The 128,052-nt window shown below is 40.9% G+C and overlaps 1 protein-coding gene, 1 long non-coding RNA gene and 1 other non-coding gene across 8 annotated transcripts; 2 read left to right on the top strand and 1 right to left on the bottom strand.

Moving 5' to 3' along the window:
* Positions 1-15,590: 15,590 nt before the first annotated feature.
* Positions 15,591-24,969, bottom strand: LOC129008474 (uncharacterized). The gene is made up of 2 exons (XR_010127600.1): positions 24,238-24,969; positions 15,591-23,740 (listed from the first exon to the last, which is right to left on the bottom strand). It is a non-coding gene; the product is annotated as an uncharacterized LOC129008474 (long non-coding RNA).
* A 149-nt stretch (positions 24,970-25,118) lies between these two features.
* Positions 25,119-123,750, top strand: RAB30 (RAB30, member RAS oncogene family). Of its 6 annotated transcripts, none has more exons than XM_063671266.1 (6): positions 25,148-25,351; positions 42,127-42,306; positions 99,508-99,608; positions 102,718-102,801; positions 109,089-109,272; positions 114,480-123,750. In XM_063671266.1, exons 3-6 carry the CDS (start codon positions 99,516-99,518, stop codon positions 114,728-114,730), a joined length of 612 nt encoding a protein of 203 aa, XP_063527336.1. In that variant the 5' UTR covers positions 25,148-25,351; positions 42,127-42,306; positions 99,508-99,515; the 3' UTR covers positions 114,731-123,750. The 6 variants fall into 6 exon arrangements, with proteins under 6 accessions (XP_054293881.1, XP_054293883.1, XP_063527336.1 ...); XM_063671265.1 differs by lacking the exon at positions 42,127-42,306 and adding an exon at positions 36,135-36,205; XM_054437906.2 differs by lacking the exon at positions 42,127-42,306 and having other exon boundaries at positions 25,119-25,351.
* On the top strand, positions 56,508-56,642 carry LOC129009134 (small nucleolar RNA SNORA70). The gene has a single exon (XR_008492671.1). It is a non-coding gene; the product is annotated as a small nucleolar RNA SNORA70 (small nucleolar RNA).
* Positions 123,751-128,052: the final 4,302 nt, after the last annotated feature.

The following is a 128,052-nucleotide window of genomic DNA, read 5'->3' as shown; positions in this document are numbered from 1 at the left end:
ACGGGGTTTCGCCATGTTGGCCAGGCTGGTCTCCAACTCCTGACCCCAGGTGATCTGCCCGCCTCGACCTCGCAAAGTGCTGGGATTACAGGCATGAGCCACAGTGCCCAGCTGTAAATTACATTTTTAATTTTTAAAAATATTAAATGAAACTTGTATTTCTGATATACTTGGTTATGATATATACTTTGAATTTGGTTTGCTAGTATTTTATTTATCATCTTTGTACCCAGGTTCAAAAGTGACAACAGTCTATATATCTTATTTACCTTGCAAAGTGAGTTTTACCATCTCCATTGTATTTGTGACTTCAGAGAGGTTGAATAACTTGCCAAGGTCATGTACACCTAATTGGTGGCTATGCCAGGCCTGGAAGTCAGGTCTGTCTAAACATGAAGTCGGCTTGTGTCCTCTTAATGAATAAATGTCAAACAATTTTTTTTCTGCATCTATTGAAATGACCCTATGTGTTTATGCCTTTAATCAGTTAAGGTGTAAATTACATTTTTTGTTGTTGTTGTTGAGGTAGAGTCTCACTCTGTTGCCCAGGCTGGAGTGCAGTGGCACCACCTTGGCTCTCTGCAACCTCCACATAGCTTCCATGAACATTTATATTTATTAAGTCTTCAAAACTCACTGCCCAGGTCCTGAATGTTTCCAAAGCATAGGATTGTGGCTGTGGGTGGTGGCTAACACCTCTAATCCCAGCACTTTTGGAGGCCAAGGCAGGTGGATTGCTTAAGGCCAGGAGTTCAAGACCAGCCTGGGCAACATGGTGAAATCCTGTCTCAAAAAAAAAAAAAAAAAAAAAAGTCATAGGATTGAGGGAAGTAGCATGATAAGCATGATAGTAACAGATAGTCCGGAGAGGCTGTGTTGATGATCTGATTCATCAAAGTCAACAATAAATAATTCATCTGCATTTGAGCAAAAAATATGAACCAAGAGCCTAATTAGCTATCCAGGCAATTCCATAGAAATCAATTTTGCAAGTAAGTATGAAAAATAGAAAAACATAGTAATATATTCTAGTTGAAAAATATGCCATGAGATCATTTAGTTTACCAAGGATAATCCAAATAACAGGAATATAATGAGTCAAGCTAAAAATATGGCTCCAGCTAAGTACAGTATGTCCTGAAAATTTGTTAGAGTAAAGGAAACTATGGGTTACTTTCAGGCCGACTTGAGGAAAACACCTTAAACACACTTCAGCTCTTTGATCTGAATAAACAGAAAACATTATTAAGGTAGAGGAAGGATTCCCAAGGCAGTGTAAAAAAATGCATTCATACTTGTTATTCTTTTTTTTTTTCTAACTCAGAGGAATGTGTTGAACTGATTTAGTAGGCTGTAGAGCATGAGATACTAAAGGGGTCATGTCTCCATTCATTGAGGAGTCCCCAGTGGTGTCTGTAAAAACCTTTGGAAAGCAGAGTGTAAATCTGTGATTCTTGACATTTTTCACACTTCACCCAAAGGACTTTTACAGACACTTACTCATAAGTTATCTCATGAAGGTAATCTTCATCTTCCTTAAGTTAATGATGCTTATTGCCCGTTTTATTTTCCATTATCTAGCAGACACTGTAAACAATTTATCTCTCCCTTTTCTGGGTTCTTGTCAAACCTTGCTGTATTAGTCAGGGTACGCTAACTCTTGCAACAAACAATTCTCACATCTTAATGATTTAACACAATAAGAGTTTATTTCTGGCTCACATCACAGTTCAATGCACATTGGAAGTAGTGGGAAGAGGGAAGAGCTGTGTGCACCTAATGGTTCTGCTGAATCCTCTGGCAGATGAAGGAAGAATGACAGCACGAAGAATGGAAAGTAAAGTTTTATGGGTCAGGGCTGGAGGTGGTATTGGTCATTTCTTTCCATATTTCAATGGTGAGAACACAGTAATGTGGCTGCACCTAACTGCAAAGGAGGCCAGGAAATACAGTCCTGTGTGCTCAGGAGGAAAAGGAAAATGCTTTGGTAAACTGCTTAGCCTCTACTCACTGATATATTGAAGATTAAATAAACGCTTGTAAAGAGTTTAGCTCAGCATCTCCATGCACATAGTGAGGGGTCAATATGACCATGATACACTCTTCTTCTCAGTGAAGTAGGTATAGCATTAATCATTCTCACTTTGGAGATGGGAAACAGGCTCCAATAGGTCGCTACTTTCCCAAAATTGCACGGTTAGCAAATAGCAGAGCTGGATTAAATCTAAGTCAATTTTCTTAAAAACTAGAATGTATTTTGTGTGTGTGTGATTTTTTAAAAATGAAATTTTAAAGGCTGGGCGCGGTGGCTCATGCCTGTAATCCCAGCACTTTGGGAGGCTGAGGCGGGTGGATCACGAGGTCAGGAGATCGAGACCATCCTGGCTAACGCGGTGAAACCCCATCTCTACTAAAAATACAACAACAACAAAAAATTAGCCGGGCGTGGTGGTGGGCGCCTGTAGTCCCAGCTACTCGGGAGGCTGAGGCAGGAGAATGGAGTGAACCTGGAAGGCAGAGCTTGCAGTGAACCGAGATCGCGCCACTGTACTCCAACCTGGGGGACAAAGCGAGACTCCATCTCAAAAAAATAAAATAAAATTTTAAAATCTTTTTTTCTCTTTTTCTTACTTTTGTGGAGGTGCATATCTTGGTAGAATGTTTCTTGAAGGCACTTGACACATGTAGATTCTGCCTTTGTATGGACAGGCCATACTCTCAAAGGTTCAGATATATTTAGCTCTTCTGATTTCCTGGAATATCATGTTGTACCTTTCTCATTTGTCACTCATAAGTGAATCTGGGCCAACCATTGCTAAAAATTGGATTGTTTATTCCCACTTTATGGCCACAGGTCTTGTTGCTGAGACTTTGGAGATCAGTAGTACTCAAGAGAGTAGTATACAAGAGAGTAGTACTCTCTTGTATACTTTAAACCATCTCTACATTACTTATAATACCTAATACAATGTAAAAGCTATGTAAGTAGTTGTTATACTATATTTTAAAATTTGTATTTTTAATTGTTTTATTATTTGTTTTTTCCCCAATATTTTTAATCCATTTTTGGTTGAATCCATGGATGCAGAACCTGAGGCTAGACGTGCCAGCTGTACTTGTTCATGTGTCTGCCTGCCTGCTGAATACTATGCTTCCATGGGGATAAATGCTACCTTATTCATAGGCTTCAGAATTAGACAGTGTTGACTATATGATCTTAGGCATGTTGCTAAGCCTCTCTTGGCCCATGATCTCATCTATAACATAGGAAAATACTTCATAGAGCTGTTGTGAACATAAAATGAGACAATATTTTTAAAAAAGTTTGGCTCATTTTAGGTGTTGGACAAAAATTATTGCTATTTTCTCCATCCATCTACCCAACACAAAATAAATGCCTTTTGAATGTCTGTTAAGTGAAAACATGATGAATCAATTTATTTTAAGTGCTGAGATCCTCTTATAAAATAGAAGTTTTCAATGAATAATGACTATTGGATAGGAAAGTATTTGAAGGAAAAATTTTAAAAAATGAATAATGACTAATGTTTCAAGAGTGTTTACTACGTCTCAGTTACTGTGGTATACATTTTTGTTTAATCCTCACGACAACCATATGAAGTAGGTACTCTATAACTAAAATCCACATTTCACGAACAAGAAAACTGAGGTCTAGTAATTTATCTACAGCTGAGTGGTGAAGTCAAGATTACATTTCAGTTCTATCTGACTCTAGGACCCATATACTTGACTGTTGCTGTATTGCAGAATACTTAAGGTTTAAATACTCAATTTTCAGCCCTGCTTAGGGCTGGCTCTGTGTTTTATTGCCAAACTCAAAACAAGCTGTATATATTTGGATTAGAGCAAACATTGCCTAGGGCTTTCACAAACACCTCATGGAGACCATCCTGTTCCCTCCCTCACAAGACTGTGCCTTCCGAAAAGCAATGTGCTTAGTAGCACCAGGAATCAGATCTTTTGAAGTATACAGCCCATGAAATCAGCCTGCCTGGACTTTGGCCCATCTGCCAGCTCTGAGTCAGTTGGCAGGAAAAAGGGCCAGAGGCTCAGATGTAATCAGTTCCTAAACAGGCCCAACCACACCACCTCCACCTTCTTCAGCCTCTCTTATCCTTCCAACCTGATTTCACCACAAGAAACTTGTTTGTGAGGGAGGGCACCACATCTCTCAGAAGTGGTCCAGTGATTCCCCATTAATGCCTCCCTCATTGACTCCCTGCCATGGACAGCCACACTTAGATCATAAACAACAGAAAAGATTAATGCTAATTAATTCTGGAGGCACTGGCAGTCTATTGGAATAGAGTGCAGACTTTGGAGTCAAATCAGCCAGGGTTCAAAGTCCCAGCTTTCCAATAGTGCTAGGCAAATTGTATAATCTCTAAATTTCAGTTTTCTTATTGACAAATTAGGGAACAAGAATATTACCAGTATTTTAAGGAGTTGTTATAAAGATTAAATGAGAAATATGAATGATGTGCATGTAATGCCCTTGGAACAGTGCCTTTGCTCATAGCAAGCATTCAAATGTTAGCTGCAAATGGTGTGGCTTGTGGCTAGTGAACAATGGAGATTCTATCACTCTCCATCCAGAATGTAAATGTAAAATTTTAAGATCTTAAATGTAAAATGTAAAATCTTAAATGTAAAAATTTAAGAGCCCCTGGTGTATAGTAAGTACTCAAAACATTAATCCATTTGATCAATGAACTCCCTGTTTCCCACTTTAATAATAATAGTAAACAACTGGAGTTTGTAACATCACAAACCTAGGTGAGAGTCAGTTTTGCAGTCATGTATAAAAGGGAAACCAGTATTGAAGATGAGGCAAGCATCCAAATAGCTGTTCCGGATAGACTATATTAGGCCTAAAGATTCTATAGCAAGGTAGGCCGGGCGTGGTGGCTCACACCTGTAATCCCAGCACCTTGGTAGGCCGAGGCGGGCAGATCACGAGGTCAGGAGATCAAGACCATCCTGGCTAACATGGGAAAACCCCGTCTCTACTAAAAATACAAAAAAAAAAAATTAGCTGGGCGTAGTGGTGGACACCTGTAAGGCTGAGGCAGGAGAATGGCGTGAACCCAGGAGGCAGAGCTTGCAGTAAGTGGAGCCTGCGCCACTGCACTCCAGCCTGGGCGACAGAGCTAGACTCCGTCTCAAAAAAAAAAAAAAAGATTCTATAGCAAGGTAAGGACCAGGCGGATACTTAGAAAACTTTGTAATTTACACAGCACTTCGTTTTCCTTTCACCAATTTGACTTTCACAACTTTATGGGGTAGTTGTCATACCATATTTGGAATTTTTAAAGAATACTTGTTTTACATGTCATTCTCCTCCACTAAAAGACAAGAAAATTTTTTTTCCTCACCTTCTTCTATCCAGATAAAATTTCACATACAAGGACAATGGTCTAGCAGAGTTTAAAGTGAGTTTTTTTCTTTTTCTTCTTCTTGAGATGGACTCTCACTCTATTGCCCAGGCTGGAGTGCAGTGGTGTGATCTTGATTCACTGCAACCTCGGCTCACTGCAACCTCTGCCTCCCAGGTTCAAGTGATTCTCATGCTTCAGCCTCCCGAGCAGCTGGAATTACAGGTGTGTGCCACCATGCCAGGCTAATTTTTGTATTTTTAGTAGAGACGGGGTTTTGTCATGTTGGCCAGGCTGGTCTCCAACTCCTGACCTCAGGTGATCCACCTGCCTCGGCCTCCCAAAGTGCTGGGATTACAGGCCTGAGCAACCACTCTTGGCCTCAAAGTGAGTTTCTGAACGGGGAGAGGTACAAAAAGAAATAGGAATCACTCCACCTAGAAAGCCAGACATATGCTACCCATGAGATAATTTATCTGTAAAATCGCATAATTTGTACTTCAAAAAACTAAAAAAGATAAAATATATAATGCTGATCTTTTGGTTGTAGTACATATTAATGAACCTAAAAGCAAATTGGATGGAATTTCCACTCATAAAAAGGAAGACTGAACGTGACCAGTTGTTAATGGTCAGGAGGCATGGTGTGATTTTCTCAAGTCTATAAAGGACCAATAAAACATGGCAGAACCATATAGCACTATAAATTAATGGAACTATGCTTTTAGTCTACCTGGATACCCAGAGATGTTTCCAGGGCTGACTTCTTGGGTCATGTGAATGGATTACAGAGGGGCTGCAAACAGTTTAAAATCGTGGGTTTTACACAATATAGATGTGGGAATGGTTAGAGTGAGGGGAGGGACTTGGCTGTTTCCTTTTGTGTGTGGCAGGGGAGGGAGGTAACATCCTGGATGTAGCCATAGCTTTTATAAAATTTTTATAAGTCCATGGATCCAAAACATTAAGAAACACTACTATACGCATGATGAAAATCCCTATTTATTTAATAAACATTCACCAAACACTTACTACATAGAGACATTATGCTGTCTTTGTCCTCATAATGGAGGATAACATGCAAAACAAAAATTCTGAATAATTCCAGTGATTTATGGCATGAAGTCATTTTTTTCTTCTTGCTATCAATACAAGCAGACTCCCTTTGTGATGTCTTTCTACCTACTTATCGCAATGATCTAAAGAAGATCCATGTTATAAAGTGTCTTATTTAAAGCCACATTTATCTTCTCCCCTTCTTCCTCTCTCTAGTGTTTCTTTTAATTTTTATTGAAATTAGATCCTGCTGTAGGAATATGTTATCCACAGTCAGAGCAGGAGGCATGGTGTGATTTTACCATAACTATGCACCTATAAAGTACAGCAGCAGTACAAAAGCCCTTAAATAACGTAGGTTAAATATCAAACGTTTTGACATATAAAAGGTATGGAACGAATAGTGGCTAATAAAAATAAACAACAAGAAAATCAAATCAGAAGAACAGCAGCTGCAGACTCAAAGGAAGTGTGAATAGAAAAAACACTGGTAAGTTTTCATAGGTTTCATACTCATGAAATATGAAAACTACAAGGAAGTTTAGAGTATGTAAGTCATTCTATACATGAGAAGACTGAGGGTCATACAGCTCTATCCACTTGAAGCCAATTCAGATCAGGCTTAGCTTTGCTATGCAGCTTCTGACATCAAACTACATGAAATCTGAAGAGATCATAATGCTTGCTAGAATTCGGTTATTGATATCCCAAACGTGTCTCTCTAGTTAAAACTAGAGGACAAAACCTTAGGGGAAAAGAACTAACACATACACACAGGGTTTTGCTTCTAGCTGGAGAACTCTGAAATGGACCTTGGTATATACTCAGTCCAACCTTACTATTTTACAGATTATGAAATTCAGGCCCAGAAAGGGGTAGTGACTTTTTTTTTTTCTTTAGATGGAGTTTTTGCATTTGTCGCCCAGGCTGGAGTGCAATGGCACCATCTCGGCTCACTGCGACCTCTGCCTCCTGGTTTCAAGCAATTCTCCTGCCTCAGCCTCCTGAGTAGCTGGGATTACAGGCACCCACCACCATGCCTGGCTAATTTTTTTTATTTTTAGTAGAGACGGGGTTTCACCATGTTGGTCAGGCTGGTTTTGAACTCCTGACCTCAGGCGATCCGCCCGCCTCAGCCTTCCAAAGTGCTGGGATTACAGCCATGAGCCACTGCGCCCGGCTGGGGAAGCGACTTTTGAAGAGTAAGTTACTTATTCTGTATAAGTTCAGTACAGAATCCCAAGTCTGTAGCTCCCGATTAAGATACATCATTTTTTACATGAAGGCCACCCCTCTACAGGACTCATCTCTTTCTTTGGTGCCCTCTTGTCTTTGAGAATCTAGGTCTCTTATATTACTCAGAACACACTACACATATATATCCTTCCATGCGCATTGTTCCATCTCAGGCCCTAATCTCCTCCTTAGGCCTTCAATCCCATCCTCTATCTAATCAAACACACACACCCTTTACCTTTTCTGAGTCCTAATTCTTTTTCTTTTATTTTTTGAGACAAGATCTCGCTATGTGCTCAGTCTGGTCTTGAACTCCTGAGCTCAGGCCTCAGCCTCTTGGGTAGCTGGGACTACTGGTTTATGCCACAATGCCAGGTGGAGTCCTAATTCTCTTCAACAATTTAAACTACAAGCTAAGGTACTAATGATCAATAATGGTATAATTTAGCATTTCCTTGCTTATATTTCTACAAGGCTATTTGAAATGTCACTGTCTTAACCCAAAAAGGCATACTTTTTGAATAAGGAATAACTATATGAAACATTTAAAGTGTTTTTTTTTGTTTTTGTTTTTGTTTTTGTTTTTAGACAGAGTGTCACTCTGTAGCCCACTCACAGGGTGGAGTGCAGTGGTGTGATCTCGGCTGGTTGCAACCTCCACCTCCTGAGTTCAAGCAATTCTCCTGCCTCAGCCTCCCTAGTAGTTGGAACTACTGGTGCACTCAAGGCGCACTGGCCCAAACGTTACTTTTTGAAAAATAACCATTTTTAATCACAAAAATTATAAATGAGACAGCTCAAGAGGATTTTTTTGAGGTGATAGAATTGATTTGTATCTCGATTACGGTGGTGGTTATATGATTCTTTGCATTTGTCAAAACTCATAGAATTGTATACCAAAATATGTAAATTTAAAAATTAACAAGACTTTTTTAAAAGAGGAAGAAAGTAATTGCATAGTCTACTGATGCCCCTTAGTTTTCCTGCCCAGAGGCAATCACAATGCAATACTGGTCTTCTAAAGAATCAGCTGGGTGTGGTGGCTCACACCTGTAATCCCAGTGCATTGGGAAGCCAAGCCAGGAAGACTGCTGGAGCTCAGGAGTTTGAGATCAGCCTGGGCAACATGGCAAAACCCTGTCTCTACAAAAACTTAGCCAGGCATGGTGGCACGCATCTGTAGTCCCAACTACTCAGGAGGCTGAGGTGGGAGGATTACTTCAGCCTGGGAGGCGGGGGCTGCAGTGAGCCAAGATTGCACCACTGCACTCCAGCCTGGGTGATAGAGCCAGGCCCTGTCTCAAAAAGAAAAGAATTCTTTTTAACAGGAGAAAAAGCATACAAATTTTTTTTTTATTGATACATACATAATAGATGTATATAATTTGGGGTACATGTGACAATTTTATACATTTATGTAATTTGTAAAGATCAAATCAGTGTACTAAGAATGACATTGTAATGCTAGAAATGTAGTCACTGAGGCAGACTTATTGGACAGATGTTTTTGGAAATGACGGCTTTTTAGTCCTTGTAAGCTGATAAATCCACTATTCTATTCAAGGTAAGGTTGGCACTTATTGGGGCAAATGAAAATGAGAAAATTAGGGAGTAAGGTCTGGAGAAGATAAGTGAGAATTAACACTGACACTACAATTTTAACATACAGGGACTACAGCCAAAACAATAAATACATTTGAAAAAAAAGATTGCATAAGAACAAAAATGTTATTGTTTTCAAAGTTTACAGATTTTACTCCAGGGCTGTGCTGAAAAAGCATCCTGCTTGATAGCCTACCTGGAATCAAATATTCTCTCCCCTTCCTACTAATATTACTCATATGTCTAATTCAATTTCTATACAGTTCTTAAGTGTTTTTTCAGTTATATGTCATTCAAGCCAACATATCCATTTTACCCATTTAATTGATACTGAATGATTACTAAATGTAAAATTAATAGTTCTGGTATTTTATTGCCATTACAATATTTATATTATTCTACTGTAGCTTTTTTGGCTTGCAGATCTATTTTCCACCTCTCCCCGCCAAAACTGTCAGACTCATATTGGCATGTCTGTGTTTATTTATCTTGGAATCCCTAGAACCTACCTTGTATATTATCTGACACCTAGTGGATACAGAATGAATATTTGCTGAAGAAACAAAAGCCCTGTTTTAAGCAGAAGGAAATGTGAATATAAATATGGTTGAGCTCCTGCTTTTAAAAGAACTTACAACTTGCTGGTCATGTACAGTCAATATAATTAGTAGGACACACACATAGGTGGGTAAATAGAGGACAGAGGGTAGAGAAAGACTGAATGTAGTCCGATTACATGGAAACAACTTAACATTCTATTACAAACATTAGTGCTAGGGTATGTAACAGGAGACCCTTTACTGTCCCTTCATAGACCTGTGCTGATGATAGAAAACCTTACTGGGTGACAGGAAAATAGATTGGATAGATATAGCATATCTAAAAATGTTCTAATTGTATTTTATTTTTAAAGAAACTGAGGATGAAACAGCCATTGACAAGACTGCATATTCTTGGAATCTGTTATCATAAAGAATAACGTCCTAAAGGAAAACAATTTATTTCACGAAAAAACAAGTCTGACTGGGCACGGTGGCCAGCAGTTTGGGCTAAGGTGGGAGGATCATTTGAGGCCAGGAGTTCAAGACCAGCCTGGTCAACATGGGAAAATCCTGTCTGCACCAAAAATACAAAATTAGCTAGGTGTGGTGGCGCAGTGCGTAGTCCTGGCTACTCCAGAGGCGGAGGCAGGAGAATCACTTGAACCTGAGAGGCAGAGGTTGCAGTGAGCCAAGATCACACCACTGCACTCCAGCCTGAGCAACAGAGCAAACTCCATCTCAAACAAACAAACAAACAGAAGAAAATCCCCTAGTCTTTCTGGAGATATTTCATAGGCTTCTTTCAGAAGATAAACTTAAGTGTTAACAGTAATGGCTTTATGGTCATAGCATTAACTACACGATGACATAAAACTCAACCATCAATACATAATGTTTTATTCTCCAGTACTATGGTCCTCTCCCGATCCTTTCACACACTAGTTCTGATGTACTGAGAATCGAGGACTCCAATTCAGTTTCCTGTTGAGGCGAGGTAGGATTTCATCAAGAAATGTTATATTTCCTTGACTGTCTGAAACAGTGCACTTTGCTAGTGCAAAATCTGTCACAGAAGAATTGGATAAGTGGGAGGGGGGTGTAAATTGTTAAAGGACTAAGCAATCCATCAGAGTTTTATAATTTAACAACTTACTTATCCATTAAGCAATTATTTCATGCCTACTGCTTATGTGCCAAGCAGAAGAAAACAGCGTATTACCTACTGGTAACAATAACATGTGGCTGCCAAGGCAGCTTAGTGGTTTATGAGCCAGTCATTTTGCAGCATTGTGCTAAAAAGGAGGGAGAGTTAGAAGGTAAAATCAAGTCGCTTCTTAGATGTTATCGTCAGCTTTTGGGGAGCATCGTGAATTTTTTTTTATTTTTTATTTTTAGTTGAGAGACAAGGTCTTGCTCTGTAGCCCAAGTTGGAGTGCAGTGGCATGATCATGGCTCACTGCAGCCTCAACCTCTTGGCCTCAAGCGATCCTCTTACCTTAGCCTCCCCAGTAGCTAAGACTACCAGCACGTGCCGCCACAGCCAGCTAATTTTTAAATTTATTGTCGAGATGAGGTCTCCCTATGTTGTCCAAGCTGGTCACAAGCTCCTGGGCTTAAGCAATCCTCCTGCCTTGGCTTCTCAAAGTTCTAGGATTACAGGCATGAAAATGTTCATTCATTTGTTCTGTTGTGTACCAAGTGTAGTGGATATAGTCAAGCTTGGCTATTAAAACCTATACATTCAGATATTAATAAAGGAGCTACATCCTCCCCCAACCTCACCCCTGATGAAACAAATGAAAATTTAGTAATTTTGAAAAAGTATCTTAGTCTTCACCATGAGAAAAATGAGATCTTCCTTAAATTCACCTTATAGTGTAAATATTTTGATTTTAAATTATATAGGGTAAGGCATCAAATTTTTCACTGCTTAGGTGTCTACAGATTTCAGTCAGGCTTTGGATACAACAGTGAAGAAGACAAGCTCCTATTAAAAAATTTTAACCAGGGTTCTTAATTAGGAGTTTATAGATGAATTAAAGGGGTCCATTACATTTCTTTTGAGACAGGGTCGGGTTCTGTTGTCCAGGCTGGAGTGCAGTGGCGTTATCTCAGCTCATAGCAATCTTCGCCTTCCTGGTTCAAGTGATTCTCCTGCCTCAGCCTTGTGAGTAGCTGGGACTACATTGGGCCACCATGCCAGGCTAATTTTTTTTATTTTTAGTAGAGACAGGGCTTCATCATGTTGGCCAGGCTGGTCTCGAACTCGTGGGCTCAAATGATCTGCCCACTTTGGCCTCCCAAAGTGCTAGGATTACAGGCATGAGCCACCATGCCTGGCATCTATTTTCAATAACTTCTAATAAAATGTAAACATAGCCAACCAATCACAGTAGTGTTAGCAGTAAATGTGACTGTCACAATTAAACTGATTATTTCCATATCACATTACAATTGTTGCAGATAAGTTGAAATATTTATGCTCACCACACTACTGTGTTGAAATTACAGTAGGCCCACTGCTAGATCTTCTTCATTCATAAACCATATATATTTCTACATCAAATTTTTTTGGTAACTATTTCAATATTCTTGGATCCTTTTGTAATTCAATGTACTGTACTTTATATGTTTAAACGCTTTTTTTAAAAAAAGCAGTCCACAGACTTCACTAGATTGACAAAGAGGTCCACGACACTAAAAAAGTTAAGAGTAAAATGGTTTAGACGGCCACAGCCATCTGTACCTCTAGGGGCCTTATACTTCATATTTACTCAATGCATACTTACAGAATGAAATAATTTAAAGTTGGTTGAAATTGTTCCCCCCAAATATTAATACTTTGGTTGTCTATAATAGAGTACTGTAGAGTTGCTTCTTATTCAAAAGCTTCCCTTTTTTTTTTTTTTTTTTTTTTTTTTTTTGAGACAGTCCTGCTCTGTCACCAGGCTGGAGTACAGTGGCGCGATCTTGGCTCACTGCAACCTCCACCTCCTGGGTTCAAGCGATTCCCCTGCCTCAGCCTCCCGAGTAGCTGGGACTACAAGCATGTGCCACCATGCCTGGCTAAGTTTTTGTATTTTAGTAGAGATGGAGTTTCACCATGTTGGCCAGGATGGTCTCGATCTCCTGATCTCGTGATCTGCCCGCCTCGGCCCCCCAAAGTGCTGGGATTACAGATGTGAGCCACCACACCTGGCCATTCAAAAACTTTTCTAAAAAAATCAAATGCTTTAGATCAAGCTTTTTCCACCCTGTGGCCCAGGACAGCTTTGAATTCAGCCCAACACAAATTCATAAACTTTGCTAAAACATTGCTTTTGTGATTCTTTTTAAAAACTCATCAGCTATCATTAGTGTTAGTGTATTTTGTGTGGCCCAAGATAATTCTTCCAATGTGGCCCAAGGAAGCCAAAAGATTGGCCGCCCCTGATTTAGATGAAACATAGAATGGATCATAGTTTATTTCCCCAAAAGAACTTTATTATACATCTTTCTAGATAAGCAATACTTGCTCATGTGGCTGGACTATATTCTTTACTGAATATCATTTTAAAACCATTTTAAAATATATTTTTTGAGATAGGGTCTAACTCTGACACCAAGGCTGGAATGCAGTTGGTGTGATCTTGGCTTACTCCAACCTCCACCTCCTAGTCTCAGGCGATCCTCCCACTTCAGACTTCCCAGTAGCCAGGACCACAGGCACACACCACGATGCCTCTACTTTTTTTTCTTTTTTTTGTATTTTTGGTAGAGACAGGGTTTTGCCATGTTGCCCAGGCTGATCTCGAACTTCTGAGCTCAAGCAATCCACTCACCTCAGCCTCCCAGAGTGCTGGGATTACAGGCGTGAGGTGCCACACCTGGCTCCCCAAAATATATATTTTTAAGAGGCAGGCTCTCACAACGTTGCCCAGGCTGGTCTCGAACTCCTGGGCTCAGGCAACCCTCCCACACTGGCCTCCCAAAGTGCTGGCATTATAGGCGTGAGCCACCACACCTGGCCTCTTTGTTGAATAACTATGTACACGCAAACATTAAAAATTTTGGCAGGCCGGGTGCGGTGGCTCAAACCTGTAATCCCAGCGCTTTGGGAGGCCGAGGCGGGTGGATCACGAGGTCAGGAGAGCGACACCATCCTGGCTAACACGGTGAAACCCCGTCTCCAATAAAAATACAAAAAATGAGCCGGGCGTGGTGGCACATGCCTGTAATCCAAGCTACTCGGGAGGCTGAGGCAGAACGGCGTGAACCCGGGAGGCGGAGCTTGCAGTGAGCCACGATCGAGCCACTGCACTCCAGCCTGGGGGACAGAGCGAGACTCCGTCTCAAAAAGCAAAAAAACAAGAAAACACACAAAAAAAAAACACTGAAAAAAATTTTTTTGGTATCTCTGTCTTGGAATTGCAGCAAGAATAAGGGGTACTGGAGCACAATTTAAATAACAGTGATTTAGGAACTATTTACCTTGGTGCTTTCAAATAAACTTAGGAATTGAATTAGGTGGAAAAATAAACTAGTAGCTTATTAAAAATGCAGATTTTAAAAATCATACATTGTGATGGTTAATACTAAGTGTCAACTTGATTGAAGGATGCAAAATACTGATCCTGGGTTTCTCTGTAAGGGTGCTGCCAAAGGAGATTAACATTTGAGTTGGTGGGCTGGGGAAGGCCCACCCACCCTCAATCTGGTGGGCACAGTCTAATCAGCTACCAGCATAGGTAGAATATAAGCAGGCAGAAAAACGTGAAGAGAGACTGGCCTAGCCTCCCAGCTTCCATCTTTCTCCCATGCTAGATGCTTCCTGCCCTCAAACATTGGACTCCCAAGTTCTTCAGTTTTCAGACTCAGACTGGCTCTCTCTTCTCCTCAAGCTTGCAGCCAGCCTACTGTAGGACCTTGTGATCGTGTAAGTTAATACTTAATAAACTTAATAAATATGTATGTGCGTACATATATGTATCTCCTGTTAGTTCTGTCCCTCCAGGGAACCCTAATACATACATTGTATAGAAAAAAATGCAGATTCCTAGAACTAACCCTCAGATTTCTAAGCAGTATATTCTGGTTGGGAAACCAGAATCTGCATTTAGCATATATCCCAGGAGATTCTGATGTTGGAAGTTTGCAGACCATGCTACAGAACTAATATTACAGAAAACCTTGTATTTGGTGCTCTGTTAAATGTTACCTCCTTTTAAAGATATGGAAGGCTTCAAAACCTAAATTTGCCAAAGTAGACATAGTAGCTAACTATCAGAGCAAGAATTCAGAACCCACAACTGACTCTAAAGCAATTCTTAGCTGTGCCTTTGGACTTCTTACAGTTCTAACACTCTTTAACTGGGCCACAGTGCTTGTACTTTCTTCAGGTATTTGCAGATCAAATCTTGAAAATGGTTATACTGGCTGGGTGTGGTGACTCACACCTGTAATCCCAGCACTTTGGGAGTCCGAGGCGGGCAGATCATGAGGTCAGGAGTTCGAGACCAGCCTGGCCAACACAGTGAAACCCCGTCTCTGCTACTCGGGAGGGTGGGGTGGGGGAATTGCCTGAATCCAGGAGGCGGAGGTTGCAGTGAGCTGAGACCAAGCCATTGCACTCCAGCCTGGGTGACAGTGTGAGACTGTCTCTAAATAAATAAATAAATAGAAAATGGTTATATTACTCAGATAATACTTACCTTATCTCAGTTTTTAAACTGTCAGTGATAGAAGTAGACAGTTGAAGTTTATATACACATATGCAATATTTGGTATATATAGTATCATTTACTAAGATAGGTATTTTGGTAAAGTTAAAACTGAGGGGACATTGCTTTATAACACCTAAGGTACAGAAAATCATACTTCTCATGATAAAGAATGGTTTTTTTATAGATGTATTTTCAGTGAACCCTAGTTAAAAAAAATTTTTTTTTGGCCTCAAATAAAGTGATCTCACATGTGATAGTACTTAATATATCCATTTAATTCTTATAGCAACCTAGCGAGGAAGATTTTATCCCTACTTCACAGACAAAACTGAGGCAGAGTTAAATAACTTGCTTATAGTCAACAGTGATTGGCCGAAGTCTCATTTTAATCCTAGCTGACTGGCTCTGAAGTCTACATTCTAAGTTGCTACACCATATTACCTTTTGGGTACTTATTAAGCATTTTTCATATATTTCCTTAATTTTTATTTAATCTCAGAATGATGAACATGCTTAAAATCATGTAATGTGTTTAGATTCAAATGCAAGATTTTTGTTGCTAAACCCGAACTCTTAATGACTAACAACTTCCCATGATCATGGAGTAACGACCTTAGGCGGCTTTATTAATCATAATGTATAGTAGTATAAATACCGTGTGATAGGCTGTGTTTCTATTTTGACTTTAACTAGTACACAAATATTTTAATAGCATGTCCCTATCAGGGTTCTAAGACGAATGAATTACTTTCCAGTTATCTGTAAATTGTTAAATGCATTTTAAGTGAACTCTATCTACCACAGTACCAAGCTATTCTCTAAAAATTTAGTGTTATCTCAAACAAGGGACTATACATAGCTTTTGTGTTTCTACTTAGGTTTAGACATGTTAAATGGACCTGTATGAAGTTGCATCTCTTACCTGACTGAGCAGATATTAAGTTAAAATTAATATTAGGTTACAGGTGTGTCAAATAGCTCTCTAAATCTGGGTATAATATGGGCACATGACAATAAACAATTACCATTAAACATTATTTTCATATCTCTCCCTCCCTCCAGTGATAGAAGATTGCTGGACCCAAAGTTTTACATTCAGCAGGAACAGGCAGGCACTGGCTTGGACACAAAATTAGGTTTTAGCCTAAATTTTTGAGATTTGGGGAGTCACACTGGATGTATGGGACTCTGCACTAAAGTTCAAAATGTGTTAACTTGTGGCAGAGTAACAGAACTAGCAGGTCACATTTTGTTTTTTCTTTGAAATGCCTCAGGTTATTTCTTCTGATGCACATCTCATGAGAGCAAATTAAATCACATTTGGACATACCAGGTTACAGTGCCAGGCTCTAGTAATAAACAACTTCTTTTGACTTTTATTATACTGAATCCCTACCTGTCTTGGTTACTCCCTTCTTTTTACTGAAACACGGCCTTACACTTACCCAGGCTGGAACACAATGGCACCATCATAGCTCACTGCAACCTACGACTCCTGGGCTCAAGTGATCCTCCTGCCTCAGCCTCCTGAGTAGCTAAGACTACAGGCACATGCCACCATGCTCAGCTTTTTCTTTTTTTTTCCCTGAGATGGAGCCTCGTCCTGTTGCCCAGGATGGGGTACAGTGGCACGATCTCGGCTCACTGACTCTGCCTCCTGGGTTTTAAGTGATTCTCCTGCCTCAGCCTCCTGAGTAGCTGGGATTACAAGCACCTGCCACCAAGCCCAGCTAATTTTTCCATTTTTAGTAGAGATGGGTTTTCACCAAGTTGGCCAGGTTGGTCTTGAACTTCTGACCTCAAGTGATTCACCTGCCTCGGCCTCCCAAAGTGCTGGGGTTATTGGTGTGAGACACCATGCTTGTTTAACTGCTCCCTTTTTACTGACTTCTTTCCATTTATTCTGCCAGTTAAATTTCTCAAGACATAAAGCAGCTTATTTACTGAATTTGATTTATGTTACTGGGTAATGGAATGAGAAGGACTTCAGGTAATGGACGTTAGTTCATAACTCTCAGAATTCGGTTACTTTTTATGGAGGGCTTTGTTGCCTTAAGGTGTCAGTTTCTTGTGCATTTTTCTGTATTTATACAATTAAACCATCTTCATGTAAGTAATCTAAACAACTCAATTATCTCAGATTTCTCTTCTTCCAGGTAATGTGTATTGATAAACACAGCTGGGCAACAACACAGACAAATCCTGTTCACATTTAACATTCTGGTTCAACTGAGCATCAGTTTTCTCTAACAGTGGTGGTGATGAGGATCCTAGTTAGGTTTGGCAAGGAAGTATTAATGACACAAGTGTGAAAAGCAAAACGCCATCTTTCAGAACCAAGTTAATTTCTCAAAAGAAGCAGAGACATTATCAATGCCATGTGTTTTTGGAATTAAGAGTCATAAATATGCACTATTCTTGGGAGTACAAGTTTGGTTAAACAGGCAGCTATGAAAAACCTGGCAAACAGGAGCTATAGGAAAGAAAAATAATCAAACAAAAATCAATTATTATGTAGAAGAAAATTACAAAAGTACTTCAGAGCTCTTCTCTCTTCCTCCTGACTGGATTTCAGGGCAGGGCAGAATTTTGTGTCCTTGAATTCCTTTAAAAAGTTATCAGACTGAGGTACAGTATGATTTTGGCCCCTAAGTAGGGAAATTTAAATATGCTTATGCCTCTTCTCCTATCTTAAATCCTTACAATCCTGCCCTCTCTAACCTATTATTTCTTGCCTTTTTCAGAGCCAAACTTCTTAAAAGTTTACTTTAAGTACCTACTTCTTTGCTCATTCCCATTCGTTCACTTCTCAAACCTCTGAAATCTGGCTTCTCCTCACTACTACATTAGTTCAGTTTATCTGGAAAATGAGACAATCCAGCAACTCTTCACAAGGAAATACACTGCCAGTTGAAAATTAACAAAATTTGCCCATAGTCTCAAGAGCAGCAAGAAACAGAAGCAAAACAATTTTAGAAAGACACATAAGCATGAATACTGAAAATGGAACAGTCATAGGACTGAAACTCAAGAAAGAGGCATAATGCCCAACATTAAAGATATACAGAGTAAACAGCTGAAATGGAGACTCTTGCATTTAGACTGCCAAATGTAAAAACAAATAAATGTAAACAGTTTATCACCAAAATAACACTTTAAACTGTTGAGACTGCATAAATGTACCATACTACTGTTGGTATTCCATAGAAATAGTACATGACCAGTATGTCATTTAGATTACACATATGGAACATGCTAGTTAGCTGCAGTATTTTAATTGCAATGAAAGCACTCTGTAAGTATCCCTGCAATAGTATACTTTTATACATTACACTTAAAGGCAAAAACAAAACTCTTCAGTTGTTTTATTTCAGGATATTTAAAAACTTAAGTTTTCCTATATAAAATACAAAACATTCACAAAGAAATGGCAGAATATGCTAATAATTGAGCCAAGAGAATACACACTGTGCAGTTTTACAGGGACAAGTACTAAGTAACCATATAAGCTGTCACTTAATACCATATAAATGGCTAGAAGCCCCAGTATACGCCTGTAGTCCTAGTTACTTGAGTGGCTGAGGCAGGATCGCTTGAACCCAGGAGTCTGTGGCTGTCATTTGCCATGATCATGCTTGTGAATAGCCACTGCACTCCACATGGCTAGACCCCATCTCAAATAAATAAATAAATAAAATGGCTAAAAGTTTGGTCGGAGAGGGTAGGGAAGGAGGAAAGCTGTTTTATTTTGGCTCAGTCTTAAAAAAAATGTATCACTTAGGTACCTCAAGGATTACTGTTACTGAATTTTATCTTCTGGTGCTGGAGCAGCTCGTCTCCAAGGTATTCAGTTTGATAAGCACCTATGTGTCATATTCATTAAATCAGGGTTAGGTGTAAGAAAGTGACTTTGATGAACATTCCTTAAAAGTTTTAACCTTTAAGCAAGTTTATGTATAGGCAGCACCCTCAGATTCTACATCAAATAAGGCTTCATGAATATATGAATACTTCATGAATACACAACTGCATACAGCTGAACATCTATGCATGTTTGAATTTCCTTAAGTGGCTATATTCATGAACATATTTACGCTTGGTAAGTTCATCTCCATATATTTATCCTTGCAAAGAAATGTTTTCGGCTGGGCACGGTGGCTCACACCTGTAATCCCAGCACTTTGGGAGGCCGAGGCGGGTGGATCACGAGGTCAGGAGTTTGAGACCAGTCTGACCAACATGATGAAACCTGTCTCTAATAAAAATACAAAAATTAGCTGGGCATGGTGGCACGTGCCTGTAATCCCAGCTAGTCAGGAGACTGAGGCAAGAGAATCACTTGAACCCAGGAGGCGGAGATTGCAGTGAGTTGAGATCGTACCACTCTACTCCAGCCTGGGCAACAGACTCCATATCAAAAAAAAAAACAACAAAGTTTTCTAGTGCTCCCTTATTTATCCAAACCTGTAAAAAATTGAGAAATAAAGTAACAGAGGACTCTCTTTTCCTGTTAATCATTACTATGGACATTTGAATTTCAAATCTTGACTTTAGGATATTTACTGCATTTATCTTCAGCAGTATATTAAGCAGCTAAAATTATGTAAATTTGTTCCAAACTCAAGTTGGGTTACTAAGACTAAAAGCACACTTTTATTTTCCTGAGTATTGTTAACTAAAAGTAAAAATAAAAGTTTTCTCATTGCCCAGAATGAATTAAAGATTTTCCCTAGAGGACAGGCATAGTGGCTCACTCCTATAATCTCAGTACTTTGGGAGGCAGAGGCAGAGGCAGGCGGATCACTTGAGGTCAAGAGTTCCAGACCAGCCTGGCCAACATGGTGAAACCCTGTCTCTACTAAAAATACAAAAATTAGCCGGGTGTGGTAGTGCCTGTCTGTAGTCCCAGCTACTTGGGAGGCTGAGGCAGAAGAATTGCTTGAACCTGGGAGGCGGAGGTTACAGTGAGTTGAGATCGCGCCACTGCACTACAGCCTGGGTGACAGAGCAAGGCTCTGTCTCAAAAAAAAAAAAAAAAAAAAAAAATCTGTTAGATCTGTTAGCAAGATTATATGATTATATAATGGTACACGTGATGGGAATTAGGAACATACCGATATATTCCTGTATGAACTCAAGTCACTTAACCAGACCACTTCCTAAGCTGTAAAGAGGAAGCTTTGAATATTAAATGCTTATCTGAAACCATTTGGAAAAGCAAAGTTTATTAAATACCACCCTGAAGTATCTGAAGCTCATACTCAATTATTTAAATTAGGAACTTAAGCTCATCTATTAAAAGGAAAATGTGTATTTTCTCGTTGAAACATAAAATATAAAGCACATTTCATGTGTACTACTGTCTTAAAAATTGAGAGTCCAACATTAAAATTAAACAAGTATTGAACTGCATTATACAAGAAATCAAAATCCTAGGGTATCATGACAAAAAAAAATCCACTGTTTAAAGAGTAAAGAGAAACAGTGGTGAGCTTGCCGTAGCATTAAAGACACTGAACAGGTAAGATAATTGGATTCTAATTCTGCCCTGCCTTTTGCCATCAATGTACAGTGTGACCACTGGCAATTTTTAATTTCACTGTGTGCATGCCCATTTCCTTATCTGTAAAACATGGGCTGAGGAATTTGTAAGATTTCTCAGCTCTAAAAAGGGGTCTCTGTGACCTAAAAGATACTGTATTAGAATATCATTTGTTCAAATATCATAAATATTAACATCAATAACTTAAACATTCAAGACTTAGGGCAAGAAAATTTTTATTTTCAGAAAATTCTAAACAATATATTGTCTCTAGATATTTCAGCTTTTAAGTTTCTGCATAACTATCATAATTTTACCACAGCATTGAGCTCTTACTAGGTGTCTCTTAACATTAGACTTTCTCAATATTAGGCCAAACCCTCATTCTAAGAAATACACAGGTTAGTCAGGATATCATGGTTGGTCCTTTTTTTTTTTTTTTTAAACAGTTTTGCTCTTACTGCCCGGGGTAGAGTGCATTAGCGCAATCTCGGATCACTGCAACCTCCGCCTTCCAGTTTCAAGCGATTCTCCTGCCTCAGCCTCCCAAGTCACTGGGATTACAGGTGCCCGCCACCACGCCCAGTTAACTTTTTGTATTTTTAGTAGAGACGGGGTTTCACCATGTTGGTCAGGCTGGTCTCGAACTGCTGACCTCATGATCCACCCGCCTTGGCCCCAAAGTGCTGGGATTACAGGCGTGAGCCACCGTGCTTGGCCCAGTTGCTCCTCTTAAGGCTAAAACTGATCTCATCTCCTCTCACTCCCCTCTCCCTCCCACAATTGCCATGTGTAAACAGTTCACCAGGTAAATTCCTTATCTACACATTTTCAGAACTCATTCATGGGTATAATTAGCAATAAACCTAAAATCTTTCTCAAAGCTTTTGTTATTGTGTGACTTACTGCAAAAATACAAATACAGGATGTAGAGGACTTCTCTACCCAACTCTTGTAGACTCACCGATAGTTTTAAAAACACAATACTTGGTTCTAACCCTGGAGATTTCAACAGGGAGGGGAAGGTAACAGCCATATACTTGTAGAGCTCTATAGGTTATCCTGACACCTCTACTGAAAAAAACCCTTGCTCTAACAGCAACTGGCTTCACACTCTTAAATGAGCTACCTATAATATTAATACAAATCAATGTCCTAATTCTCTTTATTATTTTTTTGAGATAGGGTCTTGCTCTGTTGCCCAGGCTGGAGTACAGTCGCTCAATCTCTGCTCACTGCCACCTCCACCTCCCCAGTTCAAGTGATTCTCCTGCCTCAGCCACCCTAGTAGCTGGTATTACAGGCACATGCCACCACACCTGGCTAACTTTTCTATTTCTTGGAGATGGGGTTTCCCCATGTTGGCCAGGCTGGTCTTGAACTCCTGGCCCCAAGTGATGTGCCCATCTCAGCTTCCCAAAGTGCTAGGATTACAGGTGTCAGCCACTGCGCCTGGCCCTAATTCTTTTTTGAGAGATGAAAAGCTTTACCTCCTCTAGATATTCCTAATTCCACTTTAACAATATTTTCCTAAGCTGTGGTGTTTCTATGGGACACTGTTATTTTTTCAGAAGCTGGCCTCCCCAACTCCTCAAATATTAATTTTATAAATAAAATTTATAAAGAGTGCAGGATTTTTCCATCTTTATGGTCAGATGTCCATTAGATATAAGGATAGAAAAACTTCAAACTACCCAAACACATGACAAATTATAGAAATCACTGTATTCTACAGGTATCACTTTTCAAACACAAGCTTTCTTTCTTTTTTAAAAACAGACATAGTCTCACTGTTGTCCAGATTGGAGTACAGTGACACAATCATAGCTCACTGCAGCCTCAAACTAACGGGATCAAGTGATCCTCCTGCCTCAGCCTCCCAAGTAGCTAAGCATACAGGCATGCACTACCATGCCCAGTTTACACAGAAGGTTTTTGAGTAATTTGTCGCTCTTTTTCCCTACAATTTGTCTCCCATATAACTCAAACTGACAAGGCTATGGCTTACATAAAGAAATATATTATAAAATCAACAAGACTCATGATAAGTTTACATAAGACATGAAAATACACCTGAATCACCAACCGCGAAAAATAATTGAAGAGCTTGAAATTAAGCCTAAGTGTAAATCTCTGTTAAGCTTACATTACAATAGTTAAATCGAAGGTTAGAAAGAATATGGTAGACATTGTTCCTTTTCCTGTACTTACCACCATTACTTAGAGAAGTTTCTGAATAACAACTTTGAGCCTTTTTCATTGTTGTATTCATGGATGACACCAACACATACTACTTCTGCTTAAAAAATCAAACTCATTCATCTTGACTTGTTCCCAGAAACATGACACAGAAGATCATTTTTCGAAAAAGTGTTTTTGTAATTACCATCTGCATACATCTGAGAGACTGTTTCTAACATGTTTTGGTCATTTTTAATCATTCTATCTAGCCTTTCTTTGCTATGAGGATCTATTTTTAATTTTATTCACTCCTAACATAGAGGGGAAGTGCATACCTTCAATGACGCAAAGTAACTAGTTAATTTTGTTTCAGAACAATGTGCAAAAGGGAAGGGAGGAAACAGCACAAAGTATATCAGTATTTTTACACATCAGACACCTTCAGGAAGAAAGGACGTTTCTCATCTTAGTGTTGACAAAACTCTGAAAAAGAACACACAGCATTGTTTCAGGGACACAAGAAAAAAAGTACAGTTCATTTTGAGATACTGTGCAAAATCACTCAAGACAATTAACTTTGGTTTCAGTCACTGAGTTAAAAAAAAATTTATAGATGACCGATGTTACTCTGGATCCTACTGCCAGACGTCAGAAGGCCTATCATCAATAATATCCCACCCCTCCCCCCTTTTCTGAGACACGGGCTCGCTCTGTCGCCCAGGCTGGAGCACAGTGGTAGGATCGAGGCTCACTGCAGCCTCAACATCCCGGGCTCAAGCGATCCTCCCACCTCAGCCTCTAGTGTAGCTGCAACTACAGGGGTACGCCACCATGCTCAGCTAATTTTTTTGTTTAATGTTTTTGTAGAGACGGTACGGGGTCTCCGTATGTTGCCCAGGCTGGGGTTGAACTCCTAGAATCATGCTATCTCCCCGCGTCTGCCCCCAAAGTGCTGGGATTAAAGACGTGAGTGAGTGCACCTGGCCAATATCCCCTTTGAACATCTGCTTTCGCTGGTTGGTAAAAAAGTGTCATTTTAAATTTAGTGTTACTCCTTCAGGCTGTTCCTTCTCTCTTCTTACTTGCAGGGCCAAAGCAACGTCTCTTTCCACCTTGGCCACCTTCCAACAACGATTTCTTCGGACGCCTTTGTTAATCATTCCTGTATGAAAAATTGGTGAATCTGAAGCCTTGGGGAGAGTGAAGGGGGGTTGGAAAACAAACGGCAAAACAAAAATGCATTTCGGAGGACTACCCCAACTCTGTGGGTGGAAGTGGGCTTCTCCGAATAAAGGCGAGGGTCGCCGCCTCGGGTCCTCGCACCTCAACAAAAGACACCAACTCTCTCAACTGTACTGTTAACCGATCTAAATGATAGTCCAAGCCCAAAAGTAAACCGACTCTCTCAATTTCTTAGCTAAAAAATGGAGAAGGAAGCGTAGGGCCCCATGCAACCCCTTCAGGAGCTGAGACCGAGGCTCACTGGGCCTCTGGATGCCGCTTCCAGTCAGTCCCGCCCTACATCAGTCCCCAGCACCGCCTCCACCCTCTGGTTCCCAGGTTCGTGCCCGCGGCTATCCGACCAGGTCGTCCTCCACCTCACCGTCCCCACTGAACCACCACTTGACTCCCATGCACCCCTAAAACCTCTGCCCGGCTCCGTGGAATCGTCCCAGTACTCCTAACATGGCGACCGAGTCCCCTTTGCTCCTTCACTCTGGGCGCATCCGACTTGGAGCATTTTGGGCATTGTAGTTCCGGCGATTGCCTCGGTATCCCTCCAGGACGTAAGAAGACTACAGTTCCCAGAAAGGACCGCTCCCGAGCATGGCTATTGGGGACGTTTGGACAGAGGGATGATGTCATTGCAAAAGCCCCACTGCATTCATTGTGCTACGGTCTCTCCACCCCCTGCTGCTGCTGGGCTTGCGATTGCCGCTCGCTCCAGCTGAGCTAAGAGTAGCAGCAGCACCAGGGCAGGGACTGACTCCAGCCCTTGGACTCGGGACATCGCAGACCTTCCCTTGCGTGCGTGACTCATTCGCACATCCATTTCTGTTTATGCCTGGGGTGGGGAGAAAAATCCCAAACCAGGTGAGTTGAAGTGATTTATTCAAATGCTCCTACCAAGTTATTCCTCCCGCTTAGTTCTCAAGGCTTTCTTTTGGGAAGCTGTGAGCGGTGGGGGGGATTGGGGAGAGGCTCGCAGGCGCTGCTAAGGGGAAAAGCTCTGTGCCATTTGGGTCACTGCAAAGAACAACTCTAGCAACCTTCCCCCGCCAGAGGACGGGTGCCTGCCAATTCCCTAGTCGCAACTCCTCTCAACCTTTTTGAGGCGGAGAGAGGGGGCTGGGCTGGGAAGGATGTTGGGGAGTGCTCTTGGAAAATCTGAGGAAGGCAGAGGTGGGGGACTGCAGTCCTGTCACACACGGCCCGAGAGCTGAGGTTTGAGTGGGAAGGGGTGATGCGTGGGGAGAAATGGAGACAGTGATTTAATGTGGTCGCACTACTTTAGAACATTTGAATGTCGCTTGGACGAGCACTAGTTATTAATTTTTAAGATGAACGTGCTTAAGTTTTGTAGGGCTTTATTTTATGTGTGTATGTCTATGTCGTTTGTCTCGCCTTTTCTGCTGATTTCAGGTGACAGTGTCCTTTAATGGTGCACTCCGTGCCAGTCAGAAACATTTCACGTGTCTGGCGAAGGTTCTTTGAGGCTGCTGGAAGCAGCGTTTTTGTTAAATGTTTTCCGTTCTCCGACTGCTGGATTCAAGATTGTTTGGAAGTGGAGCCGACAGATTTGTGCTTGTGTGTTTTAAATTACACTGCATAGGCTCTTTGCCACTGACAATGGTACCATAATGAGCTGCTGTTTCCTGAGGCATAGTCACTACTCACAAATAACGGTTTGAAAAAATCGATTAGGGAAGAGGGGTTCATTTTAACACATTAGAGAAAGGGAAAGTTAGAAGCGCTGTTAACCTTCATTTGCCATTACTGAAAGGTGCCCATGGAAGAGTGATTTTGGTTGTTTTGTTATTGTTGTTTTTTTAAACGAACTGACATTTAACAGGAGAGAAAGCATTCTGACTTATATGATGCTCTTGTAAGAGTTATAGGGATGATTAGGGCAATAAATATGTTACTTTGAGATAAACAGCTGGCTGGCTCCACAACAGATGGGGCCAGTCTTGGCTGAGAGATCTACAACCTTGGAAATGAATGGACCTGGGGTCAACCACACCCCCTCTTGGAATGTCAAAAGAAGGAGAAATGCCAGAGTATTTGCTTAACTCTAGAATGCTAAACCTTTTCCTAGCTGAGTCAGACATGGGGGAAAGTCTTTACTGGCTGTCTTCTGCTGCTAAGCCAATTTTGTTCATTTTAAATTCAGATCCTTAGATCTCCAAAGTTGTAGCTGTGTGATATTTCATTAAATGCTGCTTGATGCTGAATGCAAAGGACAGTCCATTGTATGGGCTTTGTAGTAGAGTGATTTATTGGGATGCCAATGAACAGCTTTTGGATTTGGGAAAAGATCAACAGTCAGCCTTTGCCTCTACGTCTCTCTGTTGATGACTCTTTGCTCTTCTGGACACCCTACCCTTCTCTCCTGTACTTTCCTTTCTTCCCCCCACCCCACCCCACCCCACCCCACCCACATCTCTTGAAATTCTGTTTATTTCCCTATCTCTCCATTTGCAGTTTACATTTTTCCTTTCTGTTTCAAAATCCCTCTCATCACCAGCATATCACATCTCTTTCTCTCCAATCTTAGAACACCCTCCCTGGTCCTCCTCCACTTCACCTAGGAACTCCTGGGTGGATGTAGACTATGTGAATATTTTTGCAGAATCCTCTTTGAAGAGAATTTCTTTGCCTTTTCTTTTGCTTGCAGTCTGTGCTTGGCAGGATGAGCAGCAATGAGCCTGACCCCTGGTCTGGTTTGTAGTTCCTGTGACAGACATAATTTAGCCCCAGCAGCATGTGAACAATGAAATGCTGCAGTTGGGCTCATGCCACTTTTCCTTTCACTGGCACCTGCCTATGGGTTAGCAAGGTTTTTAAATGCTCTACATGACATGTTCTCATAATTCCCAAGGAATAAGTAGTCTTCAAATGGCTTGCCTTATATAATACATTTTTTTTCCTTATCTTTGCTGCAGCTGGTGGTGGAAAGGCTGGTCTTTCCCCCCTCTTTCTTCCTGTTCCCTGTGGATTGCTGAGGAGCAATCCAGGTGGCCAAACTGCCCATTTGGCTTTTTGAAGATACTTGGAGGACAACAGTTCCCCACCCACCCTGGTTGTTTCTTCTCCTTTGTGCAGGAAAGAAGTTTGTTATTTTATACTCTTCTCTTAACAGGAAGAGTGTGATAGTGGCTATATTTGTTTATGTAACAGCAGTGCTCCTTTAGGTGTGGAAAGTCTAACTGCTATCCATCTGGAGGCAGCTAGTGTAACAGGCAGATTCAGAAGCTGTCCTCTTAGACCTTTTATGCACCATCTTCACATTCCTAATTTTCTTCTTCTGAAATACTTCCTTACCCACCAAAGTTTCTTTTATTGTCCTAGGGAGGAGAAATGGGCTGAATGTAGTGTTAGATTTGGCCTCATCACTGCTGTCTCTGTGACCTTAAATAACTATTCATTTCTTTCTGCTTCAGTTTACTTATTTGCAAAGGGATAATGATCCTTGCTCTTTGGTTTACTGACGTTATAGTCCTCTATAATCTGGCCCCACCCTATAATTCTGACAATTTATATTGATTGAGCAGCTACCATGTACTAAGCACTGTGGATACATCAGTGAAAACAAATGCTTCCCCTGACTTCGTGGAGCTTATATTCTAACAGGGGATATACTTAATAAATAATTGCAAGTGTGATGAATGCCATTTCCAAAAGGGTTGGGTAGGAGTGCCTGACATGGTACTTTCCCCTTGTCTAGGGTTATCAGGAAAAGTTTCCTATAGGAAGTGACACTTCAAGAGACTTGGAGGGTAAGCGGAAGTAGTAATTCAGGATGGCAGTGGGAGATGCTTATAGTGGGACAAAGGTTTCTGGCAGAGGGAACTTCGTGTTCAAAGTTCAAAGGGAAGAGTGGTGAACCTGAAGATTTGAAAGGAAGTTAGAGACAGAGCAAGAGGAGAAAGACTAGAATGAAGAATGAGGCTGGAGAGGTGGGCAGAGGCTAGAGAGTAGGCAGTTCTCTGAGCTACAGGTGTATTTTGGTCTTTATCCTAAGGGTAATGAGAACCTAGCCTGGCTTTAAAAAACTAGATGAATGGCATATGTAGGATGATATTAAAATATTATCCTGGCTGTTAAGTAGAGGAGACTGAAGGAAAGACTTGGTCAGAGTAAATGTGTAGAGACCAAGTAGCAAATAATTTTTGTCATCCGTATGAGGGATGATGTTGCTTAGATCTAGGGTGGTGACAGAGGGTTTAGAGAAACACTAAGTTTTTTGTTTTTGTTTTTGTTTTTGTTTTTTTTGAGACAGAGTTTTGCTCTTGTTGCCCTGGCTGGAGTGCAATGGCGCAATCTCGGCTCATTGCAACCTCTGCCTCCCAGGGTCAAGCAATTCTCCTGCCTCAGCCTCCCTAATGTCTGGGATTACAGGTGCCCGCCACCATGCTCAGCTAACTTTTTTTTTTTTTTTTTTTTTTTTGAGACAGAGTCTCACTCTGTCGCCCAGGCTGAAGTGCAGTGGCATGATCGCAGCTCACTGCAGCCTCCGTCTCCAGGTTCAAGCAGTTCTCCTGCCTCACCCTTCCAAGTAGTTGGGATTACAGGCACCCACCACTCCCAGCTAATTTTTGTATATTTAGTAGAGATAGGGTCTCACCATGTTGGCCAGGCTGGTCTGTCAAACTCCTCACCTCAAATGATCCACCCGCCTCAACCTCCCAAAGTGCTGGGATTATAGGCGTGAGCCACCACACCTGGCAACTTTTGTATTTTTAGTAGAGACAGGGTTTCACCATGTTGGCCAGGCTGGTCTCAAACTCCTGACCTCAGGTGATCCACCTGCCTCTGCCTCCCAAAGTGCTGGGATTACAAGCATGAGCCACCATGCCCGGCTGACACTAAGTTTGAAAATTGTAATTGATAAGATGTGTTGATTGATTGGATGGGGGGATAGGGAGAAAAGGGAGTCATGAAATGACTAGAGTTTTTTTTCAGAGACAGAGAACACTGAATGGGAACCAGGTCTTTTTGTTTTCCGAAGGCAGGACCTTTGGACATGCTGAGTTTGAGGTTCCTGGAAGACATCTAAGATTTTTCACTCTTGCTGTCCATGTGTAGGATGTGGCATGATGGAGTAGAAGAGAGTTCTGGACGAGGCTTTTTCACACTGGGCACTACTTATTTATTAGCTGTATGATGTTGGACATATCACATTTTTTTTCTGAGCTTTAGTTTCCTCATCTGTACAATATATTTATTCCAGTAATTTATACTTATCCCCAGCATGGAAAACAGCAGTATACTCAATTTACTTATTTGTTATAACAGTTTTCCGTGCACCATGCTAGGAAAACAACATTGAATAAGATACTATTTACTTTGGAGAAATTCACTCAGGTGAGGGAGACAAACATAAATAATCACATACAAAGAGGTATTTGGCAATAGTAGGCTGGGGGTAGGGGTGATGGGTGTGGGAGGCATCCACACCTTTGATCCTAGACATGAAGGCAAGCAAAAGCTCTCCAGACTGTGTTTCCAGGCACCCAACAGAATGCCTCACACAAATTAGGGACTCTAAATGTTGGTAGAGTGAGTGAATTAACCTAAGTCACTAAGGGCCTATTCAAAAGCAGGAAATATCAACACGTTGGAAGAGGACTATTAGTAATAATACAGATGCCAAATGTGAAATGCTTTTAAGAGACCCATTAAAATGTATTCTAGGCCAGACACAGTGGCTCACGCCTGTAATCCCAGCACTTTGGGTGCCTGAGGTGGGTGGATCACCTGAGGTCAGGAGTTCAAGGCCAGCGTGGCCAACATGGTGAAACCCCATCTCTACTAAAAATATAAAATTAGGCGGGGGTGTAGTGGTGCACGCCTGTAGTCCCAGCTACTCAGGAGGCTGAGGCAGGAGAATCACTTCAATCCGGGAGGTGGAAGCTGCTGTGAGCCGAGATTGTGCCATTGCACTCTACCCTGGGCCACAGAGTGAGACTCTGTCTCAAAACAAAAAAGTATTCTTGACACTTTCAGCTTTTGAGATATTTTGTGATCACTTTTAGGGAAATTCAGAAATATTTCAGATCTGGTTTCTTTTTGGGCTGAACTTCCTTTATTCAAGTCAGTTTCTCAAAAAAAATCATTCTAATTGCATAGAGTTCCCTGAATCAGTGGGTCTCAGAATTTTGAATTATATAGATTAGTAAAATTACAAAAAATAAAATTGAACGTACTGTGAACAATAGTTATTCTTCTATAGTAAATTGAAAATGCCTCCTCACTTTTATCTCATAGAAAATATATTTAGCTTTATGAAAAATTCTCTACGTTGGTTTTTCTCATTTTGTTGCAGAAATGAAACATCAGAATAGTATAATAATTTAGGGAACCATTGCCCTATTTTCTTGGCTGTGGTGGAAATGTGATCCATCTCCAAATAAGGGCATTTCAAAGTATGGAGGAATTTAATATGGACCACAGTTAATTTATTTTTAGTTTTTTCCCTATAGGAAGCCAACTTTTGAGAACTAGGTAGGCCTCCGCAAGATTAGCCTAACATAGCAGTTCTTAATTCATGCCTGAAAGGTCCTCAGGAAGACCATGAACCTTTGAGATCATGTTAAATTGTATACATGTACATATTTATGTGCTGGAGTTCGTATGTACATGCACATATTTTTGTATCAGTATGCGTGTGTCCTTGAGAAAATTACTTAATCTCTTTGAGCCTCTGTTTCTTTGTAAGATTGTTGTGAGGTTCACATGATGAGATCATGTGTTTTAAATGTCTGACACTATGCTTGGTATAGCTGGTGCTCATGGTAGCTGTTTTTAACATTATTTATCCTTTTAAACATTTTATTTATTGGGTGGTTCTTGTTTAGTATCCACAGTGACAAAATGAGGAAAAAGATAATTTAGTGTAACTATACAGCCTGATTCAATGGGAAGTACACAACATCATTGATGTAGAATTTTTGCCAGAAATGCTTAACTTAAATCTAACCATGGGGCTGGGCATAGTAGCTCACATCTGGAATCCTAGCACTTTGGGAGGCCACGGCAGGAAGATTACTTGAGCCCAGGAGTTCAAGACCACCCTGGGCAACATAGGGAGACTCTGTCTCTTCCTTTCCTTTCCATTCCTTTCCTTTTCTCTCTTTCCTTTCTCTCTTTCTTTCCAGAGTCTCACTCTGTTGCCCAGGCTAGAGTGCAGTGGCATGATCACAGCTCACGGCAGCCTCTACCTCCTAGGCTTAAGGGATCCTCCCATCTCAGCCTCCTGAGTAATGGGGACCACAGGTGTGCACCACCATGCCTGACTAATTTAAAATTTTTTTTTGTAGAGACAAACTGTCACTATGTTGCCCAGGCTAGTCTTGAACTCCTGGGCTCAAGTGGTCCTCCCATTTTAGCCTCCCAAAGTGTGAGCCACTGTGCCCAGCTCTTGTCTCTATTAAAAAAAAAAAATCTAACCATAAATAAATAATCAGACAAATCCAGATTGTGGGACATACTGGAAAATAACTGGCTTGTGATCTTCAAAAATGTCACGCATGAAAGACAACAAAAATGGAAGGTATGAGTGACGATTTATATTAAGGGAGACTAAAGAGATATGACAACCAAATGGAACATGTAATCCTAGATTGGATCCTGGACTTAAAAAAAAAAAGCTACAAAAGACGTTTTCAGGATAATTGGGGAAATTTGAATGGGAGCTACATATTAGATAATCAGTAACAATGTTAGTTTTCTTGGATGTGATAATGATTCCATTTGTTTAACCTGACACGTTGTAGATATTGGTATATGATCAGCTGGCATTCCTGAATGTCTTCAGGAATGTCATAGCAAAGCTAGAACACATCAAGGCCTGCTTCAGGAGGTAGTGATTTTCCTGGTCATTTCAAGTATTTAATCAGCCTATGGGCTGGGATACCACTTTTTGGGACATTGTAAGTGATGTTTTATATCCTTTCTAAATACAATCCTGTATTCTGTGACTGGAAACTTCTACAGCTGGCACTCTATGCGTGACATTACTAGAGGGAGCAATGCAGGAGGAACATTAGCTGTCCAAATCGAAGGGAAAAGGTACCTAAATTTATATCTCAAATTTGTTTTTTGATTCTAGAATTGACATAAGATTGGCTGGGCGCCGTGGCTTATGCTTGTAATCCCAACACTTTGGGAGGCTGAGGCAGGTGAATTGCTTGAGTCCAGGACTTTGAGACCAGCCTGGGCAACATGATGAAACTCTGTCTCTACAAAAAACACAAAGATATTTTTGTATTTTTTAGCTGGGTGTGGTGGCGCACACCTGTGTCCCAGCTATGGGGTAGGGTGCGGCTGAGGCAGGAGGATCCCTTAAGCCCCAGAGGTCAAGGCTGCAGTGAGCCCTGATCATGAGACCTTGTCTTAAAAAAAGAAAAGAAAAGAAAGAAATAACATAAGATTAATTAAAATTCATTACAGAAAAACACATGGACTGTATAGGGAAAGTCCTCTTTAATTCTACCCACAAAGATAATCAAGTGTTAGATTTTGATGTGTATTCTTCTGTCATTTTTTCCCCATATGTGTACTAGCAATATTATTATAACATATGTAATTCTGCTTGTTCTCTTTTGCTTAATATATTTTGGGCATTTCCCCCATGTATTTGCATATTGCTCCAACTTACCTGTTTTAATGGTTGTTGGGAACTGTGCTACAGTGAGCCTTTGAGTACCTCATTTTGTTATGAATTTGTGGGAATATTTCTGTAAGATATCATTCAGGGGGTAGAAATGCTGAGTCCAGGGGCACTAGCATCACCCCCTGATTTAAATTCTTGTCAGCAATGTTGAGAGGGCTAACTCTACATACTTTTGCCAAGTCCATTAGCCACTTGGGCTGAACTCTTTTACTAAGGGAAGCTAGTTGCGAAGGGTGAACAGAACGGGGGCAAAAATTGAACTAAGGAGTTCCTGCTGGTTTTTGTGATGGTGGTAATAAAGGTTGATGTGTAAATAATGTAGAAATCCCTGGAAGAGAGAAATACTTTATCCCTGCCTGCAACACAGTACAGTGTTTAAAAACTGAACTGAAACAATAAAGCAGTCAAGAGTTTTCCCCAGAGAATTCTGCAGAAAAATTTTATTTTCTAGTTACGGTTAGTTAACTTCACTAAAATGTGGACGTCATCAACCTTGAAATGAAAATAATATCTTCTGCTCACTTCCTCTACATCTCAGTCATGCAACCACATTGCAAAGGGAGAATTTAAGCTCCACTTTTAAAATATCTGAAGCAGGTGGTTAAAAGGCCCGAGTGTTCATTTTTCTGAATTTCAGTAGAAGCAATCAAAGGGCAGATTTTTGGCATTTTTCTTTAGAGAAGCAGGTGTGAGCTTAGGAGTGGCCATCAGTGAGTCACTTTGCCCTAACAGGAACCCTGGGGAAGAGATTGTGAAGATCGCAGCCATGAATTATTTTCACTCTTTAGCCACTGTGGCTGGGTGAAGCAAACAAAAAATTTGAGCTGTTTGCTGTGTGGACAACTTATCTTTTTTTTTTGAGACAGAGTCCCGCTCTGTCACCCAGGCTGGAGTGCAGTGGCGCAGTCTTGGCTCACTGCAACCTCCAACTCCTGGGTTCAAGCAATTCTCTTGCCTCAGCCTACCGAGCAGCCGGGATTACAGGTGCCCACCACCACGCCTGGCTAATTTTTTTGTATTTTTAGTAGAGATGGGGTTCCGCCATGTTGGCCAGGCTGGTCTCAAACTCCTGAGCTCAGGCAATCTGCCCAACTCAGCCTCTCAAAGTGCTGGGATTACAGGTGTGAGCCACCGTGCCCGGCCGACAACTTATCTTTTTAAGCCTCAGTTTCTTTATCTATAAAATGGGGATTATTGGGGGGCTCAAAGGAGATGTGTATAAAAGGTCTTTGGCAAATTTATGTGCACATAAATATATGCTGTTGTCAAAGGGCTCATGTCTCAAACTCTCAAACTGAGCAAGTTCACACTAGTCTTTCCTTTAACTCCAATGGCCTTTGTAGGCTGAATGACTTTTTCAAAGGAATTCTGTCTCGTGTTGTCTAATTGTTACTTCTTCAGCCAGTGTTTGTGTGCTAAATGCAAGGTCGTGTGCTGGGTATTCTGATAGGAAAACAAAGGTGGAACCATCTGAGTGCTTTACTTGTTCACCACTTTTATTGTAGGAAACTAATATCTTTTAATGAGAGTCTTCAATAAAAGATGCTCTACAAAGTTGTATTGTGGATGCTGTCTTATTCTCTCAATTCTAGGCAGTAGAATTTAGCTCAATTTTTTACATACAAATGAGGAACCAATTTTTAGTAAGGTTAAGTAAACTTGTCTTGTTTTTCGACATGACCTAGCCCTCCCCTCCCACTCTGAGAAATGCAGATGTAGACCCTAGGTAGGCTTTCTGAAACCAAAATATACTGTTTCTCTAGTTGCTTCCTGTTCTTGCCTTGTCTTCTGATTGAAAATATAAGCTTCATGAAGCCAGGACCGTCTGGTGGCATTTACTTTCATATGGTTCATGTTATTTTCAGGCACGGGGGAAGAGTTTTCTGTAGACCTTTTGTTCACTGAAGCCATAATGTGAACTGTCATAGCATCTACTGGGTGCCAGGTGGTTTATGTTTTATTTGATTCTTTTTCCAACTTAATTCGAAACCTTTCAAACCTTTAGAGCAATTGCAAAAATAGTACAGTGAAGACAGGCACAGTGGTGCACACTGGTAGTCCCAGATACTCAGGAACAGGAAGAATGCTTGAGCCCAGGAATTCAAGAGCAGCCTGGGCAATGTTGTAAGACCCCATCTTTAAGAAAAAAACAAAAACAAAAACAAAAAAACGAAAAGAAAGAAAAAAATCCCACCTAAAAAAACAAAAAACATTCCATTTACCTTTTATCTGGATTAATTTGCTTTTGTCTTTAAACAGACACACACAGACGTGTGCATACACACAGATACTTTTTCTAAACCACTTGAAAGTAAGTTGCAGATATCGCCATGCTTTGTCTCTAGGCCCTTAAGCATATATCCCCTAAGAACAAGGACATTCTCCCATGTAATCACAATACCATTACATGGAAACAATCATGTTTTTCTGATTTCCTCAGTCATTCCAATGTCCTTTATAACTTTTAAAAAAATTTTCTGATCCAGGATCTTACCAAGACTACTTACACAATATGGTTGTGTTCTTTAGTTTCCTTTAATGTAGCATATTACCTGTATTAGTCAGTGTTCTCCAGAGACAGAACCAATAGGATGGATGGATGGATTGATGGATGGATAGACAGAGAGAGAGGGAGAGAGAGAGAGAGGTGGGAAGAGATTTGTTAGGGCGATAGGCTCATGTGATTATGGAGGTTGAGAAGTCCCATGAGAGGCTGTCTATGAGCTGGAGACCCTGGGATGCTGGTAGCTTAGTTCAGTCCAAGTTGAAAGTCCTTGGAACTGGGGAAGCTGATGGTGGAACTCTCAGTCTGAGGCTGAAGACCCAGAGACTGGGGGGCTGCTGGTGTTAAGTCCTGGAGTCCAAAGGCCAGGTAGCCTGGAGTTGTTGTCCAAGGACAGGAGAGGAAGAGTGTAGTGTATTTCAGCTCCAGCAGACAGCTTGACATATTCGCCTTTTCTCTGCTTTTGTTTTCTCCAGGCACCCAGCAGATTGAATGGTGCCCACCAACATTGTTGGTGGATCTTCCACACCTGGTCCACTGAGACATGGTAATCTCCTCTGGAAACAGTCTTGCAGACACACCCCCAAATAATGCTTTACTAGGTTTCTAGGTATTTCTTAATCTAGTCAAGTTTGACACCTAAAATTAACCACCACAGTACCCTTGCCTTTTTTGCCTTTTATGATATTGAAATTTTTGAAGATTCCAAGTTTGTTGTCTTGTGAATTGGATTTGTCTGATTGTTTTCTCATTATTAGATTCAAGTTAAACACTTGTGGTGAGAATTCTTCATAGGCAATGTTCTATCCCTCCCCGTGCATCACAGGTGACACCTAATGTCAGTTTGTAACATCACTGGTGACATGAGGTTTGATCATTTGGTTGAGGTGGTATTGCCAGATCTCTCCATTGAAAGGGCACCCTTTTCCCTTTGTAATTAATAAAATTATCTGTGAGGTGATATCTTGAGATTGAGTATCCTGTTCCTCAATAACTTTAATTCAAAAGTTTTAACATCTATTGATAATCCTGGCCTCGGTCAATTGGTATTCATGAAGGGATGATTTTCTAATTCTCTTTTCTTCTGTATTTATCGTATGATAGATTAGCTTTCAGCCCCCAACCCCCCTGCCGCCCTGCTTTTTTTTTTTATGAGGCGGAGTTTTGCTTTTGTTGCCCAGGTTGGATGGAGTGCAGTGGCGTGATCTCAGCTCACAGCAACCTCCGCTTCCCGGGTTCAAGCAATTCTCCTGCCTCAGCCTCCGGAGTAGCTGGGATTACAGGTGTGTACCACCATGCCCGGCTAATTTTTGTAAAGACGGGGTTTCACAATGTTGGTCAGGCTGGTCTTGAATTCCTGATCTCAAGCGGTCTGCCCATCTCGGCCTCCCAAAGTGCTGGAATTACAGGCATGAGCCACTGTGCCTGGCCCCAACCGCCCCCCCGCCACCTTTTTTTTTTTAATATCACTTGGACTCATGGTTTCTTTTTCTCACAATGTGTTATAATCTATTACTAATCTTCTTGCCTTTTTTCCCCCTCAACCTTATGCTTTCTGATATTCAAATTGTCTCAAATGTAGCTATTGTGAGCCTATCTTATCTATTTGGCCCCAAAAACAATCTCATAAAGTAGGCAAGATTTTGCACTTACAAGTCAGTAAATGAAGGCTTAGAAACTACAGGTAACTTTCCCAGGGTCATATACCTAGTTAGCAGAGGTGGCCAGATGAAAACCCAGTTTTGATTAACTCAAGCGGGTCCTGCTACTTGGTTCCTGCTACTCCACACTGCATCCTGGTGGACCGTGAACAGAATGTCACTTGCTGAAACCAATTTAAAAAGAAAGCACAATCCTTGCATCATTGTTGCTAATAGCAAATAATTGGAAACAACCTTAAATGTGTATCAGTAGGGAACTGGTTAAATAAATGGGCATGTATACACAAGGGAAAACTATGAAACTGCAAACAAGAATTAGGGTGTTCTCTAAGTACAGATATGGAAAAATCTCCAAGGATATATTAAAAGAAAGAAGGAAGGTGCAGAACAGTATATATTTGTGAAATAAGTTGGGGATAAGAAAATATATTCGATTTTGCACACAGAAACCCTGGAAAGAGGCCAGGCACGGTGGCTCACACCTGTAATCCCAGCACTTTGGGAGGTCAAGGCAGGCAGGTCACTTGAGCCCAGGAGTTTGAGACCAGTTTAGGCATCATGGCAAAATCCCAGATCTACAAAAATAGAAAAATTAGCCAGGCATGGTGTCATGTGCCTGTAGTCCCAGCTACTTGGGAGGCTGAGGCAGGAGGATCACTTGAGCCTGGAAGGCAGAGGTTGCAGTGAGCCAAGATCATGCCATTGCACTCCAACCTGGGTGACAGAGTGAAACTGTCTCAAAAAGACATTAGAGAAGGCTGCTTTAGCCATTGGTGGCTGGTCAGGAGACAGAGGGATGCTTTAAAAAGATCCCAAGTGTGGGAGCCTACAAACTGGAGTTTGAATTTGTGTTATGGCGTTTTCATGCTACATGATCTTGGGCAAGTCATAACTGCTCTGAGACTCAGGTTCTTCATCTATAATAGGGGATGTCTAGTCTCAAAATGTTTCTAAACAAGGTACTTATTACAAGGAAAATAGTTACAAGGAAATTATAAGTTACAAGGAAAGTAGTAACTTCACAGTGGAGAAACATGGCAGACACCACTTTAAGTGATCAAAGTTTACACCAGTGATGGGACAAATCAACATCTGAGAGGTTCACAGTATCACTTGTGTGGCATTCCTGCCAAAAATACAGAACCTGATCTAATCAGAAATAGCTAAGGAAATATCTGATAAACCGAAATTGAGAAACATTCTACATAATATTTTTTTTTCTGTATTTTTCAAAAAAGTAAAGGTCATGAAAAACAAAGACTGAGGAATGGTTCTAGATTAAAAGTGACTAAAGACACATTAAAATCTAAATGCAACATATGATCCTGGATTGGATATTAGAGAAATTTTATTTTATTTTTTGCCATCAAGGCCATTATTTGGTCAATTGGTGAAGTTTGAATAAGGGTTGAGATTAGATAATAGTATAGGATGAATGTTAATTTCCTGATTTTTATAATTATACCGTGGAAACACAAGGACTGTCCTTGTTTTCTAGGAAATACTAAGTATTTCAGGATAAAGAAATGTCCATTACAGAGGGAGAATGATAAAGAAAATGTAAAGCATTTGAGTAATCTGGGTGAAGGGTAATTAGTAGTTTTCTTGAAGCTTTTTGTAAGTCTGAAATTAATTAAAAATAAAGAGGTAAAGATGGTGAGAGGGGAGATGCCAATACTTAGAGCACACAGTTTGTTGCAAGAGTAAAACAAGGCTCAGGTCTCAGCGTGGTGCCTGTCACCTGGTGTGCTTCCCAGTACAGGCTGGCACTGTAGGATGGGCAAAGCCGACAGTAGCTCTTAGCCATCATGTGGGAGCCAAATTAAAATTGGCCTGTGGCATATGGTGACAGTATTGTTCTGAATCCACAATTGGAATTCATGGTCTGACGAATACTTTTCTCTCTTATTTATAAATTCATTTAATTGCAAAGTTTCTAAAAGTACACACATCAAATCACATTTAGTTATCCACTTAACAAATCATCTCAGTATAGTGTTAAATTTATGTGAAGTTGTGATCGTCCTAGGAAAGCTGGGGTAATGGTCCCTTTCCATCTGGGCCATTTTGGGGCCACTACTGGCGTTTGGGCAACTATCTCTTAACTTTTCTTCCCTTTCCTCTCCCTCAACCCAACGCCCAGTTTCTGATTTTGTTGCAGAGAGCTATTTTGATTAGCCATGTTAAATGTTAATGGTTTTGGCAGACAAAAGAAACTTGAATAAGCTTTTCCTTCCAAAACTCAAGAACTTTGCTTTCTAAGAGCTAACATTGGAAAGAATGTTTCTGGCCTGGAAAATTTAGGTAGCAAGCTGAAAAGGAATTCATGTCCTACAGGAATTGGAAGTGGGGTAGAGAGCTCAATTTCTTTTGAGAGAGATTAAAATATATACTTCTGTCTGAAATAGTAATAAAAATCTATTTATTTTTTCATCTTTTTGCTAACAGCCTCAAAATATGAATGATTAAATTCAAAATAGATTTAGCACTTAAAAAAAAAAAACCCTCAAGTGATCCGGATTTTAAAACATTTCTGAGATATCAGACAGACTATTTTGCTGAGTAAGAAGATCCTTAGTGTAACATTTAAGCCTGTCCCTTTAAAGTGACAAAATTTCTATCTTCTAAGGTGCTATAGCTATGTAACTAAAGATTCCAAATTCAATGATACAAATCTGTACTTACTGTTACTGCTGTGGAACTGTCCTTTTTTGACTATTACCTGCCACAAATTGTTTGGTCTTAGAATTCTGCATGCTTTTTGCTTTTAAAATTATGGTCAGGAAGCAAAATGGCATGTTTGCAAGTATAATAAGTTATTTTCATTCTGTAACTTTATAATAATAATATTGGCAAATTTTTTTTTAGTTGATGACCTGCCAAGCACTATGTTAACATGTTATATTATTTAATTTTGGCAAAAATCACATGAGAAAACTGAATCTCTGAAAACTTAAGTAGCATGCCTAAGACTGTATGACTAGCTAAGAGGCAGATCCAGGACCAGAAATCAAGACTGTCTTACTGCAGAGCCTGTGCTGTGTGATTTTTCTGCTGGACAATTTGCAATTTTATGTGGAAGATGATTCATTTTTTCACCTTATAATCTTGAAAGCTGAGTCCTTTTTTACTTGATAAGTATTTATTGAGAGCCCATCACATGTCAGGCACCTTGAGAACTATAGAGATGGTTGAAACACATCTTTATGATTAAGGCGTTCACCTAGCAGCATTATTCACCATAGCCAAAAAATGGAAGCACAGCAAAAGAAACTACCATCAGAGTGAACAGGCAACCTACAAAATGGGAGAAAATTTTCGCAACCTACTCATCTGACAAAGGGCTAATATCCAGAATCTACAATGAACTCCAACAAATTTACAAGAAAAAAACAAACAACCCCATCAAAAAGTGGGCGAAGGACATGAACAGACACTTCTCAAAAGAAGACATTTATGCAGCCAAAAAACACATGAAAAAATGCTCATCATCACTGGCCATCAGAGAAATGCAAATCAAAACCACAATGAGATACCATCTCACACCAGTTAGAATGGCAATCATTAAAAAGTCAGGAAACAACAGGTGCTGGAGAGCATGTGGAGAAATAGGAACACTTTTACACTGTTGGTGGGACTGTAAACTAGTTCAACCCTTGTGGAAGTCAGTGTGGCGATTCCTCAGGGATCTAGAACTAGAAATTCCATTTGACCCAGCCATCCCATTACTGGGTATATACCCAAAGGACTATAAATCATGCTGCTATAAAGACACATGCACACATATGTTTATTGCGGCATTATTCACAATAGCAAAGACTTGGAACCAACCCAAATGTCCAACAATGATAGACTGGATTAAGAAAATGTGGCACATATACACCATGGAATACTATGCAGCCATAAAAAATGATGAGTTCACGTCCTTTGTAGGGACATGGATGAAATTGGAAATCATCATTCTCAGTAAACTATCGCAAGAACAAAAAACCAAACACCGCATATTCTCACTCATAGGTGGGAATTGAACAATGAGAACACATGGACACAGGAAGGGGAACATCACACTCTGGGGACTGTTGTGGGGTGGGGGGAGGGGGGAGGGATAGCATTGGGAGATATACCTAATGCTAGATGACGAGTTGGTGGGTGCAGCGCACCAGCATGACACATGTATACATATGTAACTTACCTGCACATTGCGCACATGTACCATAAAATCTAAAGTATAATAATAATAATAAAATAAAAAAAAAAAAAAAACAAAAAAAAACAAAAAATGGAAGCAACCCAAGTGCTCATTGATGGATGAATGGATAAACAAAATGTGGTATTTACATACAGTGGAATATTACTCAGCTTTAAAAAGGAAGGAAGTTGTGACACATGCCACAACATGGATGACCTTGAAGACCTTATGCTAAGTGAAATAAAAGCCAGTCACAAAAAAACACATATAGTATGATTTCAATTATATGAGATATTTAGAGTAGTCAGACACAAAGAAACATAAAGTGAAATGGTGGTTACCAGGAGCTGGGGGCAGGAGAGAAGTGGGAAGCTGTTTAGTGGGTGTAGAGTTTCAGTTTTAGAAGATGAAAAAGTTCTATAGATTGATTGCACATCAGTGTGAATATACTTCACGTTATTGAACTGTATACTTAGAAATTGTTAAGATGGTAAATTTTATGTTATGTATATCTAAAAAACCAAACAGATACACCTTATGTCTTAGTCCATTTGTGCTGCTATAACAAAATATCTGAGACTGAGTAATTTGTAAACAACAGAAATTTATTTCTTACAGTTCTGGAGGCTGGAAAGTCCAAGATCCAGGCGCCAGCAGGCTTGGTGTCTGCCGAAGTATACTCTCTGCTTTTCTACTTTTGTGCCCTTTGGATGGTGCCTTGTTCCTGCATCCTCCAAAGGATGTGTGGTCACATGGTGGAAGGAACAGAAGGACAACTCACCCCTTCAAGCCCTTTTTGTAAGGTGCTAATCCCTTCATAAGGATGGAGCGCTCATGGCCTAATTACCTCCTAAAGTTCCCACCTCTAAATACAGATGCATTGGGGATTAAGTTTCAACATGAATTTTGAAAGGGACACAAACCATTCAAATCATAGCACTCCTTTACTACTTGGTAGAAAGTGATCGGTGAGACAGGAAGGACTGAGAAGTAATAAGTGTTAGAAATGGCTTCCAAGACGGGGTAGATCTGGCTGCGCAGCAGAAGATGGATAAAATTTGTGTGTCAATGAGGAAGGTGAGAAGGGCAACTCAGGGGAAGGGAACAGTGAACAAAGTTATAGACATGCTTTAAAGTCCAGTCCTTGCAAGGAACAAATCTCCAAGTTCATGGTTCTATAATTGTGGGTGTCCCAGCCATCTTTGCTGTGGTCAGAGAGCTGAAAGCAAAGTCTAAACCAGGTTCATGAAGTTGTGGTGTGCTGGACAGGTACTCATTCATGATTCATTCAGTAAACATTTACATAGTGCCAGGTGCTATGCTAGGCAGTTTATGTATGGTGGCAGATTTGATAACCCTAACAACTTTGGAGCTATTAATACCTCCAATTAACAGATGCAGATGCAGAAATTGTGACTCAGAGAGAGGGAGTAACCTGTCCAAAATCACGTGACGGGTAGGTGGCAGGAGCAAGACTTTTCCTATGGAGCCCATGCTGTGTCCACTAAGCCACATGCTTCTTGCAGGTGAGTGCCAGGTGATGTCTGCTTTTGAACTACAGTCAAAATGGCACCTGGCCGCCACCACTTGCCATCTTCTTGCTGCTTTTGAGGGTACCTTACATTTCTGAGGCTCAGCTTTCTTTTCTTTTTCTTTTTTCTTTTTTGTTTTTGAGACAAGGTCTTGTTCTGTTGCCCAGGCTGGAGTGCAGTGGCATGATCACGACTCACTGTAGCCTTAACCTCCCATGCTCAATCAATCTGCCCACCTCAGCCTCCTGAGTAGCTGGGGCTACAGGTGCACACCACCACATCTGGCTGATTTTTGTATTTTTTTTTTTTCGTAGACACAGGGTCTCGTTATATTGCCCAGGCTGGTCTCAAACTCTTGGGCTCAAGTGATCCTTCCTCCTTGGCCTCTCCAGTAACTAGGACTACAGATGTGTGCCACCATGCGTGGCCTCAACTTTATTTGTTGTTGTTGTTATTAATGTTGTTTTTCCTAGCCACCTAGATGACCAGGGACAGGCTCAGCTTTCTTGTCCGTGAAATGAAGGCCTGTATTAGACCAGGTTATTTCTAAAGTTTCTCCCAGATCTAAAAACCTAATTTATTCATTCATCAAACACTAATTTTATATCTATTATATACCAGATACTGTGCTCATGGGTAGTAGCAATCAAGATTTGACAGCACACTGTTTTTGACTATAAGGAGATTGTAGGCTAAAGAAAGAGATGTAAAAGAGATGATTATGATACAGTATGGTCATAATGCTGGCGGTGTACATAGAGATAACTATTGGAGCATAGAGGAGGGGCGCCTGACCCTGTCTGGGATGAGAGGATGTTAAGAGGAAATGACCCCAGGAAGATAATGAAGAAGACCGCAAGAACCTCATCCTTCCTGTTGTCCCTATGGTCATAAGCATGTTATTTATTTATTTATTTATTTATTTACAGAGTCTCCCTCTGTCTGTCACCCAGGCTGGAGTGTAGTGGAATAGTCTCGGTTCACTGCAACCTCTGCCTCCCAGGTTCAAGAGTTTCTCCTGCCTCAACCTCCTGAGTAGCTGGGATTACAGGCATACGCTATCACTCCTGGCTAATTTTTGTGTTTTTAGTAGAGACAGGTTTCGTCATGTTGGCCATGCTGATCTCAGGCTCCTGACCTCAAGTGATCCACTCACCTTGGCCTCCCAAAGTGCTGGGATTACAGGCATGAACCATAACACTTGGCCACTTATTTATTAAAGTCATTAAAGCTTTGGCAAACTTTTTATTTTAAGTCTTGTGGAAAATTTAATCATATATGACAGTTAAGTGCCCAGCAATATGCCAAATATCTATAAGGTTTAGAATCTCTTCCAGATTAGAGAAAGATTATAAGGTTAAAAAGGGACCTGTGGGTTAGATTTTTTTTTTGAAGGCATTTAGGAAGCATAGAGCAGATTAGTAAGGGACTCAAGGGTCCAGAGTTATTGGAGATGCTCACAACTAAAGTCACAGATGGTTATGCTTCAAAAAAGCAAGTGAAATTGCCAAGACTATGGGTAATATATGTGATTTTCTCAAAATTACTAAGTACTGCTGAGTTACTAAGGATTAGAATTACTAAATATACAATTTCAGTACTAAGAAATTGAAGTGGAGGTTGAGGGGCAAAAATTAGGCACTAACCATTAATTGAGCAGCTGTGCTCTGCCCTTTGCATTTATAATTTTATTTGATCCTCCCCACAATCCTGTAATGTAGGTGTTCTTATTCTTGCTTTATAAGTACAAAAACTGAGGCTCAAAGAGGTTGTGACTTGCTTAAGGTCACAGCTGGAAGGAGACTAAACAGTGGTTTAAGGCTTCTTCCTCTACTTCATGCTCCTTCAAAACACTAGAGTTTCTATTTCTGGAGGAACCACACCAGGGTACAGGGCATAGACAGCTCCCTTCCATGTATGGAGCCCAGGGAATTCATGATGGTTAGGGGAGGCCAGCTCTTCAACTTTTCTAACACACTGAAGGACAGCTCCAGTTCCCTGTGTCTTCCCTCTGAGGTGGTAGATCACCAACTTACAGGGAAAGTTTTTCTACTAAAACATTAATATATTAATATTGCCTTGCACCCCACTTTCTCTTTTCCCAGGCAATGTATGAGTGTTTGATCTTGGCAATTTGTCTTTTAGAAGTGGCTCATAAAAATCATCTGAGAGAATGCTGATTGAGGTCAGCTAGGTTTGTAGTGGATCCCTTCTCCCTCCCCAACAAAGGAAAACTTCAGCTCATTTGCTCCAGATTCTATCTTTGCAGCTCTGAGAGACCTTGTTACCTGGTTCTTAGAGGCCTTGAACTATAAGATTATGACAGGATCACATGGAAGGCTCAGCACTTCTAATCTTCTGCCTCAGGCTCCTTCTTCTCTCATGGTCCCCTGTGGGCACAGTGTCTTGTCAGGGAATGTTTTCCCAGCTGACTTTGGAGGCAGGCCAGACATCTCTCTCAGGCCCTTTAGCCCTTGCTGTTAAGTTCCCACACATGGCTGCATGCAACATGGAAAACTAGCTTCCAACATGGGTTGATGAATTATGGCAGTGGGGAAAAGTCTCCTCTAGCCAGGCCATTTCTCTTCCCTGGTATTCTATAGTTTGGGCTATAGCGAAATAGATAGAGGATCTGAGGTCAGGAGATCAGAGCTCAAGTCTTGGCTCAAGTCACAAATCCTGGGGCTGTGAGCACTTGATGTGTTTGAGCCTGTTTTTATTGCTGAAAAGGAAGGACTGATGACAATCCCAGCTTCATGCTGCTGTTCTGAGTCACATAACTCAATATATAGTATAAATGGGCTTTATAACAAGCCTGTAGCGTGTTTTACAGATGCCAGAGCTTGTTCTTAAAGACCAAATTTGGCTCAAAGAGAAATGTTTCTGGAAATTGAGCAGGAGGCCTGCTCTGTCATCACTGGTCTCCAGTTCCTGGCAAACCTGATTATTGCTCAAGGAGGCATTCGTGGCATCATTCTCCTGTTTATTTTTGTGATCTCATTTATAGTATTGTAAATGCTACCAGAAGCTTTGGTGATTGTTGAATATTTATCTTTGAAAACTCTAGCCAGGGTTGTGCACTCATACCCAGAACTATTTACCCCAGAGTAATTATTTGAATTCTTAGAGCTATGTGTGATTCATTTTCCAATAAATGCTGGCTATGTATGATAAATGAGGTGTATCTCACTTGCTAGATGAGAACTCCTGAGGGTATCTTAGTAGGTAAACCCTACATCAGGGCTATTACAACTTCATACATGCTTCTGAGAATGAAATGAGAGTGGGGAAGAGGGTATTTTTTTTTTTTTACTGTAAGTGCTTTATGAGTTTAAAGCTAGAAGCCCTTGGGAAGTGAAAAGGGTCTCTCGTGGTCTGTCATCAGTTTGTTGGAATTATTACCCTGTTCTGACAAATTTTCTAGGTGTTCCCTACACACTTAGGGATCATTACTTACTTCCACCTTCTTGCCGCTTCAAATGATAGCTCTTCATTCTTCCTGGCTGTGTTAGAACTCTTTAAGTTATGGACGGAAGCAACCCAACTCTAACTGGGATAGAGAGAGAATGTGTGGGAAGGATACTGAGGTATTTTATGTAACCATGAAAAGAACAGGTACAGCCGGAACCAGGAGGTTTTAGAGCAGGTAACTTCCCTACCAGCCCCCAAATTTCAGTGGCTCAATAAAAACGAAGTTTATTTCTTGTGTGTACAGCAGTTCAACATGGTTATTCCTGGCTAGGCTGCCTTTAATGTTTCGGGCACCCAGGCTCCTTTCATCTTGTGACTCCTCTGTTCTTAGAGCTTTCTCCTTTTAACCTGCAGATGGAGAAGGAGATGGAAGGATCTCACATGGAAGGATTCCATGGGCCAGGTCTGAAAGTGGCTTATATCACTTCTGTCCTCAATCTATCAATTATAATTTAGTTTGTGACCCCATAATTTAGTTGTGACCCAGTGATAACTGAGAAAGGCCTGTTTGCCCAGGAAGAAAACAAAATAGGTTTGGTGAGCACCTAGCTAGTTTGAACCATACAGAGACTCAAAAGCTGTTAAGAGACAGAGTCTCACTCCGTTGCCCAGGCTGCGGTACAGTGGTGCGATCTCGGTTCACTGCAACCTTTCCAACCCTTATTACCACAGCCACACCAAATGATTGCATTTCATGGAATTTATGTCACCATCATTTCTAACATGTACAACTATTTTATGTACCACTGAGAAAAAGAAAATGAGGTTCCTAATAAACTATCACAAAGTGCTAAGATGCCATTATAAAATGCATCTTAGTTTCCAACCAGTCAAAAATGTAAGAAAAAATAGTTTTAGAATTGATGAAGGATCATATTTATCACTTTAAAACAAAGCTCTATAATTTCATGCCTTGGTACCACTGCTCATTTAGTTTTTTCAGTCCATTTAAAAAATACTTGCAGGCCAGGTAACAATGAATAAAACAAATTCAGCTTCTGCCTTCTTAACTCTTACTGCCTCTCCCCTGTTCATTTTCAGCGATCCCCTCTCCTCCTTTTCCATCATCCTGTTGTTATGAAGTACCTGTTGTGTGCCAGACAGTCTGTTGAACAATAGGGCTCAAGAAGGAATATGATGGTTCTTATAGAACCTCAAGATTCTTACAGTGTGGGTAGTAAGGGGAGCGGGGTGTTGAGAGACAATCATGCAAACAAATGAGTAAATAAAGGGATTCAGGTCCTGTTATTAAAGTCTTTTATTTTATTTTATTATTATTTTTAAGACATGGTCTTGCTCTCTTGCCCAGGTTGGAGTGCAGTGGCTTGATCATGGCTCAGGGCAGCCTCAACCTCCCAGGCTCAAGCAGTCCTCAGCCTCCCAAGTAACTGAGGCTACAGGCATGCACCACCATGCCCAGCTAATTTTAATTTTTTATTTTTGGTAGAGACAAGGTCTCCCTATGTTGCCCAGACTGGTCTCAAACTCTTAGGCTCAAGTGATCCTCCCACCGTAGCCTCCCAAAGCACTGGGATTATAGGGATGAGCCACCATGCCTGGCCCCATTATTAAAATCTCCATAGGGTACTGTGGGCCCCAAAAGGAAGGGGAATGGCCAATTCTACTTTGAGGAGTGAGAATAGTTGTACCATTCTTATTCTTACTGTTAAAATGATTGTACACTATTAAAAGAGTAATAGTCTCTTTGGATAATTAATATGTAGTTATTTCCAAAGATGCCTGATAATAATCAATAAGTAGGCCAAGGTGTTTTCCAAAGCCTATTTGAATCACCTCAAATTTTCTATTGAACTTTACCTTCAAAAGGCACATGTTCCAGCCTGGGTAACATAGTGAGACTCTGTCTCTACAAAGAATTAAAAAAAAAATTAACCAGGCATGGTGGCCTATACCTTATAGTCCCAGCTACTTGGGAGGCTGAAATGAGACGATTGCTTAAGCCCAGGAGGTTGAGGCTGTAGTGAGCTGTGATCATGCCACTGTACTCCAGCCTGGGCAACACAGTGAGACCCTGTCTCAAAAAAAAAAGAGAAACCAAAAAAAACCGCCCCCCCAACACCCTCTGCCCCCCCGCCCCACCAAAAAAACCAGGCACATGTTTGCCTCCTTTTTTTTTTTTTTTTTTTGATATGGAGTCTCGCTTTGTTGCCAGGCTGGAGTGCAGTGGCGCGATCTCGGCTCACTGCAACCTCCGCCTCCTGGTTTCAAGTGATTCTCCTGCCTCAGCCTCCCGAGAAGCTGGGACTACAGGTGCATGCCATGACACCAAGCTAATTTTTGTATTTTTAGAAGAGATGGGGGTTTCACTATGCTAGCCAGGATGGTCTTGATCTCTTGACCTCATGATCCGCCTGCCTTGGCCTTCCAAAGTGCTGGGATTACAGGTGTGAGCCACCACGCTCAGCATCTTTTTGCAAACATTAATAAGTAGTTTGCAAGGACTTTTATAGATACAAAACAAGGCAATATCAGATTTATCTTATTGTAGAGGCAGTCTGCCCTTCTTTACATTAATTATCTACCTACTTTAAAAAGATTCTTTTTAACCATGTGGTTCTTTTTTGAGCCTGAGTGGATGCTCCAGCTCACATGCTCCAGCAGGGAGAAGGGCGGAGCATCTAAGAAGGGTGGAGTGCAGCCATTCAGGGCCATGCTGGGGCCCAGCAGCAGGGCTTACAGCAATGGGATTTGGAGAGATGGTGGGTGAGGCTGTTTGGGCCTGGAGTCAGCGAGCAGCCACGACAGGACCTTTCCTTAGAGGTCGCAGAGCTCAGACAGCATGAACCTAGTGCAGGCTCCTTACCTCTCAAACAAGGATGCAGACTAACATTAAACTCATTTTGATTGGCTAGACAACCCCAAGGTTGGGAAGTAAAGAGATTTTTTTTGAGGTTCATAGAAAGGTCAGCAGAGGGGCCAATGTTCGTCTACCTCCTCTGGCTATTGGAAAAAGAAAAAGCTTACCTACTGAGTCAGGGAAAGAATCCAAATTTAAACTGTTTGTCTCTCTTCTGGTTTATGAAGAGCTTAGAAATGAGCATTATGATATTCAGGAATTTTTTTTTTTTTTTTTTTTTTTTTGAGACAGGGTCTCACTGTTGCCCAGGCCGAGTGCAGTGGTGTTATCACGGCTCACTGCAGCCTTGATTTCCTGGGCTGAAGTGATTCTCCCACCTCAGCCTCCTGGGCAGCTGGTACTACAGGCATGTGCCACCACATTTGGCTAATTTCTTACTTTTTTAGGGTTTCACTATGTTGCCCAGGCTGGTCTCGAACTCCTGGTCTTAAGTGATCCTCCTGCCTTGGCCTCTAAGTACTCGGATTAGAGGTGGGATTTTTTTTTTTTTTTTAAACCTTGTAGGCCAGCATGTCTAGAGCAGGGTGCCTGGGGAGAGGGTGAGATTTGTGACTCCATGTCATTACTGGGCATACGGGGCCTGGTGGAGAGAACTGAGCATCATTTTATTTTTTGTAGAGACAGGGTCTTGCTATGTTGCTCAGGCCGATCTCAAACTCCTAGCCTCAAGCCATCCTCTTATCTCCCAAAGTGTTGGGATTACAGGTATGAGCCAGCATGCCCAGCCCCAAGTTGCTTCTTTAGAGGAAAGGAGAAAAGGCAGAATCTCTAGATCAACTTTGTGATTTATAAGTAACAGTATGACAATGAAGTGTGTGGTTAGAATGTACTGTACTTGTAAATGGAGATGCTCTACTGAGGCATGGTGGAAAAGCACCCTCAGCCCTTTTCAGAACTCACTGTTAGCAATCAAAAAGAGGAAGACTGAAAGAAAAAAAAAACATCCTTTGAAATCAGCAAGAGGTTTATACACAGCAGTGATTTATGGGTGAACAGAGGAGGAACATTAAAAGAATAATTGCTGGCTGTTTATTTTGGGAAAGTATGTGTAGTCAAGAGTCAAGGCAGGGAGCTTTATTTTTTCTTTTACCTTGCTCTATCTTCCATTAGTGTTAATAGGATCATATATTCAAGACTTTCCTTGGCTTGTTGCCCTGACATAAATATTTGAATTCCTTGTTTTGGTATCATGTATTTTTAACAACAATAGAGGGAAAAAGAAATAATGTTGTGAGCTAAATTATTCTATATGCCTTATTGTGGATGGAATTTATTCTCTTGGGTCCATGGCTATTAAGATGATCAGTTTAGATGATCTGTGTTTCTGATAGCTCTTTCTAGATAGCTTTATAATTTGCCCAAGGGGTTTGTTCAGAGGATGGCTACATGTATTTTTTATTTGGTGGAACAAGGTGAGTTTTAATCCTGGTTATCTGAGCTCCAGGCCTTTCCAGGTGCCACTGTCATCCAAAAAGCCAATAGAGTAGATTGTTCCTCTCATTGTGGCGTCCACCCTGGGGGCATTTATTAGGCAGTCACTTGATACACATTGACCCAACTTGCCCCCTTGGTAGAGGATTTAGTTCTTAGGGTTGCTGCTGCAGAATTCGTTTATTCAGTTAGCAAATCGCAGTTGAGTTCCTGTTGTGCCTTCGGTATTGTTTCAGACTTGGTACTGCTCTGCATGAAGAGCCGGAATCAGACAATTCAAGGAAACCCACCAGAATTAGAATGCTAAAATGTCAGGGTTTAAAGGGACTTTAGAGATAATCTAATCCAGAGGCAGCAAGCTTTTTCTATTAAAAGGTCCAGAAAGTAAATATATTAGGCTTTGGGGTCCACATATGATCTCTGATGCACATTGTTCTTTGTTTTTACAATCATTAAAAAATGTAAAAATTGTTTGGGTGCTGTGGCTCACAGCTGTAATCCCAGCACTTTGGCAGGCTGAGTGGGGAGGATCACTTGAAGCCAGGAGTTCGAGACCAGCTTGGGCAACAAAGTGAGACCCCCATCTCTACAAAATAAAAATAAATTAGCTGGGTATGGTGGTACACACCTGTAGTTATAGCTACTCAGGAGACTAAGGTGGGGAGATGGCTTGAACCCGGGAGTTCAAGGATGCAGTGAGCTATGATCATGCCACTGCACTGAAGCCTGGGCAATAGAGTGAGACCCTGTCTCTTAAAAAAAAAAAAAAGTAAAAATTATTCTAAGCTGGGGGTAGAGATATAGGCTGGGTTTGGCCTATGAGCCATAGTTTGCCAACCCCTGATCTAATAGATTCCCTTCATTTTACCAATGAGGAAACTGAAGGCCAAAGGGTGGAATACCCCTCCAGACCTTTTTCTAAGTGGTGACACTTAGAAAAGGATCCCTAGAGGTCAGGCCTACACCTCAGAGTGTCCACTCACCTTGCATATGTATAGCTTTGGTCCTGAGGGAAGTATGAATCTTAATTTTAAGACACTGGGTGCCTATCACTTTCCAGGACTGTGTTTGGGATTAAGGATGTACAATTTGGTACAACAAAGCCTTAGCTCTCAGTCAGCTTAGTATATCCCATATATGCCTGGGTAAGTAATGAGGTTAAAGGAAATAAAATGAAAGATTCAGACAACTACTGAAGAAAGGTGATTTATTTGGCAGTTGCTTTGTTTCATCAGTTTATCTGAGCAGTGTCATTGAGACATATATGAAACCATATAAGATCAATCATAGAGCCTTTTAATATTCAAGAGCTTGAAGAGATTTTAGGATCACTTAGCTATAACCTCTCATTTAACAAATGAAGAGCATGAAACCCAGAGATTTTAAATTACTTACTCTGGGTCACACAGCTAATTATTAGAATCTCAGGGTGGATTTTAGATACCTAGTATAACCACTCAGATAATAACAAAGATTAATAATTATAGCCAACATTTACCTAAAGTTACTATAATATGTATAGTCATATACGTAATCTCAGTTCTGATAGTAACTCAATGTAATAGGTTTATCATACCCATTTTACAGCTGAGGAGACAAAACTTGTACAGGTTAAGTCAATTTTGTCCAAAGCCACCAAGCCAATAAGTGGTAGAGTCAGGATCTAGGCTCAAGTGCTTAACTGTGGCAAGGCTGTTTATTGCAGTTTGACTAAGTGCTTGGATTGTGCTTCTCCATTCATTTGCGACTTCCTGGTGGGCAGTGGGTATGCCCTTTTCATCTGTGTTTTCCTACTCTGGGCTTGGCATATACAATTTGTTCAATAAATGTTTACAGAGCTGGGTGTGGTAGCTCATGCCTGTAATCCCAGCACTTTGGGAGGTCAAGGCAGGAGGGTCGTTTTAGCTCAGGAGTTCAAGACCAGCTTGGGCAAGATGGCAAGATCTTACCTCTAGGAAAAAAATATATATATATGGGCACAGTTGTGGATGCCTGTAGTTTCAGTTGCTTGGGAGGCTGGGTGACAAAGCGAGACCTCGTCTCTATTAAAAAAAAATGTTTACAGAATAAATGAATAAATGAATAAATGAGTTAATCCACCCTTCTTTAAACAGTTGACACTTCTGGTGATGAGTGAATGGGAGTTCAGTGTCTGTGTTAGACCATGTCTAGGTCTGCTGACGGCTAGTCCTTTCATGAGATAGGCTAATGTGCAGATTTGGGCTAGGAAAGCCTATTGCCCTGCAGCTGTTTTTACAGTGCCCCTGAACATTTTTGAGAATTAATGTGTACAGTAGAATTCTCTTTGAACATCAAAGATTCCTTGAAGACCTGATGGCCTGCTTGGTTTCTCTGAATCTGATGAAGTTTGTAGAGATAACTGGAAGATTCTGTCTGTGTGTGGTACCTTCCTTTTGCACAGCCATTTTAATTTAGAGCTGTAGTTTCAAACTATATTCTGAAGCATCCTGGGGTTTGTGGGCTAGAGAATCAAGGAATTCTGTAAGAAAAATGAGGCATGGATTTGGCTTTGAGCCCAATGACGCCTAAAAAAAATTCTTTGCTGCATTTATTTTTCAGTTCTGATGAATGAGAACAACCAACTCATTAAATGTACAGTACCTGGCAATATTTTCTTCTCTTTCTTATATAAGTTGAATGTTTTTCTCATCTGACAATGGTAATACATGGGATTGCTCTACTGGACTTTTTTGAAGTCAAAGATCTTTGAACAGACTTGTAGTGATAGTTCTAAAAAAAAAAATCTTCCTACCTGGATTATTGTTTTTTATATAGAGAATGGGCTTTGTTTGCCATTCACTCTAAGTGGAATTTTTCTATATGGCATAATAAAGCTGAAGTCCTTAGATTTTAGTTCAGAAAGCCATATCCTTTGAACCTAGGCCTCTGGGTTTGTTCACACAAGTCAATATACAGCGTTAATAATTGCTGCATATCACTTGAGGGAAAATCCAAATTAAATAAAGAAGGCTTTCATTAGGTTGTGAATAAACAGATTTAGGTTATATTGGTAATATTCTTTAGGGATTTTCAGGGGGTAGAGATGAATACAAGATACCCTTCTCATTTGCAGGTGTTTGAGAAATCTCTTAAAATAGAGAAACACAGGAATATTTGTTTTCCAACAAAAAATAATTCAAAGACCTGCCCATGTTTCTTGCCAAAGCTTTGTTCTTTTCAAGCCCCATCCAACCCTACACAAATTTTTTTTCTGATTATATTAGGAAGAAAACCTTAATGGCTGCTTGCTGTTAACACCTGCCTTTAAACATTTCTTAACTATTAATGAGTCTTTCATTTAACTATATCATAATATAACCCTGGTTTACTGCACTTTATATCTACTTTCCTCCCCACTCAGCAGTAGTAGTGTTTCCTCCAGTAAAAAGGGTCAGGGGGTGGGAGATGGAAAGGATCTGTTCACTGCACGGTAGCTTGCTGTGTTATGGGGTAAATAGAGGTGTGTGGTTTTTTTTCTAATTTTTTATTTTGAAAAATTTAAAACAAACATATTAGTACAAAGGACAACTAAAAAACCCTTTACTTAGGTTTACCAGTTGCTAACATTTTGCCACATTTGATTTATCTTTCTTTATAAATGCATATTTACACTAGGGGATAGGGCAGACATCATGATCCTTTATCTCTAAATATATCAGTATTCTCCTAAGTGTAAGGGGGATATTCTTCTTCACAATACCATTATCATGCCTTAGAAATTTAACGTTGATTCCATAATGTCATCTAATATGGAGTCCATATTTAAATTTTGCTTTTGATCAGCTAGCTGATAAACAAATCATGTCAAAACTTAGTGGCTTAAAACAACCACAGTTTATTAGTGCTCATAATTCCATGGGCCAGTTGGGTGGTTCTTCTAATGTGGATTAGGCTCAGCTGATCAACTGGGCTCCTTTATACCTCTGGAGTCAGCTGCTGGACTGACTGGGAGCTGGCTGGTCTAAGTTGGCATCAATTTGGATGGCTTTTCTTTGCTTTAGAGGGGTCTCTCATCCTCCAGCAGGCTAGAACAGGCTTGTTTGCATGGCTTATGGGCAGGTTCTAAGGGAAGAGTGCAAAGCCTTTTAAGGCCTAGGCTTGGAATTGGCACAGCAATCACTTCTGCAATCTTTTGGTCAAAGCAAGTCACATGCTCCTCTTGATGGGAATAACTGCAAAGTCATATTGCTCAAGGGCATGGATACAAGGGCATGAACAATCACGGCCATTTTTGCAATCTATCATACCCCTATTGTCCAAATACCGTTAATAATAATGTTAATGTTGTAATGTTAATCATTATAACTGTCAGTTTGTTTTTAATCCAGGATCCAAACAAGATTACACATTAAATGTAGTTGTTTTGCCTCTTTAGTCTCTTTAAATCTATAGGAGTCTCCCCGCTTATTTGTGTTTTATGATATTTTTAAGATTCCAGTTCTGTATTCTTAACAATATCTCACAATTTGAATTTGTATAATTATTTCTGCATGATTATATACAGGTTAAATATTTTGGGCAAGAATTCTAAAGTGGAGGTTGTATATTTCCCATATCATCACAAAAGGAGGCACATAATTTTAGTTTGTCCAGATCATTAGTGATGCTAAGTGGAATCACTGGCTAAAGTGGGGGCTGCCAGATTTTGCAGTGATGAAGGTGCCATTTCCTAGAGAAAGATTTGTGGGTTTTTTTGTTTTTGTTTTTCTTGGAGATGGAGTCTCGCTCTGTTGCCCAGGCTGGAGTGCAGTGGTGCGATCTTGGCTCACTGCAACCTCTGCCTCCTGGGTTCAAACAATTCTCCTGCCTCAGCCTCCCAAGTAGCTAGGATTACAGGTGTGTGCCGCAACACCTGGCTAATTTTTTGTATTTTCTTTAGTAGAGATGGGGTTTCACCGTGTTGCCCAGGCTGGTCTTGAACTCCTGAGTTCAGGCAGTCCACCCACCTTGGCCTCCCAAAGTGCTAGGATTACAGGCATGAGCCACTGCAACTGGCCTAGATTTGTTTTAAGTCTCGACATTTGGTGTTAGCATTCTTCCAATCACATCAACATATATTCATTAGATACCTAATGTATATCTAGTCTGATTTAGTGCTATGGGGATCTAAAAGAATGGTAAGGAGTGTTCCCTGTCTGAAGGAATATATAGTTTACTTGAGTTACTCTTTTAAAAACTGAACAAATAGTAGAGGAGTGGTGATTCTAAGTTAAAAACTAATTTTTTTTTTTTTTTGAGACAGAGTCTCACTCTGTTGCCCCTGCTGGAGTGCAGTGCTCACTGCAACCTCCGCCTCCCGGGTTCAAGCGATTCTCCTGCCTCAGCCTCCTGAGTAGCTGGGATTACAGGCATGTGCCACCACACCTGTCTAAGTTTTGTATTTTTACTAGAGACAGGGTTTCACCACGTTGGCCAGGCTGGTCTCACACTTATAGCCTCAAGCGAAATCTACCCAGCTCAGCCTCCTAAAGTGCTGGGATTATAGGCATGAGCCACCACACATGGCCTAGGTTAAAAGCTTTTTAAAAAAAGTTTTAAAGTTAAAAAGTTTATAAAAACTTTTTTTTTTTTTAGCTTAATAAAGTTCACAAACTGAACACATCAGGGTAACCAGTATCCAGATTAAGAAACAGAACATAACCAACATCTCAGTAAGACTGATTTTTCTGCAGCCAATTAAGCCGACCTAGTTCCTTTCCTCTTTGGGGCCTAGTGTGCAGTAGCTGCAAACAGCAGCTTCCTTGGTAGTGTATGCAGCCTGTTTCTTGTATGGGTTGCTCTAAGGGACCTTGGAGACAGCCCTTTCTAATATATGTTTATGTCTCTGACCTTGTACTGTCCCCAGTGTAGGCTCCAGACAGTGGAGGTGCCTTTGGAAAGCCTCAAGGAGCCTTGGTCAGGGTTCATACTGGCCAAGTCATCTTGTCTATCCACACCAAGCTACAGAACCAGGAGCATGTGATTGAGGCCCTCCACAGGGCCAAGTTCAAGTTCCCTGGTCACCAGAAGATCCATATCTGAAAGAAGTGGGGCTTTACAAAGTTCGATGCAGATGATTTTTTTTTTTTTTGAGACAGTTTCGCTCTGTCTCCCAGGCTGGAGTACAGTGGTGTGATCTCAGCTCACTGCAACCTCCAGTTCCTGGGTTCAAGCAATACTCCTGCCTCAGCCTCCCGAGTAGCTGGGACTACAGGCACATGCAACCATGCCCAGCTAATTTTTGTATTTTTTTGGTAGAGATAGGGTTTAACCATGCTAGCCAGGGTGGTCTCAAACTCCTGGCCTCAAGTCATTTGCCCACTTTGGCCTCCCAAAGTACTGGGATTACAGCTGTGAGCCACCATGCCCAGCCAATGCAGATGAATTTGAAGACATGGTGGCTCTGGTATGAGAAGTGGCTCATCCCAGATGGCTGTGGGGTCAAATACATCCCCAGTCATGGCCCTCTGGGCAAGTGGCAGGCCCTGCATTCACGAAGGCTTCCACTGTGCTGCTCCCTCCTAATGCCCACCAATAAATCCTACTTCCTGTCCAGAAAAAAAGGATTCTGATTTTTAACTGTATAGAACTTATTTCCAAATGGTGGTTGTCCTTTTCAACGCCAAGTTAGGAGTGATCCAAGAAAATCAATATTATTTTAAGTTCAAAATAGTGTTATTCAATTTTTTTTATTTTTATTTTTTTTGAGACAGAGTTTCGCTCTTGTTGCCCAGGCTGGAGTGCCAGTGGCGCACTCTCGGCTCACTGCAACCTCCGCCTCCCAGGTTCAAGCAATTCTCCTGCCTCAGCCTCCTGAGTAGCTGGAATTACAGGTGTCCACCACCACACCTGGCTAATTTTGTATTTTTAGTAGAGATGGGCTTTCTCCATGTTGGTTAGGCTGGTCTCGAACTCCTGACCTCATCAGGTGATCCACCCACCTCGGCCTCCCAAAGTGCTGGGATTACAGGCCTGAGCCACTGCACCTAGCCCAAAATAGTGTTATTCAATGTGATCACTCTCTGTACTGTATTCAAGGTTGATTCAGAGTAACTTTTCACCATGTCCATTTGTCGAAATCTCTTTTCTTTCATTTCTGTCTTAGAGCAGAAGGTGACTTATTTCCCAAGGGTAGCCTTTCACTTGTGTGTTGTATCCTATCCCCTCCTGATGTGCTGGAGTCTGGCCCTTCTGTTTCTTTCTTACATCTTCTCCATCTATCTTCTGTCTTCAACTTTTCCTTTTCTTTTGGCCTGCTCCTCACCTTACACTCTTATTAACAGTCTTGCTGCTTCTCCTCATCAGACTACTTACTTTTCTTACCCTTACCCTCCTTTTACTGCCAAACTTCTTAAAAGACTGCCTCCTCTTCCTCTTTAACCCATTCATCCGGTTGTCCTTTGAAACTCGGTTTCTTTCCCCACAGTTCCAAAGAAGTTCATTGGCAAACTCCTACTTATTAAGTCAGCCATTTTTTCAGCCTTTCTTCTTTTTGATTTCTGCTTCCTATGGAAGTCTTACTCATCTTTTCTTTGAGACCGCCTCCTTTCTCAGCTTCCATTGTTGTGTGCTCTTGGTTCTCTGCCTACTGCTCAGAGCTCTCCTCTAAGAGTTTTGACTTCCCTAAGAATTTTGACTTCCCCAGGCTGGAGTACAGTGGCGTGATCTCAGCTCGCTGAAGCCTCAACATTCCAGGCTCAAGTGATCCTCCCACCTCAGCCTCCCAAGTAGCTGAGACCACAGACACACGCCACCACACCCGACTGATTTTTATATTTTTTGTAGAGATGGGGTTTTGCCATGTTGCCCAGGCTGGTCTCAAACTCCTGAGCTCAAGGTATCTGCCTGCCTTGGCGTCCCAATGTGCTGGGACTACAGTCAGGAGCCACTGCGCTTAGCTGAGAAAGGCATTTCTTAGGACTTTTTATCATGGACTAAGTGTTGTTATGTTGGCAGTTTATTTGCAGTTTGAAGATTGTGGTGTTAATGGCAAACTCTCAATTAAATTGATGTACATTTTCTGTAACCCTAGTTTCTTGATGTTGTGCCTAGCAGGAACTCAAGAAATATTCATTGGAATCATTCATTCATTCAGTTATTTATTTATATGTTCAATAAATATTTACTAAATGACTAGTTGGTGAAATGAATTGTTTGTTAATTCAACAGTAGGTAACTTTTTTCAAATTATCTAAATATGGTTTTCTTTGTCTTTTTCTTTCAACTTTGTCGAAGTTTGTTTTTTCCTAATTTGGGCAATTACTAATTATATGACTCTTGGATAAGTTACTTTATCTTTAGAAATCAATTTTCTGATTTTTACAATGGAATAATAATAGTGGCTACTTTCTGGGTTGTTGTAAGGACTGGATTTTTTTAAATGCACATAGCACATTCCTAGCATATAGTTATGGATCTGTAGTAATAGGTGTTAGCTATTTTTCTTCTTCTTCTTTTTTTTTTTTTTTTTTTTTTTGAGATGGAGTTTCTCTCGTTGCCCAGGCTGGAATGCAGTGGTGTGATCTTGGCTCACTGCAACCTCTGCCTCCCAGGTTCAAGTGATTCTCCTGCCTTAGCCTCTCAAGTAGCTGGGATTACAGGCGCCTGCCACCATGCCTGGCTAATTTTTGTATTTTTAGTAGAGACAGGGTTTTACTGTGTTGGCCAGGCTGGTCTCGATCTCCCGACCTCAGGTGATCTGCCCACCTTGGCCTCCCAAAGTGCTGGGATTACAGGTGTGCGCCACTGCACCCAGACTCATTATTATTCTTAATAGAATGTATTAGACATAAGGCTTTGGTCCTCACAGTAAACATCTTGAGGCAGGCATTGCTTTCCCCCTATTTCAAAGAAATAAACTGAGATTCAGAGGATTTAAATAATTTGCCAGAGGACACAGCACTAATAAATTGCAGATATGGGATATCCAGTTCCATAGCGTATGCCTTTCACCTACACCAAAAAGCCTTTCAGCATCTTGTTTGACACTTAGAAATGAACTAGGAGTCACTTTATAGTGACTAAAATTAGCTAATGTTGTTCTCATTTGCCTTCTGAGAGGTAGGACATACCAAGGGAGTTCTGCCCTGTTGGAGAAACTGCAGTCCTGAAGGTTAGATTAATTAAGATTTTATCTTAAAACCACAGAATTCCAGAGTTTAGAAGGATTTTATGTAGCATTTTCCATATTCGATTACTGAATTCTCTCTCTAACCCTCTGGTCAAGGGGTCATCTGTTTTTTTCTTTAACCCTTCCAATGACAGAGAAGTCATCAGTCACCCTCTCCCACTCCCAAGGCAGGTTATTTCACTCTGACCATGAGACAGCCCTTCCTTATGTCAGACTGAATTCCTTTCCTGTCTGTCTTCCACACGTTGGTCCCAGTTTGGCAGTGATGGCCACATGAAGTAAGTGGAACCCCTGTTTCCTAAGGCATCCTTTCAGATTCTTGCACTTTAGTATCTATCATAACCCCCAAACACTTTATCTTCACCAGAGTAGCAGCTTCAGGCCTTTAATTCCTAGCTTCCCCTTGAAAAAACACAACTGGGGTCCACTTTTTTTTTCTTCTTAGTGTGATATAGTTGGCTATCTCACGAGCATTTTGCTTCTCCTCCAGTCTCTCTTAATACGTGGTACCACTCTCTACCCAGTTGTTCAAGCTAGAAACCCAGGAGTTTGTTCCCTTCACCATTCACGTACCATTCATCAGCAAGTATTTTCATTATTTTTTAAAAAATTCATTCGGCTGGGTCCAGTGGCTCACACCTGTAATCCCAGCACTTTGGGAGGCCGAGGCGAGTGGATCACGTGAGGTCAGGAGTTCGAGACCAGCCTGGCCAACATGGTGAAACCCTGTCTCTACTAAAAATACAAAAATTAGCCAGGCATGATGGTGGGCGCCTGTAATCCCAGCTACTAGGGAGGCTGAGGCAGGAGAATTGCTTGAACCCTGGAGGCAGAGGTTGCAGTGAGCCGAGATTACACCACTGTAGTCCAGCCTGGGTGACAGAATAAGACTTCGTCTCAAAAAAAAAAAAAAAAAAGTTCATTTGTCTTTTTATTTTTTAAAATTGTAATTAAATTTCAAAATTTTCATTTATTTATTTTTTAAAAAACACTTAGTATCACCTCAAGTATTTTCTTTCTTATTCCCAAATATAAAATCCTCCCCCCTACCATTATCTTGGTCCAGGCCACCATTATCTCTCCCCTGTTCCTAAGTCTTGCCCACTCCCTACACTCACTTCTCCACACAGCAACCAGAATTAGCTCTTTAAAGCGCAAATCAGATTACACTATTTCCCTGATTAAAATTCTTCTTTGATCTCCCATTGCCCTTTGGACAAAATTCAAAGTGTTTTCCATGGTCAACAAGGCCCTGTGTCATCTCAACCGTTCTTTTTTCCCTGTTGCTCACCCAGCTTTGGTCCCTGTTCTCATTTATGTTCCTTGGACATGCCAAGCCTTTTCTGGTGGCCAACCCTTGCACTTCTTGTATCTATTGCCTGCGCTCTTTTCCTAGCTTTGCTAATGCCTGGCTCATTCTCATCTTTCAGGTCTCAGCTCACATCTCACTTTCTCAGAGAGGCCTGATCTCATCACTCCTCTAAGGCCCCATCTCATCATTCTGTAATTATCTATCTGCATTGTCATCTATCCTCATGAGAACATTAGTTCTTTGGTGACTGGACCTGCCTTACGTTAACAGTTGTATCCTCTGTAGGCGTCACAGTAGCTGGCTCATAGAAGGTGCTCAATAACTATCTGAGGAATAAATGAATGGACTCATAATTGACTGAAAGGGTGTTGGAGTCATATTAAAAATGAATTTGAGGCCGGGCCTGGTGGCTTGTGCCCGTAATCCCAGCACTTTGGGAGGCCGAGGCGGGAAGATCACTTGAGGTCAGGAGTTCAAGACCAGCTCTGGCCAACATAATAAAACCCTGTCTCCATTAAAAATGCAAAAATTAGCTGGGCATGGTGGTGCCTGCCTGTATTCCCAGCTACTGGGGAGGCTGAAGCAGGAGAATTGTGTGAACCTGGGAGGTGGAGGTTGCAGTGAGCCAAGATCGCACCACTGCACTTCAGCCTGGGAGGCGGAGTGAGACTCCATCTCAAAAAAAAAAAAGAATTTGAACCTGAGCTTTGCCACTTCCTGTGTGACTTTGGGCAAATTATGCTATCTTTCTGGGTTTAGTTGCCTCATTTGTATAATAGCAATTCTATCTACCTTACAGAATGTTGTGGGGGTCAGTTAAGATATTGGCTGTGAATGTACCCACCACAGTACCTGATACATATTAAGTATTCAGTCCACCACCAGTCAAAGCCTGGCACTTAATTCTGAACATGCATAGAAGAGTTCTGTCAAGTTTCAGCCTCATTAATGGAACTGTTTGTGTGTTGTGCCTGTGTGTGTGTGATCCATAAGATGCCTGTGACTTCCCTCAAGTAAAACTTGCCTGGCTGGAAAGACAGTTCTAACCCAGGGTGTCAGCTGTTGCACTGAGTGATACTCAATCTGATTACCCAGAGGTGCCAAGCACAGAGCCTTCACTGGAGAGCTGAACACAGACCCTAAAATTAAATTATCAAACCTAACATCGTGTGGCACAGTCTGGTTGTCAAGATAGATGCTGTGTCTAGACAGTCATCTCCCTTGGGAAATCACAGTTGCTTAAAAAGGAGGCATGTGGTCTCCTGTTAAGAACACAAAACAGGCCTGTGAGCTGTTGAGGAAGAGGTTGCTGCTTGAGGTTTCATGGGCCTATGGAGCAGGGCCTGGGGAAAGAAGCTGTCTGCTTCTATACTCATGTGAGTCTCTGGATCACGGTGGTGGCCTTCTCCTTCACTCATGTTGGGACAACTGAGTCCATGGTGCATGGGAAGGTGGAGACATAGCTATCAGCTTTCCCAGAGCCAGTGATACTGTGCCTCCACTGAAGATTGCTGGGAGGAATTGAAAGGCAAGTCTGGAATATGCATTACCTGCTGGGGAGGGGAGCAGAAATCTCCCTGCAACTTGCATGCTTGGCTTGATGATCTAGGTGGCTCCCTTCTGAATGCTGTTAGGATGAGTGTTTTAAGGTGTGCACTCTAGAATTAGATAGACCTGGGTTCCAATCCTGGTGATGCAGTGACCTTGATCAAATTATTGAATGTCTGAGCCATAGTTTGCTCATTATTAAATGGAGGTGATAATGACCTGTATCTTATCTAGTTGCTGTGAGGATTAGATGATACAGTGCATGCAAAAATATTAGCTTAGTGCCTGGCACATAGCCAGTGGTCAGTAAATGATCATTCTTTTTATTAGTCAGGATTTTGAGTTTAGTATTTCTTTTTCTTTCTTTTCTTTTTATTTTTTTCTGCTCTCTGCGAACAAAAAGTTTGATACTTCTGATAAGCCTCATCCACACTGAACTTTCAGTCTTGCTTCCCCTCTTGCTAACTGTGTTCCTTGGACAAGTTATGGAACCTCTCTGAGTCAGTGTTCTTATCTGTTACATGCAGTTTACAGTTCCCATCTCACAGTGAGGATGAAATGAGATCAGAGCACCTGATACATAGTAAGTGCTCAAAATACTTATTTCCTCCTGCCTTGGTTCTGGAGTATCTGAAATACGGCCCCTTTAAGCTTGTTAAGATTCCTCACTAGCCTTGTATGCAGCTGTGGGCAGAGAGCTTTGGCAGAAGGAAAGACTTTTTGTTTTTTTAAAATGACTGTTTCATAATCTGTTGGCTCAAGTCTGCTGCTGCCACACCCTGTGACTCTCAGGGTCCCTGGGTCCTGTTGCAGTTATCATATGCCTCACCTTTAACCTAAATGACCCTGGGAAGTGGCTGCTATGGAAGGATTTACTGAATGCAAAATGGATTTTCTTCCCTGCTCTTTGGGGCAAAGCTGGCTCAGAGATTCTTAGCTGCAGGGGGAGGGGCTGGCAGGCCTGAACCGCAGTTGGACTTAGCAGCCAGGGGTTTTCTGGTTTTCATTAAAATTCTCTGGCTGTCTTTCGGGATAGCTCCGTTGGATATGACTGTGCACTGGAGCCGGTTGTGCTGTTCGCTCAGCTGTACACACCCATCAAATCACAGTGCCCCTGAGGATGAGAGAAAATTGAAGGTAGGGAATAGCCTGGCTGAGGGGTCTTGCTCAACAATCTTTGTGGTAAGGGGCCGCCATTTATAACTGCAGAGCTTGAGTTTTGCAAAGTCTTAAATACAGATAGGGAGGCAGACATGGCTGAGCTGGGAATGGGTTGCAGAGAGAATCCTGTTACAGCTTGCTTTTGAGGATGGACTTGCTCTTGAGGACAGTTGGAGGTTTCCTGGCAGCTGTCGGGGTCCCCAAGTGTTACATTAATGAAAATGGCCTGATCTGATTATTCTTTTTTGTTTTTGTTTGTTTGTTTTTTCATTTGATCTGATCATTCTTTGGAGGTACTTGATACCCTCATATGCCCAAGGGGGTTGAGGTTGGGTGATGCAGTTTTCTGAGGGTGACAGGCTGAATTAAAGAGGATTGAGATTTTTATTTATTTATTATTGTTTTCTTAATTCCCAATGTGATAGCAGAGGATTCAGTTTTGAATGTTAATTTCTGGTGGCTGAAGGAATCTCATTTGAGACTGAAACTTGAGCCTGCAAACCTAGGTTCAAATCATGACTCTGTTATTAACTTGCCTTATGACCTTGGGCAAGTTACTTTCCTGGATTTCAGCTTCACAGTGTGGTTGTAGGGATTAAATGAGATAAATTATGTAAAGCTCTTGGCATATTGAGTGTTCTCAACAAATGGGAGATGTTATTAGAAATTGGCCTAGATTTGACCTGTCACTCCAGCTTGCCAAGATATATTTTAATTCTGTAATATAAAACATTTGTTCCACATCCCTCCCAGCTTTGTGTCATTTAAGAACTTGAGGCAGGCCGGGCTCAGTGGCTGACACCTGTAATCCCAGCACTTTGGGAAGCCAAGGTGGGCAGATCACCTGAGGTCAGGAGTTCAAGATCAGCCTGACCAGCATGGTGAAACCCCGTCTCTACTAAAAATACAAAAATTAGCTGGGTGTGGTAGCATGTGCCTGTAATCCTAGCTACTCCGGAGGCTGAGGCAGGAGAATCACTTGAACCCGGAAATCAGAGGTTGTAGTGAGCTGAGATCATGCCATTGCATTCCAGCCTGAGTGACAGAGTGAGACTCTGTCTCAAAAAAAAAAAGAATTTGAGGCAAACATGTTCCCTAGGGCAAGCTGAAACTCCTCTCCCTGGAAAAATACATCAAAACCGTATTATTATGTTCCCCAGTGAGATGCTTAAGATGTTGGGTATTTCATATCTAGGTAACTTAGAAAAAATGGATTTTTCCTATCATTCTTGATTGATAGATTATGAGAAAGCCATTTTAATTGATATTGGGTATAAATGTTCCCTGATGTTACTCCCAAGAGAGCATGATTAAGGTTCCTATTTGCCTTTAGAGTAAACTCTTTTTCCATTCTTTTCTCCTTTTACTCTACTCTTCAAACCCTGTGTTCTAGCTATGGTGGACTGCTAACATAAAAATAATTAATACAAAACATACAATGCATATGAAAGAATGTTTTCAATACATATTTACAGTTTAAAGAAGAACATAAAAATTGTGGCCAGATGCAGTAACACATGTTTGCAATTCCAGCTACTCAGGTGGCTGAGGTTGGAGGATTGCTTGAGGCCAGGAGTTCAAGAGGAGCCTGGGCAAAGTAGTGAGATGCTGTCTCAAAAAATAAAAGAAAGAAAATTGTGAATTTGCCATCCAATTTATCAGATGGAAAATTATTTGTATCCTAGAAGCTGTTTGTCTACTCTCTGCCCTGAAATCATACCCCTTTTCCTCCTCACCAGACATAATGATTATCCTGACTTTTGTGTTCATCGTTCTCTTACTTTTCTGTACAGTTTAACCACCTATGTTTGTATTACTAAAACAAATGTTTTTTAAAAAACCAAGAAGCAAGCACAAACCCAGCAAGCTTTGTTACTGTTAGATCTAAACTCTGGGTCATAATATAGCTTTAGATTCCCAGGGGGTTTAAAAGGCTCTAATGGGGAAGTCAGTGGGCAAGGATGTGAGCGAGTCCTAGGAAATAAGGATCACTACTATTGAGACATCTGACAGGGTTGTAGTGTGGGCACACACTGGACATATGGAATATGGTCACAAAGAGTGGACGGCTCTGTCTTTTCTACTTCCAGTCTTTCTTTGGCCTCCTTTCGGCTCTCAAGGGGTAGGTCAAAGCAAAACTCTTCTGTAGGATAAAGTGAATGTCACCAACTAACCCAAACAAATAGTGTGGAGGAGATGAGCAGGTACTTCATCAGCACATGGTCAAGACAAATAGAGGCAGAAAAGAACCTCGACCAAGTTCACCTATGCATTTTTTGTCAGGTTAAAAAGAGAATATGCAGGCCAGGCCTGGTGGCTCACACCTGTAATCCCAGCACTTTGAGAGGCCAAGGCAGGCGGATCACCTGAGGTTGGGAGTTCGAGACCAGTCTGACCAACATGGAGAAACCCCATCTCTCCTAAAAATACAAAATTAGCCAGATGTGTTGGCACATGCCTGTAATCCCAGCTACTCTGGAGGCTGAGGCAGGAGAATCACTTGAACCTGGGAGGCGGAGGTTGCGGTGTGCCGAGATTGCACCATTGCACTCCAGCCTGGCCAAGAAGAGTGAAACTCCATCTCAAAAAAAAAAAAAAAAAAAAGAATATGCAGCACCACTTATGGAATATTCTTACCCAAATGTTGACTCCTAAAATCTCATCAAGCCTCTAGAGCTAACTTTAATATATTGGAAAGACGGGAGAAAGGATGACAAGTTGAATTACACTCTAAGGAAACAAACAGAAAAATTTGGAATGTGGAACATTCTGTCAAACAACTGACTTGGCTTCCACAACAAGTCAATGACATGAAAAAAATAATAAAGTGACTTAAGAATTATAACCAGATGTCATGTGTGAACCTTGTTTTGATTCGGATAGTCTATGTGTTAGTTTGCTAGGGCTGCCATAACAAAATACCACACACTGGGTGGCTTAAGCAACAGAAATTAATATTTTCACAGTTCTGGAGGCTAGGAGTCCATGATCAAGGTGCTGGCAGGATTGGTTTCCTCTGAGGCCTCTCTCCTTGGCTGGCAGATGGCTGCCCTCTTGCCACCTCCTTGCATGGTCATTTCTCTGTATAAGCACACTCCCAGTGTCCTGCTACATGTCCTATTCTCCTCTTTCTATAAGGACACCAGTTAGATTGGATTAGGGCCCACCCTAACAATCTCATTTTAACTTACTTACCTCTTTAACGGCTCTATCTCCAAATACATGAACAGTCACATTCTAAGGTCCTGGGAATTAGGGCTTCAACATATGTATGAACTTGTGGAGGGACACAATTTAGTTTAATTGCAAAGAGACTTTTTTTTTTTTTTTTTGAGACGGAGTCTTGCTCTGTTGCCCAGGCTGAAGTGCAATGGCACGATCTCAGCTCACTGAAACCTCTGCCTCCCAGGTTCAAGCAATTCTTCTGCCTCAGCCTCCTGAGTAGCTGGGATTACAGGTGTGTGCCACCATGCCCAGCTAATTTTTGTATTTTTAGTGGAGATGGGGTTTCACCATGTTGGCCAGGCTGGTCTCAAACTCCTGGCCTCCGGCGATCCACCCACCTCAGCCTCCTAAAGTGCTGGGATTATAGGTGTGAGCCACCACACGCGCCAAAAAATGACTTTTTTTTTTTTTTTTGAGACAGGGTATCGCTTTGTCACCCAGGCTGGAGTACAGTGGCATGAACACGGCTCACCATAGCCTTGACCTCCTGAGCTCAAGCAGTCCACCTCAACCTCCCAAGAAGCTGGGACTACCGGCATATACCACCACACCCAACTAATTTTTTTTTATTATTTTTTGAAGAGATGAGGTCTCACCATGTTGCCCAGGCTGCTCTTGAACTCCTGGGCTCAAGCGATCCTCCTGCTTTGGCCTCCCAAAATGCTGGGATTATAGGCATGAACCACCACACCTGGCATTGAAAAGACATTAAAAAAACTTTTTAAATGGCTTTTGGGTTATAAGTGGTTTTTGCTTACATGGATGAATTCTACAGTGGGGAATTCTGAGATTTTAGTGCACCTGTCAACCAAACAGTGTACACCGTACTCAGTATGTAGTCTTTTATCTCTCACTCCCCTTGCCCCCTCCTTCCCCAGGTCACAAATTTCATTATATTGCTCTGTATTGTTTTTGTGTCCTCATAGCTTGGTTCCCACTTAAGTGAATGCCACCATGCCTGGCTAACTTTTTCACTTTTTGTAGAGATAGGGTCTCGCCGTGTTGGCCAGGCGGCTCCCAAACTGCTGCACTTAAGCAATCCTGCTGTCTTAGCCTCCCAAAGTAGGAGCTTCTTATAAAACGGTGCATGGAATATGAATTTCTGGGTCTTGTATACTTTAAAGTATCTTTGTTCTATTCTCATGCTTTATTGGTAGTTTATTTGGGTATTGCATTCTAAGTTGAAAATCATTTTCCTTCAGATTTTAAAGGCATTGCTTTATTGTCTTTTTATTGTTGCTGTGGAGAAGTTGGAAGGGTTCTGATTTCTGATTCTTTATATATAACCTATTTGTCTTTCCCTGCTCTCTGACAGTTTGTAAAATCTTCTCTTTGTCTGCAGTTTTCTGAAATTTCACAGTGTGCTTGGTGTGCTGGGCCCTTTCAACCTGGCAACCTGCATCCTTCAGTTCTCTGAAATTTTATTGAATTATATTGTTATGATTTTTCTTTTTTCTGTTCTTTCCTGGGAATTTCTCTTATTTGGATACAGGACCCCTCCTGTACTGGACCTTTAGAATATTCTTAACTTCTCTCTGCTGTTTCCATGTCTTTGTCTTTTGATTTTATTCTTTAGAAGATTTCGATTTTATCTTTCAATCCTTTTATTGAAGATTTAAAAAAATGTCTGCTATTATGTTGTCATTGTCTAAGAGCTCTTTTTGTTCTCTGTGTTTCCTTTATATAGCATCCTATTTTTTTTCATGGATGTATTTTTATTTCATTTTTGTGAGAATATTAATGGTATTTCCACCCTTGCATATTGTCTGTTTCCTTCAAGTCACTTTTTTGTGTGTTTGCCACGGTCTGTATCTTTATTAGAGGGCTTTCCCAAGATGTCACTCTAAAATGTGATCCTTGGCTGTGTTGCTCCTGATTAAGAGAGGGAGGAGAAAAAGCTGTCAAGACCTTGACATTATGCTAAGTGAAAGAAGTCACTCACAAAAGACCACACGGTGTAGGATTTCATTTATATGAAATGGCCAGAATAGACAAATCTATAGAGACAAAAAAATAGATTAGTAGTTACTTGCGGCTGGGGAGTGGGGGGAATGCAGAGTGACTACTAATGTGTGTAGGATTTTCACTGGGGGATTGGAAAATGTTCTAAAGTTGATTGTGGTGATGGTTGTACAACTCTGTGAATATGCTAAAAAGCATTGAAATGTACATTTTATTTTTTTTCATTTAGTTCCTACAGCAAAATTGTATATTTTAAAAGGGTGAATTATATGATATGTGACATAAAGCTCTTTTTAAAAAGTACCATCAGGAAACTCTGAATACAGAATGGAGATAATTAGCTCTGAGCCTCACGGTAGGGTGATCTGGATGGGCTGTTTGTTGGGCTTCCCTGATGTTACCATCTTCAGGTTTTCCCTTGGGTAGATTCACCAGTAAAGAGTCCTTCACTCTTCTTCGGATGATGGGGTTCTATTTGACTATGTTTTGGTACTCAGGAGAAGGAACATGGGAACCTTTGCACTCTACCTTCTGTAGACATAGTGCCTTATCTATGATATGTTTCCCCCTCATCCACGCTGGATACTGCCAGGCCAAAGACACTCTTACTTTTTATTATGGGGAATGCTAAAGATTTACAAAAGTAGGGAGGGCAATACAGTGAATTCCCATGTATACCCATCATTCAGGTTCACTAGTTTTCAGTTGATGGATATTTTAGTTTGCTCTGTATCCCCCAATCCCCTTCCTCAGATTATTTCAAGCAAATACTGGATAGTTCTGTTTTGTGCTCCCCAGAGACAGGCCTTTGGAGTTTTGTTAATGAGGAGGGACAATCTAGGTATCTAACTCCTTGAGTAGCCTTCTCTCTTGTGTTCTTTATTCTAGCATCCTATACACCTGCTCTAGGAGTACAAGGTACTGTCAGTTCCTGTGTTTTTTAAGGATTCTGTGGTTTAAATCAGCTGAATTCCACATTTTCTGAGTATGCTAAGTGAATTACTACTTGTTCATCTGCTTCCCAAGCTTCCAAAATTTGACACCATTGTCTTCTCTTATCTTCTCTGTACTTATAAGGTTTTTTTAAATAAGAAGAAAGCACTTTACTGAATTTTTGTGGGGTTTTTGGAATAAGTGAAATTAGATGCAGTAGTTCAGTGTGACACCTTCTCCAGATTGGCTGCTCTTTTTTTTCTTTTCAATCTTGCCCTATCCTATTGTTAGTCCATTTTTGCATTACTACAAAGAAATACTTGAAGCTGGGAAAATTATGAAGAAAAGAGATTTAACTGGCTCACAGTTTTACAGGCTTTACAGGAAGCATGGTGCTGGCCTCTGCTTCTGGTGAGACCTCAGAAAGCTTACAGTCATGACAGAAGGTGACCGGGAGTCAGAATGTTACATGTGAAAGTGGAAACAAGAGAGAGTGAGGACAGAGGTGCCACACTCTTAACCAGATCTCACATGAACTACTGTAGCCAGAATTCACTCATCACCAAGGGGATGGTGCTAACCATTCATGATGGATCTATCCCATGATCCAAACACCTCACACCAGGCCACACCTCCAACACTGAGGATTACATTTCAACATGAGATTTGAAGGGGACAGATATCCAAATCATATCAACATATCCTATTCTACTCAGCCATGTGGCCTTATTTTTTTTTTTATGTATGTGTGTATGTGTATCTATATCTATGTCTTTTTTTTGAGACAGGGTCTTGCTGTGTAGCCTAGGTGGGAGTGCAGTGGCATGATCAGAGGTCACTGTGGCCTCAACCTCCCAGGCTCAAGTGGTCCTCCCATCTCAGTCTCCCTCATAGCTAGGGCTACAGGTACACACCACCATGCCTGGCTAATTTTTTAATTTTTTTGAAGAGATGGGGGTCTCACTATGTTGCCTAGGCTGGTCTCAAACTCCTGGGCTCAAGCAATCCTCCCACCTTGGCTTCCCAAAATGCTGGTATTATAGATGTGAGTCACCATGCCTGGCCTTGTATCTGTATCTATATCATCTATCTATATCTGTTTATCTATACCTATGTATATATTTTATTTGCCTGGAAAACTCCTTTTCAATTCTTTAAGAATAAAGAGGAATTTTTCCTTATTTTAACATGCTTCTCTTTTGACCTTAAGCCCAGGCAAAGGTAAGGAGTCCCAGCTTCTGTGTACTCCCCTCTTATTATAGAAGTGTTTGCTTGCACTTTACTGTATTACAGTTTGTTTACCTATCTGTCCCAGCTTGTGAAGTAACAACTATATGTTATTTTTCTTTGTATCATGAGCACAGTGCCTCACTCCCAGTAAACATGTTAGCTCTCAGACTGGATAATTCAGCATTGTAATTTCAGGAGTGGAGACAGATGAGCTGCAGTGCCCCTTTCCTTCTTGTCTTTTACAAGCACAACTGTTTGGTAAATATAAAGGAGCAAAACATGCCCTGTGGGCTTGTTGTTTTGCAATGTTGTTCCCTTTGCTTTCAAGTCTGGTGTTTTTTACGCAGTCAGCAGGTTGCAGAGGGAGTGAGGACAGCTATAAGATTGTAAACATCCTAACAAAGAATGAATGGACTCAGTCAGAGATGTGTTGTTTCCTTCACTTGATTAAAAGGCTTATGGTCTACACTGTGCTTCACAATGAGAAACTTCTTAGTTCTGCAGCATCTTCCATTGCTTTTTCTCTTCTGACAAAATGTCAGGAGAATTTTAAAAATTGCTGATTTTGTTGTTAAAAAATCAGATATGAAGTTATTATCAATGTGAAGTCCTCGTAAAATGCAAATGGATAGCTTTGAAAGGGTAACATTTAACCTGTTGTTTCTTAAAGTGTGTTCTCCAAGTTGCTATACATCTTCCTCCAGGGGAAAAGAAATAGGGAACTTACTACTGTTCAAACAAACTTGGGATGCTCGGTTAAACGGAGTTATACAGGGTTCCCTACTTCAAGACACTTCAGAGCTTGAAAGGTGCTATAACTCTCTCCTCCAAGAGGAAAGAAATAGGGAATTAACTACTAGTCAAACAAACTTGGGATGCTGAGTTCAACACAGTTAAGTAGGGTTCCTTACTTCACGCTTGTTACCATGCATTGCAGATCTCCTAGAGGGGTACATAGTAGGCAGCATTTTCTAAATTTACTTTTCATCTGAGTAACAGTAGCATTTCAGTGTTGTGTTTTGTGGAACACACACAATTCTGGAAGCAGCCTCTTAGCTTAAATCCATCCTTTATGGTCTAGTTCAAATGCCACTTCCTCTAAGGCTTTTCTGTCTACCCCCAGAGATATACAATGTTTTCCTTCCCTGAAGTGTACTGCCTTCGCTTGTCTAATTGTCTCCTCACCTTTCCTCTACCCTATAAGAGGTCATACATTTTTTGTACATGTTATATCACTTTCCACTGCATCAGGGACATTGCCTTGCATAAAACTGCTCAAGAAATGTTTGCAGTACTGCATTGGTTCCTTAGTTGAGTCATCCTAGAGTCCAGAGGGCACTGGCAGGGTGGGGAAGCCCAAGGCAGATCTGGAGTTTGAGACCCTCACTATTTTGGCATGTAGATGGGTGGGGAGCTTATTTGCTGCGTCCTTGCTGGACACAGAGCCAGTGTAAGAAGCTGGTCCTGAAGGCAGAATTGGAAAGCGAAAAACAAGAGATGCTGACATTATAAATCAAATGTGCTGAAGGCCTATTATATGCCTGGGGTAAGCTTTGAATACTTAATGCCAACCTTTCAAGTTGGTGATATTCTTCTGATTCTCTAGATGAGAAAATGGGGCATCAGAAAGGCAAAGCAGAAGTAAGTACTGGGGCTACAAAGATGAATAAAATCCAGTCCTTCCCCAAGAGGCCCCAGGATATGGAGTAGATAGTCTTATGAGTAAATAATTGTGAGCAGTGGGGTAACTGCACGGATTTAACTCTGTTGAGGTATTGTGGGAGAACCAAATAGGAGACTCTGACCTCTGTATGGGAGATGGGAGGGAAGGCATGGCAGGTGGTGAATCCAAGAAAGCTTTCAGAAGGAGAGTGATGCCTGACCAAGGTGGAATAAGAATGCATGGGCTGAAGCATGGAGGTGAGATGTATCACGGGGAATTCACTGTTACTGGGCTATAAAATGTGAGTTTGGTGAGAATTGAGGCTGGCAAAATTGAGAGGATATTATAAACAGATTGAAGAGTTCTGGACTTGATTTTGAAATGAGAAGCCATTGTAGGGTTTTCAGTAGAAGAGCGAGGAGCCAGCATGTGTTTTGGATATGTATTAGCCAAGGTGGAAGTGAATCTGAGCTGGGTAGGACCTGAGGCAGGGCCATCAGCTGGGGCTCTCAGCACTGGTGCAGGGGAGATAGGATGAAGTCTGACCCATGGCAGTAGCACGAGTGGAAGAGAGGAGGGGACTGGTTTGATAAATATTCAACAGGTAAATCAGCAAGACAGGAGTTAGGGAGCAGACAAGAGTCAAGTACAACCCTCAGGCTTTGTGCTTGGGCATGCCTCTTCTTCCCTTAACCAACATTTCAAGTCTGCCCTTATCTGAGCGCTGACTTTAAGCAAATCCTATGTGAAATGTAGATTTATGAACAATTAATTAGGAGACAGTGTTTTATGGGGAGATTGTGACATGAGATTTCCTTAAATACTATTGCCTTCAGAGCATTTATATGTTGTGTATCTCAGAATTCTTATTTTTCTAACTTCAGGAACAAATCTATGGGGTAAAGCAGTGGTTCCCAAGCTAGATTATCACCAGAATCAACTGAGAATATTTTTCCCCAACTATTAGAAAAATTTTAATCATACTGAGAATTTGAAAGAGTAATAAATTGAACACCCAAATACCCACCAACTAAATTAAACAATTGTTAACATTTTGCCTTATTTCTCATGTATGTGTGTATGTGTATATATACATATATATACACACACATACATACATATGCATATATACATATATGCTGGACCATTTGAAAGTTGCAGATGTTATAACACTTCACCTGATACTCTCATTTCAGCATGTGTATTCTAAGAATAAAGACATTTGATACAACATAAAATTGTGTCTAAAACAAAAATCAAAATGATCATCTGATATCAGGCCATGTTCATATTTCCCCAGTTGTGACCAGGGGGTATTTTTACTTCATTATTATTATTTTTTAAATTGCCCATTACTAATGAAAGAAACATTTTGTAATACTCTAGATTTCACTTCTGATTCTGGTCAGTTATTCTTTTTTTTATTTAAAAGTTGTCTTTATTTTAAAATTATAAAATAAAGGATACTTATTTAAAAATTCAAGCAATGCAAAAATATCTAATAAAAATATCTAAAGTAAAAATTGGAAGACCTTTCTCAGTTATTGGAAGTTAATGGAACAGACTTTCTTAATCAGAATATCTAGAGAAGGGATCTAGCAGTTTTATTTTTAAGAAGCTCTTTGGACCAAGTGCAGTGGCTCACACCTGTAATACCAACACTTTGGGAAGCTGAGGCAGGAGGATCACTTGAGGCCAGGAGTTCAAGACCAGCCTGGGCAACATAGCGAGACCATGTCTCTAGAAAAATTTAAAAATTAGCTGAGTGTGGTGGCATGCGCTTGTAGTCCCAGCTACAAGGGAGGCTGAGGTGGGACAATCACCTGAGCCCGGCAGGTCCAGGCTTCACTGACCATGTGATCATGCCACTGGATTCCAGCCTGGGCAACAGAGCAAGGCCCTGTTCCCTGTCTCCCCCACCCCTTCATCCCCACCCCTAATAAGAAGAAGCTCTTTGGATGAGTTTAATGCAGTTCACCTGGTACCAGCATTTAGGAAACACTGGTCTATTGTAAGGCATACCTACAGCCATGATTTTTACTTGTGATCAAACCAAGAAGTACTTAATTAAGTGCCTATGATGCATTGAGCTATGTTCTAGGAATGTGGATGATCTAACAAAATACATAAAATATATGATCTGTCTTCAAGAACATCTTGTTGGAGAGATAAAACTGACATTCACAAAATCATTAGGAGGAAGGGAATTAATATTTATAGAGCACTTCCAATAGGCCAGGTACTATGACAGATGCTTTACAAAAATATCTCATTTAAATCTCACAACAGCCCTTGAGGTAGTGACATGGGATCTTTGGGCTGTTGCTTTTCTGGCTGGAAACCTGTGGCCAGTGGCACCTTTGCCCTAGTTTTGCTCAGGCCTTCTGGGCTTGTTCCACCTACTCGGCCTGGCAGGCTGTGCTTAGCTCATGCTACCGGGCTAGATCCCATGCCTCCAAGGGAGACTGGAGTCAGGCGTGGAGCAGAGAGAGGTGTGTGAGTGAGCATGGAGTCTGGCCTCTGCACAGCCAGACATCCCAGCTGCTGCTGCCGGGCGGGCAGCTCAAGGTGCTTGCATGGGCGCTAGCTCTCTGTGAGGCTGCAGCTGGACCAGGTGCACCGCAAGCAGCTTTCCCAGCTGGCACTGGGGAATGAGGTGGTGCCCGGAAGCTTGAAGGTGCCAGGAACCACAGGGCCCCGAAGAGGGAGTCACAGCCCTGGATCAGGGAGCTCCCAGGTCTGGGCTTCCTGGAGGGCCACAGCTCGTCTCTCCTCTTCACTCATAACCTGGCGAGCAAGGGACATGTTTCAATCCTGTTTGTGTTACAGCAACTCTTTTAGCCTCACCATTCAGTGAGTCTCAAATTCTTGTCCTATGACCAGGAAGAATGAGGTACACAGACAGGCGGAGGGGTAAGCAAGACAAAGAGGAGCTTTATTGAGCAATAGAACAGCTCAGAGAAGACCTGCAGTGAGCAGCTCCTCTCCATGGCCAGGATGTCCTGATGAGTGTTTAACTCCTAGCGGAGAGGGTAGCTCCTCTCTGTAGGCGGGTTGTCCCAACAAGTGTTCAGTTCTCAGCAGAGAGGGTAGCTCCTGCTATCAGCAGAGAAGGTAACTCCTCTCTGCAGCTGGTCATCCTGTCATCTGCAGCTCTTGGCAGAGAGGAAGTGGCTCCTTTCTGCAGGCAGGTCATCCCATTGTCTCTGCAGCTCTCAGCAGAGAGGAGCCCCTAGAGTTGGTGGCTCCTCTCTGTAGCTCTCAGCAGAGAGGAGACTATAAAGTGAGTGGCTCCACTCTACAAGCAGGTTGTCCCATTGTCTGCAGCTCTCAGCAGAGAAGGTAGCTCCTCTCTACAACTGGTTGTCCCATCCTCCCTCTGTTCTGTGGTCTGACTGAGCCCAGAGCTTTTATGGGTCTCAGAGGGGAAGAAGTGCATGCTGTTGGTCCATGGGTGGCCATGGGCAGGCTGAAAAAGGCACCACAAATCTCCACCCTGGTTTGTGCAACTCACAGCCCAGCTCCCAGGCTTCAGGCCCCCCTGGCCTGAAGGTGGGGTCTCAACAGGGACTCACCCCCTTCTGTCCAGGAGCTTGTCTGCCTCCTGCCTCAGTTGTGGCAACGGGCACAACGGGCTGCTCATGCCAACGGGCAAGTGCAGGCCAGCGCAGAGCCGCCCTCAGCTCCCACCTCGGCTTTTTCCCATGTTTGTCGGTGCCTAAAGTCCAGAGGGTGCTGAGGCAACAGAGTCCTAGTGTGAGCACACCCAGCCAGGCTGTGACAGTGCCCGAGCTTGGCCCCAACCCTGCTCTGAGATTAGAGCAGGCATAAGGAGTGGGGCAGAGGCCAGGCAGTGGGAGCACGCACCTCTGAGCCTGCACAGGCAAGCAGGGGCCTTCCCGGACTCCCAAGCCTACAGGGATGCCTGGGTCTGCAGCCGTGGTTTGAGTGGCTGTAGCTGTGCCTGAGAGGGTGGGGCTTCTACCTCCTCTGTGGAGCGGGAGGCCTGGGTCTGCAGCCATGGTTTGTGTAGCTGCAGTGGCACCTGGGTAGCTGCCTCCCCAGTTCAGAAGGGGTGGAGCTCCTGCTTGTCCCTGGCTCTTGCCAGCTCCATGGAACATGCAGTCCTGGCCACGCCTTCTAGCTGTAGCCAGCATGATGGCAGTGGCTGCTCCAGACAGCTCACCACTGTCATCAGTAGGCAGTATTATTCCCATTTTCTAGTTAGGGGAACTGAGTCTCAGGGAATGACTTGCCCAAAGTCATTCAGCCTGCAAGAGATGGAACAGAGCCATAATTTTAACCCAAATCTATCTGAATCATTCCATTAAGCTACCTCTCACAGTAACAATAGCCAACAATTGTATTGAATTCCCTACTCAAAAAAGTACTCTTGCTCCCACTCTGATATTTGAATCAGAGAATAAGACCAAATATGATCAAGAGCTAAATTTGTGTGTACTAGTAACTTAGTGTTATAAAGGTTCAGAGATGGAGAGATCAGGGAGGACTTCATGGGGGAGATGGCATGTCTGCTGCCCTGAAGGAAGAAGCAAACTAGAACAGTTAATGGGAAGCTAGGTGAGAGAAAGATGGGGCAGGGGAGTGGGGGTTTGTGTTGCCACATGGTAAAACAGGTGAGCATGGAAAACAGGTGACAAGAGGCCACTTCCTAGCCACTTGCTTCCTGAGATAGCCAGGCAAAGGGGAAAGAAACAAAATGACCTGTACCTTAATTTCCATCTTCACTTTTGCTGAACATAAATACACAGTTGTTATTTTTTTAAAAAATCTTTTGGCCCGGTGTGGTGGCTCATGCCTGTAATCCGAGCACTTTGGGAGGCTGAGGTGGACGGATCACTTGAGGTCAGGAGTTCGAGACCAGCCTGGCCAATGGGCAAAACCCCCATCTCTACTAAAAATACAAAAATTAGTGGGCATGGTGGCACATGCCTGTAATTCCAGCTACTCAGGAGGCTGAGGCATGAGAATCACTTGAACCTGGGAGGTGGAGGTTGCAGTGAGCCGAGATTGTGCCACTGCACTCTAGCCTGGGTGACGGAGTGAGACTGTCTCAAAACAAACAAAAAAAAACACAAAAAAACTTTTTACACTCAAAGCCAAATATTTACAGCCAACTGATCTTCAACAAAGCAAACAAAATATAAAGTGGGGAAAGGACACCTTGACAAATGGTGCTGGGATAATTGGCCAGCGACATGTAGAAGAATGAAACTGGATCTTATACAAAAATCAACTCAAGATGGATCAAAGACTTAAGTCTAAGACCTGAAACCATTAAAATTCTAGACAATATCATCAGTAAAACTCTTCTAGATGTTGGCTTAGCAAAGAGTTCATAGCCAAGAACCCAAAAGCAAATGTAACAGAAACAAAATAAATAGATGGGACCTAATTAAACTAAAAAGCTTCTGCACAGCAAAAGAAATTATCAGCAGAGTAAACAAACAACCCACAGAGTGGGAGAAAATACTCACAAACTATGCATCTGACAAAGGACAAAAATCCAGAATCTACAAGGAACTCAAACAAATCAGCAAGAAAAAGAACAAATTAATCTTATCAAAAAGTGGTCAAAGGACATAAATAGACAATTCTCAAAAGAAGATATACAAATGGTCAATAAACATGAAAAAATGCTCAACATCAGTGATTATCAGGGAAATGCAAATTAAAACCACAATGAGATACCACCTTACTCCTGCAAGAATGGCCATAATTAAAAAATCAAAAAATAGTAGATGTTGGTGCAGATGTGGTGAAAGGAAACACTTTTTTTTTTTTTTTTTTTTTTTTTTTTGAGATGGAGTCTTGCTGTGCAGCCAGGCTAGAGTGCAGTGGCACAATCTTGGCTCACTGAAACCTCCGCCTCCCAGGTTTAAGTGATTCTCCTGCCTTAGCCTCCTGAGTAGCTGGGACCACAGGCACGTACCACCATGTCCAGCTAATTTTTGTATTTTTAGTACAGACAAGGTGTCACCATGTTGGCCAGGATGGTCTCAGTCTCCTGACCTTGTGATTCACCTGCGTTGGCCTCCCAAAGTTCTGGGATTACAGGCGTGAGCCACCGTGCCCAATGGAAAATGAAACACTTTTACACTGCTGGTGAGAATGTAAACTAGTACAACCACTATGGAAAACTGTACAGAGATTCCTTAAAGAACTAAAAGTAGAACTACCATTTGATCCAGCAATCCTACTACTGGGTATCTACCCAGAGGAAAGTAAGTCATTATATGAAAAAGACACTTGCACACACATGTTTATAGCAGCACAATTCACACTTGTAAAAACATGGAACCAGCTTAAATGCCCATCAACCAACGCGCAGATAAAGAAAATATGGTATATATACACCATGATATACGACTTAGTCATAAAAAGCAATGAAATAATGGCATTTGTAGCAAGCTGGGTGGAGTTGGAGATCATTATTCTAAGTGAAATAACTCAGGAATGGAAAATTAAATATCGTATGTTCTCACTTGTAAGTGGGAGCTAAGCTATGAGGATGCAAAGGCATAAGAATGACATGGACTTTGGGGACTTGGGGGGAAAGGTGGGAGGGGGCTGAGGGATAAAAGACTACACATTGGGTACAGTGTACACTGCCTGGGTGATGGGTGCACCAAAATCTCAGAAATTATCACTAAAGATCTTAGCCATGTAACAGAAAACCACTTGTTCCCCAAAAACTATTTAAATAAAAAAAAATTTAAGAAAAATCTCTTTGCTACATTATTATTATTATTTTGATACAGGGTCTCACTCCTGTTGCCCAGGCTGGAGTGCACTGGAACTATCACGGCTCACTGCACCCTCTACTTCCCAGGCTCAAATGATATTCCCACTTCACCCTCTAGTAGCTGGGACTACAGGAGCGCGCCAACATGCCCAGCTAATTTTTGTATTTTTTGTGGGGATGTAGTTTTGGCATGTTACCCAGGCTGTTCTTGAACTCCTGGGCTGAAGTGATCTGCCCAGCTTAGCCTCCCAAAGTGCTAGGATTACAGGTGTGAGCCACCGTGCCCAGCTTCTATAACTTATTAAGTCACTGAAGAGTTTAGCCCCTCAAGTTTTTCCACTTGCATTGCACTGTGATTTTTCCATGTCCCCATCCTCCCCTCCAACTCATTCTGAACATTAAAGGGCAACCATCGAGGGTCCTGCAGCTAGTAGGACCCCAGCCAGATGTGCAAACATGAATGACATTTGAGTGAAAATGCAATAATAGAAGTCTGTATGAGGAACAGAGCTTGCTTACATCGAAGCGAGAAGGGGGTGTGTGTTTGCATTAGTGCTCCCAAGTTCTCTGAAGCTTCCTTCCGACTCTGTTCTGATTATCTTCAGAGCCTGGAGTTGGGACCTTTTGCAAATGCTTTTGTATATATTATGGTCAATTGTGTAGACAGAGAATGCACTTGCAAGTCAAAACACCTGGATTAGTGTCCTGGCTTCACTGCCTACCCATGTGTTTGTTAGCCTTGGGCATATTTTTAACTTTTTAAGATTAAGTCTTATAGATCTTTGTAATTTGTAAATAGGCCCCCTCTCTCTGCCATCATTAAATTTATCTAATCACTGGATCATTTTCAGTAACAAATAAATATGCCGTAGTATTTCTTATCTGAAAAGAAACCAACCTTCCCAAATTCCCACAACCTTTTAAAATTTTGTCTCTTAAATATTGCAAAATACATTTATTTTTTAACTTAAAAATCTGTTTACATTATATCCCCTATAGCTATCTCCTAGTTTCTGTTTCTTTTCTCAGAAACACTTATATAAGTTGTCCATAGTTTTGGTCTGACTTTCTCCTCCACTCCCCCAATTCTAATCTCTTTCTCTCATTTCACCAGGACCGTCCTTGTCTCTGTCAACCAGTGGCCTTCATGTTGCCAAATCTAAGGCCACTTCGTTGTTTTTTTGTTTGTTTGTTTTATTTTGTTTGAGACAGAGTCTCAAAACTCCAGCCCAGGCTGGAGTACAGTGGCATGATCAGAGCTCACTGCATCCTCAACCTCCCTGGCTCAAGTGATCCTCCTGCCTCAGCCTCCTCCGTAGCTGGGACCACAGACACGTGCCACCATGACCAACTAATTTTTGTATGTTTTGTAGAGATAGGGTTTCATTATGTTGCCCAAGCTGGTCTCAAACTGCTGGTCTCAAGGGATCTGCCTGCCTCATTCTCCCAAAGTGTTGAGATTACAGGCATGAGCTACCATGCCCAACCCATGTCTTTGTTTTAATCTTAGTTATTCTCTTAGCAGCATTTGACAAGACTGATCACCATTTTCTTTGACACTCTACTTCTTGACTCTCTTCCTACCTCTCTGAGTTTTCTTCAGTCACCTTCTTCCCTCAATCTCTAAATGGTGATATGCCCAGGTTCTGAAATGGCCCTCTTCTCTATTTATCTACTCTCCATAGATATCCTCTGATAATTCAATGGCTTTAAATAACATCCATTTGCTAGTGACCCTCACGTTTGTATCTTTAGCCTCAAACTCTCTCTCTGGAACTTCAGATTCATGTCCACATAGATGTCTGAGAGTCCTTACATTTCCTAACATGGCCAAAAGAGGACTCTTGATTCAGCTCCACTCCAATCTCGCTGTTTTCCCAATCTTCCCAACTTCACAAAGTGGTGCCGTTATCCCCCCATGTGCTCAAGTCAAATATCTAGGTATTACTTTTCATTTCTTTCTTTCTTTCCCATCCTCTTTCCAATCCTTTAGCAAGTTCTATCTTCTCTATCTTCAAAAACGCTCCAAAATTTATACCCTTCTCTCCATCTCCACTACCAGCATCCTGGTCCAAGCCATATGATCTCTCACCTAGACTAGTCTGTTTGTTTCTACTGGTATCCACACCATAATACCCTTCATTATAGAGACTAGAAAAAAATTTTAAAAATGTTAATTGGTTTATGTCACATTTCTTAAAAGCCTCTACGTGGCCTTACATTGAACTCAGAATGAAATCCAAACTCTTTGCTCTGGCTTTCCAAGCTCTATGTGACCTGTCCCACGGCAGTCTCCCAGTTCTCTTTTTGTTGACCATGTGCTCAGCCTCAGTGTCCCTTCTTTCAGTTCCTTGAACATGCCAAGCTCATTGTCACATAGGGCCCCTGTACTTGCTGATCTCTATGCCTGATATGTACTTCTTCCATTCTTCATGTGCTTGACTCGCCCCTTCCTTCCTTCCTCTTTCTTTTCTTCCTTTCCTTTCCTTTCCCTTCTCCCTTCCTTCCTTCCTTCCTGCCTGCCTGCCTCCTTCCCTCCCTTTCTCTCTCTCTTTCTTTCTCTCTTTCTTTCTTTTTCTTACTCTTTCTTTCTCTTTATTTATTTCTTTTTCTCCTTGCCTCCCTCCTTCCTTCCTTTCTCTTTCTTTCTTTCTTTCTTTCTTTCTTTCTTTCTTTCTTTCTTTCTTTCTTTCTTTCTTTCTTTCTTTCTTTCTTTCTCTTTCGTTCTCTCTCTCTGTGTCTGTCTCTGACTCTCTCTTTCTTTTCTTCTGTCTCCCCCTCTCTCTCTTTCCTTTCAAAAGGAAAGAGGTCTTAGTCTGTTGCCTTGATTGGAGTGCACTGGCATCATCAAAGCTCACTGCAGCCTTGACCTCCTAGGCACAAGGGACCCTTCTGCCTCAGCCTCTGAGTAGCTGGGATTACAGGTATGTACCACTACATCCAGATAATTTTTTAATTTTTTGTAGAGATGAGGTCTCACTGTGTTGTCCAGTCTGGTCTTAAACTCCTGGTCTTAAGTGATCCTTCTGCTTCAGCCTCCCAGAGTGCTGGGATTACAGGTGTAAACCACCAAGCCTGGCCTGGCTCTTTCTTATTCAATTCTCATCTTAAATATACCCACTTCAGAGAGAACTTCTTGACAGCTATCCAGTCTTTTCCTCCTGTTTTAATTCTCTACTAGCACTTATCACTGTCTGACACTTTTCTTGTTTATTTGTGTATATGCTTATTTTCCCATTCATTCATTCATTGCTCTGTTTTTATGCTGTATGAGAGGGGGACCTTGTCTTCTTGTTCATCATGGTATCCCCTGCTTCTGGATATGTGACTTGCACATAGTAGATGCTCAGTACAAATGTATGAAATGAGTGAATGTTTTTCTCACCTGTAAAATGGAGAGGCCAATACTTATGTCTCAGAGTTGTTGAGGACTTGCATTATCTAATTTGATAATGCAGGTAAAGTGGATAGATCTGTGTCTAGCACATTGTGTTTATAGAAACTATTATTTTCTAAGTATCTGGCTTATTGTAGACATTTAATAAAGGTTAGTTCTCTTTCTTTATTTCTTGCAGTCTGGATCTCCTGCAGTATTTTATATTTAATTGACCTGCACTTTGGGTCCTCCAACACACAAAGAGACACTGCATTGTAGCAAGGTTTGACTTTCTCTTGGGAAATTATAGTTTTCTTTTCTTTGGTTATATGATCTTTGCCAATTAACTCTCCTTAAGATCAAATTGCTTTGGGGTTTGATTTCCTCATCCTAGTGTTTAGTTTCTCTGAAAAGCACTCTCAGCTTTTGTGTGTGCTGATCAGTTTTTCTTTTGCATTTATTTAATATTTAGTCTACTGAAATGTCAGGCAATGAGAATAAGATAGGAATTTGCAGGAGCCTCTGTCCTTAAGGCCTAGTGGAGGAAACAGGATACATAAACCAACAAGAATAATAAAGTGTCTGGCCAGGCGCAGTGGCTCATGGCTGTAATCCCAGCACTTTGGGAGGCCGAGGCAGGCGAATCACTTGAGGTCAGGAGTTTGAGACCAGCCTGGCCAAAATGGTGAAATCCCTGTCTCTACTAAAAATACAAAAATTAGCCAGGCATGGTAGTGCATGCCTATAATCCCAACTACTAGGGAGGCTGAGGCAGGAGAATTTCTTGAACCCAGGAGGCGGAGGTTGCAGTGAGCCGAAATCACACCATTGCACTCCAGCCTGGGCAACAGAGTGAAACTCTGTCTCAAAATAATAAAAATAAAAATAAAAATAAATTTTAAAAAAAGTGTCTATGGAGAAACTCTGCAGAACATAGAGGAGGCACAAAGTAGAGAGTGACCAATTCACAGGGAGGGTGGGGGTACGGTTTGAGAGATAATTGGTTGTTTACCACCCAGTAAAGAGAGATGAGCCCTGTGAGTAAAGGTGTGAAGGGATGAACCTGCCTAGGGGCCCATGCTCTGGGAACTTGGCAAGAGTGCGTGATCATAGCGGTAGTCATAGTGGTAACAGGTCATGAGAAGCAAAGCCTGAAAGATACGAGGTGCTGGGCTGTGGAGGGCTCTGCATGCCCTGCTGGAGAATTTGAACTTTCGCCAACAATAACAATAACAGTAGCAGCACCTAACATTTATTGAGCACTTCCTCTTTGCCAGGCCCTCTTCTTTGTACTTTATATTATTAATTCCTTTAATCTGCACAACAGTCCTATGGGGTAGGTACTGTTATTATCCCTATTTGTAAATAAATACACATAGGATAGGTATTGAATTTGTTCTTAAAAATAATAATAAATAAAGAAATGTAGGCACCAAGTGGACAAGGAACTTGCCCAGGGTCACCCAACTCATAAAGAGCATTCAGAGCATTCAGAAAGAGCAGTCTGAGGATTCAGACTCAGGCAGTGTGGCTCCAAAGTTTGCCCTCTTAACCAGGGCACTGTACTACTTCTTACAGACAACTTTGTTGGGGCAGCCAGAGCTCTGGAAGAGTTTTAAGTGTGGGAATGACATGATTAGATTAGTTCTTTGGAGAGGCTGCAGTGGAGTCGCATTGCATCTTGTACAAGTGTTCATTTCTAAAAGCATTGAAGGCAAAAAATGCCAAGTTCCATTTCTTCTTGCCTCTGAGTGAGGTTTGCTATGCTAGTGGTGGCATACCACATCTTAGGCAGTCCAACACAGCAGCTTTTTTCCTCTATCCTTAGAAAAGAGGACAGAGTCTTTGGAAGACACGCATATAACAGATGAATCATCAGTTTGTGTTGAGGGACCCTGTTGTTTGAAAAGCACAAAAGCATCACCCTCCTGCAGAAACTGAGCCCCTCAGTGGTGACAACAGACTCAGCCTCCCCTCATTTAGTGCATGTCCAAGCCTGTGCATTGCTTAGATAGTGTTTTTCCCTGCCCTTGTTTCTCTCTCTAGAGAAGTCCATAGTGATATGGGTGCGCATTAGGCCTGTGATAGTCTGTGTTGCATTTGGCAGCAGAATGGAAGAAGGACAGCCTGCAAGTGGGGAGGCAGGAAGAAGGCAGGGAAAACAAGCAGAACACAGCAGCTGCTGCCCAGCTACCAGAGTCGGGCCTTGGTGAAGGGCAGGGCAGGAGGCCGGGAGAGTAAGGGTATGAGAAATGTAAAGGAAGTTAAATATTCTGGACCTAATGACCAATTGAATTGGTTTCCTTCAACTTTCTTTTGATCTGAAAACTTAGTACATCATTGTATCTTTTTGTTTTCAGTCTGTTAAACGCCTTTCTAATTCCAACTACATTATTCAGTCTTCCAGCTTTAATACACAGTCCTCGCCATGTTCTTGGCTTATGGCCACTGAAATAGACCTAAGAGTCATCTACAGGTGTTAGGAGCCTTGATTGGTCCATTTATTTTGTCATAGTGGTACAATATTCTCTTTTTTACTTACAAACTGACATTATATGAGGTCTCTTGATAGCCACCACTATGTTATAGTACAAGATTTATATTAAGTTCTCTGGTTTCTCAAAATTGAAATGATTTTGCAACTGCTTTAAAGAAATGTTGATGCAATTACAACAACGATCAAAACAAAACAAAACCAGCCAGTACGTAGGAAAAAGAAACTAGGAGAAACACATCAAAATGCTGACAGTGATTGCATTTGTATTGGCAATTTTATTTTTCTCTTTTCTGTGTTTCCAAAGTTCTGAAAATGTGTCTATGGTACACACAAAATGTTAACAACTTGTTTTTTAAATAATAACAAACTTCAAAAATAAAAGCTCTCTGTAATCTCATAATTGTAGCATAACACATTTTTACATTTGAAATGCCCTTGTTGATATATATGCGTATTTTTCATAGCTGCAGTCCTGACAAATGCAGCTTTGCGAATTCTTTTCATTTTACAGCCTATTGTCAACATTATTTCATTTTTCTACATAGTTTTCATAATTGGCATTTCTAATGGCTGCCTTGCATTCCATGGTGTTGATGTTCTATATGGAACTTTCTTTTGGACATTTTGATTGTTTCTAGTTCTTTACTCTTTTAGATAAGAGGTAATGAATATTTTTGTTCATTTGGCATTTTGAGTTCGTTCAGTTATTTCCCTAAAGTGAATTCTCAGCAGTGAGCTAACTGCATGAAAGGTTTGGATTCTTTTATGGCTTTTGGTATGTGCCAAGTAAGACCCTGCCTTCTGGAAGAGCCCGTTGAATGTGGATAGTCACTGGCTTCATATATGTGTGCCTGTCCCATGTTTCCCTCCCCACTATTGAGCCCCTAAGATATTTTAATAATGTACACTGGAAAAGATATAAATATAAAAAAAAGGAAATAAGCTATTCATAATCTCACCACCCAGAGGTAAGAATTTTAAAAATATATTTCCTTCTAAGTATTTATTTATTTATTTTTGTTTTTTAGAGACAGGATTTCACTCTGTCTGGAGTGCAATGGTGTGATCACAGTTCACAGTAATGCCTAACTTCTAGGCTCAAGAGATCTTCCCACATCAGCCTCCTGAGTAGCTAGGAGCATAGACATATGACACCACACCTAGCTAATTTTTAAATTTCTTGTAGAGGTTGGGTCTTGCTATGTTGCCTAGGCTGGTCTCAAACTCCTGGCCTCAAGTGATCCTTCCTTCTTGCCCTCCCAAAGCACTGGGATAACAGGCACAAGCCACCATGCCCAGTCCAAGTATTTATTTCATAATGTTGTATCATGTGGCTTCTCTGTTAGCCCTTCTCTATTGCTGTATAGAGGTTTTACTTCTCCCTCCACCTTGGGGGTCATCTTAGCCAGATGTGGTGGCCCACACCTGTAATCCCAGCACTTTGAAAGTCCAAGGCAGGAGGATCACTTGAGGGCAGGAGTTCAAGACCAGCCTGGACAACATAGTGAGACCACATCTCTACAAAAAGTAAAAGTAAGTAAATAAGTAAATCTTTGTGCACATTTAGGAAGCATTCTTAGGAAAATTCCCAGAAGCAGAATTTTCCTCTTGCTGGGTTGAAGTGTGTGGACCTTGTGAAGGCTTTTGATGAGTATTGAAAGGCTTTTGATAAGTATTGATAAGTATTGAGAAGTTGCTATTGAGGAAAGTTGTGCCTCTTTCTACTTCACCTGTTAATGTTTGGATGCCATTCCTGCCTTCAATAGGTTAACACCAGTGGCCATTTATTTATCTGTTTATCTTGAAATAAGTTTGGACCTCTCTGGTCTTTTGTTCTTTGTTTTAATTTAATTTAATTTAATTTAATTTATTTTTGGTGTTTTTGGCTCCCTGGGCATGTTGTTCCTGGGATTAAAATCCCAGAATTTATGTTTTCTTTAGGATTTCCCTCAGGTTCCATCTGTTGCTAAATTTTACACATCCACATCTTCCACCCAGCCCTCAAACTGTACCCTGCAGCATGGTTACAGAATTCTTGATTTCATAGACTTTTTGAAATCTAGAACTCTTTGAAAGAGACTACTTATTTTGGCTTAAAAATTTCCCCATTTTTGTCCGGGTGTGGTGGCTCATGCCTGTAATTCCAGCACTTTGGGAGGCTGAGGCGGGCGGATTGCCTGAGGTCAGAAATTTGAGAACAGCCTGGCCAACATGGTGAAACCCAGTCTCTACTAAAAATACAAAAATTAGTCGGGCATGGTGGCCGGTGCCTGTAATTCCAGCTACTTGGGAGGCTGAGACAGAATTGCTTGAACCTGGGACGTGGAGGTTGCAGTGAGCTGGGATCTCACCATTGTACTTCAGCCTGGGTGAGGAGAAACTCTGCTCAAAAAAAAAAAAAAAAAAAAAAAAGTTTCCTGCTTTTTGGCCATTTCTTTAATAAATACTTGTTGAATTCAAGTTAAGGAGCTCAGGGTTCATTGTTATGTGATGGAGTCTAAGGTATATGGGAATTGAAGAGAGGTGAATTTGGGCCAGATTATGAAGAGCCTTGTTATACCATCCTACCTAAGGAGTTGAACTGCATCTTCAAGGCTGATAATTAGTTGGCACTTTGGGAAAACACTTTGTAGACTGGCCGCAGGGAACCTGGTTAGAAGTCCACTGTAGGCTGGGTGGGGGAGAGCTGACCAGGCCCTGAGCCATGTTGGTGCAGTAGGAACAGGGGTTAAGCAGGGGTGCATTCAAGCAGGCCTTGGTAACAGATAGGTTATGGTATGCTGTGTGTGTGTGTGTGTGTGCATGTGTGTGCATGTGTGTGCATCTGTCCCTGTTGAGGGAAAATTTGTACCCTATCTTCTGCATAAGAATTTGCCATGATACAGGAATTTGCCAAGATAATGCACTGGAAAACACTTAGGAAACTAAAAGTGCTCTATAGATGTAAAAACATATTGATAGTAACAGTATGTAAGAAATTCTGCCCAATGGGGTTGATTCAAGGATGCAATAATGGCCTGGTGTGTGTAAAGCTCTAGACAAGTAGTCATTCTTTTGCTTGACACAGGACCTGTCACAAACTTGGGAGAGTTCTTTTTTTGTCTTCATCTATTCAGGTTGCTGAGCATGTGGACACTTGCTTCCCTCTCACTTTTTCTCCTGCTTCCAGTGAGGAGGGAATCTGAACAGCTGAGGGAGGGGTCCAGCCTGGTGTGACAGTCTTCCAACAGGGAGAAGACATCTCTGTTCCTGGTAGGCCTCTGATCTCTGGGGCAGAGGACCATCAGGGGAAAGACTTGAGCCCAGTTCTGAGCCGTGGCCCTGACCTCTGGCTGCCTGGCCGGGCTGCTTTGTGTGTTCAGCCCCGGGGGAGGAGACTGAATAAGCTGATAAGAAGGTTCTTCCGGTCCAGCCAAGCAGGCGCAGGGAAGCTTCTGCAGAGGAAAGATTAGACATGGTCCCTGATTTAGAGAATACAACGGGGAAGGCAATGGGGCAAAGCCCAGAGCTCTTTGCAGTGGTATTGTTTATTGTTGGAGGAGGACAACAGAGGGAGCCACACCTGCTTGTGCAGAAGACAGAAACAGCAAGTTGGGTCTGCAAGGTCCTTTTTTAGGGCGGTTTAACAAACATGTTTTGCAGACAGAAGTTCTCCAACTTGGAAGAGGGTTGATGAGTGGGAAGGGTATCCTTTTTCTTCCCCCAGGAAACAAAGCAGGAGTATTTCCAGGCACCTCTGAGCCTCTTTGTCAAGCACCTGCTCCCAGGTGCTGTGGTACAAAACAAATTAGCCCCGCCTGGGGAGTTAACTGAGTGGGTCCTAAGCGGTGGCCTCCTCCCTTCTCCTCTCACCTATCTGTGGAAAACCAAATCTGTGCTTAGTGTAGGGATACTCCCCATGGCCAGCTTCTCACTATGGCAGAAAGAACACCAGAAGATAATTCAGGTGTTTGCTTGGGTTAATGCTGACGAAATGCTGCTTTGTGGAATCATTCTCATGTTTGGAATCCCACATCCGTTTTGTATTTCTAGGAATTAGGAAAATATCAAACATAATATACGAAGAATAAAATAAAATATTTGATTGTCTTGATTTTTGAAAATAGTATTATGGAGGTCTCAGGCCTGCTTTATTTTTCATTTTCATTTTTACTTTTTGCATATCTTAAAAAGTATTCTAAGGGCTGCTTCTGAGCTCCTTCCTCCTAACTCCACCCCCAATCCATGGCATGTGTTCATGCCAGCCACCCCCGACAGTTTTGTCCGTGGCCTGTAGAGATTTATATTTGCAGATCTTATTTGTCCTGGCAGCAGCTCTGATTTGGAGTCAGAGGACCTGTGTTTGCTCTTCTGGCTCTGTTGGTTACATGCTGCGTGGCCTGAGGCAAGTCACTATCTTGGTTTCAAATCTCATTTCTGTGAAATGGGGAGAAAAAGATGAGCTCCTTCTGCTTCCTCAGAAATGTTCTGTGTCAGAGTGAAGTGAGAGTAATTTCTAAGCTGTATGAATGTGTGAGAGTTTCGTTTTTATTCATGACACAAGCAAGCTATTGTTTGATCCATTGGTTTTGGCTGCCATACTGTGGATACTTGGTTTTGAGGGAAGTTTGTCTGAAAGAATGAATCCTCCTTGTAGAGACTCACTATGCTGAGACATGGTTTAGAGAAAGCAGTGATACACACAATGAACTGGAAAAGCAACTCCAGAGTCTGGGTAGGACATTCCTTCCTGGGGTCCCTGTCCCATGAAGGGGTGCAGCTGGGCAAAGAGAAAGAGAGAAAGATTGAAACAGAGTACCCCAAATAGATTTTTTTTTTAAACAGGGCCTCTCTCCCTGTATTAGGAAAACTGTCTTTCTTTTGAAGCACTCCTATAGACTGAATAAAAAGGCAGAGTATAATTTAAGAGTTGGAGGTTATCTTCTTTCCTAGAAAGAGCTAAATATTATAGCCTCCCCAGGGGCAAGTACTGTTGCCAGTTTCTTTTGTATTATTCCAAAAACATCTTGTGCCTATACAGATATAGAATCATGTGCCCCTGCCCTTTCTTCATACTGTAAACACACCATTCTTTGCCTTGCTTCTTTCGTTTAATACATCTTGCAGATATCCATAGCAGGCTGTGTGGTGGTCCATTGTTGTATGGCTACCTTAATCTATATAACCATTTTCTACTAATGGACTTTTAGGTTGTTTTTGTAATTGCTATTCCAAATACTGTTGTAATAAATATCCTACTACATGTGCCTTTGTGAGTATAAATGTGATAGATTCCTAGAAGTGCAGTTGCTGGGTCAGAGGATTTGTAATAGCGTTTTTAGCTTTAAATCAATAGTGCTCTCCATAGAGGCTGCATTGATTTACCTCCCAGCAGTAGTATACAAGTGCCCCATTTCTCCATAGTGTCACCAGTACAGGATAAACTTGGCCAATCTGAGATGAATGGCCTCTTATTATAACTACATATAGTTAAAATTATAATTGATAAGTATAAATTTACTATAGTTTGAATTTACTTTTGTGAGTAAGGTTCATCAGTTTTTTTAAAAAAATATGTAAGTGCTATTTTTATTCCTTTCTTGTGAATTATCTGCTCACGTCCTTAGCCTATTTTTTCTAGTCGGTTATTGAATTTTTCTTATTCATTTTGTAGGAAATTGTTATGCATGTAATCAATTAGACCTTAATAATATATATTGTAGTCAGTTCTTCATTTTTATTGTTTTGCCATACAGAATTTTTGAAACATTTAGTGAAATTTCTCAGTCTTTTTACTTTATAGCCTTGATTTTGAGTAATTCTTAGAAAGCCTTCTCTACTTTAAGATTTTATATATAAGTATATATATGTTTTCTTCTAGTACTTTTATGCCTTCAGTTTTTTAGATCCAAACTTTGAATCCATCCAGAATTTATTTTAGTATAAGGAGTGAGACAGATCTCCAACTTAATTTTTTTCTACAAAGACCTGGGTTTTGAATCCAGGCACTTTTACTCATTAGCTGTTTGATTTTTGAACTAATTAATTTGTCTGAACCTCAGTTTTCTTATCTGTATAATGGGAATATTAATACCCATTTGATGGCCTACTGAAAAGATTAAATAAGATTACATGTGGAAAACATTTAGCACCGTTCCTAGCACACAGTTTGTTCAAATCATGGTCCAAATGGCCAGGAACCTGGAGACACATAGTGTGTTCTGGCAGAGGAGAAATTCTAGGTAGCCAGGATACAGAGGCCACCTTGTGACTCACTAGTGTGTCAGAGTAAGTAGGTCACTTCATTACCTAAACTCTCAGTTTCCTCACTTGCATAATGAATGATTAGAGCTTTCTCTTGAGGTTGTTGGGAGGTCCAGATTAGATAATGTCTGTGAAAGAATTTTGTAAACTATAAAGGGCAATGTAAAAATGCTGGAGTTTACAGTCTGGTGAATAAGGAGCAGCCACAGCACAGGTGGGTGTTTGACATTTGTGGCCAAGGAAAATAATTAACTTGCAATAACATGAAATTAGCAGCTGATGTAAAGCAAGTGAGCTTGCAGCAGTTGATTATAGTAATGGTTAGTAATTGCCTCCTAGTGATTAAGCAATAATGAGCTTCCAGGGACAGAACGTTGTTAGGCGGAAAGATGGATGAAAGGCTTTCAATTCAGTGTACACTTACTGAACACAGCAGTGGGACAAGTAGAGACAGGTGTCTTGTTGAGGTATAGTCTTTGTCCTTAAGGATAGTAGGGGGTGAGAGACACATAGAGCATGGCTCCTTCCATGGGCCAGACACACATGCGGGGACATACTTGGAGGAAGCTCCACAGTGCTCTGGGATCATCAAAGAGGGTGAGACTCACCTGCTGAGCCCCCTGTGCCAGTCTGAACCCACCCTCCAGAGTCTGACCCAGATTCTAAAGAACCCCTATGATGCCTTCTTGAAATTTTACTTGCCCTTTTTTATTCCTCTGGTTGTTTTGGATTTATCAGGGATATCTTGTTTCTCATGCCCTGCCCATTGCCCTCCACAGCTTCTGGGCAAGCATGGTGTTATGCCTAGGGCCTCTATTTCTACTGTGACTTGAGTACTCAGATAGGATGTCCAGTTCATTTTGAATTTCAGGTAAACAACAAACTTTAAAATATGTCTCATGCAATATTTGGAACAAATTTATATTAAAGTGTATTTGTTGCCATCTGACCATCTGAAACTGAAATTTGGCATGGTCAGGGTGACATGACCTGGATTTCTTCTTATTTATTTTTAAAAAACTATATCTGGCAACCCTACCTGGGCAGCTCTTATTTCAAATGCTATAAAATATAATAGTGTTTACTACACTAATGTTTCATGGAGCCCTAGTAGCAAGGCATATATAAAAGGTGTTTTATATGAGAAAAGAATTCTCAGCTAAAATCATGTTTTTAAATCCTGTATTAAGTGAAGTTGACTGGCCTTCATTATGGGAATTTTCAGAACATTTTAAACCTCCAAGATTGGGTGATAGTATTTAGTATTTCTCAAAGTTATGTTACTGTGAAGCTATCCTCTACATCCCCCACTTACTGAGTATCTAGGGTCATATGACCAAATGTTGAATGAATTTTGAGGGTCTCTGGTAATCGGTTTTATTTGCAGACCATGAGTTCTGATTTTGGGTTTTGGGAAAATACCATTCTATAGAAAAAATTTATATAATTCTATGATGCTGTTTTTTTTAAAATTAACAAATTTGTAATAAAATATACACATAGACACGAGTGTATATAAAGAAAAAGACTAGAGCCAGGTGCGGTGGCTCATGCCTATAATCCCAGCACTTTGGGAGGCTGAGGTGCGTGGATCACCTGAGGTTGGGAGTTTGAGACCAGTCTGACCAACATGAGAAACCGCGTCTCTACTAAAAACACAAATTACCCAGGCATGGTGGCACATGCCTGTAATCCCAGCTACTGGGGAGGCTGAGGCAGGAGAATCGCTTGAACTCAGGAGGCAGAGGTTGCGGTGAGCCCAGATCGCGCCATTGCACTCCAGCCTGGGCAACAGGAGCAAAATTCCGTCTAAAAAAAAGAAAAAAGAAAAAGACTAGAAGGATATATACCAGAATGCTAACTGTAATTATTCCCCGGGGAAGGTCTGGGTAGGGAAAGAGATGATAGATGATTTTCTTTTCCTTTTTGCTTGTCTGTATTTTCTGCAATCAGTATATATGACTTTCATCAGAATGGTGGGAAAAACCATTTATATGTTTTTAAAAGGAGTACCTTTCCATATATTTCTTATTTGCCTCTCATGCAACTCACTGGTATAGATTCTAATATCATCCCCATTTTATGGATAAGGAAACCACACAGTGCTCTTTAACAGATCCAGGCCCTCTTGCTTCATCGCCTGTGCTGCCTCTTTGATATGGAAGAATAACCACACTTGCTGTTGTGGGAAGGGGCCTTGTTGCCTGTTTACCCAGCCCCTCCATTTACAGACCAAGTCAAGGCCCAAAGGACCTGCCTGAGACACACAGTTTTTGAATAAGGACAAGTCACCAAAATATTTTAGAGGACTGGGGTTTGGAGGTGTGTCAGAAAGTTGGGGAGAAGACCTGGCCTCTGACTTTATCTGTTATATTGAGCCCCAAAGGGAAAGAGGAAAAATGCACCACTGTGCAACAGTGAATACAGGCTTTTTAAAGGCCATTTATTCATTTATTTATTGACAGAGTCCCACTCTGTTGCTCAGGGTGGAATGCAGTGGTGTGATCATGAGTCACTGCAACCTTGAACTCCTGGGCTCAAATGATCCTCCTGCCTCAGCCTCCCAAAGTGCTAGGGTTACAGGCGTGAGCCACCACGCCTGGTAAAGGCCACTTTTAAAGAATGGTTTAAATGTTGCCAAATTCACATTGCTTAGAGTGGTTTTTGTTTTTCTTTTTAAGCTTTGCATACTAGATTTCATTTCATGTATCTTTTTAAAATTCATTTTTTCATCTTGCTTATCTATTTCTCCAGTTTGAATATTATACATATATCCATTTATTTACAACTATTGTGGTGACGATGATATTGGGGATTTTGCTTGCTCATCTATGCTGCTGTTTATATTCCCTATGCCTGGTACTTAGTTACAGGGATGAATGATGACTGAATTGTGAAAGTAATGCAGCTAAAGTGAGACTTCAGGTCCTGAAAGAATCCTGGGCTGGAGGGCAAGGTGAGGAGCAGTGCTTGTGTAATCTGAAGTCAGTGTGTGGCTCCATCAGTATGGGTGTGTTGCTTCCAGAGCAGGGAGATTCTAGAACACTGTAGTTCAAAGGGCCTGGGGACTCATTCAACTGAGCTTCTAGCCCTCATGACAGAGAGACAATGTCAGTTACAAGGCAGGGGGTAGCAGCATCCTGTTGCAGAAAGAACTAGGCTTTGGGGTCAGATGGATCTAGGTTTGAATCCTGTTCCTGAGACTAACTAGCTGTGTGATTTTAGGATGATATCTCTGTCTCAGCTTCCTCTTCTGCAAGTTAGGGATCATAATACGAGTACTAACATCATAGAGTTATGAGGATTAAATGAGCAAATACATGTAAAAGAGTACCCAGGACATAAAAAGCACTGAATAAGTGCCAGCTGTTATCAATGTTAACAATAATAGAATATAAAATACTGCAGTAGTGTTTGGTAGTAGCATATCTTGTGGCATGTCTACTCCCCAGATGAGGCATGACTTTTGTTGTCAATTTAGGGCTGGGTGTAAATGCTTCTGAATGGGTTTCCCTTATTCAGGGGGAAACGCTGTCTCATCACTTGGGGATTGGTGGTGCCTGGGCTGTTACTTTATGTACCAAACAGAAGGGCTTCCTCAAAGAGTAGAAGTTTGCAGATAATCTTGTGATCTTTTCATTCAGTAATGTGTTTTCCATTAGAAGCAAAACAGTAACTACAACAGATAACCTGGAGTTTACAGTCCAGCTTTACCTATAGACAGCCTGCATTATTAAAGACCGATTTTTACCCAGAGGTCCGTTTAAAAAACATCCAACGTCTTGGTGTGGTGGCTCATGCCTGTAATCCCAGCACTTTGGAAGGCTCAGTGGAAGGATTGATTGAGGCCAGGAGTTCAAGACAAACCCTGGGTAACACAGTGAGACCCTGTCTCTACAAAAAAATTTAAAAAATTAGCTGGGCACAGTGGCTTGTGTCTGTAATCCCACCTACTTGGGAGGCTGAGGCAGGAGGATCACTTGATCCATGATCATGCCACTGCACTCTAGTGTGGGCAACAGAGCAAGATCCTGTCTCAAAAACAAAAGAAAGCAAAACAAACAAACAAAAACACATTCAACAGAGCATTAGAGTAATTTCTTATAGAAAGGGGTAGTGTCTTATTCTGTAGCTTGCTCCAGGTGGTAACCACATGAGATAATGTTCACTATGACAAAGCCTTTTTTTCACCTTCTTTTTCTAAAGGTGCATAATCTGGGCACCGTTAACCTTCTTTAAGAGCCCTGTTTCTAAAGTCTTTACTTTTGACATTCTCCTCTGGATTTCCTGCTTTGGTTCTTTGACCTCCAGCAAAGATGTAGAAATGAGTGTGTGTCAAACAATCTAGGCACAGAAAAAGAATGCAGTCCAGTCCTGTGTTTCCTGTTTCTTATGGGCTTATGAAAGCAGAGAGTTGTGGTCCACAGAGCCTCATGCCTTCCTGCTGTCCATGTGCCTTTCCGTGAGTTTTATTATTTTTCTTTCTAATAGCATTATTGAATTTTAGTTTACATATCATGTCCCTGAGTGTTTATCAGGAGTTTGACTTTGATTCTTATTTAAACTTCTACAGGGTGGTAGAATTTTACATTTGAAGCCAGAGGGGAAGAGGAAAGGGTGATCACATTGATTAAGTGCTTGCCTTCATCATGTAATTCATCCATCTTTCTTGAGCTTTTGCTCTGAGCCAGCATTGTGAAAGGCACTTGGGTAGTAGTTCAAGGACATGAATGCGAGAGCCAGATTATCTGGGTATAAATCTCAGCTCCACTAGTTATCAGCTGTGGGACCTTACGACTGCTTATTTAACTTCTCTTGTGTCTCAGCAGCCCCCTCTACCAAATTAGGATACTAGTAGTATAGCGTCCCCCTCATAGGGTTGTTTTGAGATTAAACGACTTAATAATATAGAATGAGATGATGATGATGATGGGGAGGGGTTAGGATCTGGACTCAACCTGACACCTCATTGCTCTCATGCTGCTTACAGTCGTGAGTGTAAATGTGTATAGGGCTGAGGTGCTGAATGATGGGGCCAGAGTGTGAGATATGTGAATAATTAATTACAGGTAGCATGGTGAGTTTACAGCAGGAGAGGAGGAGGGCATTGTGAGAGCCTAGAGCAGGGAGGCCCAGGACCTTCGTAGGTCAGAGGAGCAGACTGGAGGAAGTCATGTTGAAGCTGAGATCTAGGGGAGGCTTGGGGTGGTGAGGGAGGGTGCGAGGTTCAGTTGTGTTTTGTGTTCTAGGCAGATGGAACAATATATGTGAAGGTCTGAGGAGAAAAGCAATCCCATGGTATTTAAGTAACTGAGGAAATCCAGTGAGCCTAGAATGTGGATTATCAGGAGAGTGGTAGGAGACAGAGCTGGCAGTGACAGCAGGAACCAGATCATGGAAAATTTGAGAATCATTTTAAGGAGTTTGGGTGACAAAGAGCCAGGTACTGTCCTTAGGGGCTCCCATTCATTCTTTCACGCATCATAATTCTGTGGTATAGGTGTTATTGGCCCATTTTGTTGATGGGGAAGCTGAGGCTTTGAAAAATTGTCATTTGCCCAAAGGCACAGGCTTAGAAGGTCAGTGCAGCCAGGGTATGAACCTCGGTCTGTCTGGCTCCATTTTTTATGATACCATATGCCTTTGGAACATGAAGTCTGCCTCTTAGCTTTATGATTTCAGGCCACCCTCTTAATTTCCTTTAACCTCAGTTCACTAATCTGTAAAACAGATAATGTGTTAGTAAATACAAACCTTATATACTTGTAGAAACAAATGGAAATACACATAAAGGGCCAAGTATAATGCTACCACTGCTTATGGACCCAGATTCTTGTACAGAGAAATGTTTTTCCGTCACAGTCCCAATGAACTGGGATGGAACCCCATCAGCTGCCACCTACATGTTGGCTTGGTTGTCAGTCATTTTTCCAAGGATTAATTGAAATCTACACAGACATCATCTTTGCACACAGGGAATTTACTCCCCTGGCTACTTGACAGGTTCAGCTAATTGGGCTCCGCTCTCTGCCCTACAAGCCTGCAGGCATTTGAGCTCCAGGTCTGCTGGTAGGAGTGACCCTGAGGCTTCCCTATCTCCCAGCACCCTTCCCTTCATGAGCTCCCTAACTGCCCATTTCCTCTCTCTCCAGAGTCTATTGGGTCTGTTCTGCCTATATCTTAAGAAAAGAGCTCCACTATTGCACTGTTGGCGCAAATTGTTATTTAGCTTTTTTTTTTTTTTTTTTTTTTAATTATTTAACTTTTCTCATGTTGGTCTTGAGGGCAGACATTGTCTCTTCTCTGTATTTCCTGTGGTGATAACAGAATACTATAGTAGGCACCCAGTAGATTACAATTGCTTTTACCAGGATAGGGCTTTATGTGTATCAAGGTTGGCTTTTTTTTTTTTTTTTTTTTAAGACAGAGTCTCACTCTGTCACCCAGGCTGGAGTGCGGTGGCATGATCTCGGCTCACTGCAACCTTTGCCTCCCAGGTTCAAGCAATTCTTGTGCCTCAGCCTCCTGAGTAGCTGGGATTACAGGAGTGCGCCACCACACCTGGGTAATTTTTGTATAAGGTTGTTTTGTAAGTTTTTAAAAATCTTCACAGCAGTCCACTGAAGTAGATAGAGCATTCTTTTAGTATGCCCTTTTAGTCACAGTCTTTCTAGCGCAGTTGGAGAAACTAAGGCCTACACATAAGCAACATGCCCATTAATTAATTTTTTATTTCTATAGGATAGACATTTACAAAGTATAACTCTGTCCCAGGGGCTAGGAAATAGAGCTGACAGGCATAATCCCATCCCTTAAGGATGAGGCAGATATTTGAACAAACAATTGTATACAGCAAGTGAAGTTTTAGGACAGAGGAGAGTTGAAAGTGTTTAACTTTATTTGGGGAAGATCGGTGAAAGATTCAAAGAGAAAGAGATGCTGGCATTGAACCTTCAAGGACTTCAAGGTGCAGAAGGGGTGGAAGGGAGGGCATCCCAGGCAGAAGAAATGGCACATACCAAAGCCCAGAGGAGTGAACAGAAAGACATTTTGGGAGGCCCTGTAGCATCAGCATGGCTGGCAGGAGATGTATAGGAGGTAGAGGGGAAAGATGGCTATGACTACCATTTGTAAGACCCTAAGACTTTCAGAAGCAGGAGACTAAAAGGGCCCTTTATAGTTCCTTCCCCTTCATTCAGTCTCCCCGTCACTAGCACTTCTTTCCAGAGTCATACACATTCCATAAACGTCCTTTAAGCTCTGGATGGGCTCGCTATTGTCCTTGCTTTTTTGCACCCCAGCTTGTCTGCACAAAGGTTTGTCATCTTTTCATGCTGAAAGAAAACAGATTTATCACAGGAGGAAACTGTGACATGACAGCTTGGAGGAATAAAGGTTACCAGGTGAAAGGACATCTGCGTCATTTATTCTCTGTGGCATGAAGTAGCTGAGAAGGAATAAAGTCCGTCTGTGACCAAACACCTGTGTTTGTGTCTCGCTGGCAGGTTCACCGGAGGGGAGCTTTAAATTGCTCTTTAAATGAGTCAGACCTGTTCCCCCGGAGACAAGGCTGGTGCAGCTTGAGCTCTGTGGGCAAGTCTGACTGGGCCTTTCTTACTTTTGCCTGTGTTTGCCTTGCAGCTGTGTAAATGAGTATGGAAGATTATGATTTCCTGTTCAAAATTGTTTTAATTGGCAACGCTGGTGTGGGGAAGACGTGCCTAGTCCGAAGATTCACTCAGGTAAGGGAACTCGTAAGGGAACTCCTAAGCCCAGGGTTGGGTTTGTCAGTCTAGCCTGAGGGTTGGGGGAATCTGTCGAGATGGATGACCAGTTTCAATTTCAGGGTCTTAGCTGTGAGTTCCTGATGCACCCTTTGAAAGCTGCATCTGCTTTGTAGTCTAGACAAGGGGTTTTTAAACCACCTCACGGGAGCATGGCCCTGGGAGTCTCCGCCAACCCTCCCACGCCTCTTCTTGCTTCCTTTAATGACAAAGGCAAGTGGTTTTGCTGTCAGTGTGCAGTATCAAAACTAAATTATTGGATAAAAGTAAGTTACTAATTGATAATCCCCAGGTGGAAACAAATGAATCTGGATGTCAAACTGAACCTAAATTTTTTAAAACTCTAATACAAATTAAACCAATCAAACTCTGCCTATGCACCCTTACATCCTCCCAGGAAACTTGAGTGAATCATTTTCATTTAGGACCAAATAGGCCAGTTTTCTAAACCTCTTCAGAGGGAATGAAATGAAAATAGTGAAGAATTATCTGAACTGAATTGAACGGTCTCTCTGGGTTGAATTCAATTCTTATCATATGATCTAAGTACAAGTTCCCTTTGGGACTGCCCTTTTGAGAATCACTGCTGGAGATTATGTACTGCTTTTATATAGAAATCATTCCGAAGTTGACCTTTTTTGTGTGTTTTCCCCTGAAAAATATGAATGATACCCTTTGTAGGACCATTACATACATATCCTGAATTTTCATGAAGTACTTGTTCAGCAAGTTGGAACTTGCTCCTCTATCTAAGGCATAGGATAACCTGGTGCTGTGGAAAGAGCACTGGCTTGGGAGTTGAGACATGGGTCTTAGTCCTGGTTCTGCCCCTGGCTTGCTTTGTGAGCCTGGGTAAGTTACCTCCCTTTCCTGGGACTGCCTGTTGCACATCAGGGGCTGGGTGAGCTCCAAGGCCCCTTCCAGCACTGATAGCCTGTGGTTTTGTGGAAAACGAAAGAGGCAGATTGAATAACAAACAGCTAGAGGGCTCAGAGTCACTTTGGAAATGTCAGGGTTTTTCCCATGATAAGTGAATAGAACCCATGCTTTTTACTAAGCCGTGGCTTGGTGAAATCAAAAGTAACAAGCTAATAGGCATCTGAGCTCAGTCAACTGCCATGGAGATATATTGGAAACTCCAGCTGGTTTTACTTCTACCTAACATTAGTCATATTTTCTGCTTTTGACAAAAGGATAAGACTGCAGAGATGTGGTGAAGTTTTCAGTCCCTTTATCAAAAGTTTCCTTGACCTTGTCTTAGTATTGAAAGGTAGCTTAGAGATTCAACCCACCTCTCTCACTTTATAGATGAAAGGTCAGATCTAGAGGGGCTAAATGCCTGCTTAGGATCTTATATTCTGAGATTAGATAGAGTGGCAAGGCTAGGATTAGAACCCGGGTTCCAGGTTCTCAGCCTGATAATTTCTATCTCCTACACATTCTAACTTCTGAGACCATTCTCTTTAAAAGCACAAACTCTGTCATTAGATGTGAAAATGTCTTCATTTTCAACAGTAATTTTTTGCCAACAAGCTCTTTTTTCTTCTTTCTTATTTGTCTTTTATGTCTACATTTTACCCCTCCCAGCCCCTCAACTCCACCATAAACTCATATTTCAGAGGCAAGATTATGTTTGTTTTTGTTATTTAGCAGACAATTAAAATGAATTGGATCTAGCTGTTTTTTAGGCACAGGGGTTGGGGAACAAAATGGTAGGTGAAACATTGGAAAGAATTTGTTTAACTTCTTGGCATTTGTTGAGGTGCAAAACATCTGGAGCTATAAACTTGAAGCTTGACAGCTTTTGTATCTGAGCCAAGCCAAAATAGAGAAAATTGATTCAATATTTGAAAGTAAAGTCATGAATGTTTATATTTACATCTTTTGCAAACATGCAGTAGAACATTTTCTTTTGGTTTGAAGTTCAGTCTTTTAAGCTAAAACTTTAATTAAATAATTCTTAATTAAAGATATCTGAGTCATAGTTGCCAGAACTAATAACGTCCAGTCCATTTTACTTTAATTTCTGGAAATTCTGGAATATAAGTGAAGAGGGAAGAGAAACTGGGTGAAGAGTTCTTTCTTGACAGAATTTCTTGCTACCCCCAACTCCCTCCCTAAGCATATAGGAAACATTATGTAATAGTAAATTGCATAAATTATACTTGTACCTTTGTTAAAATCTCATCTTTCTGGTTAAGTTTCCAGTTTGAAGTAAAGCATTTTGTTTATTTGTTTTAAAATGGCTTACATCAGCCTCAAACTCATTGAATTTGAGGCCCAGAGAGGGTGAGTGGTTTGTTTGAGGTTACACAGAGATCCTAAGGCTGCTGCCTCCTGGTTTAGTGCTGTTTCTACCCTACTGTCTCCTTGATGACTTAATTTTCTTAGAATATCTTCCCAGTGTCTTTGGCTTTGATCCCATGTAATTACATACGCATGCTACACTGCGCTGAGGAAAACAGTGATCACCCTGGGGCAAAGGAAAATTCAGAAGCTTCAGGAGATCCAAAAAGACAGATCCCAAAACTGTCTTATTCCTGCTTCTCATGCTGAGTTCTTATTTGTTTTCTCATATTGTTGCCCATTCCCGTGGCTGTCCATGCTCAAGACTGATAACTAGTTTTAAGTATCCTTGATTTTACCTCTTAGAAAGAACCTATCCATTTTGCCCTGACCCTTCCAATTCTGATCTCATCCTTGTGGTCGCATGTCCTTCAATCTTATCTTCATGTCTGATTTTTCTGTTTCATTCTTAAAATCAAGTTCCCCTGCCCTTTCTCAATTTTCTCCTTCACCTGTCTTTATCTCCTTTTCTCTGTCCTCCTATCTCTTTCCTCTTCTTTCAGCATTTCTCTCTCCCACTTTCTCCCTCCTTTCTCTTTCCCTCAAGACATACAAACAGAGTTACACAGGGCTCCCTTGAGAGTAACCAGAGTTCTCTTTTCTACCAGTCAACTCAGCTGAAGGAAGGACCCAGTGATGGGTGTTGCTGGGGGAGAGGAGAAAGAATTTCATTTAATGGAAATATTTGCTTAGCTGTTCTTTTCTATTATTTCTTCTTCAGGGTCTTTTCCCCCCAGGTCAAGGAGCCACAATTGGAGTTGATTTTATGATTAAGACAGTGGAGATTAATGGTGAAAAAGTAAAGGTAAGGTGCTAAATATTCACTAAGGTTGTCAGGTGCTATGTGAGAGGTTAGGGGAAGTGGTGCTTTCATAACCATTTATTAAATCTCCTAATTGAAACCCATATTGAAACAGTGTACTAAGCCATAACAGCTTATTTCCAGAGTTCTTCTACTCTTTTTTATGGGAGAAGGAAGGAATTTTGGATGATGTGTTTACAGATTAGAAGACAGAAAATGGCTAAGGCAAGTTTGTCCTGTCTCCTGTCATGTCACAAGTGACATAAAGATAAGGAAGAAATTTCTTTTTGGATCTCTTGAGCTGGGCCAATAAGCAAGTGCTACGTCCTCTAAATAGCAGCCCCATGAAAGAGCCTCCTGATTTCTATATTTCATTATGAATCACTTATTTAAATTATCCTGTCTCCTATCATATCCTTGTCTCTAAAAAGGAAAGACACTAAATGAGGAGTATGGGAAAGGATACATGCTGTCTAGCCCCTGCTTCCTGCCCCTCCAGCCTTTGTGGCTTCCGGATGGTTTGGTACTTGGAAGAAGTATGGTGTGTCCAGGAACAGGACAAAGGAGAGAATGTTTATTGAATACCTACAATCTGCCAGTGCCTCTGCTGGGTGCTTTTACATATGTTATATTTAGTTTAGTCCTTACTGTAAACCCGTGGGGTAAGTGGTATTATCCTCGTTTTACTGGCTTCAGAGAAGTTAAATAACTTACTTATCCATGGCTACACATAGATAAGTATAGGAAGGGGGACAGGCAGGATTTGAACCCATTTCACCAACCAGTACACCCCACTGCCTTTCTGGGGTCTCCTCTGCCATGAAAGAAGAGGGGAAGAAAGGCACACTAGGCCTATCACCTGGAACAAGGAAAGGAGGAAGGTGATGGAAAGAAATGTGAAGCGAGACTAAATCACCTGGAAGGAGGATAAATATACTGATGTTTGGCACTGTGCTCTACCTGCTGTCAGTTACTGAAGTTCCACAGTTGGCTCTTCAGAGCTGGGCCTTATGGAAAGAAGTGATAGCCAAGCCCGGGTACAGTGGCTCACACCTATAATCCCAACATTTTGTGAGGCCAGGAGTTGGAGACATAGCGAGACTCCGTGTCTTCAAAAGATAAAAAATTGTCTGGTTATGGTGGCATGCGCCTGTAGTCCCAGCTACTCGGGAAGCTGACTGAGAGCATTGTTTGAGCCTGGGAAGTTGAGTCTGCAGTGAGCCATGATTGTGCCATTGCACTCCAGCCTGGGTGACAGAACAAGACCGTGTGTGTGTGTGTGTGTGTCAGAGAGAGAGAGAGAGAGAGAGAGAGAGAGAGAGAAAGGCTGGGAGAGGGATGGAAAGAGGAAAGGAAAGGAAAGATAGTCCAGCCATCAGCAGCACAATGAAAACTTGCATTTTAGAGTTCTACCTTGATTCCCAACCTAAGCATCCTATGTTTGGGTCCATTTATTTGCATCCTTCTCCCATACGTACATGCTCTCCTTCCTTTGAGTGCCTTGGGAAGAGCAGAGAAGCTCCATAATGCTCTTCAGCATTTTCTAGATACTTGCCATCACAGAGAAGTGTTTAGGAGGAGGTCCTTGAGTGGGGGCCAGAAGCTCTCTCAGTGTCTCTTCCAGCCCTGACTCCTTAAAATAGCTCACACTGCAGAGACATCCACACCAAATACAGCAGTGAATGGGGAGCTGGAGCACTGGAAGATAAAAGCAGGGTATGAAATGCACATAAATGCTAACTAAAAAGTGAACAAAAATAGTGTGGGGGGTGGGAAGAAGGAGCTAGGCTGTGGGGACAGGAAAGAGAGACAGGAGTGTGCTCAGGAGACATTGATGGGAGGAGCCTTTTGTAGCTTTCTGTTGTCCTAGTGGAGGGGAGGTAGTTACCCAAGGAGTTGGGTAAAGATAACTACTATTTCATGCATTTTACTTCCAGATATTTGGGTTTTCCATTCATATATATATGAGTTCATTTATTTGATTTAGTGCCTACTACCTTCCAGGCACTGGCCATAAATAAGGGTGAATAAGGAATGGTCCCTGCTGTTAAAGAACAGGCTTATTTTTCTTTCCTGAATTCCTAGGCATAAATATTCCATTTATTCTGCTTTCTGCAAACCTTATTTTAAAAAATGGTTATTACACTGCAAAAATTGATATTTTTATAACATCTGACTCCACCATAAGGCCACAGGCTCCCCAGGAGCAAGGTTTGTGTCTTACTCAGATTTTTATTCACGGCACACTTTCTGTCCCCAGTACCTCTTCAGGCTTCTAGAACTTTATCTATAAGAAGTGACAGTTGGCTCATCTCCCAAATCCAGTCCAAATCAACTTGCCTATGATTCTTTCAAGCCCAATATATAAAATAAAGATACAGGGTGGCCCTCTTCAACCACATGAATTTAAGGGCCTCATTAACATATATGAGGAATAACTTCTTTAATCCTTTCTTAGAAGAGGGCAGAACTGCATAGTTGTCTTATTGTCGTCTGTTTTTTTTTTTTTTTTGAGAAAGGGTCTTGCTCTGTTGCCTAGACTGGAGTGCAGTGGTGCAGTCACAGCTCACTGCAGCCTCGACCTCCTAGGCTCAAGTGATCCTCTCACCTCAGCCTCCCAAGTAGCTGGGACTACAGGTGTGTGCCACCATGCCCAGCTATTCAGTTTTATTTTTATTTTTTGTAGAGATGGGGTCTCACTATGTTGCCATGTTGATCACTCCTGGGCTCAAGTAATCCTTCTGCCTCAGCCTCCCAAAGTGCTGGGATTACAGGCGTGAGATACCACATCCAGCCTGTCATCCTTCTTTAACATTTACCGAATATCTTTTCTCAGTGATGTTTAAGGGTCTTTTTGCTAGTAGTTTGCAGGCTTTCCCAGAGCCTCATAAAGTCGGTGGATAAGAGAATCCACCAGTGATTTGTATGGCATCACCTGCTTGGTGAGTGGCAGGACCACTCTCCTGACACCCTCATCAGTGTCCTCTACAAGTATCATTCTTTCCAAGATGGCTCCCAGGATTGAAGGCAGGGAATCCAAGGTATTAGATTCTTGTAGCTATTAAGGCCAAGTAAGCACCAAATCAGTAAAAACAAAATTAATGAAGAGGCCCTTCTCTTAAAATGGTCTGCATTATGAAGGTGACCTCTGGTAGAAAATATAATTAAAACATATATAGACCACTGAACTGTATGCTTAAAAGTGGTTAGAATGATAAATTTTATGTATGTTTTAGCAGAATAAAAAAATGGAAAAAACACAGAACTTTCTCATATGTTTTTTAGTCTTTTATAAATTAATGAGTAATAAGCAAAACTCTAAACTCAGTTTAAACCATTTTAGCCTTAGGAGATTAATCATAATAGAAATAGAAGATTTGCTGTATCTCTTTCCAATCAGATCTATGTTGATAGATAGGAGAGTCATGAAAGTATTTATATGTATTTGTTTCTTCAACCATCTGTCCATCCATTCATTCCTCCATCCTGTGTTGTAGTAAATGTTTTGTGCCAAGCACTGTGGTGGTAAAGCATCATTGCCCCTTAGGAACTTACTATCATCTAGCTCCATCTGTGAAATCTTCTTTAATACCCTACTAATCTGTTAAGTAGAATTGACCAATTCCTCCCTTGTGATTCCACAATCCTTTGTTCATTTAGTTAGCCATCATTCAAATGTTTCTACCACATGCTGTGTACTGTGTTAGGAAGGTACTGGGGGTGTAAGGTCAAATAGAAGACAGCCTTTGCTCTCAAAGAACTCAGTAGTAGAGTAGTAAACCAATGATTGCAGTACATTATTATGACGGTGAGGCAATGGAGTTTAAGTAGTGGTGCAAAGAAGAGAGTAGACAAACAATGTAGCTGCATGCTGAAGGTGAGAGTGGTTAGAAAGCCTGTGGCTGCAGTATTGAAAACATATTGACAGCCATGAGACTAACAGCAGGAGATGCTCTCTTCCTTTTTAATAGAACATCTTGTATTCTACTATAGTTAATTAACTGTGTGTGTCCTTTCTATAGACTGTGAGCTGTTTGAAATCAGGGTTGATTTTATTCATCTTTATATCCTCCCTGTGTTTTATTCATCTTTATATACTCCATGTGCCTAGCATAGTGCCTTGCATATATTAATGTCCTATAGATGCTGAAAGGCGCAAATGAATTGCAGAGAATGGTGAAACCAAGTTGAGTGACAAAGGCAGTAGAATATGAATATCCTCAATAATCAACTGTCAGCTAGAAACAGGTAGCCCCCTATGAGAAGGTAACATATCTTGGCATGCTCACACAATCGCTGTTCTAGAAAATATTTCAGTGGTTTTAACCCTCGAAGCTGTTCTCAAGATGTGGGAACACACTGATTTCTAATACTGAACAGTACCTAAATTGCAATCACAAGTGTTTTAGGGGCTCAGTGCAGCTTTAAAACAATAACCCGTTATTCTAAGACACATCCTGGCAGAGGGGAACCGTGTCCCTAGGTTTGAGGCGGAGAAGAGAAATAGCCTTTGTCCCAGCAAAAACCGTAACATCTGTACAGTGGCCTTTAGCATACACAGGCTTTCATGTGTATCACCGAAGAGCAGCTGCAACTGCAGATCAAAGGAGAGCCTTTGTGTGCTGCTGATTCATGGCAGGGACTATGGGTCACTCAGCAGTCTCTTTAGCTAAGCTAGTATGAGCAGAGGGTGACACCAATGGATTCATCCTCTTTGGATACAGATGCACATTTTAGTTAGTCTTTGGTGGCAACAGCAGCGTTGGAACATGGAATGAGTCCTCAACTGGAAATAGAAGGCCTGGATGCCAAGTCCTAGCTTTGTGAATAACTAGTTAGTTAAGAGACAGTTTCCATTAATACGGGGAGGTGTACACTTGCCTTCCTTACTGGGTTGTTGTAAAGATTAAATGAGACCATCAATAAATATTTGAGCACCTCCTATTTGCCAAGTGCTCTATTTGCTCGAAATGGACCCTGACATCTCCCTCATGAAGCTTTCAGTTTAGTGGGAAAGATGGCTATTAAACAAATTATTACAAATAAATGATTCAGGCATGTCAGGTGCCATGAGGGAGAATGACAGGATGTATCGCAAGAGAGACTGTGTGGGGTGGGGAGGTGGGGAACCTAGCCTAATTTGAAGGTTCTGGAAAGCCTTCCTGAGGAAGCAGTCTTATGTCCCTGGACATGAATACAACTTTGACCTGTGAAATTTGTGCAATTAGAAGGAAAGATTATTGTTTTTGTTGATGTTCTTATTTCTCAAGGCCTTGTGATTTGTTCTAGACTTAGCAGCCTCTCTGGAGAAGAATTCGTTTTCAGTAGTTGTCTACTCTGTGCAGGGAAATTAAGAAGTATTGTCTTCTTCTTTGTTATTAGAATTAGAACTAGTAGTAATAATTAGTTATTAGGTAATATTAGATATTGTTACCTAATAATTAGTTATTAGGACTTAGAACTGGTAGATAACTGCAGAAAAAGTGAACCTTCAGCAGGTTGTGTGTTATTAACCACTTTTTATAAAGAAATAATCAAAGCCCAAAGAGATTAAGTGACTTGGCCAAGGTCATAGAATTTAAGAGACCTGAAGGGAAATTATATTGTTGTCTGCCATGGCATGATTCCTGTTTTCTTGAACAAAGATAATACCTTAATACATTCATTTGAATTTTGAACTGGAAAAGTGGTGAGGTTGGCTCTCCCTCCAGTTGCTGATTAAATGCCAACAGTCACAGGATAACAGCTTGCCCTGTATCATGCCTTTTGTAATATGGCATTGTGATTAAGAACGTGGACTCTGGGACCACAATGCCTCGTTGAATTGGTTCTGGGACATACTGGCTATGAGATGCTGAACAAGTTAATTAATCTCACTCTGCCTCAGTTTATTCATTCAAGAAATGGGTATTGTAATAGTATCTACCTCATAGGGTTATTGTGAGGAATAAGTGAGTTGCCACAGGTAAAATGCTTAGAATAGAGCTTGGCACATAATAAATGCTTGACGAATTTCCTATAAACATTTTTTAAGAATGAAAAGGAAACTCTTAACAAAGAAAAAACAAAACAAAACAAAATAAGCCCCTCTCCCTAACCAGAAACACACCCAACAAATTTTTTTTTTTAATTTTTAGTGCTTTTTTTTTTTTTTTTAGAGCAGAAAATAACCATGAAATTATTTGAGTAAAGGTGTTCCCATTTCCAAACTAAAGCAAGGCAAAGCTTTTTTTTCTTTTTTTCTCCGACCTGATCCTTCTCCACCTGACTCTTCTCTTATGCCTTTACAGCTACAGATCTGGGACACAGCAGGTCAAGAGAGATTTCGGTCCATTACCCAGAGTTATTACCGAAGCGCCAATGCCTTGATCCTCACCTATGACATTACCTGTGAGGAATCCTTCCGTTGCCTTCCTGAGTGGCTGCGGGAGATAGAACAATATGCCAGCAACAAGGTCATCACTGTGTTAGTGGGTAAGTAAGGGCTAACGAGGAGGGAAATTGATTTGTGGGCATTAGAGGATTTATAATCATATAAAGCTTATACACTGGTACCTTCCAAGAGTATAGTCTTTAGCTAATAATTCTTGCAGTCAACCTTCAGTTCTTCTGCAACTGAAGAGAAAATGAAATAGGTCCTATCCCTTGGTGGTTTAGAAAAATAAAATAGAAAACATTTTCTATCAATGTAGGCTCTAGGGAAGAAGTTGGATGGCCATGAAAGTTATGTGAGCTGCTAAAAATTTAAAAAGTCTAATTACAAGATGAAAGAAATGGCTATTCTAGAAGAAAAATGTATCTTTTAAGTTGATAAGGAATTCATTATTGAAGCAATTGTTTATTGCCTAAAAAGTGGATTTTGGTAATTTTTTTCCCTTCCTAACGTTTAGGCTGATTTGAGAAATTCTATGTTTTCATAAAGAATCTGCTAAGGGCAGTGCTGTAGTTTGTTTCATCTTGTAGGAAAATAAAACCTCTATTTAGTATGGGGGGAAAGCATAAAACAACCCTTGATTTTCTATCATGACTGATATATGCATTGAAATGGACCTGGTCATTAAAAACTTCTCTGTTTGTAGTGGAAAAGTGTTAGTAACCATTTGATCATTAACATATTTTCTTCCTAGAAAGGAACATTCCTATATAGTCTAGCAATACCTGAATTTGGGAAATTTGAGTAGAGATCCTTAGAAGCATTGTTAAGTTACAAATTATGGTTGATAATAAGCTCAGTGAACACTTTAGAATAGTGTTATAATTGGTATATATGTGCCAGGAATGATACGAGGAACTTTATGTGTCATGATCCCTGATTTACAGATCAGGAAACCACGGCTCAAAGAGGTGAAGTTCTTTTCCCAAGGTCACACAGCATAAGATCAACTCCAAGCCCTGTAGTTGTCCAGCTGTAATATGTTATGTTATAACAAATTGCTGGACTTTTCCTTCAGGCTGCTGGATGAAGCATCTGTGTTTCTATGAGCTAGTGCTCCCTGTAAAACCCTTTTGGGCAATGTTGAACCTTTGCCATAAAGCATTTGAGAGGTCTGCATTTGTACCTTCTGTTTTACAGAAAGCCTTTGGGAACTTGAGTCAAAGCATTACTACTTGGGATTTTATCTAAGGAAGTTAAATGAAGATTTGAGGGGAGACAGTTCAATATGAAAGAGGAATTGGCTTAAAAAAAATTTTACTATGGAAAATTTCAAACATAAACAAAAGTGGAGAAACAGTATAGTGAATCCCCTTCTACACATCTCCCAGCTTTCAGTTACCAACTCATGACCAATCTTATTTTCTCTTTCCTAGCAATGCTGTCCACCTTCTCCCTCAGATTATTTTGAAGCAAATCTCAGAGGTTGTATTAATTCATGTTTCAATATCTGTGTATATCTCTAATAGATTTTTAAAAAGAAAACCTAACCTCAGTGGCATTTTTACCCCTAAAATATGTTAACAATTCCTTATTAGCCTTAAAAACTTAGACAGTGTTCAAATTTCCCTGATCGACTCATGAATTTTTTTTTGTTGTTGTTCAAATTAAGATCCAAATAAGGTCCAGAAGCCGGGCATGGTGGCTCACACCTGTAATCTCAGTGGGACTGGGAAGCTGAGGCAGGAGGATTGCTTGAGCCCAGCAGTTCTGACCAGCCTGGGCAATGTAGCGAGATTAGCCAGGCATGATGGCATCTACCTGTGGTCCCAACTACTCAGGAAGCTGAAGCAGGAGGATCACCTGAGCCCAGAAGTTGAAGGCTGCAGGGAGCTATGATCACACCACTGCATTCAGCCTGGGCGATAGAGCCAGACTCTTGTCAAAAAAAAAAAAAAAAAAAAAAAAAAAAAAAAAAAAGCCAACTAAGGTCCATATGTTGTAATTGACAGCTACGTCTTTTCATCCTTTTTTCTGAAGTTTCCACTCTCATTTTTTTTCTCTCTTAGAATTTATTGCTAATGCATTTGTTTGTCCTATAGGCTTTACAAGTCTAAATTTTGTTTATTGCCCCTAAGGTATCATTTGATATCACCTCCATCACCTGTATTTCTTGCAGATTTATAGATAAGTCTAGAGGCCTGATGAGAGTCAGGATTTTTTTGGTTTTCTTTTTAGACAAAACACTACATATATCATACTCTGAGGGGTAGTTCTCATAGGACAGGCAGGAAGAATGCTTGATTCTTTTTTGTTCACCACTTTTCAAGGTAATGAGCTGGTTCTCCAGTATCTTCTAAAAGTGACTATTGACATCTGTTTATATTTGTAATATTATTATAAATTTATAGATTTAAATAAATTTGATGGGCTGGGCATGGTGGCTCATGCCTGTAATCCCAACAGTTTGGGAGGCTGAGGTGGGTGGATCACCACTTGAGGTCGGGAGTTTGAGACCAGCCTGGGCAACACGGTGAAACCCCATCTCTACTAAAATATACAAAAAATTAGCCGAGGATGCCTGTAATTCCAGTGGGAGGCCGAGGCAGGAGAATCTTTTGAACCTGGGAGGCAAAGGTTAAAGTGAGCCGAGATTGCACCACTGCACTCCAGCCTGGGCAACAGAGCGAGACTCTGTCTCAAAAAACTAACTAAATAAGTAAATTTGATGTATTTCAGTCCCTTGCAATTATTATTATTGATGCTCCCATTGTTCCAACTTTGCCAGTGGGAGCTTCTTCAAATGGGCTCCTGAGTCCTTTTGACATGACCCCAGGAATGTTGGATAATTTTTTTGCTTTCTGGTATGACAAGTGTTCCAGCCACATCTTGTGCATTTCCTGCCTCAGACCTGGAATTAGCCATTTCTTCAAGAAGTGCTTTCTTTTCAATGGGAAGTCGTATTTAGAGGCCACAACCTAGGTGTTAGGAGCCCTCCTGATTGGCCATTGTTTTTAGGCCTTTCAGTGGACAGAGCTTGTGTGTATGTGTGCATGTGTGTGGTGGATTCTGTAGTATCCTCAAGAGGGTTTTCCTATTAGGTTCTGCTAGCGTTCCGACTCACAAGACTACTGTAGACCATGCATGGCATCGTGTTCACTTAGAAGGACACAGGACAGGAAACACAGCTTGACAGTAGATCAGCATCCGGCAACCCTCTTCAGTGGAAGTAATTCCAGTAGCAGTCCATGTAACTTTCCAGGACCTCCTACCCAGTCCGCAACCCCCAGACAATTCTAGTATGAGGGAACAAGGCTCATGTCAAACAAGTGGAGGATCTGCCTTGGCCTAGCAGCCTCCATACCCCATAGGAGACTAAATCTATTATAACAACTCCACAATCATAACTTTCAGGGTCTCTTCAAGTGAAGTCACCACATTCAGGGAAGCTCAAAGTTATGGCTTTCCATTAGGTATTTATAATTCCTAGATAGAATTCCCAGGCAAGAAGTAATTTATCAATCAGGGGTCATTTTTACCATAAGCAGTGTTGCCAGGTAATACAATTGACACACCTTTGTCAGGTTTCCTGGAGAATTTGAGGTAGGTAGAAAACTTTTTAAAGATAAAATACATCATGAATTATTCATACTGATACTTCTATTTATAATTCAGGACTGCAGAAATTTTACTTAACCACATTAATTTTATATTTATATTTCCTTTTTCCTATGCCAAAAGTCCCAGTTCCCAATGATACCAGCATAATTACTCATTTGCTTTATCCCATAATACACAGATAGCAACCTCAGAATAATAATACCAATAGTACCACCAAAAAGATGATTACTGAAACAGTACAAGATTGTTTCCTTCAATTCTTTTTGTCCTTAGGCTGTATACCACTGGGGTTGCACTATTAAATTACTGTATCTTAAACACCTTGAAATAGTTACTCTGTTGGCCCGGCTTGGTGGCTCAATCGCCTGTAATCCCAGCACTTCTGGAGGCCGAGGCAGGTGGATCGCTTAAGCTCACAAGTTCAAGACCAGCCTGGACGTGGCGAAACTCTGTCTCTGCAAAAAATACAAAAAAAAAAAAAAATAGCTGGGCATGGTAGTGCCCGCCTGTAGTCCCAGCTACTTGGGAGGCTGAGGTGGGAGAGGATGGCTTGAGCCCAGGAGGCGGAGGTTGCAGTAAGTCAAGATTGCACCACTGCCCTCCAGCCTGCGCAGTAGAGCCAGACCTTGTCTCAGTTAAAAGAAAAAAAGGGTTACGATCTGTGTGGTTATTCCACACTTGATGAACATGTTCATTTGTTTAATTTTGCTCTCAGTTTTTAGGGATTGCTTTTTAAATTTAATTTTGAAATTAATTGTATAATTATATAAAGCATTTTTAAGTTCCTAAAGTAAAATCTACAAACAAAGTATATTCAGAGGTGTCTAGTTTCTATTCCTTTCACCTCAACCCTGTTCCTTTCATAGGTAACCATTTTCTTTTAAATTAAGATTTTGTTCTATTCTTCTATTAAAAAAATAAAGAAATAAAATGTGTGTATAATATATGTATTCATATCCTTCCCTTTTTCTTGGATAGACAGTTGCATATTGTATATGCTTTTTTTTTCTGCTTTGCTTTTTTTTTTTTTTTTTTTTTGGTTAACTGTATATCCCAGTGTTTCCATTACATGGCAGTATATAGAAATACTCCTAATTGATTTTGATTTTTATAGCAGCAAATACTCCATTGGGTGGATGTGCCATAGTTTATTCAGTCAGTGCCCTATTGATGGATATTTGGGTTGTCTCCAGTTCTTGCCATTATGAATGGCACTCATTTTTTATTTATTTATTTTTTTTGAGATGGAGTCTCACTCTGTCACCCAAGCTAGAGTGCAGTGGCACAATCTCGACTCACTGCAACCTCCGCCTCTGGGGTTCAAGCGATTCTTCTGCCTCAGCCTCCCAAGTAGCTGGGACTACAGGCGCGTGCCATCACACCTGGCTCATTTTTGTATTTTTAGTAGAGACGGGGTTTCACCGTATTGGTCAGGCTAGTCTCGAACTCCTGACCTCGTGATCCGCCCGCCTTGGCCTCCCAAAGTGCTGGGATTACAGGTGTGAGCCACTGCGCCCAGCCAGCACTCATATTTTAAAGTAAACATTTCAGTAATCACAGTCACATTTGTTTTGTTTTACTCGCCCATCTGTCTGGCTTGACTTCAGATCTGGAGTTGAATTTTGATGCTTCTCAGCCTGCAAAAAGTCAAATGCTGATTCTTTATTTGATTTTACTACTGTTATAGGCAACAAGATTGACCTGGCTGAAAGGAGAGAGGTTTCCCAGCAGCGAGCTGAAGAATTCTCAGAAGCTCAGGACATGTATTATCTGGAGACCTCAGCCAAGGAATCTGATAATGTGGAGAAACTCTTCCTTGACTTAGCATGCCGACTCATCAGTGAAGCCAGACAGAACACACTTGTGAACAATGTATCCTCACCCTTACCTGGAGAAGGGAAAAGCATCAGCTATTTGACTTGTTGTAATTTCAACTAAAGGCTGAGGCACGGAGAAGAAAAGGAATCAGCAACTGCCCTGATGGGCCATGAGATGCTGGGGAGATCTGGCGATGACTGTGGCTCCCGCTCTCTGACCTTCTGACTCCTGTGGGCTCCTGAGCTTACAAAGCATGGCAGGCCAAGGGCCTCGACCACAGGCCAGCATTAGCAGAACATATAATGGTTTCACCCTTTTCCAGTCTGGAGTTGGAGCAAGGAGAAAATTGCACTAGGCACTCCATGATCGGCAGAGCATGTTGCTTTTGTTTTTTTAAAAAGCAAGTAAAAGCGCATTCCTGAACAGAGTCCAGGGGGAAATGTACTATAGGGATCCCTCCTGCACATCAGTGGGTGCATGTGGGAGCTGTTCTTTAGGGCTTCGGTGGTAATCATCTGGGGGCCCTGGTTTTCTTGTCTACCAGATAAACCAAAACTGGGAAGGCCAAGTACAGTCTCTGTGGTGCGTATTGACGACACCATGGAGATTTTGAAAAGTGTTATTTCTCTTGTCCACAGGCACTTTCAAGAACTTTGGGATGTAAAAATGAAATGAAACCTTTACCCATGACCAACAGTAACAATCATTGTTTTAATAATATATACAAGCTCCATAACTCCTTTTGGTGCTAATGATTCCGCTATTTCACAGACCAAACGTTTTAGTACATTAATGTCCTTAAATGTGTTATATAGAAATAAAAAAATGGGGGAAGTCCATGAATCAGCACTCTTTCTCAAAGTCTCATTACTACCTTTTTAAAGGTGGATTTTTGGGAAAAGAGAATACTTTTCCTTTTATGTTCCCCTCTGAATCCCTACCACTTTCTTCTCTTGTCTCTCCAGCCCTTTACGTAAATGAAAACGTTTGCAAAATGAAAAAAATAAACAAATGGTTGATGATATTCTAATATAAAAACTTAGCTCTAACACATTTTGAGTAGTATGAGGAAACAGACCAGATATGACCAAAATACTGTGGATTAATGGACTGTAGTGCAGGGCTCCCAGCAGAGCACAGTCCTTGATAGTAGGTCACATCTTTTACTTCCTGGTACTCTCCATCTTGGACAGACCAAGGCTTAGGATTTTGTAGATTTTTTAGTATGGTAAGTGAGAATAGCAACAGATGAAAAGTCTCACGACCCATTTTTATATCTTCGATGATAACCTTAGAAAAATTCTGCTCGTGGAAGCAGGTTGAACTGTCATTTATCCCCTCCTTCTTGTAATAATGTTACCTTCAGACGCTTAACCATACGTTCTTTCTTTTTTCTTTCTCTTTTCCTCTCTATTTTTCTGGTCTCTCCTTTTCTTCTTCCCTCCCTCCCTCCTTCCCTCCCATCCTTATATGCATGTGTTACTGCAAATCTCCAATTCAAATGGAGGTGTATATGCCTTTACTTAGCCAATTTAAAAACAGGACTCAAAATGGGAGATGTGCCGCTGAATATGTGTTTCTTTTTCTTCAGTGCCATACTTTGATAGCTTCCAATTTGTTCACTGATATAAATGCGAATTGGGAAAATAATTAAACCTGTATGCTGTTGATGCTGTCAGATGTTTCTGTAGCTTGCAGCTTAGCATAACTGAGGGATGAGTAATGGAATAAGGATATGATGTGTAATTCCACTGTTGCTGTAGATGGTGACAATCTCAGTTCTGATATGTTGATGTTTGAAAGCTATTTAATTGTAAAGAAATGAGTCCTGTAGAGACACAATGTGGATAAAGCATTTCTGGCATTTCTCTAGCAGGTTCTAGATTGACCAGTGTCTTGCACATGAGATTATGCATATTTTTTAAGGGGCTGATACTTTTGGTTGGCCTCACTGTGTTTTTCCTGATCCTGTGGGAAAGAGAAAGGGATCCGAGAAGTTTGACTTGTTTTTCTTTTAGAATCTGTCTCTGCAGGAAAGAAAGGTCATTTTAATAAAAACCAAAATAATTTATAATAATTGTTGCCTTTCCCTCCCCATCCTCTCCACTAAGCCAGCAACTAAATGTATTCAGAAAACAAGTTAACCAAGGAGGGCAGAAGAATTTTTTTTAAACTGTAAGGAAATGTTCCTAAGTTTAGATTTATTACCTGTCATTTAGGGCAAAAATCCAGTGTCCCCAGCACATGATGACCCAACTTTGTCTCACAGTTGCAAGTGTGTTGAAAATAAAGTTGCTTTGTGAACTTAGAGGAAATGGCTGTGTTAGATTGGACTGATTTAGTTGCAAAATAATACCTTTTAGGGTCATACTTGTATTATTCCCTAGGGTTTAGCTTTCTGTATATACCCTTGGCCAGACTCAGAAGGGGATTAAAAAGCTCTGGTCTTGGCCTCTTTCTTCCTTGTTGCTCCTCCCAGCCTTTCCATAACTTACCCATCCACAGCCCATCAGCAGGAACACATGAGAATGTGGGACTTTGTTTCTTTTTTTCTTAGTTGTATGAATTCCAGATTAGGCCTTATGGTTGCTTGTCTACTAATATATCTGAGGTTTGAAAACAATCCCTGACAGTATTGTGGGTGCAATAAATATTAGTCAAATAAACATTTAAGTGCCAAGGTGGGGCGGTGGTGTTAGGGGGAGCTTTTTTTGATTAAACAGAAATTCCTTCAAGTAGAACTTGAGAAAGGACACTAATTACAGTCATCTTAACCCAGGCCAGGACCTAAATTTATTGGTTTGCCTAACAGTCTTATTGTCATGGCAATATTTGCTAAGATGAGCCTTCTTTAGATAAAAATGAACTCTCATTTAGTGGTGGATGAAAAAAGAGAAATTGCTTTATCATAGTTTAATTTGGCTCGGTCTACTAAGACTGCCAGGGTTCATGTATTCCTCCATTTTTGGTGTGATCTTTTTCTTCATTCAATAAAGTTATTAAATATATGGCAAAACTTTTTTCAGTTTCCAGTGAAAATGCATGATACTCATGCCATGGAGTCAGGCTTGGGAAAATCTATGAAATAATAGTTTGCTGATAATGATATTTTCTTATGGCTTTGTATAGACTACATCCTCAAAGGATTTTGTGCTTCTTTGCCCATAGAAGGCTTTTTCTCCCTTTGTGTGCTTTTATTAAATCTGTTGAATTGTATTAATATTTTTTGAATTTACAGGGCCAATTATCTTTTTGGTGGATTACTTAGATTAGGCCATGGGCTCTTCCTGGCCTTTCTTTTTCTTGGTCTTTTAATCATTTCACGTTTTTATCTCTCCCTGAGTAAAGTGGCAAGAAAACTAAAAATGAAAGTTAAATGGATTGATTTGACAATGTGTCAAGTTCTGATTTAGAGTTTATAAGGAAGATAGAAACGATTGGCCAAAATAAGATATTTGGATGAGGATTATTTAAGCCATTTAGATTTGGCCAGAGACGCCAGATTTAGCAAAAGACTGGGTTCTTATCTTCTTTCATTCATGAATATATGCCTTGGGAGGACACTGGTGATTCCCACAGAATTAGGCCAATGATTTGCCACATTACCCTTTAAGCTAGCCCATAATTCCAACAGATCCTGCACCAAGTTTCAGTTCATGACTCATACTGAATAAATATCAGTTGTAAATGATTTTGAATTGGTCTTTCTACTAAAGTGAAACATCTTTTAATCCAAGCCACATGAATGAAATAGCACAATCAGAAAAAAATGTTTCTTTCTTTTTTTTTTTTTTTTTTTTTTTTGCATATCAAACCAATGGCCTTCTCCACTAAGCCAGCAACTAAAGGTATTCAGAAAACAAGTTAATCAAGGTGGGCAGAACTTTTTGAACTGTGAGGAAATGCTCCTAAGTTTAGATTTATTACCTGTCATTTAGGGCAAAAATCTAATGTCTTTTTTATTTCTTAATCCTGTAGAACTCTGTATTTCATAGTAATGAGTACTTAGGGATGATTGCTCTATTAGCCTCTGGGAGAGATCTTCTAGAGTTTGCCATTCCTTTTTTTCCATAATTTTTTGTCGTTGTTGTTGTTTTAACTGCAACTGGTTACTTTTCTCAACCATGGTCCTGACATGTTTATACTATGATACTTTTGAGACTTCGTTAAATAATTAAAAGCTGTGAAACAACATTTGCTTCTCATCCTTCAGACAAAATGTGTTCCATTTAAGCAGCATGGTTAAACACTAATTTTGGGATAAGGGAGGGATATGTTTTCTTTACTTTCTTTTTGGATTTTATTTCTGTGACATGAGCCTATTTGTGTTTGGAAGGAAAGATGTCTTCCTTTACATTCTTCACACTGGTAATTTTTTCATACTGAATTAAGAAATTATCATCCCTTCAAAACACATATTAATATAGCAACATTAGAGTAAGGGAGATGGCATTTCATCTCCACTCCTCAGTCCCTTGATGTTGGAATGTTATTATTATTTCCAGGAGCCATCCTTTAAAATTAAAAACAAATTGAGGCATTACCCGTCTGGTGAAGGAATTTTAAATGCAAGACATTTAAAGAATACTTGAAGGATTTGGGGAGACTTAGGTTAGGAAAAAAAGGGGAATACAATTAGTGCATTAGAACAAGATGCTCTGTGGTTCAGAGGGGTGGAATGAGGCCCACTGAATGAGGCCGTAGGGACACAGATTTGGGTTCCATGTCAGGGCGACCATTCTCAAAAAGTTGGTTCACTATGGACAGGCTGCCTCAGGTAATAGCCTCTGTCAAGAGACAAAGATGTGGAGAGGATCCAGTTGGTTGGAGCAGGTGACCTATTAACCTAAATTCCATGTTGTATGTAGTACTTTGCCCCTCATAACATGTTCAATTAAATATCTGTTAATTCATAGCTAATGACTTTTTTAATGGGGCCTCATTCTTCTGCCACAAGTACATCCCACCTTCATCTTTCAGGGAAGAGGTTGGTTGCACGTTGTTAGGCCAAGAGACTGGCCCTCCATTATGCCCTATGCTGGACTTGCTTTGTCGGTCCATTCATTGATGTCCTGTTGAATCAAAAGGTATTGTTTTAGTAGAAGTTACATGAAGTTATTCATTTATCACTTGCCAAACATAGGCCTTGCTCTGTTTAATAAGTAATGGGTGTCTCCTTCAAGATTTTAGGATAGGCCTTTTTAACAGAGCAGAATCTTCTGTTAAAGTTCTCATAAACAGACCAACATGATGTTTTACAGCTCCCAAGAGAGATGGGCTGGTGGGTCACTGACATAAAGCAGTCTACAAGATCTATTTTAGAAAAGTATCAATGACATTTCCTTGGTTTGATTCTCTTGAGAATACATGAGTTTAAAAGAACTGAGGTCAAATTGCTTTAACAAGTATTTTTGACTTGAAAATTAGAGGTAACTGTAAGCAATTATTGCTATTGAAGCCTATGGCCCAAATTATTCCACCTGCAAAATAACTTTCACCCTTGCAAGGCTGATAGACGGCTTTTCATTGGTCTTTTTTTTTTTTTTTTTTGGTTTTGTTTTTTTTTTTAAGTCATTGGTCTTAAATCTGAATGGTGACAAATCTATTTGAGTTTGACTGAGACTTTCTTGGACTCCTTTGGACAAGAGGTCAGAGCACAAAGGCTAGTCACCACTTCTTTGACTTCTTGAGGTATGAGCCAAAATTTTACTTTTCCATTGACTTAAAGCAGAATTTTTGGAGATGCTGTGTTCTAGTTCCTGACGGAATCGTTGGTGGTTGGTGACTTTGACACTTCAGAGAGTGATGTGGGGAGTTATACAGAAGGGGAAACACTAGTTTAGGTGTGAGGAGTCCTAGTATGCCACAAATTAGCTGAGACTTTAGACGAAGCACAATATCTTGAGCATCAATCTTCTCATCTAGGAGACAGACCTGTCAGGATTATTGTGAAAATTAGATGAGATAAGTTGAAAGTACAGTGCTTGGTAAACAGTTAGCACTCAAATATTAGTTCTTTTTCTCCTTAATTAAGAGCAGACTTTGAATGGTCTGATGCCAAGTGTAGATCCTTAAGAGACAAAACAAAGAAACTTTCCTGGCTTCAAAGAAAAGAACTCCATTTCTGAAAGGGTGCCTTAAAAGGAATTCATTTATCTGATCCATCCTTTTGCCTTTGGGCATTACTACTGTCACCCTCCATTTCTTTACAAACTTCAGGCAAGGTGGTCTCTCTCTCTCTCCCAATAGGCAATTCCAGGGTTGTAAACTAAGCTTAATCTTAGAACTGAAATACCTCACAGAGCAATTTAAACCTCTTTCTTCTTGATCCTATTCTTCATGGGAAGAAAACTGGGTTGATCCCTATCTTCTTTTTAAGGAGCCACATTTGCCATTTATTATTGCTCTTTTGCCTATTTAAAAAAAAAACAGTCAGAAAAAAATAATGATTATTAAAATGATAATCATTATTTACTTAGTGAATGTCAGGATAGGTATTTATTACTCTTAGCTTCTTATTGGTATCAGATGTAGATCACGGTCTTACTGTTGATTAACTCTTCAGTTATATATACATACTTTGATTCTTTAGTTATATAATTGATAACAAAGTGTGCTTCTGAAGAATTATTCTGGCTGTATGGCTCTTGTTTCCTCCCCTTGGTAAAAATGGAGTCATGAATCTCAGTTTTGTGATCTGCTTTTAATTTCATATATGACATTATTTGATGTACATAATTACCAACATCCAAAAGGGTTTCTTCCCCTTTCTACATGTGCACTAAATTCTAAAACAAAAATTGGAATACAAAATGCCTAATAAAGCAAAAATTCATGTACAGAAAAGCAAAATATAATCTAGTTTGTTAAGATTTGTCACTAGCTGGTTGAATAATGCACAGTTTTTGTTTAAGGTTACACAGTTATGCCTGGATTAAATAACAATAGTAAAACTTGACAAGTCTTTTGAAAAACAGCTGCTAAACATATTGCTTTCTGGAATGTAATCATTAGCAACAAATATTCTCTTATTCTATACAATTGCAGAATGCTAGTGGAACTTTCTTGTAGGTTATTTGACAATGAATGTTAATTGATTTATTTTTTAAAAATGTAAAATCCTCTTATCCCTTTAAGGCCAGTTTAGGCTTTCATGTCCCTGTGGTAGAAAATTTCAAATGCTGGCTTCTAATTTCTACTCACTGAAGTGTCTTCCAGACATACCAGATGGTTGGAGCTCCTTTGATAGTGTATAAGGGAGCTACATAAATGTATTTGAACTAACTCGTGAGCAAAATTTCTGTTTTCAGCAAAAAAAACAAAAAAAAAACAAAAAAAAAACAACGAACTCTGCTCAAAATTTCAAATACAGGAGTAAAAAGAGGTTTTTGATAATCTGAAGGGAAAAGTGTGCCCCATATATCTTGTACACACTTTTAATGCATGACTTTTAGTATAGAGATGAAATAAAATGCAAAATATATAATTCTGGAGATCTCAGCAGCTAGTTAAAATATTTAGAGAAGCTGCTTTATGAAGACTTAGAGAATCCTTGATCTCCCTCACCTTTCCTATCACTCCACTGAAACATGGATCTTTAATATTAATACATACATAGTTTTAACTAATAAACAGGTTAATCACTGAGTTTTATGAACTCGATTCTTGATATTTGGCTATTGGTTTTAAGCATAGGATATCAGTATTATTTGTATACGGCGGTATATAAAATCTAACCAACTTCAATATAAGAATAGTACTTGATTTTAAATGTTAATATGCAAATATTAACAGTATACTACATCATATTTTATATGTTTATATATTGATCTTTTTACTTAAAGCCTGTTAGAAATATAACCCACTGATGACCCGAGTCCAATTAGCTGAAAACCTTCTGTAGAAAGGTGATTGTATGAAAAATTCAATCAACATTAAAAAAGGGAAGTGGGGAGGGAATACAAACTTGAACAAAATATTCTTAAATGAAGTTGCATCTCTTTTTAAAATTAAGATATAATTCATGCACCATACAGTTTACTCTATTAAGGTGTAAACTTCAATGTTTTTAATCGTATTCACTAAGTTGTGCAACATCACTACTGCCTAACTTCAGAACATTTTCATCACCTCCAAAAGAAACCCCATACCATTTGCAATCACTCCTCCTCCTCCTTCCCCCAGCATCTGGCAACCACTAATCTACTTTCTGTCTCTATGAATTTGCCTATCCTGGACATTTCATATAGTCAAACAATATGTGGCCTTTTGTGTCTGGCTTCTCTAAGTAAGCATAATATTTTCAAAGCTCATCCATGTTGTAGCATAAATCAATACATTGTTTTCATGTTTAAATAATATTCCATTATATGTAGATGCCACATTTTATTTGTCCATTTATCATTTGATGGACATTTGGGTTTTTTCCACCTTTTGATTATAATAATGCTGCTATGAACATTTATGTAAAAGTTTTTTGTATGGGTGTATGTTTTCACATCTCTCTTAAAAACAATTAGTCTGACAAATCAAATCAAATCATTTATGTTTATTTAAGTAGAACCTCTTGCAATCCTATTTGGAGAGTGCAACGTATGATCTTAGTTTAATTGATCAATTAGGAGACCCCTGAATAAAGACTAACTCCCCAATATATCCATAAGAATTTTTCTATGAGCCTGTCATTTAGATGTGATAATCAATCAATTTCATGAAGACTGTTTCAGTCTTGTAGAAATTGAGTTGCCATCACATAGAGGATTTCTTGTCCTCTGCATTGTTTAAAGGACAACTACAAATCATGCTGGATAAGAGTACTCATTCAATCTTTTAGGATTCAATGAAGTAGCATTTTAAATATGTAAGTTATTTTATATATTGTCTGTCTTTTAAAATTGGACTTTGCTTCTTGAAAAAAGTTTGTCAAATCACCAAACCATATGACTGTCCATTCATTGTAGCTTATGTTTTTTTATTATTAAGAAATACTTCATACTGAGAGTAAAAGAAAAAGAATGTATTTTGTGTGCAAAGGATGAATGTATTAAAAACTTTTTATTTGTAACAATTTTTTTAAAAAACTAAATGGAAATTGCTTTCTCATGTACTTGTATATAAATAAACATTTCCTGTTGCCCACATTTGGGGAATCATATGCCATCAAAATATGTAAAAAGCAAACAAACTTTAAGTGTACTAATGTCTTTCAGCGTGGTGCAAAATGTGCCCTGGATCTGGGGGAATCTGGAGACCTGAGTTAAATGTTGATTTTCTAACTGGCTAACTTTGGACAAGTCATTTAACACTTTGCACTATGGTTTTCTCCTTTATAAAACAAGGGGCTAGATTAGATCATCTTTAAGGCCTCCTCTGATTATAAACACTAAACGAGACTACTCTGCTATATTCAGGATATGAAAATTATATGCTAATTATTTCTATTGGTGAGAAAGATCCTTTATCCTATCATATATATTGGAAGGCGTATTACACTGAGAACTAGGAATCACAAATTCTAGTCCCAGTTCTGACATTGAGAAGCCATAAATTCTAGTCCCAGTCAGTGTGACTTTAGGTTAGTCACTTCATGTTAAACTTTATTTTTCCCAACTACCAAAATATGGACACTAGATTAGATAGCTTCAAGGTCCCTTCCAGCTAAAACACATTACATGATATCACTAGAGATTTTCTACACAATTAGTAATGAGACTACTCATCACTAGCAGGACATTCATTCCTTCACCCATCCATTTATTCACCATTTATTGAACATACACCATAGGGCAGGCACAAAAGTCTGCCTTTTAGATGCCCCCATCTCCACTGCAGAAGTCATAGATTTGCACCTTTTCTTGAAATTCATTTCCCCTCTAATCCTTACCTCTCACCCTCTGCCTTGGGCGTGCATTTCAGAGATGAATGTCCTGGACTAAGAGTACAGTAGGTCATGGAACATGCTAGAGTTAACAGGATGACACAGGGGTCAAACCTTTGACCTTGGGCTGTCTGGCATAGTGTTCTTTAGTTAATTGAACATAGGCAAACCATAACCCTTTCTGCCACTATTATTTAGTATTTATAAAGTATTGGGCTTTGAAAATCATCTGCTATAATTTTGTTATTGCTCTATGTCAGCTTAACCGCAGTTGGTAGGAGGCTCTTAATTTTGCTATTTTAGCACCTTCACTAAAAGGATGTGTTTGCAGAAATTTCTTTTCTAAATTCGCAAGTGTCATGGTTTTTAAGCGTTCCATAATTAATATTAGTTTGAACCACATGGAATTCGCATTCTTATAAGTCAAAAACAGCCAGATATTGGCAATTTTATATCATTCTCATATTGTGTCCGGAATTGGTGGGTTCTTGGTCTTATTGACTTCAAGAATGAAACCACGGACCCTCGCGGTGAGTGTTACAGTTCTTAAAGGTGGTGTGTCCGGAGTTTATTCCTTCTGGTGGGTTGGTGGTCTCATTGGCTCAGGAGTTAAGCTGCAGACCTTCGCAGTGAGTGTTACAGCTCATAAAAGCAGTGTGGACCCAAAGAGTGACCAGCACCAAGATTTACTGCAAAGAGCCAAAGAACAAAACCTCCACACTGCACAAGCAAACCTCACCAGGTTGCCACTGCTGGCTCTGGCAGCCTGCTTTTATTCTCTTATCCGGCCTCACCCACATCCTGCTGATTGGTCCATTTTACAGAGAGCCGATTGGTCTGTTTTACGGAGAGCTGATTGGTCTGTTTTGACAGGGTGCTGATTGGTGCGTTTACAATCCCTGAGCTAGACACAAAAGTTCTCCAGGGCGCCACTAGATTAGCTAGATACAGAGTGCCGATCGGTGTATTCACAATCCCTTAGCTAGACTTAAAGGTTCTCCAAGTCCCCACCAGATCAGCTAGACACAGAGCACTGACTGGTGCATTTACAAACCTTGAGCTAGACACAGAGTGCTGATTGGTGCATTTACAAACCTTGAGCTAGATACAGAGTGCTGATTGGTGCATTCACAATCCCTTAGCTAGACATAAAGGTTCTCCAAGTCCCCACCAGATTAGCTAGATACAGAGTGCTGATTGGTGCATCCACAAACCCTGAGCTAGACACAGGGTGCTGACTGGTGTGTTTACAATCCCCCAGCTAGACATAAAGGTTCTCCAAGTCCCCCCTAGCCTCAGGAGCCCACCTGGCTTCACCCAGTGGATCTCCCACCAGGGCGCAGGTGGAGCTGCCTGCCGTCCCGCGCCGTGCGCCGCCGGGACTCCTCAGCCCTTGGGCAGTGGATAGGACCGGGCGCCGTGGAGCATGGGGTGGCGCTGGTAGGGGAGGCTCAGGCCGGCAGGAGCCCAGGGCGGTGGGGGTGAGACTCAGGCATGGCGGGCTGCCGGTCCCGAGCCGTGCCCCACAGGGAGGCAGCTAAGGCCCGGCGAAAAATCGAGCGCAGCGCTGGTGGGCCAGCACTGCTGGGGGACACGGCGCACCCTCCGCAGCTGCTGGCCCGGGTGCTAAGCCCCTCACTGCATGGGCCGGCAGGGCCGACCGGCCGGCAGCTCCCAGTGCGGGGCCCGCCAAGCCCACGCCCACCCGGAACTCTAGCTGGCCCGCAAGCGCCTGCGTGCAGCCCCGGTTCCCGCTGGTGCCTCTCCCTCCACACCTACCCGCAAGCCCAGGGAGCCGGCTTCAGCCTCCGCCAGCCCAGAGAAGGGCTCCCACGGTGCACCGGCGGGCTGAAGGGCTCCTCAAGCGCGGCCAGAATGGGCGCCGAGGCCGAGGAGGCACCTAGAGCGAGCGACGCTGCGCGGGCTGCCAGCACGCTGTCACCTCTCAATATGATCTTGTAAGTCATAGCAGCAAAGACTGGCAGGCAAATGCCACTTAAAGTTTTTTCATTCTGCTTTGTTTTAACCACTAAGGGAATTTGGACAAGTTAGTTTGCCTTGCACATTGGTTTTTCCACTAGTTAAATGGGACAAATTGCAAACTTGCATATAATTTTAAAATGTTCATTCATATAAAAATCATTACAGATCACTGAAAAAAAGCATAAATACAGTTTATTCTTAAAATATCAAAATGTTTAGATCATTGTGCTTCTCACATGGGCAGCGTAATACTACAGATACGCAATTCTTTGGCAAATTGGAAATCAGTATTTTGAAAAACACTGAGGATCACTATTACTAATTGACTCAGTTATTCCATGTCTGCTACCTGGCAGACTATAACTGATATATGCTGTCTATATACCTCAAAACGTATCTGCAACTGAGAGATGAAACCTCGAGCTATAGTTAAACCATAATCACATGGGTGTACTTTCGGCCAGGTGCTCACATCTGAATAGTTCAAGACCTGTAGTACATTTCAGGAACTGAAATATCTTATTTCCATTACTTGCAAGAAACCACATGTTAATAATATAAGACATCTTATCTGTATTTTCACGCCGGGAATTTATTCGGGCCACAGAATGGTTCCATTTTCACATCTAGATCAAAATAAGCTTGGAGAAACAATCTTTCTGACTTTGATCTTAGAGATGACCCACAAGAATTAAAAACTGTATGAGGCCTAACATTCTGCAAAGTTTACTGATGCTCATATTTATATTTAATCTTCATTGTAACCCTGTGAAGTACTTTCAGCTCCTGAAGTACAATGCATACAGATTTTGAGGCAAGGCAAAGATTAAGACACTGCTTTGAACATGGAAATATTCTGGGCAAAGGGAATGAAGGGCACAAAGACTTTAGGCCAAAGTACCTATATTATTTTGGACAAGTTACTTAAACTGTTTTCACCTCGGTTTTCTCATTTGTTAAATGAGGATCTCAATGCTTGTCTTCATTTATTTGTCAGTTACCTATTATGCGCCAGGTAGTGTTCTAGTGACTGGAACTATAGCAGTGAACAAAATTAAAAAAAGGTACTTTTGTGGAATTTGCATTATAGCATGGGAGGGGTAGAAAATAAAGAAATGTATAGTACATCAAGTGGTGATAATTACTATGAAGAAAATAAGGCCAGGCATGGTGGCTCACACCTGTAATCCCAGCAATTTTGGAGGCCAAGGTGGGCAGATTGCTTGGGCTCAGGAGTTCAAGACCAGCCTGGTCAATATGGCAAAATCCCTTCTCTACAAAATACAAAAAATTAGCTGGCATGCTGGTGCACGCCTGTAGTCCCAGCTACTCAGGAGGCTGAGGTGGAAGGATTGCTTGAGGAGGAGGTCAAGGCTGCAGTGAGCAGTGATTGTGCCATGGCACTCCAGCCTGAGTGAGGGTGAGAAAGAAAAAACAAACCAGGGAAAGGTCATGATGGTGAAGTGTTGCTAATTTATGTATGGTGGTCAAGGGAAGGCTTCATTGATAATGTGTCATTTGAAAATAGACCTGAAAGAAGTGAGGGAGGGAACAGTATACAAATCTTGATGAAACATGTTCT

This window comes from Pongo pygmaeus, chromosome 9 (assembly GCF_028885625.2).
Source record: "Pongo pygmaeus isolate AG05252 chromosome 9, NHGRI_mPonPyg2-v2.0_pri, whole genome shotgun sequence".
In the NCBI taxonomy this organism is placed as follows: Eukaryota; Metazoa; Chordata; class Mammalia; order Primates; family Hominidae; genus Pongo; species Pongo pygmaeus.
This window is presented reverse-complemented; position numbering and strand designations above follow the sequence as displayed.

Excerpts from the sequence above, each read along its gene's own strand:
- RAB30 (XM_054437906.2), top strand. The coding sequence starts at position 99,516 with ATGAGTATGGAAGATTATGATTTCCTGTTCAAAATTGTTTTAATTGGC. Across the intron at positions 99,609-102,717 it reads TAGTCCGAAGATTCACTCAG|GGTCTTTTCCCCCCAGGTCA; the intron begins GTAAGGGAACTC and ends TTTCTTCTTCAG. Across the intron at positions 102,802-109,088 it reads TTAATGGTGAAAAAGTAAAG|CTACAGATCTGGGACACAGC; the intron begins GTAAGGTGCTAA and ends ATGCCTTTACAG.